This window comes from Acomys minous (assembly GCF_964271855.1).
Source record: "Acomys minous genome assembly, chromosome: 14".
Classification (NCBI taxonomy): domain Eukaryota; kingdom Metazoa; phylum Chordata; class Mammalia; order Rodentia; family Muridae; genus Acomys; species Acomys minous.
Genome location: NC_140496.1, coordinates 64,956,490 through 65,096,067, shown reverse-complemented (window position 1 = coordinate 65,096,067; position 139,578 = coordinate 64,956,490). Strand labels below are relative to the sequence as shown.

The 139,578-nt window shown below is 47.8% G+C and overlaps 6 protein-coding genes and 1 long non-coding RNA gene across 21 annotated transcripts; all 7 read left to right on the top strand.

The window, feature by feature from the left end:
- Positions 1–1,305: 1,305 nt before the first annotated feature.
- LOC311583752 (glutathione S-transferase Mu 4) lies at positions 1,306–6,599 on the top strand. The gene is made up of 8 exons (XM_084757593.1): positions 1,306–1,532; positions 1,750–1,825; positions 2,255–2,319; positions 2,628–2,709; positions 2,813–2,913; positions 3,811–3,906; positions 3,996–4,106; positions 5,548–6,599. Exons 1-8 carry the CDS (start codon positions 1,497–1,499, stop codon positions 5,635–5,637), a joined length of 657 nt encoding a protein of 218 aa, XP_084613719.1. The 5' UTR covers positions 1,306–1,496; the 3' UTR covers positions 5,638–6,599.
- Positions 6,600–29,738: 23,139 nt separating this feature from the next.
- Positions 29,739–35,680, top strand: LOC311583749 (glutathione S-transferase Mu 1). Its single transcript, XM_084757589.1, has 8 exons — positions 29,739–29,877; positions 30,193–30,268; positions 30,867–30,931; positions 31,217–31,298; positions 31,417–31,517; positions 32,712–32,807; positions 32,890–33,000; positions 35,221–35,680. The coding sequence occupies exons 1-8, from the start codon at positions 29,842–29,844 to the stop codon at positions 35,308–35,310; spliced, it is 657 nt and encodes a 218-aa protein (XP_084613715.1). The 5' UTR covers positions 29,739–29,841; the 3' UTR covers positions 35,311–35,680.
- Positions 29,811–120,037, top strand: LOC311583742 (glutathione S-transferase Mu 3). Of its 13 annotated transcripts, XM_084757568.1 has the most exons (14): positions 75,013–75,175; positions 75,438–75,513; positions 75,899–75,963; positions 91,516–91,597; positions 91,699–91,799; positions 92,950–93,045; positions 105,096–105,206; positions 115,590–115,665; positions 116,103–116,167; positions 116,411–116,492; positions 116,588–116,688; positions 117,561–117,656; positions 117,747–117,857; positions 119,598–120,037. In XM_084757568.1, the coding sequence occupies exons 1-14, from the start codon at positions 75,140–75,142 to the stop codon at positions 119,685–119,687; spliced, it is 1,188 nt and encodes a 395-aa protein (XP_084613694.1). In that variant the 5' UTR covers positions 75,013–75,139; the 3' UTR covers positions 119,688–120,037. The 13 variants fall into 13 exon arrangements, with proteins under 13 accessions (XP_084613702.1, XP_084613699.1, XP_084613694.1 ...); XM_084757576.1 differs by lacking the exons at positions 75,013–75,175; positions 75,438–75,513; positions 75,899–75,963; ... (1 more) ...; positions 91,699–91,799; positions 92,950–93,045 and adding exons at positions 29,811–29,877; positions 30,867–30,931; positions 103,699–103,780; positions 104,910–105,005; XM_084757573.1 differs by lacking the exons at positions 75,013–75,175; positions 75,438–75,513; positions 75,899–75,963; ... (1 more) ...; positions 91,699–91,799; positions 92,950–93,045 and adding exons at positions 30,193–30,268; positions 30,867–30,931; positions 103,699–103,780; positions 104,910–105,005.
- LOC311583751 (glutathione S-transferase Mu 2-like) lies at positions 49,520–54,531 on the top strand. 2 transcript variants are annotated; one of them, XM_084757592.1, is made up of 9 exons: positions 49,520–49,648; positions 49,911–49,986; positions 50,381–50,445; positions 50,734–50,815; positions 50,913–51,013; positions 51,891–51,986; positions 52,068–52,178; positions 53,373–53,449; positions 54,075–54,531. In XM_084757592.1, exons 1-9 carry the CDS (start codon positions 49,613–49,615, stop codon positions 54,079–54,081), a joined length of 651 nt encoding a protein of 216 aa, XP_084613718.1. In that variant the 5' UTR covers positions 49,520–49,612; the 3' UTR covers positions 54,082–54,531. The 2 variants fall into 2 exon arrangements, with proteins under 2 accessions (XP_084613718.1, XP_084613717.1); XM_084757591.1 differs by lacking the exon at positions 53,373–53,449.
- Positions 62,278–67,275, top strand: LOC311583753 (glutathione S-transferase Mu 2-like). Of its 2 annotated transcripts, none has more exons than XM_084757594.1 (8): positions 62,278–62,404; positions 62,665–62,740; positions 63,126–63,190; positions 63,475–63,556; positions 63,655–63,755; positions 64,636–64,731; positions 64,813–64,923; positions 66,819–67,275. In XM_084757594.1, exons 1-8 carry the CDS (start codon positions 62,369–62,371, stop codon positions 66,906–66,908), a joined length of 657 nt encoding a protein of 218 aa, XP_084613720.1. In that variant the 5' UTR covers positions 62,278–62,368; the 3' UTR covers positions 66,909–67,275. The 2 variants fall into 2 exon arrangements, with proteins under 2 accessions (XP_084613720.1, XP_084613721.1); XM_084757595.1 differs by lacking the exon at positions 66,819–67,275 and adding an exon at positions 66,117–66,212.
- On the top strand, positions 99,350–103,567 carry LOC311583755. The gene is made up of 3 exons (XR_014774656.1): positions 99,350–99,443; positions 102,774–102,849; positions 103,348–103,567. It is a non-coding gene; the product is annotated as an uncharacterized lncRNA (long non-coding RNA).
- Positions 120,038–131,394: 11,357 nt separating the features above from the next.
- LOC311583754 (glutathione S-transferase Mu 7) lies at positions 131,395–135,503 on the top strand. Its single transcript, XM_084757596.1, has 8 exons — positions 131,395–131,487; positions 131,773–131,848; positions 132,287–132,351; positions 132,639–132,720; positions 132,834–132,934; positions 134,095–134,190; positions 134,275–134,385; positions 134,875–135,503. The coding sequence occupies exons 1-8, from the start codon at positions 131,452–131,454 to the stop codon at positions 134,962–134,964; spliced, it is 657 nt and encodes a 218-aa protein (XP_084613722.1). The 5' UTR covers positions 131,395–131,451; the 3' UTR covers positions 134,965–135,503.
- Positions 135,504–139,578: the final 4,075 nt, after the last annotated feature.

Below are 139,578 nucleotides of genomic sequence, written 5' to 3'. Positions count from 1 at the left end.
AAAAAACAAACCCAAAATGAAAACCAAATCAAAACAGGGACTGGAGAGATGGCTCAGAGGTTAAGCTCACTGACTGCTCTTCCTAAGGTCCTGAGTTCAATTCCCAGCAACCACATGGTGGCTCACAACCATCTATAATGTGATCTAATGCCCTCTTCTGGCCTGAAGGTGTACATGCAGGTACAACACTGCATACATAATAATTAAATAAATACATCTTAAAAAACAAACAAACAAACAAACAAAAAAACAAACCACCACCACCACCAACACCACCACCAACAAAACAAAACCAACCAAACCAAACAAAAACCTCAACCCAATTACAGCTGTGTGTTAGCTCAGGTTATAGAAGTTTAGTACACGAGAAATCCAAGACAAGTAAAGTTGCTCCTACACCATTCTCTTAAAGGCAGATTAAACAAACAGGCCGAGCACACAGTAGGCTCTCAGTCTTAAGTGACTTCAAGGTGTATTTCTAAATCTTGCTGTAAGGTCCAGCAAAAGTCCCAGTCTCTTAGAATGCAAGAGATATGTTGGTCATAATGCATTGCCACAGTGCGCTCTTAACATTAGCATTTTAAGCATAGTCACCTGCCACTCTGGCACATTTTAGTTAAAGATGGACTCCATATACTCAGGAAGTCCCATAGAATTATAATGGAGCTTAATTTTTGTCTCTTGATAATCCTTAATAACAAAATACAGTGAGGTGTGATGCCTGCTGTACAAAAGGAAAGCCAACTTCTCCAACCTTCCAGACATATACAAAACCAATGTGTGAAACAGTGTGCCCTGCTATGAACACCAAGTATAGACGTCTCAGGCATCTCTTGTTTTCATTTGCTATAAGCTGATTCTGAGTACATTATGTGCTGGCCCTGTGTACCCTTAGACATTTCAGGTCTTAGGTCTGTGTAAGTACACTAGGATGGTCACACCTCTGTTAGGAGACACGTGACTCGTTTTCCATTTCCCTACTTTTCTGAACTTTTCTGAGGTTTATCTGTGACAGAAATAATCTCAGAGACTGCTCTCTGCCAGCAAAGAAACATCACGTGGGTACCGCTGTCATCAGCAGAGCCCCGCAGAAGTCCGCCTTGTTTCACAACAAGGATGAAGCGCCTTATCAACCCAAACGGACTAGCCTTGAGGCCTGACCCTCCACACTCCGAAGGCGGCAGGGAAAGTCAGGCAAAGATCGCTCGCTAGTACGGTTTGAATCTGCATCTGCGCACTGGGCGGGCAGGCGGATGGGGGCGGGACTGCAGGCGGAATAGCTTTGTACGCTTTCCGGTGTTTGGGGGCGGAGTTCAGTAATTTGGTTTATGTGGGTGACAGCGGAGAAGTGGTAGTGTAGGGTGTGTTGCGGGACAGAGTCGGTTGGGGCAGGGTCACAGCGGGCACCCGCCCCGCCCAGCTACCCGAGGGCACCAGGATAAAGTCAAAGCTGCTCACCCGGGAGGACAGTGGACTCAGTCCCGGGCACCAACACCATGCCTATGACACTGGGTTACTGGGACATTCGTGGGGTGAGCGACCACCTGATGAGTGGGAAGGATCGCAGGGCTAAGACGAGGGGAACAGTAAGGGGGAGGGACCAAGAGGAATCCTTTGTTTGTCTATCTGGGGGAGGGGGGGGATCTTGCGCACAAGCTTGCTGCCATGTGCGCCCCTGTGTATTCATTTGGAGGAAGTGAAGTCACACAGAAACACCCCCCCCCCCCCATTTCTGACCTATCTCTCCAGCTGGCTCACGCTATTCGCCTGCTCCTGGAATACACAGACTCAAGCTATGAGGAGAAGAGATACACCATGGGCGACGGTAATGACATTTGTCTGGTTAGATTTCTTCCCTAACCCCTGTCCATTGGCGCCCAGCAGCCCATTTCTGACCTACACTACATTACAGGCCTCCTGCATTATGGGGTTCCCCCAGGTGGTCTTAGAATCTGCCCCATTCAGAAACCCCCAGAGGGTTGGGCTTGACCTTTGAGTGCAGAACCCAGGAAGTGGTGCCCCCCCCATTTCTGTTGAAATAGATCATATTCCCCCATGAAGACTTGCCTACACCTTTTGTAAGTTTTAGAGATATGAGGCCCTCAGTCCCAACCACTCTTCTTGTCCGTGGAGCCTCAGACTGTGAGAATGAGGGTGTAAGGTTGCAGGTCCCTTGGCTTAGTGGGTTGGGTCCCTGGCATAGGAGTGTTGGACACTAGGCTGATTTCCTCTTCTGTAATCTTATCAACCACAGCTCCTGACTATGACAGAAGCCAGTGGCTGAGTGAGAAATTCAAACTGGGCCTGGACTTTCCCAATGTAGGTAGAGGGGAGGAGGAAGTTTGGGGAAGGCATGGTGGTCCCTCCTCATCTTCTTGCCTGGCTGAGGGGTTTGGGATCAACGCTTCCTTCTTGCTCGCCCGCTCCCCATTCCTGGTGGTTGCACCGTGTTTCTGTGATGGGCCGTGTCCTGGTCCTTCCATTCAGTGCACGGGATGTTCTTGGTGGAGGCTACCCCTGCTAGCCACTCGGAATGCCAGGCCATCTGCCCACCTGTTTGTCCTAATCCAGAGAAGTAAAGCTGGGACCCCCATATCCCATCTGACTATCCCTGCTTGTGTTTCCAGCTGCCCTACTTAATGGACGGGTCACACAAGATCACCCAGAGCAACGCCATCCTGCGCTACCTTGCCCGCAAACACAACATGTGTGAGTGGGGCTGGCTGCAGGGTGGGGGCTGGGGGTTAATCTCCTTGGCTTTGGCTGAGGCGGGAGGCTGAGGGTGAGCCTGTGCTGTGTGCGTGCGCCGCAGGCGGGGAGACAGAAGAAGAGAAGATTCGCGTGGACATTTTGGAGAATCAGGCCATGGATGTCTCCAATCAGCTGGCTAGAGTCTGTTACAGCTCAGACTTTGTGAGTGTCACCCCGCTCCTGCCCTGGGCTGGGCCAGGCAGTGTTTGGATCACGCACGAGTCCCGTCTGCGCATGTCTTATTTCCCCTTTGATTTCTTAGCCACCTACCCTCCAGGATGTTTTCTGTGTTGTCCCCAGCTGTCCCCATAACACTGAACTTATCAAATAGATAACTCTCACTTAGGCCCCACCTATTTTAGGGCACAGTTCAGGCCCCCCCAGAGCGGCCATTAAGTCCCTGGGTAATGAAGTCATATTTTCCAAGTGTACGCCACCTGCGCCCCCTCCCACTAGTCCCCACCATTGCTGTTCGTGAAATACATGGTACTCAACGGATTAGAAAAAGAAGCCAAGCAGAACCGTTGCCAGCCTTTCCGTGTCTTTTCACACCCACATGAGGTCAGCCCATTTCCCTACAGGTAGCGCAGGGTCAGCCTGGAGGGCTCCTTCTCCTCCCATCCTTTCGGCCTAGAGTACCCCTCAATTTATGGGGGGAAACCTCAAGTATAATTCATTCTTCTGGAACCAACCAATCATGCGGACCTCCCATCTTCTCCTCTCAGGACTTCGGTGCTGCCTGGCAGCAGACCCAGGGCCTGCAAGGTGCGCAGGGCACGCGTAGGTTTAGCCATCAGGAGTGCCGATGTCCCTGGCTTTCCGTTGCACTTTGAAGGGTGGATGGAGTGGGCTAGCGAGGAGGCTAATAAGTAAATGCTGACACGTTCAGTCAAAGGCTGGCCAGTGATTCCGCCCCCATCTTAGTGGAGATGGCTGCCCCCCCACTCCCTACTCCTCCGACCCCCCTCCCACACCCCACCCCACCCCAACCCCGCCATACTGTTCGACCGGGCCGTTCTTCCAGGGAACTTCCATGGTGACAGCTGTTTTCTGCCTCAGGAGAAGCTGAAGGCAGAGTACTTGGAGCAGCTCCCCGGAATGATGAAGCTCTTCTCACAGTTCCTGGGGGAGCAGACATGGTTCGTTGGTGAAAAGGTAAGAGAGAAGATGTCGGGAGTTGTTCTTCTTTCGGGGTGTGTGTGCAGAATTTCGTGCCCGCCCCCTCACTCTCGGGCCTTTTGCAGATTACTTTTGTGGATTTCCTTGCTTATGATATCCTGGACCTGCACCGAATATTCGAACCCAAGTGCCTGGACATGTTCCCAAACCTGAAGGACTTCGTGGCGCGCTTTGAGGTGACGCCCTGTCCTCCGTCCCCCGTGGCAGTCAATGTTCCCTTGGTGTTTTCTTGGGCTTGGAGATGAAGTGTGGGAGCTGAGCACCCCCTTTCTGCTAGCACCTGTGCTCTGCTCTTTCCTTCTGGCGACCAAGTTTGTCACTGCAACATGCCTCGAGGGTGGGAGAATCCTTAGCCCCATTGCTCAGATTAGGAGATGTGAAACTGCAGAGGCTTAGTCACTGCGCTCAAGGTTTCAATGCCAGTAGATCTGTGCTGTGGTCCCTGCAGATCCCTGCTCCTCAGGGCAGCAGGTAGTGGCTGCGGCCTCGGTTAGGAGGGCAAATCAAAGGAAGGTGGTGTGTGAAGTACCAGGGTACTTGATCTGTTGACTGCTTTGCTGAGGCTTGTGTGGGGTTCCTGTTAGAGATGGTTATCCTGAAATGTGTGTGGGCTTTCCTCCCTCCCTCTTTCCCTTCCTCCCTCCTTCCCCCTTTCTTTCCTTTCCTCCCTCCCTTTTTTATTTTGTGGGTCCAGTTGTTCTGTGAGACAGCATTATATATTTATTTTTATACCTTAGGACCAAGTATATCAGATAACATTAGGTATACCACACTGGGAACCCAGATTCCCCAGAGACTCCTTGTTTGATACTTATACTACCTAATTGATTAGAAATTTGTGGGGTTGGAGACCTGAGTACAATGGGCTTTTCAGTCTGGAACTCATTTTCCTATCCCATTCTTTGTGAGGTGATGTGCGTTCTCAGCCAGTTCTCATCATTTGGCCCAGGCTGAGTGGCTTTGGGAGGGGAGAGGCTGTGGGGGAGCTAAAGGCTGCAGCTTTAGGCTGAATGTGAACTTGGTCCCTTGGATACAGGCAGCTCTGCTCACACTCCTGCTAGAAGGCCAATGGCACAGGTAACAGCTGTTGAGCCTGTTCCCTGTCTGTGTCAAGGCTGGAGGCAGGGCTGTTTGAGGCTCAGTACCAGGTGCGGAAGTTAGGTTTTCTCCTTAGGGAGTGCTTAGAGTGATCTTGGCTTTTCTTTTCTGGTCTACCTGTATCTGTAAACTTTAACCCCAGTGTTGCTGAGTCACTGGATGAAATAGGGGTTGTCGTCCAACATGCCCCTTGGTTTTGCCAGATTTCTATTCAGTGTGCAAACCCAGGCCATGTGGAGTTTATGTGTGTAAGAGGAACACGTCTGTGTGGACGGGGGGTGGGGGGGGTGGGGAGGTGGGGCAGGGGTGTGTGTGTGACAGGGCCTCCTGGGGAGGGCCAGAAGGAAGTGCCAAGAGAGAGTACAAATTTGGGCAGACAGAGGCCAGGCTGATCCCAGATGCGTGCCACAAACTAGCAGTGTGAGCAAGAGGAAACTGATTAACCTCTCTGGTCCTGAGCAAACCTGAGTTTTGGGTTTTCTGATTTTTTGATTTTTTTTGTTTTTTTCTAACTCTCAGGGACTGAAGAAGATCTCCGCCTACATGAAGACCAGCCGCTTCCTCCGAACACCTCTGTATACAAGGGTGGCCACGTGGGGCAATAAATAGAGGTGGGAGGCAATAAGTAGGTGGGGCAGGAGGGAGAATGAGGAATCCGGGGCTCCAGGAATAGTTGTACTTCCTGTGTCACCGGTTTCCCTTCTTTCTGTCCCTTTTCTGACCCCAGAGTGTCATGGGTCCTCTTTTCTTCCACCCAGTCCCTGCCTTTTCATGCCTGTTAAAACACAGGCCCCTAGTTTTCCTTCAGCAAAGTGCCTTTCTAGCATGAATGTGTCAAGCACCCTTGACGGCTTTGCCTGTCAGCGGCTGTGATGTTGTGTAGTCCCTCAGAGCTCAGCCCGGGACTCCCATCTTGCTAGGCGAATAGAGACACCTGATATAATTAGGCCCCTGCCCAGCTCTGTCGGGTCCCTTCTGTAAAGCCTGAACCACACTGGCTCTGGCTGCTGTGCTGCCAGATTTCACTGCTACCTCCCACCACGGTCTAGCGTGATCCTGGTAGAGGCTGAGTTCTTGAGGATTCTGGTTGGATAGGCAGGGGTTTGAGACTTTCTAGCCCCACCTGCTAGGAGGCAGCCGCGGGAGGCTCTGTGGAGCTCAAAGGGAACTTGGATCTCTTTATGCTAAGTTAGCATTACTGACGTGTGTCGTGCAGGCCTCGGGGCTGAGGACCCAGGCTGGCAGGAGTCCCCAGCAGTAAGCCAGGATCCTCTCTGCCTCACCGTGTGGTCTGGCTGCGTTATATTTCTGTGTCTCCAGCACCCTGTCTGTTGGGTCCAGCACCCCAGGGGTGGGCAGTGTTTTGGTTAATCCCTTCTCTCTGGGAAATAAATTCCTCCGTGCTTTCATAATTTCAGATGTCTTTTCCTACCATTTATACCACAAGCATCATTTCACAATGTTCTGGAGTGGTTGCTGGCCTCTCTGTAAATTATGGCTCATGCATGTTTCCACCTGAGGAATCGGAGTCTATGAATCTCCCTGAATAAAACTGCTTATTCATGTCCTTACCTGTTGCTTAGTCATTTCCTGGAGAAAGTTGAAAGAGGTACCCTGGGCAGTCCATGCCTCTGTTTCCTTGGGGATGTCGTAACATATAGGCTGAATACATAGGCGTTTATGTATTTAGAATCTCTATATTTAACAATTAATGAAAAAGGAGAAGTATATGGAAGGGTCTAGAGGGAGGAAAAGGAAGGGGGAAAGGATTAAAGTTACAATCTGAAAAAATAAAATAAATATTTAAAAAATTAAAACAAAGCTCATTTTAACACTTAGTGTAAGTCTTACCTGTGATTTGGAAGACACCAGCGTTCTGACCCTCCTTAACAAGAGTGGGTCATAGGCAGGTTTGTGCTCAGTCCTATGATGTTTGCCAGTTGTTTCCAGAAAAGCTTAGCGTTGGATTTTAGTCCAGGAAACAGCACTTACCATTAGGAGGTGGCACCAGTCACTCAGTTAAAGCCTGGACAATTCTTTTTTTTTTTTTTTTTTTTTTTTGGTTTTTCGAGACAGGGTCTCTCTGTGTAGCCTTGCCTGTCCTGGACTTGCTTTGTAGACCAGGCTGGCCTCGAACTCACAGTGACCCACCTGCCTCTGCCTCCTGAGTGCTGGGATTAAAGGCGTGCACTACCATTGGAGCCTGGACAATTCTAACGCAGCGGGGTGAGCTTACTCCCTCATTTTGACCAGGACATCCCATCTTCCGGCTGGGGACATCTAACTACAGGTTCCCTCCAGCATTGCCCTCCACCCACCTGCCCCTTCTCCTCGCCTGAGTTAGGCCACTGACTGCAGAGATCATGACACTTCCCTCCTTTACAATCTTTTCACCCAATTCCAACCCTAAGTTACTTCTGTATAATGCATTGATGTCTATTTGTTCTGTTTCTGTGGAGAACCTTGGTTATTATATACAACAAACAATGCAAAATTTTGATTACAATAATGAGAGAACAAGCCTATAAAGAAAACATAAAACACTACAGCACTTGCATTTCTTGGGGGCCTTTTTTTCTACTTGGAGCAGATGAAGGTTTAGAGGTAAGATACCTTTTTCTGTCCTAGTAAGTCTCTCAGTTCATTATTAGTATTTTTGGGAGGAGTCCAAAGGGAAAATCAACTGTCTTCCTGCACAAATATCATTGGTAAGAAAATATCTGGGAGGCTTGCAAGCGTCGTAGGAAGGCACTAGAAAGTAGTTGCTGCTATGGCAACCCCAGCATTGCCGTCCTCAGCCCGTGGTAGCCATTATGTGCTTGTATATTTAATTCTTGGCTTTCCCTGGGTTTATTTTCTTTCTTTTCCTTTTCAAGGTTTATTTATTTTTATTTTGTATATATGAGTGTTTTGCCTGCACGTAGTCTGTGCACCACATGCGTGCAGACACCTGCAGAGGCCAGAAGTGGGCATTAGATCCCCTGGAACTGCAATTACAGCTGGTTATGAGCTACTCTCTGAGTGCTGGGTCCTTTGCAAAAGCAGCAAGTGCTCTTAACTGCTGAACCATCTCCCCAGCCCAGGATTTCTTAGGAGTTGTAAAAGAAATGTTTATCATGGGGCTGGACAGATGGCTCAGCAGTTATAAGCCCTGGCTGCTCTTCTAGAAGGTCTGGGTTCAATTCCCAGCACCCACAGGGAAGCTCCCAACTGTCTGTAACTCGAGTTCTAGGGGATCTGACACCTTCATATAGACATACTTTTAGGCAAAACAATGCAAATAAAGGGGGGGGAGGGAGGGGGGGAGGGAGGGAGGGGGAAGGGAGATGGAAACACACACACAGACACACACACACACACAGAGAGACAGACAGACAGACAGACAGACAGAGAGAGCAACCTGATGCCATGTGGGCTTCCCCTGGGCAAGACTGCTGCTTGGTGCTTTTTCTTGACGACTAAAAAATCAAAGATCTGAAAAACACATTTACTGCTTATTCGAAGCAAATCTTTCAGAGCACTTGCTCGTTCAGCACTTGTTTGTTATTTTGTTGTGGTGGTGTTTATCTTTTTTTTTTTTCGAGACAGGGTTTCTCTCTGTTAGCCTTGGCTGTCCTGGACTTGCCTGCCTCTGTCTCCCAAGTGCTGGGATTAAAGGCATGCACCACCATGCCCGGCTTGTGTTTATCTTTTTTTTTTTTAAACTAAGATTGCACTATATAGCCCAAGCTGGGGTGAGACTTGGCATCGTCATGCCTTTGCCTTCTGGTACTGGGATTGCAGCCATGCGCTGTCATGCTTGGCTGAGCTTTTGCATTCTTTTCATACTCTGAATATTAAACCTTGGTCAGATGAACAGCTGGTGGGCCGTTTCCTCCCATTCTGCAGGTGTGTTCTCCCTCTGTGGAGAGTTTCCCTAGCTACGTAACAACTTTCTTTTTGATGCATTTTCACTTGCCAATTCTTGCTCTTATTTTCAGAGCTATTGAACTCTTACATGAAGGCCTTTGGTTCATTTGGAATTTATTTTTGTACAAGATGAGAGACGGGGATCTTATTTCCGTCTTTTACATGTGACTTTCCAGTTTTCCTAGGACTCTTGATTAGATTTTTTTCTTTTTTATGGCTAAATAGTATTTCATGGTCCACATGTACCACGTATCTTTATTTATTAGCTGACAAACTCTTAGATTGTGCCCATTTCTTGCCTATGGTGAAGTACATACTCTTTAGCATACTAATTTCATTTCCTGTGGCTATATAGCCAGTATTGGTATTGCTGGATCATTTGATAGCTCTAAATTTTATTTAATAGGAACACCAGGTTGTTTTCCGTAATGATTGTGATAATTTGCACTCTTATCACCAGTGCTGAAGTGCACTCTTCTGCCCACATTCTCACCAGCCCCTGATCGTTGTTGCTGTTGTTTAACAAAATCCCAATCGTTTGATCTTTACCAATAAAGACTCAGCAGCCAGATGCTGGGGTGAAAGCCCGCTAGCTCAGAGTGGCAGAGAAAGCACTCAGCTGACCTTCCTCCTCAGCCAACGTTCCAGAAGGAAGGCCCCCTCTACCATGCCATCTCAAATAACCTCTTTCGAACTGCATGTCCCTTCCTTCTATTTCCTGTTCATCTGTCTAGCTGTCCTCCTGACTTCCTCTTACTCTCTCTGTTTTTTTTTTCCCCTATGTTCAATTCCTGCCATCAACTGACTGCTCTGCCTCTTGAGCTAGGATCAACTTTATTTAATCTTGTTTACAATATTCAAGCAGAAAGCTTTGGGCTAAAGGTATGTGCGCTAAGGCTGAGCCACACCACAACTAAAAAAAAAAAGATTTTTCCAGTAAATAATGTAAGACCCTCTCCCCTGTGCAACCGACATAGCAAGCATAGCAACAGTAACGCTATCTTGCAAGGCAAGACTAGAATAATAGGTTCCCGGGATAAGATGAGGCCTGGGGCCCAGAGGAAAAAGATAAAAGCGTGCTAAGATAACAGAAACAGTTTGTCCTTGTCAAACAAGATATTTATGGCCGGCCATCTGGCCCAGAGAATGGGTAGACTCCCCTGTTCCCATCTAATGACCGGGCCATAACCTCGCTTCATGTCAAACAAGATATTTATGGACGACCACCTGGCCCAGAGAATGGGTGAACTCCCCTGTTCCCAGAGCCCATCTAATGACTGGGCCATAACCTCGCCTCATTTAAATTTACCAATCAGAGCCCTGTAACTATGCTTCTCGCTTCTGTACCTGCGCTTCTCGCTAAAATCCCTATAAAAGGCCCCCGAAAGGCCCGCTCGGCGCGCTAGCCTCTCCGGAGACTGAGACGCCCGGGTACCCGTCCCTCTACAATAAAGCCTCTTACGTGTTGCAACCGAAACCTTGGTCTCGCTGGTTCTTGGTGGGGGTCTCCACGTTAGGACCACCGTGCCGGGGGTCTTACAATAACACAATCTCGGGTTCACGGCGTGATCAAATACCCTGCAACACCTGACATCTCTGTTCCATTTGATAATGGCAATTCTTTCTGGAGGAGGTATATCTTGTCGTGGGTTTGCCCCTAGTGACCCTGAATGTTTTTTATGTATCTACTGGTCACACGTGTATGTGGCTCTGAGTTGCCCAGCTTAGTGGAGTCCTGCAAGTGCCCTCTGGTGTCTAGGAAAGGCTGCAGACTACAGGGAGCACTAATCTCTCAGGTTTTTTTTCTGGCTCAGGCACCAGGAGCCACCCAGAGCCAAGGCAGGGAGTTAATGGTGAAGTAAAAACAAAGCCAGGAAGATAATGAACAGTGCTGCCCTTTGGCCATCAAGAGTGTCTACAACTGCACTGCCATCTCCCTGTGGCCATAGCTGACTAGAGAGCCACTGGCAGTCCGGTGTGGGCAGCTGCCAGTCCAGCCTGCCACCGGCTTCTGAATGCCCTGACTTGTTTCTGGGACAATCCACAATGAGGCTGGATTGAACCTTACTTCTCTCCCCGCTGGTGGGTCCCTGGATCTTGCTCCTGTACTTCCTCTTCCTGGAATGTCTGGAGTTGGAGACTGTAGCCAGGCCCTGCCTCCCTTCTGCCCAGGGCTCCATCAGAAGGCTGGAACCAGCAAAGGCTGTGGCCCACCTGATGGAGACGCATACCCATGACCCTGGGTTACTGAGACAGACGTGGGATGAGGGAGGTGGGCTTCAGGGGAGTGGGGAATACCTAGGGATGAATTGTAAACTACGGATTTAGTTCAAACATGAGAGCGTTTGTGCTTGTGCCTGTGTAACCTGCATGTGATGTGCGCACGTGACCTCCTTGAGGTTAGTCTTCCAGGACAGGGCAGTGGAAATGAAGGGCTGAGTTGGGATACACCCCACGTGAGAGGGTACACAAACCTGTATAAGCTTTAGCAAGGCAGAGCCCACAGTCTTCATGCCTGTGGCCCTGGATAGTGAAAGAGTGTGTGAGGCTGATGGTTTATTGCTTTAGGGATTCTTGTCCTTGATTTCTTGGGAGGGCCTGGACAAGGGAGAGTGGACACGGGAACATATTTATTTATTTATTTATTTATTTTACATCCCAATCATAACCCCCCTCCCTCCTCTCCCCCTGGTCCCACCCTTCTTGACTCTTCCTCCTATCTCCCCTCCCCTACTCCTCAGAAAAGGAGAGGGCCCTGCCCCCATAACAACCCACCCCAGCACATCAAGTCGAAAGAAGACTGAGAGCATCCTCTTCCCCTATGGCTTGGCAAGGAGTCCTGTCAAGTGGTCAAAAAGCAGGCAACAGACTCCATGTCAGAGACAGTCCCTGCTCCCCTTACTAGGGGAGCCACATGAAGCCCGAGCTGACCATCGGCCACATCTGTGTAGGGGGCTCAGGTCCAGTCCATGCATGGTCCTTGGTTGGAGCCTCTCAGAAGACAGCTATGCTAGGTTCCCATCTGAAAGCATAGCAGAGTATCTTTAATGGTATCAGGGTTTGCCTCTCTCCCATGGGGTGGGTCTCATGTTGAGCCAGGCATTGGTTTTGGACATTCCCTCAATCTCTGCTCTATTTTTATCCCTGCATATCTTGTAGTCAGGGTAAATTTTGGGTTGAAGTTTTTGTGGATGTGTTGGTGTTCTCCTTCCTTCACTAGGAGTCCTGTCTAGTTAGAGGATGGCCTTTTCAGTCCCCATGACCTCTGCTACTAGGAGTCTCAGAGTTACTCCCATATCGTCCCAGAAGCCTACCCTGCTGTAGGTCTCCAGCTTGACACAGAGATGCCCCCAGCCACAGTTTCTCTTCTCTCTGCAGGCCTTCTGTCCTCCTGCCCCTGCCCCCTCGTCCCAGGTCTGCTCTCCTCCCTCATTTCTCTCTGGATAGAGTTTCTCTGTGTAGCCTTGGCTATCCTGGACTTGCTTTGTAGATCAGGCTGGCCTTGAACGCACAGCGATCCTCCTGCTTCTGCCTCCCAGAGTGCTGGGATTAAAGGGGTGGACCACCATGCTCTACTCATGAACGACTCTTTACATTGTTTTGTCTACTGCTGCTCCTGACTATGAAAAAACCAGTGGCTGCGTTGAAAATTCAAGCTGGACCTGAACTTCCCTAACATAGGTGCAAAAGGAAGAGAGGTTTGGGGAAGGCATAGTGTCCTCACCTCATCTCCTCACCTGGCTGAGGGGGTTGGGGATCAGTATCTCTGCTCTCCTGCTCCCATCTCTGCTGTTTGCCAGTGTTTGTGTGATGGGCTGTCTCTCACCTCTCCCATTCTGAGTTCACTGTGTTCATGAAGGGGTTCCCATGGGAGGCAAGCCAGGCCCCATGTCTGCCCTTTTTCAGGGAAGAGATGCTGAGACCTCATATCCCATCTCACTGTCCCTGCTTGTCTTTCCAGCTGCCCTACTTAATTGATGGGTCACACAAGGTCACCCAGAGCAACGCCATCCTGCGCTACCTTGCCCGCAAGCACCACCTCTGTGAGTGGGGCTGCCTGCAGGGTGGTGGAGTGGTGGTCATCTCCCTGGGCTTGGCTGGGGAGGGGTGCTGAGGGTGAGTCTGTGTGTGTGTTGCAGGTGGGGAGACAGAGGAGGAGAGGATTCGTGTGGATATTGTGGAGAACCAGGCCATGGACACCCGCATGCAGTTGGGCATGCTCTGCTACAGCCCTGACTTTGTGAGTTCCACCAAATCCGAGTTGCAACTGTCTGAGCACTCTTGCCCTTGCATTCGCTCTGGTCCAGTTTGCCACCAGAGTCTCTCAGTGCTACTCATGGTGCTTTGTTTGAAATTGCCAACAGAGACTTCATTTGGTTCTTATATCTATCACCCCAATCCCTTCTAATGCTCCCCCCAATACTAGGTAGGTGAGAAAGAAGATTAGCAGGGGAAAAGGTTGTAGATCTCTTTAGACTACTTCCTGCGGATTAGGGACATTGAAGTTCTTGGGGCAAGTCCAATCTTCATCTTTAGGATAACTCCAACCAGCAACCAGCAACCAGCAACCAGCAATCCAGCAAACTGCAATGTCAAAAACAGCAGCAGCAGGAACCACCAGCAGCAGGAACCACCAGCAGCAGGGGGAACAACAGCCAACACTTCTCTTGGGGCTCTGGCATTTTTATACCCCCAGAATTCCAAATGTAAACTATCCTCAGCTGGAAGAATCACACCCTTTCTAGAGCACGAGACAAATCATAGTTAGCGGCTGTGGACAATCTGAAGCAGCTCCATATCCCACACCTGGGATTAAAACAAAAACAAAAAACATATTTACTTAACGTTTCTGTGTTTTTAAAGAAATCATAATTCTCACTACAACTCTCCTCCCAGATAGCTTCCCAGAGCTGTGTCCTTGACACCCACAGAGATGTCAGATGGACCTAACAGGCAACTCAGTCAGCCAGGGCCTTTGATCCTTCTACTGTTTCCTTTTGTCCTCTCAAATTCATCTTATCTCTGTGGAGACTGTTCCGAAGTCCTCACTGCACCAGTAGGTAGAACACTGACCGTTCCCTGGGCGTTTCCAGTTGTTTGCTTCCGCCTCATGTGAGTTCAGAGCCAGGTGCCCACAGCTGTCATGGGTCTGATGCACCGTGGTTCTGACAATGGTGGTAGAGACCCGGGGACAGGGCTGTCTGCTGTTGGGCTGTTAGCTAACAGCAGTGTGACGGTGGCGAGGCTCTAGCTTAATGCCTGGACAGCACTCTGAGCTACACCATGTCTGTGGATAGTGACATGGTGTTTCAGGAGACCTGGAAAGCACCCCTGAGGGCATTCCTGAGAAGATGAAACTGTGTTGTGAGTTCTTTGGGATCACTTATGGTTTGCACGGAGAGGGAGGCGAGGCTGAGGAAAAGCTCTTCTTCCAGGTTTACCAGGCTGACCAGTTTTCAGTGCCCTCACCCTCAGCTTCTTGCAGAAGACCCATGTGGATTTCCTCACTTGTAATGTCTTTGACAAGCACCATGTATTTGAGTGCCCAACACATGGCCAAACATGAAGGACTTCGTGGCTTATGTTGATGTGACCTCTCTCTCTTGCTCCTTCCTTTAGGATAACCCTGTTCCCTTCCCCCTTTCCTTGGGATGAGAAATGAGTAACAGCTGGCACTTATTGAAGACTGATCCTGTGTTCAATAAAGTTTTACATCCACTGAATGATGTTTGTCATGACCGAAACCTACGTGGTGGATAGAGTTATCATGTGCTATTGGACAGATGCTGGGGATGAATACATCCTCTAGTGGCGCTGGTCCCTGCTGCAAATGACAGTCACTACCCTCTGTTCCTTCTTTGTCCCTGGTTTATACCAAAGGGAAAAGCTGCGGGTCAGGAATGTGTAAGCGATGGGCACCCAGACCATGATATATTTTCTCATCACGCTGCTTCTAATCCAGGCTGCTCATCCTGGAGACCGTGGGAGCAATCTGTACTGTACTGTACAGTACCGTGGGAGGGTGTGGGAGGCTGCAGTCCAAGCCAGCCAGGCCTGGCCTCTTGCGTACAAGCAGCCCTGGAACTTTGACTTATTCACAGCTTATCTGGGCACTCTACTGGAAAGATAGCACACAGCACAATGTCCTTCTGTAGGGTCTTCTCTAGCAGGGCTGGGAAAACATAGGATGGACGCGCTGAGGATGCATTCAGCTACCAGCTCTCAAAGTTTAGATTTTCCTGTTTCAGGAGAATGAGCAAGGCCACTCCATTATCTCCTTGCTGGCTCACCTGTCGTTATTCTCCCTCATTCAGAGTGTACTGAGGTGAGAGCTTTGCTCTCTTCCAAAGTATGCTGGTCCCTTTGCCCTGCTTGCCCTTCCCTAGTGTGGAAATACAGGCAAGAAGGAGCCTGCTGGTTGGGGGTGGGGTGGGGGAGAACAAGAGCATTTGAGTAAACAGAGAGCAACCAGGGATTTCTTGCTTGGGGAATGAACCAAGAGAGGCGCCATGGAAGATGCAGAGCTCTCTGTAAAGGCAGGGGTGCAGACTGTTGCCTTTGTAGCTGACTGAGTAGGGGAGGGGTGGGGGAAGGACTTCACCCCGTGTGTTGCTCACACTGAGAAAGACCAGCTGCTTCCTTCTCAGACCAATCTTTGCAAAGATGGTCTTTGGGATCCAAAACAAGACCACAAAGCCAAGACCTGGGGCCATTTTTTCACCGCCACCCTGCTGGCTCTAGCCCTTGGGCACAACGGGATCCTTTCCCTCAGCCCAGTTTCCCCCTCCTTTCTGTTTCCCCTTTCTCCATTTCTTCTTCCCAGCCCTTCCCTCAGTCATGCCTCTGGTCCCTTGGCCTCCCCGCTTCTCCATCGTTCTCCTCCATCATTACTTGTCTATGTCCTGCATCCACACAGACCTCTGCTTCCAGGAAATGATCTGACTCCATGATCCCCAGCATAGTCTGAGAAAGCAGACCTGCCCGTGTGCTGCCCTGGTCCTCAGAGTGATCAGCTAAGGCCTATGTGATCCCCAGCAAAGTCTGAATCACTTTTGCTCTGTGTCTTGTCTCACTGGATGGGACTCCCAGGACCAGCTTTGTGGACTTGGTTGGGTGGTTTTGTTTTGTTTTGTTTTGTTTTTTTGTTCTCCACAGGAGAGTCAGGGTATAGAGATGTACGGACTCAGAGTCATTTAAGTTCTTTGGTGTCCCTGGTCCATATCCCTATGTTCCTCAACCTTGGAGTCTTACAGAAGACGTCTCTTTCTTTGGACTGTTCCATCTTTGATCTGCATGACAGGACTTGACATGTACTTGATGACTGGAAAATTTGGAATCCGAACAAATTATCTCCAGAGAAGTTTTGGCCCGTACATGCAACCAGCAGGAGTGCTTAGAGCTCTGGAAAGGATGACCTCATCCAGAGGCATCACAGCAACGTGTCCATGCGATGGTGCTGGAGTCTCAGCCACAGGCTCTCTCAGCTAAGCGGGCTCATTAAGAGGCTGCAGCTGTCTGTGGAAGAGCAAGGCTGGGATGGGCAGGCCTAGTGTCCTGGCCCCAGGGCCACAGTGTGTGGTGAAAGACTCTGGGACATTGTGCATCAAGTTGCCCAGGAAGGACTTGGGCACATAGCACAAGTACCACAGCGCATGCTCCCATGACAGTGGCTGGATCACAGGTTATGGCCTTTGTCAGGCAGTGCCTGCATCTTACCTGTACCAGGTAGCACATCTGGATGAGAGCCCTGATGGCTTTTGTCTTCATACTCATGTCTGCTGCTGCCTGCTGCAGTTAAGAAAGAAGCAAGCATAGGCTTGCTGAAATAAATGAGGAACTAGAAGATAAAGGTTGTGAGATAAAAATTCATAGATGTGAAATGTTCATGAAACTGGTAAGTTCACATTGTGTCAGCCAACGTTTGTTAACTTTTAACTAAAAGGCAAAGAAGATAAACTGGAAAGGAGGTAATGAAGTTGGGAGTGGCAATGTGGTGATTTTAAGTAGAGAAAATAAAAATACTATACCGCATTAAAGTGGACACAGTCCTAGAAGAGAGGCTGGCAAACATATCCCATGGGGACAGTATTTAGGCTTTGCAGGCCTTACACTTTCCACTGTAACTCCTCAACTCTGTGGTTAGAATGGAGAAGGAACAATAAAGCGCAGACGTGGTGGTGCACGTCTTTAATCCTAGCATTCCAGAGGCAGAGGCAGAGGCAGGAGAATCTCTCTGAGTTCAAGGACGACAGCCTGGTGTACTTAGTGAGAGCCAGGACAGCCATTGGTATGTAAAGAGACCCTGTCCTGAACAAAACCAACCAACCAACCAACCACAGAAACAAACAAAACACCACCACCAACAATAGAAACAATTGTGCTTACAGGAAAATGTAACAGATCCCACGAGAATGTTATTCACAGACAAGTATTAGTGTGGGAAAGATTAAGCTTTGTCACAGGTGGAAGCAGTCTTAGCAGGCTTTACCCTTGGGGCAAGCCATGAATACCTTGTGACAGACTGTTTGGAGCCTTCCTGGGCTTGGAATTCAGGAAGCCAACCTGGGAACCCCACCGTGGCTATTGTTTTCCTAATTGACCCTCGAAGGGAGGAGACCGCCCTTTACTTGTGACTGGGAAGGTGGGGAAAAGAAAAAACAACAGGTGAAGGCGAGCAGGGCACGCGGAGAGAGGAAGGGACCGGACCAGCTCGCGGGACAGAGACACCTAAGGACCTGTCCTGAAAAACGGATTCCCGAAGGTTTACTCTTCTGTCCCTTCAACCTTTTTTTTCCTTCTTGTATATGCTAGTTGGGTTGTTTAATAAAGCTTAATTGTTAATAAACAGAGCCAACATATTAGCAAATCACTGTATTCATATGGGGGCAGCAGACTTGAGTAGACATTTACCCAGATAGTACATATGAGTGGCCAATGAACATATAAAAATGTTCAACATCACCATTGCTAGAGATCATGAACCAAAAGTACAGGAGGATTTCAGCTCACCCACGGCCTTAGTTTTTACCATGACCAAAAGCTTTGTGGCTGGGGGCAGGGCTTATTTGGGATACACACCCACATTATACCCAATCATGTAAGGGCTCAGGGCAGGAACCTGGAAACAGGAACTGCCTCACAGGTGTGGAGGAGTGCTGCTTACTGGCTTGCTCACCCTGTGTTTTTATACCATCTAGGACCACTTGCCCAGGAGGTGGCACCACTCCCAGGGATTTGGGCCCACCAATGTCAATCACTAATCAAGAAAATGCAGTCAGACCTGCCTATGGGCAAATCTTACGAAGGAATTCTCTGAGTTGAGAGTCCCTTTCTCAGATGACTCTAGTTTGTGTCAGATGGATAAAATATTAACTAAAACACACTTCATTTTATGTGTGTGCATGCCTGCATGTATATCTGTGTGAGAATGTGTGTTTGTGTGTGTGTGTGTGTATGTGTGTGAGTGTGTATGTGTGTGTACGTGTGTGTGTGTGTGTGTGTACAAAGGCCAGTGACCAACGTTGGGAATCATCAATGCCTGACCGTATTCTTTCTTTGAGACCTTTCTGACTCAGCCCATACCTGAACCGGAATGAACCAGGCTGGATCAGGGTCAGGACTCTTGCGTTCCTAGGAACCCAGGCCCTGTTTCCCTTCTGAACTCCTTATAGCCGCCTATAATCCAGGTCACTCCCCATGTTGGTGCCACTGACCTTCCAAACCCCTGTATCGAGTGAGCACTGTTATCAGGGCCACCTATGTCACATCAGTGCCTCTCCTTCCCAGAGTGGCCCTCCAGGTCCCAGAGAGTAAAGTCTGTCCTGAACTCTCTCTACCTCTAGCCCTGGCCTGTGCCAAGGGCTCCGGTCGAGCTGATTCATGCTCTCTGTGCATTTCTGGGTTAAACAGGTTCAGTCAGTGAGAACAAGAACTCCAGGGTGGATTGTCACGGAACCCTGGCTTATGAACTCTGCAAGCCGCTCTCAGTGCAGTCCCTCTCACATGAGTCAGCAAATTTTTCTAACAGGTAGCTCAGAAAACCACTGCTTGCCTTCCAGTCTGCTGCACCGGCATGCAGTGCTGTTTTCAGGGTCAAAGGGACCTCATTTCCTCTCCTTCCCTCCTGGCAGCTTCAGTTGCTTCTCGACTGTATAGAAATCTCCCCAAACGCTATGTCATTCTTTTGAAATCTTACTGGGAAAAGCTCTTGACTTTTGAGGAGCAATTTCAGTTCCTTGCTTTCTCAGTCTGTCCATGGTGGCATGCAGTCAGGTATGGGCCCTTGTCTGCAGATGGAGGAGACACTCCCTTCCGGTAAGCTTTGTGCTCGGACATAGGTGAACGAACCCCCTGCCGAAAACAACCCACCAGACCTGAATGTGTTAAAAAAGATAGTTCCTTACAGATCTTAACCTGCACAAAAAGTGTCAAAAACTGACTCTTTGAAGAAGCACATATCACTATGCCTAATTTTTTTTTTTCCTCATGTGAAGAAACACATATCAAAGGTACCCTGGAGACAAGCACCGGGAAGTGTCTTGGGAGTGTCTCCTGCTATTTAAATATGCTTAGAGTAAAAACCCAGGGCCTGGAAGGTTTAGCAGTGCACCCCCCCTGCCCCCCCCCCCATATAGCACCCTTCTTGTCCTTTTTTTAAGCTTAGTGAATTAAAATCTAGTCGTTTGACTCCTTTGTCTTTATTTTTAATAAAGTGTAGTCTGGCCTTTCACAAGCCAGAGGTCCCCTTCCCTCTCTGTCCCTTCCCTTCTCTTGTCCCAACCCAGTGAGTGCAGCTGCCCCATGCTCCCTCCCTGCCCAGAAGGCTTTCTTCTACCGGTTCTCAAAATGGAGTCTTCTTCATCTAGCCTCCAGAAGGCTAAAAAAAAAAAACAAAACTCTGGGGCCAGATTCTTAGCCCATTTTCTTGGAAAAAAGAACCCACAGTTGGTGGGGCAACACCGTCATCTACTGCTAAAAAATAAAAATACTGGTCACAACAAAGAGGGAGTTTTCCCATACCTAAAAAGACTTTTAAAAAATCTTTATATATTTATTCTTCCTACTTTTCTCTTCCAGTCAGAGCCCTCTCGCTGGTCCAGATAGGGTTTGTAAAATAACTGAAGCCTTTTGGTCAGGGAAACCCTCTGATACCGGCCAAAGATCCCCTAACCTGACCTCTGGACCCCGACTGCCCAACCAGGTGTGGATGATGACCTTATAACCTCTCTAAACAAAAACTGGTTACACAGCGACCAAGTAAAAGCCATCTAGGGCGGTTGCCAGTTCTGAAACTGCGGCTAGGCTAAATTGTTTAGAGAACACTAACTGTCCTTAGCGACACTTCCTATCTTTTTCTATCACCATAAAAAACAGTTCATCACCTAAAAAGGACCCTCAGATTAAGACCATACACAACCTCTTAAAGGCACGGCGTGTAAAAATTGACAAAAAAAAAAATCTTAATTAAAAAAAAATAAGCCAATTTAACACCCTTCATGTCCACAATATCTATATGTAATTCCTGAGCATAGGCCCAAGTTAGATCTCTTAGTCAGCGAGTGATAACCTCCCCCAATTTTCCATTCATCTTACATATAATCTGTCAGCGTGTACCACAAGTTACATGTCCTATAAGAAATACTTTGCTTCCCTCCCATCCCACTTCCGGCTAAAACATGAGAATCAGGCCTTTCCCCCTCTATTTCAAAGAATCAAGAATCCCAAGCATTCCCAGTTAATATAAACCCCACCCAAACCAAGCCACTTAATTGGTATCCCTATCGAGCTACGGATTGAAAGGAACTCAGACAGACAATAAAAAAAAAGATGACATCCATGCACTATGGACCAAATCACTCTTACAGAGCCTGATTGCTACCTTAAATACACCCAATGATTGGTGAGACATTTGTTGTTTCTCCCTACCTGGCCCACCACTACTTCTGCCATGGGAGGCCTATTTCAGGGATGAATGTATATAACATCTTTCAAAAAAAATGAGGGCCGGAACGATACCCCACGGGGATTTGATGAGCTTTTTGGCCAGGGGCCCTTCTCTTCTGGGGCACAACAGACAACACTGCCAGCAGGTTGTTTTGACTAAATGTGCTTTTGTGTGCTTCAAGCTTGGGATAAAATAATCCCACCCTCGGACTCACAGGATCCCACCTCCTCCTTACTCTCTCTCTCTCTGACAAAAACAAGGAGAGACCTTATCTGATTTTATCCCCAGAACCAAAACAAGTGTAGAGAGAAAGATTCCTGAGTCTGCCGCTAGAGATGACCTTCTCAAAAACATTACATGGGAAGGCATGACTTCCGAGTCCAGACTAGCCTGGCATGGTCCCCAAAATAAACACTATGATAGAAGGATAGTAGCCACCACCACAAAAGACCCACATTACACTCCATGGGGACGCCTTAAGCTTCTTCACCAACAACCCTTCTTCACAGAGTTACAGGAGATATTTTATTGTTCAAATTATCTCTGTAAAATCCAAAATAAAGATAAAACAATCCCTTCCCCTGACAACAACTGTCTAAAACCTTATCAACAAGTCAACCCTAGTGTAAACAAATCCACCTCAGTCCCCAGTCACAAAACTAGGTGGCTACTGACTTATCCTCCCGAGGGGGAAAAAAAAAGGGCCAAAAAAGCTCTAATGCCCCTTAGTTTCAGGGCTCCAAATGTGCCCCCGCTAAAGGCCTCTACAACCAAATTACCCAGGTCAAAAAAAGATCCTGTTTTTCAAAAATAAAATCCACAAGAGTCTCTGCCATTTTCAACACAGACGCCAAACTAAGACACGACCCCGCCCACAACTTTTCCAATCTTGACTTCAGGCTACAAAAGTTAAACTCAAGGGTGTTAGGTCTGTTAAAGTACTACAGGCTTTTTCTGGGGCTGTGCCCACCCAAACTAAGTCTTTCCCCTAGACTGTATGCCCTGGCCATGGTCCAACACTAAAAACAACAACAACAACAACAACAAAAAACCTCTAGAGCCTGAAGGTGTCCGGTTCTCCCTCTCTCTATTCCCGCCACTCAAACACCCAAAACAAAAAAAGACAGAGGTAAAAAAACAAACATAAAAATAAAATTGACAAGGGCCCGCCCTCCGGCTGGCTGCAGCTTCATACGCTCTCTAAAATGACTTTGTAAAAAAAGGGTTGTTTGCGGCTGCCACTCCAGTGGCTCTTTACTCTCAGGTCTGAGAACTACAGCGTCTGGGCAGCTGCTCCCAATCCTGGAGCCCCAGGAGTTGTCTGGCGCCCTCCCCGCTTCCAACTTAACAGTTAATAAACTTCCCTGTCCCCTAGAATTCAGGACAGGTCCTCAACAAAACAGCCAACCACATTTTAAAATTCTCAAAAGTTCCCTTGGGCTCTCCCCTTTTTCAGAGTGACCCAATAGCTCAACTGACCAGGTTTTAAACTGTAAAACAAAAGATCCAGGGTTCGATTCCCTCCTAATCAAATGTCTTTTTTCCCTTAAGATTCGAAACAACCAGACTACCAGACTAAACGTTTTCCTCCGGTGCCCAGTGGCCCTCTTATTATCCCCAAACAGCCTAAACAAACAATGCTCTAACAAAATTGTTTACAGATTAACACCTCCCATCGGGGAAAAGCTACACTGGCTACTATCAAAAACCGGTAAACTTTTTTTCAAAACAAGCCTTACTGCTTATCTCAAATAAACAATTGACAATGTTTATTCCTCAGCCCCGGGGGTAGGGGTGGGGGGTATGGCTCAAGGATTAACAATACTGTCTGTTCTCCCAAAAGTCCTGAGTTCAGTCCCTAACCTTTCCTTTTAAAAGACACTAAACCAAGGTTTTTTTTTTTCCTTTCCTTTAACTAAACAAATGCTTTAATGCTTTGCCAGGCCTCCCTCTTTTTTTCCAGGTCAACATAATACACTGCTAATCAGATGCTTACTAAACCAGCCATATACGTTACCTCCTTCTCTCATAACCTCCTATATTAAGATGCCCAGCTGCCTGGGACCCTCTCCCCTTGTGATTACTCCATAGGTATTTTCTACTCACAAGATAAAGCCTAAAGATTCTTCCTTAAAAAAATTAACCACAGGCCAGGAGACTGGATCTGCTATAAAATAAACACCAAAAACTAAAAACCAAAAAACAAAAACCAAAAAACCAAACCAAACAACAACAACAAAACAAAAAACAAAACAAAACAAACAAGCAGCCTCCTTCCAGATCCTCAGAAAGCGGCTTAACTAGATAAAGACTTCCACAACCAACAGCCTTAGATTGCTGACACACGTTAAAACGTACGTAGCATTAAAACTTGCTCTGTCTATGTAGATGTATCTTAAAATTATTATTAATACCCCAAATATCTCTGTACAAACTTACATTTAAAATGTAAGCCCTCTAAACAGTTGACTCTGTAACCCCTCAAGTTCCTGCCTTACCTGCCCCTTTCATGGCTTCTACACCCCTGTAATGACTGTTTTTTTTACATCAACAAAGCTAGACTAATGCACAAGTGCTTAAAGAGCTCCCATTGGGACCTCCAGATGTGTTATGCTCCCCACTCCCCCACGCCCTGGTACCCAAACTTCTTTGTAGTTTTACTGAGGTTATTGCCAGCCGTGTCCTGGTTCAATACCAGACAATTCCCAACCTAAAAACACAATGGTGATACCTTTCCCCCCCTTTGTTCTTAAAACAAAAACCAAAAAAAACAAAAAACAAAAAACAAAACAAAACAAAAAAAAAAAAAAAAAAAAGAGGGGCAGCTGTGGGCCCTTGTGTGCAGGCAGAGGAGACAATCCTGTAAGGCATTTTCTTAATTACTGATTTTTGGGGGAGGGCCCAGTCCATTGTGGGTGGCCCCATCCCTGGGCTGGTGGTCCTGTGTTCTATAAGAAAGCAGACTGAGCAAGGCTTGGGGAGCAACACTCCTCTATGGCCTCGGCATCAGCTTCTACTTACAGCTTCCTGCCCTGTTTGAATTCTGAGCCTGACTTTCTCCAGAGATGGAGTGTGACCTGAGAGTTGTAAGATAAAATAAACCCCTTTCTTCCGAAGTTGCTTTTGGCCTTGGTATTTTATCACAGCAATAGAAACACTGACTAAGACATCCCTCAAAGCCCTATGTTTTGAATGAAGCCATTGTCCTCACTGTAACAGTATTTAGAGGTGGGCCTTTGGGAGGTGACTAGACCATTGAGTCCATAACCCATTTGTGCTATGTTGTAGTTATGGAATTAATTAAAGGCTATTGAGAGGTGATGGAAATCCTTGGGGGGCCCTAGGAAGAGGAGTAGATAGTAGGGGTGGGTATGGCTGAGGGGCATATGACTATTGTTCTCTTTTGTTTCACCATGTGGGTCAATCAGGGACCCTTTCTACAGGGACAGAGTCTCATTTTCACATTATTGTCTTTCGTATGTGGCATGGTGTCAGGCACAGGCACAGTGGGACAGGTAGAGATGTCCTTGTTCTGAGGGTAGCAGGGTGTGTGTGTGTGTGTGTGTGTGTGTGTGTGTGTGTGTGAGAGAGAGAGAGAGAGAGAGAGAGAGAGAGAGAGAGAGAGACAGACAGACAGACAGACAGACACACATACAAATACAGAGAGAGAGAGACAGACAGAGAGAGACAGACAGACAGAGACATAGGCAGGGACAGAGGAGACAGAGAGAGACAGATAGAGAGAGTCAGACAGACAGACAGACAGACACACAAATACAGAGAGAGAGAGAGAGAGAGAGAGAGAGAGAGAGAGAGAGAGAGAAAGGGAGGGAGGGAGGGAGAGAGAGATCTCAGACTCTGATGTGCATGTGTGCTGGGAAGCCCAGTCTAGGCCTCATCTCACAGATAACCACGGGTCAGTAAGAATCTACCTTTTTTTCCACCCATACAACCTAGTTTGTTATTGAATTTGGAGTTGGAGATGTTAGGGGTGGGGTGGTGAGAAGGAAAGGGGTGGGTGTGTGGGAAGTAGACAGGGATGGGGACATGAAGATAGTGGGGGGGGGCAGGAACAAGGAAAGCAGCAGCTGCTCCGATTTATACCCTCTCAAGAGTTCCCAGAATTAAACTATCTGTAGCTATCAAATATTGTGCCCCTGCCAGAGCACAAGACACCTTATAGTTAGGTGCTGTGGACAATCTGAAGTAGTCCCCATATGCCACACCTAGGATTAAAACAAAAACATATTCACATAAGATAAATGGTTTTTCATCACTAATTTTATTTATTTAATCACTTTACAGCCTGAACCCAGCCCTCTCTTTTCTGTCCTCAAAGTCCTGCCCTCATACCTTCCTCCCCCCCAATTTCCTCCTCCCCTTCTTCTCAGAGAAGGGGAGGACCTAAGGGATACCAACCTACACTGGCACCTCAGGTCACACCAGAGCTAAGCAACCTTCTCCCATTGAGCCCAGACAAAGCAGCCCGGCCAGGGTAAAGGGAACCAAAGGCAGGCAACAGAATCAGAGATAGTCCCTACTCCCACTGTTAGGGAGCCACATGATGACCAAGCTGCACACCGGCTACATATGTTTAGGGGGTTGGTGGTTCAGTCTCTGTGAGCCCCATGGGCCCAGGTTAGTTTACTCTGTAGGTCTTCTTGTGCTGTTCTTGACCTGTCTGTCTCCCTCAATCCTTCCTCCCATTCATCCACAAACTCCCCAAGCTTGGCCTATTGTTTGGCTGTGGGTCTGTGCATCTATTTCCATCAGCTGCTGGATGAAGCCTCTCAGAAGATGGTCATGCCAGGCTCCTGTCTGCAAGCACAGCAGAGTGTCATTAATAGTGTCAGGGGTTGGCTCTCTCCCATGGGATGGATCTCAAGTTGGGCTAGTCATTGGTTTGCCATTCCCTCAATCTCTGTTCCATCTTTATCCTTACACTCCTTGTAGGCAAGACAAACTTTGGGCTGAAGGTTTTATGGGTGAGTTGGTGTCCCCCTCCCTCCACTGGAAGTCCCACCTGGCTACAGGATGTGATGACTTCAGGCTCCATGTCCCTTGCTGCTACAAGTCTCAGCTAGGGTCACCCCTATAGACTTCCAGGGGCTAGGCTCACAACCAAAAAAACACAAATGGGTTTTAAAAGAAACTTAACTCCTCACTACAAGTTCTCATTGAGCAAGATCTGGCATGGCTGTGGGGAGAGAGGAGGAAGAGGGAAGGGGGAGCTGAGGTCTGTGCTTGAGGGTGTTGGGTACAGGAAGCCATGGTGCTCTTTGAACCCTTTAGAAACTATTTGCCAATCACTGTCCAGATACAGAAGTCTTGGAACATACATAGCTGATATTCTGACTGGCCTGGGGTGGATGAGGTCAGTTTGGGCTCAGTGAGATTGACCTCAGGCTCCAAGTGGGGGAAACTTGGACTTTTTGCTCTCAGGGGCTTGATTACAAGCCTGATGAGGCTTTCTTGCAGGACCTGCTGGCGCTATCTGTTTCCTCCAGTTTTTGCTTAGTCATAGGGTAAGATCTCTTCTATGCTGCAATGATCTGCCAGGCTCCTTCTTCCTGTTGGAAGTTTGTGTGCAAACACCTTAGCCTTGAGCCAGGAACATACTTAGGTAAATAAAGAGAAAAGGATGAGGTTCCCATATAGGAAGGCAGGGGGCATGAGCCCAGGGACCTCACAGAATGGCACCCACAGACCTGGTCTGACTTGGGCCTGTTCTACTGACTAGCTGTGTGAAAAGAAGGAAGTTGCTTAAGGCTTCTGGAGCCCAGGTTCCCTCCTGATAAGTGGATATGGTTGGACAGATCTTGCAGGATTCTTGAGCAGGTGTCCATGTCTGCAGTATCTAGCATGTACAAAGCTTCTAGTAGAGAGTTTAGTTCCCCCTTTGGCCCCAGCTGTTCCGTTTGTCCACATGGTCTTCCTTCCCATTCCTCCTCCTGACTCTGCCATGCTCTGTCTGAACAACTTCTTCTTCTTCTTCTTCTTCTTCTTCTTCTTCTTCTTCTTCTTCTTCTTCTTCCTCCTCCTCCTCCTCCTCCTCCTCCTCCTCCTCCTCCTCCTCCTCCTCCTCCTCCTCCTCCTTCTTCTACCAAGATACAGCACACTCTCTCTATGGTAGGGATTTGGGCTCAGAATAGACCGTGATTTATGGTTATCCGTATTGCGCTGCCACACCTGTGTATAGTTCATTCCAACTGGTGCAGCACATTTTAGGCGGGTTTTGTAATTCTGCACAGCCAGTTTCTAAAAGCTGGTGCCTGGAAAAAAAAATCAATAATCAGTAGACATTATTATTCAACGAGGTCTTAATTTTTCCAAATCCACACTGTGTGATTAGATGCAGTTGATCATAGCTTTAACATGCGTCTATGGAAGAATTTTTATCCTCAGTCTTGAAAAAATTTGTTCAGATTTCGAACTGTTTTTTTCAGTCTCCGGATATTTTTTTTTTCTCACATGGAATCTTCCCTGCCCCCATGTTGAGGCGAGGCCATATGTCCTAGGCTGGACTCAAAGTTCCTGTGTAGCTGAAGGTGACCTTGGCTGTCTTTGTGTTCCAGCCTCCATGTCCCGAGTGCTAAGATTACCGTCGAGCTTAGATTATGATGGCCTTGGGATGGACTCCAAGCCTTTACGAGTGCTCGGCAAGCTCTCAACCTGGGCCATTTCTTCAGGACCTCGAATTTCCCTTTGTCCTTTTGTGTGTGTGTGTGTGTGTGTGTGTGTGTGTGTGTGTGTGTTTGTTGTTGTTGTAGTTATGCTCTGTCAATTTTGCTAACGTTTTGTGGTACTTTTACTGGGTTCTCATGCACAATGAAGAAAATTCCAGTATCTCTCTCTGTATAATTTTTTTTTTTTTTACAATTTTATTTTACAATAGACTTGGCTGCTTTTCTGCCACTTTGATATCTTAATACATTTAAACTGAAGTTTTGTCTCTTTCCCTTTTCTCTCCATTTGTCCTCTCTTCCCTCCCTCTTTGCTCTCTATCCCAACAATCCTTCCTTCCTTTCTCCCTCCCTCCCTCCCTCCCTTCTTTCCTTTCTCTCTTCTTTCCTTTCCTGATGAATCTGGGCTTATACACAGGGCCTCACCCATGCCACACAGTGGCTTCCCTGAAGCTACTATCTAAAATGCAAGATGTGAAGACCGTTTTGGTTCCTAGGGTATCAACCCACCATCGTCTCAGGCTGCGGCTTCTCTGATGAAAGCACAGCCTGAAGATTCAACTCCGCCTCTGCTCACTGGTGACAGGAGCACAAGCCCCCTTACTCTGCTTGAGCCTCCCCAGCCCTTAGCCCAGGTCTTGCAGTCACAGGGGTATGGAGCATGCTCTGTCTCAGTTCTCAGCTGGCCACGCCTGGGACGTGTTCATATTCATTTCATTATTTCTTACAGAAACGAGAAACTATGAGCCTTCTTTTTCCTGAGTTTCTCTAGACAGTCAGCATGCAGGAGACTTTCCACAAGGCGGAGAGCACTTAGCTCGCTTGCTGGCACTTACTTCTGAAGCTACTGTATGTAGAATTCTGAGACTTTGTTAGACTGTCACCCATTGGTCTGGAAGGAATTATAGGATCCATCTCAGATGTCACTCTATGGGTTCTAAGCCAAGATTCTTCCAATACATTTAGATTGTTCCTGCACAGTGTCCCTTTAAGCCACTTTGACTTGCAAACCCAGCTTAGTCTCCACTTCTGTCATTTGTTTGTCATTATTTCTGATAAGTTTCTGTAAACAAGGTGATGTCACCCTCAGGTCAATTAACCACAGACCTCTTGGTTTTGAAAGAGTCTCCTGCCTGCATGCAAGGAAGTAGCCAGGTGGGACAGTGTTCTTGGTAGGACATTGCCTGTCCTTATAGAGGCTCTTCTGCAGGACCCCAGGGTAACTTGAAAGGTCATCCAGACACACATATGTCAGGAGCTTGGGCCAGGTCCAGGATCCAGGGATCTGGACAGCTGAGGGTCTAGCTTTGGTCTCCTGTGCCCTGTGCAGAGCGGTACAGGACCTGTGTGGACAGATCCTGTTGTTCCTTGAAAGCAAGCCTCTTGGAATACATGCTCTCCCATTCCATGGCACACCCCAGCTGTGAGCTCTTTGCTCCCTTGCCATGTGCTGCCAGGGTCAGCTGACCGCTCTTTCCTCGGGTTTCCTGTCCCTCTGTGTTTGGTTCTTGAATTTAGATTTATAAACAGGGCCAAAAGACTGATTCGTTTTAATAACTCATGATAGAAGGACTGGGTTCTCAAATCTCCTAAAGGAAATTACGGAGACCTGTTTATCCCGACCGTGGGGTTGTTTCCATGTCACCGTTTGTTCCTGTAACCCGAGGCTGTGTGCATAATAGTCTGGTAGCTGTCACACTTTGCAGAGTCTTTCTCTGATGATAGGTGCTACATTAAACTCTGAGGTCGAGAGCTCGTCTTTTTGTCCGTAAGCTGAGAGTTGAGCCTCCCCAACGACAGATTCCCACAGTCTGGGTGTGAAAACCGAGCTCTGCAAAGGAAAGGAAGAAGGGAGAACTAACTCCCTTGTTCTTTCGCTGTCTGGCCAGTCTCCCGGGAAGAGCGAGCGGAGAGCATCCAGCAGGCGGCGATGGCGGCAGTCGCTAAGAGGTTTTTAGGTACAGGCGGGTAGATTTTTGCCTTCACAATAGAATCCTGGGGCGGAAGCTGCTAAGCATCTGAATTCCATCTCTCCCGGGGAGGGTGTGGCCCCTTGCTTTCCGCTTCAGGGTCAGCAGCTCTAGTTACACAGGAAGAAGGGCAGTGCCTAATTGGGATTGGTGCAGAGTTGGGAGGAACCCGCGGCTTGGTCCGGCCTACGTTTCTCTGGGAGTCTGTATAAAGTCACAGCTCTTCCAAATCCAAACACACAGGTCAACGCTGCTGAAGCCAGTCTGAGAAGACCACAGCACCAGCACCAGCACCAGCACCAGCACCATGCCTATGATACTGGGATACTGGAACGTCCGCGGTGTGAGAGAGGGGTCCTCGTGGAGCGTGGGTTCGGGATGTGAAGCAGAAAAGTTAGAACAGCAGGGTCTTCCTAGCAGACGGGTTTACTACTCCCCAGGCCTCGCTAGAATCTTCTGCCTGTAGCTCTTGGCGATCGCTGGGGATCACACTTGGGAGGCTGCGTGTACATGTGCGCTCGTGTGTGCGTGCGTGCATATGTGTGTGTGCGCGCGTGTGTGTTGTGCACGTGCACATGAACGTGCGGGGTGGCTGTATTTCTGGAGTGTGGGAGGTCCCCACAATTTCTGAGCCCCGACTCTGGTCTTCCCTCCCAAGCTAACACACCCAGTCCGCATGCTCCTGGAGTACACAGACTCAGGCTATGAGGAGAAGAGATACGTGATGGGGGACGGTAAGGACACCTCTCTGGTCAGACACCTGCTTGCCTCTTGTCTAACAAACTGTGCCTCGCCTCCCTCTTAATTAGCCGGGGGCGGGGCTTCTCACAGCCGAAGCTACAGGCTGCTGCTTCCAGAAACCTCTTTGGGGCGGGGCGGGGGGGGGGACGACGACGACGACACTTTGGTTTTCCAGTATAGAACACTGAGAACTGAGTTCTTGGTCCATCTGTATTGCTAATTAGGCGGGGTTCACTATTGGGGTCTTATTGGGCCCAGCTCCTCTTAGTACCTGTAAGTTTAGTTTAGTTTTGTTTTTGAGACAGAGTTTCTCTGTGTAGCCCTGGCTGTTCTGGAATTCGATCTGTAGACCAGGCTGGCCTTGAACTCACAGAGATCCACCTACCTCTGCCTCCTGGGTGCTGGGATCAAAGGCTGTTGCAGTCTTACGCCACCACTCCCTGGCATCAGTTGTTCTTTCCGCTTAAGAAAGCGACTCAGTGTGACAGGTTGCAGACCCCCTGCCTCAGGGGTTCTTGCTCCTGGTCAAAATCTCTGGAGGAGGGTGCGACACCGGGGCGCTTTCTTTACACACTGTCTTGTCCACAACAGGTCCCGACTTTGACAGAAGCCAGTGGCTGAATGAGAAATTCAAGCTGGGACTGGACTTTCCCAATGTAGGTGCAGAAGGAAGGGGAGGTTTGGGGGGGAGGCACGGCGTCCTCACCTCATCTCCTCACCTGGGTCTGGGGGGCTTTGGGATCAATGCTTCTGCTCTCCTGCTCCCATTGCCGATGGGCTGCACATCGTTTTTGTGATGGTCTGTGTCAGTGGGCAGGATGTTTACAGAGGGCTTCCCATGGCAGACACACTGAGTGCCAGGCCCCACGTCTGTCCTCGCCCAGAGAAGGGACTCAGAGGCCCCCATATCCCATCTGACGTTTCTCTGCTTGACCTTCCAGCTGCCCTACTTAATTGATGGGTCCCACAAGATCACCCAGAGCAACGCCATCATGCGCTACCTTGCCCGCAAGCACCACCTGTGTGAGTGGGGCCGGTTGCAGGGTGCGGGGGGGCAGGGGGGGGTTAGTGGTGGTGGTCATCTCCCTGGGCTTGGCTGGGATGGGGTGCTGAGGGTGAGTGTGCTGTGTGTGTGCTGCAGGTGGGGAGACAGAGGAGGAGCAGATTCGCGCAGACATTGTGGAGAACCAGGTCATGGACACCCGCATGCAGCTCATTATGCTCTGCTACAGCCCTGACTTTGTGAGTTGCCGGTGGGTGGAGCAGATGGGGGTTTGCAGCAGGAGTTCAAGTCTCGCATTGGGATGCATTCAGATCTGTAGTGTCCTCCTCCTCCTCCTCCTCCTCCTCCTCCTCCTCCTCCTCAGTCAGCGAATGAACTGAGCTACTGAGTCTCTAAGCTCTCCTGTCTTACCAGCAGAACGCCCCTCGCTACTGCAGCGATCTAGCACATCGGCACTGTGAAACTAGCCCTGCTGTTCTTAGCATGGCCCTGAGATTCTGCTAGTCGACAGTTGATCTAGGCCGGTTCGTGTAGTTGTAAATCTCCGCTGTATCTGTCCTTTGGTGTCTCCCAATGCCGCCATCTTCCCCAGTGTTTATACCAAGTGTCTCCAGGATGAAGTTAGAGGGTGTGGGGGCTCTCCTAGGGGTTAAAAGTGCTTGCCGTGTAGCGTGAAGGCTTTACTCAATTTAGTATGGATCCTTAGCACCCCATAAAGTTAAGTGGAGTGTGGCGGCCTGCTCTTATATTCACAGTGCTCTGCGGGGAGGAACAGGAAGATTTCCAGGGGTTTGCTGGCCACCCTTGAGTTCTAGATTTATTGAGAGACCCTGTCTCAAAAATAAGGTGGACAGTGATTGAGAAAGACACTTGATACCAGCACTGGACCCCCATGCACCAACAGGCACCAGTATACTCTGCAAATGACAAAGTAGGTTCTGTATACACACTGATCTCACGATAGATACCAGGACATCTTTCTAGAAGGCAGCGCAGGGTCAGCCAGAGGACCTTTGACCCCTTTTCCTTTCAATATTGGTCACTGATTAAAATTGGAGCGCGTTGTTCAAATATCCAATCGGTTCTCGTGCCCCCTGCCCCCACCCCATGCCCAGCATAACTTTGTCTTCTACTGGGGTCTTTATTCCCTTTTGTTTCTGTGGTGCCACTGCATCTCTGAGGCCAGAACATGCAAAGTACTCGGGAGGTCCTAGGTGTGGACTTCAGTGGTGACAGATTCCAGGGATAGTGTGACATTTCTGTCAGGCTCTCTAAAGCCTCTGACACAAATTCTACCACCAGGGAAACAGTGGTGTGTCAAATGGAATCCGAGTCACGGACCTGGCTCTTTGTGGGAAGATGGCTGCTCCCTGGCACAGCCCTCTGCCAGGGAGGCCATGTCTCAGGGTGGTGACAGCTCTTTTCTGCCTCAGGAGAAGCAGAAGCCAGAGTTCTTGAAGGCCATCCCTGAGAAGATGAAGCTCTACTCTGAGTTCCTGGGCAAGCGGCCATGGTTTGCAGGGGACAAGGTAAAGGGAGGAGGTGGGGAGGAGGAGTCACCATTCTTCCCAGGCATCAAATTTCAGCATGCTCACCCCGGACTTCCTGCAGATCACCTACGTGGATTTCCTTGCTTATGACATCCTTGACCAGTACCGCATGTTTGAGCCCAAGTGCCTGGACGCCTTCCCAAACCTGAAGGACTTCCTGGCTCGCTTTGAGGTGATGCCCCGATCCTGCTTTTTCTTGGGATATCTTCTTCCTCACTTCCTCTCACAATGCTTTTCTGGTCCTGAGACTAGGAAAATAACCAGGATTTTCTGAGCTTCCCGTAAAGACTCACATTGGGCAACATTTTTTTTTTTTTGAGACAGGTTTTCTCTGTGTAGCCGTGGCTTTCCTGGACTCACTTTGTAGACCAGGCTGGCCTCGAACTCACAGCGATCCACCTGCTCTGCCTCCCAAGTGCTGGGATTAAAGGCGTGCACCACCACCGCCCAGCTCATTGGGCAACCTTTAACACTTTAGAATCCCTATAGGTTGATGGGATTCTGAGTCCCATGGACAGTTAAGGACTCTGATACTATGATGGGCACTCATTCACTTGTTCAAGGTCTTCATTGTCCTGGGCTCCATATTTGTCTCTGGAGTAGTATTCAGTGACTGTCCCTGCTTTGTGTAAAAAACAAACAAACAAAAAACCAAAAAAGCATCAAGCCCTTGGGCAGCCTTATTTTCTCGTTCAGGACCATTGGCCAGCAAAGCATGTTAGTAGTATGTGGGTCCTGACATTAGGAGGGTGAGTCAGGAAGGACTGGTGTGACACACCCAGAGGTGAGGAAGTCCAGACCCCATCTGCAGAGCGCTGAGAGGCCAGGGCTGTAGTCGCTGCCTCACTAAGGAGACATGCGAGCGCCCTCCCTGCTGGGGATGTTTGTTGTGAGTGTGTGTGCTGTCGCATTCTTGTTTACCCCCTTTCAACCTTCTCTTTCACATCGCAGGTCCTGTCTGTGAAATGGGGGCCAAGTGCTTTTTCTTCACTAGGGTTCTCTGGCATTCTCCTCTATACAAGGTTCTGTTGGGCCCCAGGGAGCATACAAAATGTCGCCAGCTTGGAACTGAGTCAGTAGAGAGCTGTAGAAAGCCAGACTGTGAGATGCGTGTGAGATTCCACAGGGCTGCTGAGCCCAGGCTGGACCGCACCCCGCACCCCACACCTGACACCTACATCAGACTTGGGTTGTTCAGACATCAGGGAACTCGAGGCATTGATCCAAGGGCTTTTCAACCTGTGATCTGGTGACCTTGGCACATTCTCCATCAAGGGATGAAATTTCCTCAGCTAGTTCTCTGTCTGTGTCTCTGTGTCTGTCGGTCTGTCTGTGTCCGCGTCCGTGTCTGTCTGTCTGTCTGTCTGTCTGTCTGTCTGTCTGTCTGTCTCTCTCTCTCTCTCTCTCTCTCTTTCAATTCGGAGCTGAGGCAAGCGCTCTATCACTGAACTAAGTCCCCAGCTCTTCTCAGCTGGTTCTAATCAGCTGTGGTTCAGGTTGGGTATCCTAGGGAACTGTGCAAGAGTTGGCACTGCTCTGGGGCACATGGATGGAGAAACAGAGCAACACCTTTGTCTAGCTTGTGTGTGTTGTCCGTGGTGGGTCACGTTGCTCCGTCTGGAGTTGTCTGCATATGCGCCAGCTTGGTGTGTGACTTAAAGCACACCATGCAGTCACCAGGCTGGACCCTGTGTTAGGGGTAGAGACGGGGACAGCTGGGATGCAGTGACACTGTACTGAGCACCAGGTAGAGAACTGTTAACTCTGCTCTCAGGAAGTTGATTTGAATCCTGTTCAGCTTTTCTTAGTGGGCTGGTCCCTCCGCTGTTCCTTTTCTCCCATGATTTGCTGAGTCACTGGGTGCTTGGCTGTCTTTCTAAACACACACACTCAAGGTTTTGGCTCCTTTATCCTGCTAGATCTCGCCTCTGTGTGTAAATACAGGCCTGAAAGAGCTTGGTGGTGAGGTGAGGGGTGGGGAGAGAGGGTGGAGGGGGGTGGTGGTGGTGGTGGTTGTGGGTTGGTGCAGGTAAGGCATGGGGGGGCAGCACAAAGGGACAAGCGCACACAGATGGCTGTGCCTGAGCAGGATGAAGCTGGCCTTGCTTCACTAGCTTTGTGAAATGGAGGAAGTTGCTCAGCTTTTTCTGGACTCGAGGTTCCTCCCTGATAACTGATCTTCCAAGATTGACGGGTCGGTTTTCTGAACATATAATGTAAATTTTAGTGGGTATAAAACAACTTACGCAGGATCTGGTCTTCCCTGGGCCTGGAGCTGAGCTGGCTGCACTGTACTCCAGCTTGAGGCTAGGACAAAGGCGGGTCCTGGCACGAGGCTGCCCTCTCAGCCGGCTGCGGACTGAGCTCCTGCTGTGTCCGTCCCACTCTGCAGGGCCTGAAGAAGATCTCCGCCTACATGAAGAGCAGCCGCTTCCTCCCAGCACCCGTGTTTTCAAAGATGGCACACTGGTCTAACAAGTAGGCCGCTGCCACACCGGCTCTCACCAGGAGGACCTGTCTACTCTGGTGATCCTGCAGATCCTGGGGACAGCTGGCCTTCTGCACTGCTGCCTCCATGTCCTCATATCTCTGCCCTTCCCCTTCCTGTCTCCTCAGCCCTCACCCTAGTCAAGCCCATGTGGTATTCATTCTCCCCGCTTCCTTCCATCACGCCCCCTTCTTCATCTGTGCCCTAACCCAACCTCACAGTCCTTTTCTGTGCTTGGAGGTCTGTCCCGAACTCATGCTCCCTGCAATTAGCCTAAGGGTCAATGCTGTGTCAGTGCCAGCCCATTCCTGGTGGAGGAGCTGCCTCAGCCTGTCTCATCACCAATAAAGCCTGAAACACTCTTGCTGTGGGCTGTGTCTTTTTTTTTTCTTTTTTTCTTTTTGGACTCTCGAGGGGTCACAGCTGCTTCCATGAGTTTGAGCTCTGAGCCTGTGGTGCCAGGCTCTGAAGAGTCTAATGGAGTCCGAAGAGCTTTGAAATATCTTGGTTCCAATCTGAGACCCTCACAGCAAGGACAAAGATCTTTAGAGCAAGTAGTTCTCCACCTGTGGGGTCATGACCCCTTTGGGGTCGGGCAGGTCACATATCAGTCTGCATTGCCATTCATAACAGTAGCAAAACTGTAATTATGAGGCAGTAAAGAAGTAATTTTATGGTGGTGGTGGTGGACATGAACTGTGTTAACACAACATGAACCGTGTTAAATGGTCCCAACATTAGGAAGGTAGAGACCCGCTGCTCTAGGGGATGAAGTGTGCTTGCGCGCAATCTCATTTGCTGCAGCATGCTGGGGCTTTGAATTGTGAACAGCCGTGGGTCTCAACGAGTGATGACGAAGCTGGCGGGAGTGCCCAGGAGGGGCCGTGGGTGGTCTCTCCACCTCACAAATGCCATGGCTGTGTCAACATTAGGTCTCTAGGACATTGTCTTCACTGGGTCTGTGACGCCCTCTTTTGGCTTGTAGCTCTACTGGCATGGAGACCTTTGTTCTTGGCTAATCCGTTTCTACCCGAGGAAAGGAGTTGAATATGCCTTTCCTCTCAGTGACTACTATCTGTGCCTGCTCTAATGTCAGTGGATCTTCCCTCTCAGGGGACCTGCTCAATATTGTGTAAGTCATTCGGCTCCTGGAGAACTGATTCTGGATGAGTCTGCTTCCATCAAACTCTAGTTTGGGGGAAGGAGAGAGGACTCTGAGGTTTGGAGCTCTGGCTGCTCTTCCAGAGGATGGGGGTTTGGCTGCCAGTACCCACATGGTAGCTAACAATGGTCTCTGTTCAATTAGGGGACCTTCTGCTTTCCTCTGGCCTCTGTGTGTACTGTATGCAGGTAATGCACAGATACCCATAAGGGCAAAATATCTGTATGTGTAAAATAAAAATAAATTAAAAAAATTTAGAAACTGACCCATACACACACACACACACACACACACACACACACACACACACACACAAAAGCCAGATGATGAATGAATTCTTTCTGTGCCATCCAGATGTCCACCATCTCCTTTTTTTCTGTCATGATCTGGGACTCTCCCAGTGCCTCCTGTCCAGTCAGGTCTGGACTGAATACATCAATGGCTTTCTGGCTTTTCCCCTTGCAGTGTAAAGGTCATGGGGTGACAAATCACAGGAACATCCCCCCAGGACAAATAGCACAGGCAAGCACATGCATACCCACATAGTCCCCAAATAATTTGTCTCTCTAGAATATAGAGGAAAGGAAAAGCATTGGCTCAGAACCCCCGAGACCATGTTCTCAGCACAGAGGAGACTTGTTTTTCCCAGAGGGACAGAGGACATGCAATAAGAGACAAAGACACGAGCTAGAGGATAAGGGAGAAGGGGCATTTGTCCCAGAGGGGACAAAGCACTTCCTCTAGATAGAGAAGACAGATGTGGTCCATAGGAAAATAGTTTATAAAGGTTCAAGGAGGAAACATCATGTTAGGATGAGGTGTTTAATTTTAATTAGGCATGTTAATTAGGTGAGCCAAAGAGAGCTTTTGATGCTGGACTTCAATCCTTTGATAGCTGGATCTCAGAAGGAGGAAGTGGCCCAAGTGGCCAGCTTTAAGAATGTAGTCTAATTGTTTTTAGCAAGGCAGAGGGAATGGGGAAGAAGGGCAAGGCCAGCCAGAGCCGAGCCAGCGCTGCGCTCGCCACACTTGATCTGGCCAGACTCCCTTTAATAGAGTCTATATGCTATTGACTCTGTCTCTTGGAGAATTTACCACTGCACATGGTATTCATGTGCATCAGTGGGTAAATTTGTTCAGACACATAATGCACAGTTCTAGAGAATGCCCACTAAGCTGGGCAATGGTGGTGCAAGCCTTTCATCCCAGCAGGAGGCAGAGTCAGGTGGGTCTCTGAGTTTGAGGCCAGCCTGGTCTACAGAGTGAGTTCCAGGACAACCAGAGACACACAGAGAAATCCTGTCTCAAAAACACAAAACAAAACAAAACGACAACAAAGAATTTCCACTAAGTCAGGGTCATTTTCCTACTTGGATTAGGTGGAAGAATTGCCTTAAAATATAGCTCCAAGGAGGTATGCAGAAAAGAAGTCTTCTATAGGGAAGATAGCATCCTTTGTACTAAAAAAAAATCTCTCAGTGTGTGGGTCTCAAAGGAGAAAATGACCTGCCTGCTTGCACACTTAATCCAACCTACAGTCATGAGGAGGTTTGAAAGAGTGTATGAGCTGTTGCAAAAAACTGCTGCTATGTCCCAGCACTCAGGAGGCAGAGGCAGGTGGATCTCTGTGAGTTGGAGGCCAGCCTGGTCTACAAAGCAAGTCCAGGACAGCCAGGGCTACAATAGAAACCCTGGCTCAGAAAACAAACAAAAACAAACAAACAAAACAACAACCCCCCCCAAACCCCAAAAACCAAGCAAACAAAACAATGGCTACTATGGTTACCTCTGTCACTGCTGTCTTGGCTCCCTTAAAACCACAGGTAATTATGTAGTCACCTTTGGCCTTCCAGAGGCAGGGTCCAGTGAGACTACCAGCATTGACTTGTAGAAAGTGACAGTACAATCCTCTTCTCATCCTGGTGGCCTTCTTTAGAAAGCTCAGTGGATCCTGCATGGCCCTACTTGCCTCTGGAGGAGTGGGTCTAGCTGCCTGGTTTTGAGTTTTGTATAATCCGGAGAATGGTCTATGAAGCTGAACTTTGGGTTTTGAATGAGTGAGCTTTTTTTTTTTTAAAGTACATAGCAAGGCAAAGTAAAAGAATTAATAGTAAGAGACAGACAGACAGACAGACAGACTGAAAATAGACAGCAAAGCATCATCAAATTAGGTGCTCAATATATCCAGGAGAAAACGATGGCAAAAGTACGATAGGATTGAGTTTTCACCCCATGGCTTTGCTTCCACTAATGATTTTCTGGTTTCTTCTTCTCACTGTAGGCATTTCTATCACATGGGTTTGACAACAGTAGCACCCGTTGGAAATAGTTCACTTTTTAATTGTTTCCAAGGCTGATGACTTTTACTCTCAGGATGCTTTGTTGTTCTTTGTCCTCTGTCACAGAGTTGGTGTGGGAGGGCCATCCCATCCGCAGACAAAGGGCATTGGAGGAAACGTTTAGACAAACATGCTGGGGCTTGAAATGGGTGGAGGTGGGGGGGAGGCAGTATGCAACCCTCATCTAGATTCAGCTGCTCAGTGAGCTCAAACAACATCAAAGACTTTGTCAGCATAATGTACATGAAAGTCAGCCTGTAAAATTGGTCATGTGTTATTGTTATAGGGTATCTTTATGTATTGAATTACTACAGTTTGGGCCAAATGTAATAGAACAAAAGATTAACTGTAAAGATTTTGCTTTCTTTGTGTGTGTATGTGTGGGTGTTTAGAGTATTTGTTTGTTTGTTTGTTTGTTTGTTTGTTTCAAGACAGGGTTTCTCTGTGTAACCTTGGCTGTCCTGGACTTGCTTTATAGACCAGGCTGGCCTCAAACTCACAGCAATCCACCTGCCTCTGCCTCCCAAGTGCTGGGATTAAAGGCATGTGCCACCATGCCTGGCTAGAGTATTTTTAAACCTGGTTTAATGCTAACATTTTAAATCCCTACCCTCCCAGACAGGGTTTCTCTGTGTAGCCTTGGCTGTCCTGGATTTGATTTATAGACCAGGCTGGCCTTGAATTTACAGAAATCCACCTGCCTCTGCCCCTGAGTGCTGGGATTAAAGGCATGCACCACCACGCCTGGCTACATTTTAATATATTTATTTTCTACATTTGTTTTTTTCATAACATTTTTCTCGTTAGGACTTTGGGACTCAGCTTGGGGGAGTATAAGGTGATGGCAGTTCTTGACTGAGTTGCATCCAAATAAGGGCATTGGTAAAAAGGGTTTGGCCTGACACTTTCTGGGCTTCTTATTAAGGAAAGATGCTATGTGGCCTGACCACAGCTGATTCCCGTGGCCCTTGGTGGAATTATGTGGTTATGGTGGTCAAGCAGTTTTTGAAGTTTTAGAGCCTGGAAAAGGGAAGACATCAGTTGTAAATGAACAAGGACTAAAAAGACATGCACAAAGTGAAAGCTGTAGGAAAAGGGCTACAGAGCATTTGGATATGCTTAGCAGTTCACTTTGGTGACTGCAAAGTCTCACAGACTTATTGGCGGTGTAGACTATGGTGTCTCAGGAAGGATTCGTTGAGTTTTGGAAAAGACACATCATTGGGGAGCCAGGCAGTGGTCAAAGAAGGCTTTACCCAGATAGGCACACATGCGTGAACACAACGTTGTCAAACATCTCTCATGAGAGTGCTGTTGGCAGTGGTAAGCGCTGGGGGACATGGTCAACAGATTTACATAGCTGTAGTTGACCTTTGGGGTCCCTTTTGAAGACCTAGTGCAAGTCTTCAATTGGTTACTTTTCAAGACAACTCTCTTGCTTTTCCATTGGCTGCTTTGTGAAACATAAGGTTTAACCTTGGACAAGAGAGCCCAATTAGTAAATTTTTGGGGTCATTTTTTCTTTTATTGAAAACAGATTCTTTTCTCATAAAATATAGCCTGACTACAGTTTCTTCTTCCTCTGCTCCTCCCAGTTCTTTCTCCCCTCCCCTCCCATTCTAGTCCGCTCCTTTTCTGTCTCATTAGAAAAGTACAGGCTTCTAAGAGATACCAACCAAACATCACACAATAAAATAGAATGCTATAAAAACAAACCCCACCACACTGAGGCTAGACAAGGCAACCCAAGAGAAGCAAAAGAGCCCCAAGAGCAGGCACAAGAATCAGAGACCCGCTCATTCACATACTCAAGAGTCACATGAAAACATTAAACTGAAAGCTGTAGTATGTAGGCAGAGGACCTGGTGTCAGCCCCCTGCTTGCTGCTTTAGTCTCTGTGAGTTCATGTGAGTCTTGCTTAACTGATTCAGAGGGCCTCATTCTCCTGGTGTCCTTCATCTTTTCTGGCTCTTAGACTCTTCCTGCCTTTCCTTCTGCATGGTTCCCTGAGCTCTGAGGGGAAAGATTTGGTGGAGACATCTTATATAGAGCTGTGTGTTCCAAAGATTCTCTCTCTCCATAATGCCTTGCTGTAGGCCTCTGCATCTGTTCCCCTCTGCTGCAAGAGGAAGAGTCTCTGATGGTGACTGAATAAGGCATCAGTCTATGGGAACAGAAGAATATCATTAGGAGTCATTTTATTGAATATATGATTGTGTGTGTGTGTGTGTGTGTGTGTGTGTGTGTGTGTGTGTTACCAATAGTGTTTGCTTATACCCTAGGTCTCATGGCCATTTAGTCTCTGGTTTTTGGTCACCCAAGCAGTGTTGGGTATAGGTCCAGTCTCATGGAATGAGTCTCTTAAATCAAATAAGACATTGGTTGGCTACTCTCACAAGTTCTATGCCATCATTGCTCTAGCATATTTTGCAGAAAGGAAAGACTGTAGGTCAAAGATTTTTGTGGCAGGGTTGTTGTTTATGTGTTTCCTTTGGTAGCCTTCAGAGTATCTTCCCATGCCAAAGATACTCGAATGTAAGGTGAAGGCTCTGTGTAGGCGCTAATTCCACTTCTCCATCTTTAATGGCTTGTGTGGGTACTGTGCTCAGCAATGCACCCCCCTCCCCATTGTTGGTTTGCAGAGAGCAACCTGTTGTCTTAGCGACAGCCTAGGATGTTTGGGCAATTCCATGGGACTCCCTTGGTCAACAACTCAACTGAACGCAAGCCAGTCCTGGTACTGGAAGCCTCTTTTAGTGACGAGAGATAGGCAGTTGGGACTCTGTTTCCCCACTATTGGGAGACTTCCTTATGATTGCCTTCATGTTTTAGGAAGTTTCCACTGCATTGGGTTTCCATTGCCCCTCACTTCCAGCTCATTTCCCTCTATTCCCCTGCTTCACCCTAGCTTCCCCTCCCCGTCCCCCCTGATCCTCTTGTTTCTGTCCCCAGCTTCCCCCAGTCCACTCAGCCCAAGGGAGATCCATATGTCTCCTTTAGTCCCTTCCCCTATAGCTAACCCCTCTGGGTCCACAGATTGTAGGTTGGTTATCATTTATTTAATGGTTTATATCTATGCATAAGTGAATACATATCATACTTATCTTTCTGTGTCTGGGTTACCTCACTCAGGATTATTTTTTTCTAGTTCCATCCATTTGCTTACAAATTTCATGTCATAAAAAAAACCACTTTTGAGTAATATTCCATTGTGTAAATGTAACACATTTTTTTAAACCCAGTCTTCTGTTGAAGGACATCTAGGTTGTTTCTAGTTTCTGGCTATTATGAATAAAGCTGCTGTGAACATAGTTCAGCAAGTGTCCTTGTGGTAGGATGAAGTGTCCTTTGGGCATATGCCCATGAGTGGTATCTCTGGGTCTTGAAGTAGATCAATTCCTAATTTTTTTAAAAACAATTTTTATTTTTACATATATATTTATATTACTACACACATATAGATAATAAACTACCTGTAGCAAGAAGAACCATGATACAATCAGGAATTATAGAAATGTTATATTCTTAATGTTTTGGCTATTTGTATTTGATAGTCTTGAAGAAAACATCTTTCCTATCTTGGTGTGTCTAAAATTGTGAATGTAAATCAATCTCCATCACTTCTTGTTATTATCAACTTAAAACATCTTTCTAGACGTAAAAATATCTTACCCCCTAAACAACTAAACTTCATTGTAAAACTAAGCTACTTGTTCTTCAACTCCATCAGAGACTTGAGAAGGAATAAACTTGATTACCTGAGTATGCCAGGAGTGCAGGTTAGTAGCTTTCCAAATGAGAAGATGACACAGTTTTCTACCTGAATAGTCACTGAAAACTCTCTATTACTTTGGAGCATCTTCTTCAGCCTTCTGGTCCAATAGATCTGGCAGATATATTTGTGAGGCAGGAACTATTGAGGACTTGCTTACTCTGTCTTGGCAGAGTTTGGCTGTTGACTCTGCCTGCATCCAAGTTTGCCCCCTTTTAGGCAGAATTCTGTTTGTGGTAGAAAGGAGGACATTTTGCCCAATTCCTAGCTTTCTAAGGAATGACCATATTGATTCCTACAGTGGTTGTGTAAGTTTGCACTCCCACAAGCAATGGTTAAGTGTTCCCCTTATCCCAAATCTTAACCAGCATGAGCTGTCACTCATGTTTTTGCTTTTGCTTTTAAAGATTTTATTATTTTGTGTATGAGTGCTCTATCTGCATGTACACTTGCATGCCAGAAGAGGGCATCAGATCACATTGTAGATGGCTATGAGCTACCTATGGTTGTGAGATGGTTGTGTGGTGGGAGTTGAACTCATGACCTCTGGAAGAGCAGCTAGTGCTCTCAACCACTGAGCCATCTCTCCAATCCCATCATTTGTGTTTTTGACAATGGCCATATTGACAAGGCTGTAAGAGGGGATTTCAAAATAGTTGTGATTTGTATTTCCCTGATGAGTAAGGATGTTTAACATTTCTCTAAGTGTTCCTCAGCCATTTGAGTTTCCTCTATTGAGAATTCTTTGTTTAGATCTATGTTCCACTTAGTTTGTTTGTTTCCTTTTTTAAAAAGATTTATTTATTTATTATGTATACAGTGTTCTGGCTGCATGCATACCTGCAGGCCAGAAGAAAGCATCAGATCACATTATAGATGGCTGTGAGCCACCATGTGGTTGCTGGGAATTGAACTCAGGACCTCTAGAGGATCAGTCAGTGCCCTTAACCTCTGAGCCATCTCTCCAGCCCCTGTTTCCTTTTGTTTTTCAAGAAAGGGTTTCTCTATGTAGCCCTGGATGTCCTGGACTCATTTTGTAGACCAGGTTGTCCTTGAACTCACAGATATCCACCTGCCTTTGCCTCCTGAGTGCTGGAATTAAAGACATGCACCACCATGCCTGGCTTATGCCCAGTTTTTAAAATTAGATCTATAGGCTTATGCTTTGTCTGAGTGACATTTCCTTTGCCTTACAGAAGCTTTTCAATTTCATGAGGTCCCATTTTTTTCAATTAAAAAAATGTTAAAAACATACACTTGAGTGCTGCAGCTGGCAAGGGGTGGGGCCAGCTCTCCAGAGTGTCCTAGCCAGTGAGGGGTGGGGCCAGCTCTCCAGAGTGTCCTAGCCAGTGAGGGAAGGGGCCAACTCTCTAGAGTGTTCTAGCCAGTGAAGGGTGGGGCCAGATTTCCCAGAGTGCCCTAGCCAGTGAGGGGTGGGGCCAGCTCTCTAGAGTGTTCTCGCCAATGATGAGTGGGGCCAGCTCTCCACAGTCCTTGGACAGCAACATGATCCCAGGTGACAGCCCAGCCCAGGACATCTGCATGGTGATTTAATGGTAATATGAGCCACAGACAGTGACACAGACCCCTGTTACTGCACCCCCACTAACCCAGACATGGACCTTAGTGGTGGCACTGGCTAGGAGTTCACCATCTCAGGTGGCAGGGCAGGCTACTCACATCAGGCTATTTTTCTCCACCTTCGCATCTCCAGTTCTGCCTCTTGTCCTAATGTTCAAACTGTTCTGTTTCTCTTTCTCTCTCATCTTTCCCACACATACTTGCACATTGGAGTAGCTCCTGCTGTGGGAGGGCCACATGGCTAGTAAGCCTCTGGGTGTCTTCCCCATCCCATGCCATGCCTCATTTATTAATTGTTGATCCTAGTGCCTTGTTGCTATCAGTGCTCTGTTCAAAAAGCCATCTCCTGTGTCAACAAGTTCAAGGCTAATCCCCACTTTCTCTTCTATCAGGTTTAGTGCATTTGATTTTATGTTGAGGTCTTTGATCCACTTAGACTTGAGTTTTATGCAGAGCGATAAGTATGGATCTAGAGGCATCGAATTTGACCAGCACCATTTGTTAAAAATGCTGTCATTTTTTCCAGTGTGTATTTCTGGTTTCTTTTTTTTTTTTTTTTTTTTTTTTTGGCTTTTCAAGACAGGGTCTCTCTGTAGCCTTGGCTGTCCTGGACTCACTTTGTAGACCAGGCTGGCCTCGAACTCACAGCGATCCGCCCGCCTCTGCCTCCCGAGTGCTGGGATTAAAGGCATGCGCCACCACGCCCGGCTGTATTTCTGGTTTCTTTATAAAAAACCTCATGTCCATTTGTATGTGGGCTTATGTCTGGGTCTTCACTTTGATTCCATTGACCAGTATGTCTGCTTTTATGTTAATACCATGTGATTTTAATTTTTTTATTTTTATTTTTTGAAGAGGTTCTCAATTTTTTTTTTACTTTTATTGAATGTCTATCATTTTATTGAATGTCATGCACCAAAATCTCTTTCCTCACCCGAGTAAAATAAAACAAACAAAAAAATCTTGTCACAGAAGCTGTAGTGTATCACGCAGTATAGCCTTTTGTCCACATACGTTTACTTTCAAATGTTCATTGCTACGAGTCATGGGTCTGGTTGGAGGCCTACACTATTGTTACCGGATCCTCACTGGGACTGGTGTTGGATATCCTGTTGTTGCTGTGTGTCAAGGAGATTCTTAATCTTTGAATCTGCAGATCTGGCCCCTTCATGTGTTCCAGCAGGTCATACATGGGGTAGATGTTGGGGTGCGGTCCACTCAGAGCCCTGTATTTCCTCAGTATCTGTTGTTATGGCTTTTCATTATTGATTTTGCTAATTTGGATATGTTCTTTCTTCCTTTTAATTATTTTTGGATAAAGATTTGTCTATCCTGTCGATCTTCTCCAACCACCAGCTTTTTGTTTCATTGACTCTTTGTATTGTTCTCTTTGTTTCTATTTTATTGATTTCAGCCCTCAGTTTGATTATTTCTTGCCTCTTGGGTGTGATTACTTCTTTTTCTTTTAGAGCTTTCAGATGTGCTGTGAAGTGGCTAGTATGAGAGCGCTTCAGTTTCTTTTTTAAGTAGGTACTTAGTGCTATGAACTTTCCACTTAGCACTGCTTTCATTGTGTCTTGTGAGTTTGTGTATGCTGTGTACTCATTTTAATTGAATTCTAGAAAGTCTTTAATTTCTTTCCTTATTTCGTCTTGACCTATTTTTTTCATTCAGTAGAGAGTTGTTCAGTTTCCATGAGTTTGTAAGCTTCCTGTTATTTCTGTTGTTGAAATTCAGCTCCAGGGTTGACTTCTGACATACACACATACACTCACCCCCACCCCCCAATAGCGGGGGACAGGGAAAGCTACATTCTTCTGTACCTGTGCTGGAATTGAGATTACCAACAGGAAGCAAACAACAGCAGCATCTAGGTCAACAAAATCATGCACAATGTGGATGAGCTGACCCAGATCATCACAGACGTGTCCCACGACCCTACGTTGCTGTGGTGTGAGGACCACCCGTGTTAGAAGCCTGACCTCGTGGAGGGAGTGTTCTTCCAGTCACACAATGGCTGAGCAGAGGATGTCATGTGCTTGTATGGTATATGCCATGCTCTCCATTGTGGCCACCGCTGGACTGAGTGAGCTTTTCTTCTTTCCACTCATACTAAATGCCAGTTTCTATTTAGAAAAAGAAAATGAGAAGTTAACCGCTCTTAAGTTTGGCTGGGGAGAAGGGTTTTATTGTAACTGAAAAGGAGAATATAGCCAGGGGTATCTGGAAGAGTCCAGACTGAATTGGGTGGTGAGAGAAGAAGGAGGAAGAATGAGAGAGGGAGAGAAGAGAAAAGAGGAGAGAGGGCAAGGAGACCAAGAAAGCAGCCACAGACCAAGGCAAGGGGCCAAGAGAAAAACTAGGAGCCAAGAGAGCAGTGGGTAGACTCAAAGGGCACATGTCCAAAATGGCTGAGTTATACAGGAATCAGAAGCTGGTTAAGGGTGTGGTTTAGGTTAGGGTACTGGGTGAAAACTGCAGGGAGGAGCCACAGGTACTGAGTGAGAATGGTCCTGAGCTTCTCTGAGACTTATCCATTAGAGGTCTGTTTCCCAGTCTTAACTGGACTTAGGACCTACTGAGCAACCCCCTCCTCGTTTCTCTCTCTGCTTTCTGTCTTGCATTCCTCAGGTGTGAATACTCACCATTTCCACTGAGCTACAACATTTCCTCCCTCCCTTCCTTTCCCTCCTCTATCCTTGAGACAAGAACTTGTTATGTAGCCCAGGCTGCCCAAAGTCCTAAGGATTCTGCTCACTCAGGCTCCCAGTGCTGGGATTATAGGCGAGTGGCGCTCCATTGTGGCTAAGATTTTGTGTTCTTTACATATTTGTATAGTATCCTCTATCGGAGGACTAGCTGGCAGAGATTTCCTCCCATTCTGCAGGAGAGCTCCCTTTTTCATTTGATGCATTCTTGCTGGTCAAATCTTGCATTTATTTTCTGAACTATTGAACAGTTATTCAGGAAAAAGAAAACATGGCCTATGCCACCACCTTAGAAATCTTTCTGTTGGTGTCTGAAAAACAAGAACAACCCAAGAAGTTACAAGAGTCCAGCAAAGCAAGATCTTGATTTGAGTTAGGCAGCAAAAACTGACCGGTCAGGGACAACAGAACAGACTGGGGAATTGATTGTGTCTTTGAGTTTGTGTGCCTTCCTTTAGATAATTGGCAACTTCCCTCTTTACATTCTTTTGTTGTTTTGCTTTGTTTTGTTTTCTGATACAGAGTTTCTTTGTGTAGGCTTGGCTGTCCTGGACTTGATTTGTAGACCAGCCTGGCCTCAAACTCACAGCGATCCTTCTGCTTCTGCCTCTCAAATGCTGGGATTAAAGGTGTGTGCCACCACACCAGGCTTCTCTTTAGATTCTTTCCTGCTTAAAAGACAAACATGAAATACCTGAAGCATCAGGACAGGAGTTGGTTGTGAGGCTTGGGACTATGAACTCAGTTTTGACCCTGCCAGCAAGATGGAGGTCATTTCCTGAGATGGCTGGACCCAGAAACTGTCTCCTAACTTTTCCATGTCTTTCCTTCTAGTACTTTTAAACTTTCAGTCTTACGTCAAGGCCACTGATTTACCTTTTAGTCTCTACCTCACCCCGACCCCAGGACGAGAGACAGGAATATCATGTGGATACGTAGGTTTATTCTTTGTCTTTTTCTCCTTTTTATATAGTGAATAGTATTCCATGGTACACATGTACTACCTTTTTTTTATACATTTGTTGGAGGTGTTCTTACATGACTATCTTTACTATGGTACAGTGCATACATCTGTGGATGCCCTTTCATTTCCTATGGGGACATATATACAAATATATATATATATATATATATATCCAGTATTAGTTTTGATGAATTACATGGTTATTCTATTTTTAATTTTTAGAGGAACACTAGGTCGTTATCCATAATGGTTGTAACAATCTACATCTTGTCAGGAGTATCCAGTAAAAGTGACTTTTATTCCCCTGAAGTAACTGTCATCTCTGAGGCTTACTGTCTCCAACTGCTAACCTAGGTCTGGTCGTAGGAGCTTTTACCCTTTGTATACTATAATCTAGGCCTAGAATATTTTCAGCCTCAGAGACTTACTGTTGAATATGCTCACCCTTTCTAGCTCTTTCTGAACTCTGGGTCGCTGGTTCAACTCAGCTGTTCTGGCTCAAACTCCTCTCCAAGCTGTTTGATTCAATCTGGCTTCTCTCTCAGCCTCTGAATAGCTCTCCAAGGCCTCAACTAACTCCAGGCCTCTCTTCTGATCTTCTGGCTTCTTCTCATTCTCTGGCTTGTTCTGTCTTCACCTGTGTTTAACTTGTTCTCTCCACAACCTGTCTCTGTAAAACTGTCCAGTAAAACTGCCCCTCTTCCCCAGGTCACCACTTTTTCCTCTCTGTTCTCCTGAGAGTTGGGCATGTACTCTTCTGCCAAATCTTTCTCTGATTTGTCACTTTGCTTCTTAATTAGACATCACTTTCAAACATCGGTCTTCCTTCTACAAACTACCTTTATTTTCATGGTTTGGGATAAACGGTGCATCTCCTTTCCAGCAACATCACAGAAACCCTAGAAGGTGTTTGAGTGTGATCAGAGCAACCTTGTTGTTGGCGTGAAATTCCTCTACAGTGTCCATGTTTTCTCTTCTGCCCACCTTCTCTCTAGCTCATGACACCTTTTTTCTATTTGGTGATGGCAATTTTCAGCAGGGAAGGTGTATCTCATGCTGGTTTTGCTTTGCATCTTCCCCGTGCTTAGTGAACCTAAATATTTTGTCTGTATCTACTGGTCGTATGTATATGTGAGTAAGTGTCCTGGCTTAGCAGAGTTCTAGGAGCCCTCTGTTTTCTATGAACACAGGGAGTACTAACCTCTCAGGTTTAATGCCTGAAACCTGTTTTGTTTTGGCTCAGCCAGCAGGAGCCACCCAGAGCCAGGTAGGGAATTAGTGGGAAGTAAGAACAAAGCCAGGAAGATAATGAACAGTGTTTCACCTTGACTATCGAGAGTGTCACTATGGCACATCTGTTCTCTATGGACTCAGCACACCACACACACACACACACACACACACACACACACACACACACACACACAAACATACACACAGGGAGAGAGAGAGAGAGAGAGAGAGAGAGAGAGAGAGAGAGCGCAGGGAGCTGTTGATTCAGGTACTAGCCCATTCCTGTCTTTACATAGTGCTTAGACTGGTTCCTGAGTCATTCTCAGAGAGGCTAGATTTATTTTCCCTGCCCCTGAATCCCTGGCTCCTTCCTTGAACACTCCCTCCACTGGAGTGCCTGAAACTTGAGACACTGTAGGTCAATCAACCAATAGAAAACCATTAGCAGGTCCTGCCTCCTCCCTGCCTTGGACTTTCACTATTAAGCTCAGACTATCAAGGCCCAGTTTTGCTTGCTGTGGACACCCTACCAGCACTATGCCTGTGACAGTGGGTTACTGGGACTTCCGTGGGGTAAGTGAGAGAGCTTGTGCTGGGTGGGACAGAGACGTAGAGTGGGGAGTAGCTAGGACTCTTTTCCAGGAGATAGGTTGAGTTCAGAAGCTGTTGGAAAACTTTGCACATCAGGGAAAAGACAGGGGAGTTTGTGCTTATGTGTCCTGTGTGTGAGCTTGTGGGGAGCCAGCTAGGTGTAAGATGGAGGCCCACCAAGAGGTGGTGAAGTCAGACTGTCAGGATTTCCCAATGTGTGACCTGTCCTATGTCATCTTTCTAGCTGGCTCATTGCATTCGTCTACTGCTGGAATACACGGACACAAGCTATGAGGAGAAGAGATACGCCACGGGGGGCGGTGATTACACCCTGTTGCTCAGACCTCTGCTCCCATGTTCATTGGTGCCCAGAAACACTTGTCTAACCCCCTCTTACTCAGCTCTGCAGATTTGGAGACTATCCCTTCTAGAAGCTTCTGTGAATTTGGTCTTACAGTGGAGGGATGTGCTGCCTTCGGTAGTAATTGGATGTTTTGACTTTCTACTAGGGCTTTTCCAAACCCTTTGAAAATCTTAGTGATGTAGCGTCCACAGTCCTTACAAGCATTTTCTGCCCTTGGAATGTGTGAAAGAGGGGCAGGTGGTATATCTCTTCCTTGAGGGGTCCTTATGCCTGATTTCTTGAAAGGGTTCCTAGAGAAGGAAGTTGAAATATTGGGGTGCTTTCTTATCACATCATCTTGTCCACAACAGCTTCCGACTTTGACAGAAGCCAGTGGCTGAATGAGAAGTTCAAGCTGGGCCTGGACTTTCCCAATGTAGGTGCAGAAGGAAGGGAGGTTTGGGGAAGGCATGGCGTCCACACCTCATCTCCTCCCCTGGCTGAGAGGGTTTGGGATCAGTATCTCTGCTCTCCTGCTCCTGTATCTGCTGTTTGCCAGTGTTTGTGTGATGGGCTGTGTCCCAGCTCTCCCATTCTGAGTTCACTGTGTTCATGAAGGGGTTCCCATGCAGGCAAGCCAGGCCCCACGTCTGCCCTTTTTCAGGGAAGAGAGGCTGAGATGAGACCTCATATCCCATCTCACTGTCCCTGCTTGTCCTTCCAGCTGCCCTACTTAATTGATGGGTCACACAAGATCACCCAGAGCAACGCCATCCTGCGCTACCTTGCCCGCAAGCACCACCTGTGTGAGTGGGGCTGCCTGCAGGTGGTGGAGTGGTGGTCATCTCCCTGGGCTTGGCTGGGGTGGGGTCCTGAGGGTGAGTCTGTGTGTGTGTGCTGCAGGTGGGGAGACAGAGGAGGAGAGGATTCGTGTGGACATTGTGGAGAACCAGGTTATGGACACCCGCATGCAGTTGGGCATGCTCTGCTACAGCCCTGACTTTGTGAGTTTCACCAATGCCAGGTTGCAATTCTCCGTGTACTCTTGCCCTTGCATTCGCTCTGGTCCAGTTTGCGACCAGAGTCTCTCAGTGCCACTCATGGTGTAGTGTTTGAAATTGCCAACAGAGTAACCCCAACACTCAGCTTGCTAAATGAAATTCCCAGTCATCGCCTCTAAGCCTTAAGATCCAGTGCAGACCTTCCACAGCGGCACTTCAGTCCCTGAGAGGATGGACAGAGTTCAGATTGTTCCAGTTCTAAGTGCAGGTTCTGTCCTGAGCTGTTTTCTACATTTGATTTAAAGCTTTGCCGCCTCTGCAACATGTCACTCACACTATGAGAAGAAACTGGGCCTGCGGGGACACTCTCTTCCCAAGTGGCTTCCCAGAGCTGTGTCCTTGACACCCACAGAGATACCAGAGGTACCTTATAGGCAGTTCAATCAGCCAAGGGCCTTTGACCTTCTACTGTTTCCTTTTGTCTTCTCAAATTCATCTTATCTCTGTGGAGACTGTACCGAAGTCCTCACTGCACAAGTAGGTAGAACACTGACCGTTCCCTGGGTATTGACAGTTGTTTGCTCACTTGCTTCTGCCTCATGTGAGTTCAGAGCCAGGTGCCCACAGCTGTCATGGGTCTGATGCACCGTGGTTCTGACAATGGTGGTAGAGACCTGGGGACAGGGCTGTCTGCTGTTGGGCTGTTAGCTATCAGCAGTGTGACGGTGGTGAGGCTCTAGCTTAATGCCTGGATGTGAACACAGCTGAATCTCATGAAGGTGACTAATGCTCTGCCTGCTGGGGCCTGCGCAGCTCTGTGAGGCCAGCCTCTGCCAGGGAGCCTGTGTCTCAGGGTGGTGACAGTTGTTTTCTGCTTCAGGAGAAACGGAAGCCAGAGTACTTAGAGGGGCTCCCTGAGAAGATGAAGCTCTACTCTGAGTTCCTGGGCAAGCGGCCATGGTTTGCAGGGGACAAGGTAAAGGAGGGAGTGAGGAGGAGGAGTTGCCATTCTTCCCAGGCATCAAATTTTGACGTACTCACCCTGGACTTCCTGCAGATCACCTATGTGGATTTTCTCGCTTATGACATCCTTGACCAGCACCGTGAATTTGAGCCCAAGTGCCTGGATGCGTTCCCAAACCTGAAAGATTTCCTGGCCCGCTTTGAGGTGATGCTCTGATCCTGGTTCCTCTGGGATGTCCTTCTTCCCTTTCTTTTTTCCTCCGTGCCTTTCTAGTCCTTGGAATAGAAATGCAGACTTATTATAATTTTCGAGCACAGAACTGTGGTCAGTTCTTCCATCTACTGCATGAAATTCTTCATCACAGCCTATAGGATACGTGGAGCTCTTCATTCCTTTGGACTGTTTCGGGAGGCCATTGTAGAGACTGTCAGTTTCTCAGGGATCCCGTACCACTGGGGGAGGTTGTGGTCTTTTCCTGGTATGCTTCTAGCTTCCAAGAACAGAAGGCAGTAGATCTCCCTGATGCCAAAGGGAGAAAAGCTATAGGTTGCCATGGGAGCTATGGAAATTCAGGATATGCCAGGAGTATATAGTAAAGAGTATACAGTGCTATTGAGAGGGGAACATATGGCAGGATTGATGTACAGTACCGAGATGCAGTATCCATATGAGGTGTGTACAAGTTTTTGCTCAGTCAGATTCCTGGCTGGGGAAGCACAGAGACCCAGGCTACGGCTAGTGTTGAGTGGAAAGGTCACTGCTGTTGGAAGATGTTGTCCTAAGTTGTTCAATGTTTAGTTATGCCTTTTCTTTCCTTTCATCTTCCTTCTTGGTGCCAGCTTGATGTTTTATTGGAAAACCATGAAAGTGGGATTTTGTGGCCATTTTTACTCATCTTCTCTAGCGTTCTCTGTAAGTGGCAGTTTTGAGCTCAGGAGGACATAGAAACCTGAATCTCCATCCAGGGATGCTGAGTGGCAGCCATGTATGACATGTGATAGCCACAGACCTTACTTAATTAGGGATTTGGGGGATCCAGCCTATAGTCCAATGGGAATCTTAGTACGGAATCTTGTTTTCTGTCCTCACAGCACAACGAGTGATGCTTTTTCTTAGTTTCGATCAGCTTACGTTCTGGTCCAGGCTTCTCAGCTCTGCAGATTGCATGAGAACTGCTGTACAGTGCCGTGGGAGGCTGCAGGAGGCTGCGGTCCAAGCCAGCCAGGCCCGGCCTCTTGGATACCATCACAGCTTATCTGGGCACTCTACTGGAAAGACAGCACACAGCACAGTGTAGTTCTGTAGGGTCTTCTCTAGCAGGGCTGGGAAAACATAGGATGGACGCACTGAGGATGCATTCAGCTACCAGCTCTCAATGTTTAGATTTTCCTGTTTCAGGAGAATGAGCAAGGCCACTCCATTATCTCCTTGCTGGCTCAGCTATCCCAATCCTCCCTCATTCAGAGTGTACTGAGGTGAGAGCTTTGCTCTATTCCAAAGCACGCTGGCATGCCACTGGTCTCTTTGTCCTGCTTGGTCCCTTCCTGCCCCATCTCCTTGCTCCCCCATCCCTCCTGTCCTTGTTGAAATACAGGCAAGAAGGAGACTAGAGGTTAAGAAAGAAAGGAAGGAAGGAATGGAGGGAGGGAGAGAACAAAGATGGGAGAGAAAGAAAGAAAGAAAAAGTAAGAGTATTTGTGTAAACAGAATGTGATCAGGAGTTTCTTGCCTGGGGAGTGAACCAATAGGACCAGAATTGAAGATGCTCTGCCCCTCCCTGTACAGACAGGGGTGCTGGCTGTTGCCTTGCTGGCTGAGGGAGTAGGAGGAGAGCACTTTGCCTATGTGTGTGTCAGGCTCCCTCCTGAAGGATGCAGGGGCACAGCACGGCCCTGCAGGATCTGGTGGAGTGCTCCCTCTATACCTGCCCCACAGCTGCAGATGGACACACAGCTGAAAGCAGCGTTTGGTTTGCCCTTCATCACAGGACATCACAGCATCCCCTTAACAGCCTGTGCTGGGTTGGGGTTCTTAGAGTGAAACCTGTGCACCCCCCGGTGCCCCAGATCCTCAATTCCTGCTTTCTCCTCCTCCCTGCAGGGCCTGAAGAAAATAGCTGACTACATGAAAAGTGACCGTTTTCTCCCCAAACCAATCTTTGCAAAGATAGCCTTTTGGAACCCAAAGTAGGACTACACACCAGCCCTGGGGGACCACTCACAACCACCCTGCTGCATCCAGCCCCTGGACATGGCTGTGTGCTCCCACCAAGTGCAGCTTTCTCCTCCTTTCTGTTCCTGATTCTTCCATTTTTTCTTCTTCCCAGCCCTTCCCTCGGTCTAGTCTCTGGTTTCCTGGGCCCTTCTTTCTTTATCAATTTCTACCTATTCTTTGTCCCTGCCCTCCATCCCGCCTTCCCTCACTGCTCTTTGGAGGAATGTACCAGAGCCCAGAATCCCCAGCAAGGCCTGAGAGATCAGACCTGTCCCATGTGCTGCCATGGTGCCCAGAGTGAGCAGATAAGTCCCGTGTGATCCGCAATAAAGTGTGACCCACATTTGTTCTGTGTCTTGTTTTACTGGCTGTGACTCTCAGCACCCGTTGTGTGACCTGGTTGGGTGGTGTCTGTTTTGTTACCCGCAGGAAGGGGTAGAGCTAGAAATGTAGGGACTCTAGGGTATTTAAAGCCCTTGATGTCCCTGTTCCTTGTCCCTGGGTTCATCTATCGGTGAGTCCCATATAAGGGAACTTCTTCGCAGAATGTGGTACCTCAGTCGTCCCTGTGCCATCCTTCAGAGAGACCCTATTGGGAAGGGGCAGAGCATGCGGGCCCTGGGTGACCATCTTCCGGTTTCCTCTTCAATAGCCTTCCTGAGCAGAAGGCCCCTCCTCTGGGGTCTTAGCATGTCCGTCCCACTGTCCCCAGTTGATGTAGGAGTTTTCCCACTGAACTCAGGCAGAAGTCAATTGAGGGGAATCCTTTTTTTCCCTCTCCCTCATCTGTTTTTCCTTGCTCTTCAAAAAATATTTATTTATTATTATTTGATGTGTGTGAGTGTTTTGCAGCTTTTGCATTTGTATACAAGCACCACACGGGTAACTAGTGCCTGCAGATGCCAGACTCCAGAGCTAGAATTACAGGTGGCCCAGTGGGTGCTGGGAACAGAACTATCCTAAGAGCCCTGAACTCTTACCCTCTGACCCATGTCTCCAGGCTCTGGCTGCTGGTGTTTTTGATCCAGGAAGCTCATGCTGTGTCCTTACCCACTACGAGCCTGAGATGGCCCTTGGTCTAGTAATCTTCCTTTTCTCCTTCCTGACCACTGGGATTCCAGGTGTGTCCCACAACACCAGCTTTGGATTGTTCATCTTTGATCTGCGCAGCAGACCTTGGTACGGGCTTGACTTTGGGAAAGTTTAGAATCTGAATGAGTTATCTCCAGAGAAGATTCAGCCTGTTCATATAAGCAACAGGAAGGCTTAGAGCTCTGGAAAGGATGACCTCATCCAGAGGCTTCACAGCAACGTGTCCATGCGATGGTGCTGGAGTCTCAGCCACAGGCTCTCTCAGCTAAGCGGGCTCATTAAGAGGCTGCAGCTGTCTGTGGAAGAACACGGCTGGGATGTGCAGGGCTAGTGTCCTGGCCCCAGGGCCACAGTGTGTGGTGAAAGACGCTGGGACATTGTGCCTCAAGTAGTCCAGGAAGGACTTGGGCACCTAGCACAAGTACCACAGCGCATGCTCCCATGACAGTGGTTGGATCACAGGTTGTGGCCTTTGTCAGGCAGTGCCTGCATCTTGCCTGGACCAGGTAGCACATCTGGATGAGAGCCCTGATGGGCTTTGTCTTCATACTCATGCCTGCTGCAGTTAAGAAAGAAGCAAGCACAGGCTTGCTGAAATAAACGAGGAACTAAGAGATAAAGGTTGTGAGATAAAAATTCATAGATGTGAAATGTTCATGAAACTGGTAAGTTCACAATATATCAGCCAACATTTGTTAACTTTTAACTAAAAGGTGAAGAAGATAATCTGGAAAGGAAGCAATGAATTTGGGAGTGGCACTGTGGTGATATTAAGTAGAGAAAATAAAATTATTAAACTACACTGAAGTAGACATGGAGCTAGAACAGAGAGAGGTTGGCTGACATTCCCCAAGAGGGGCCCTATTTTGGCTTTGCAGGCCACATTCTCTCCATTTTAGCAAATGGAACTCTGAGTTATGATCACTATGCAAACAGAAATCATTCCTTATGTCAAGAGGATCATGTGGCAGACAAAGAGACTCATTAATGACCACTGAGGGAAACATTAGGAAATTAAGGCCTCAGGTAACAGTACTGTAAGTCAAGGCCTTTAAATTTACCCAAAGAAGCTGGTGGTGCACCAGAAGTCCTGCTGCCTTGTGACTGGACACAGAATTTGTTCAGAAAGTCTGCAGTTCATCCAGAAAGGACTGAAACTAGAACAGTGCCCTGAATTTGGCTCTGACCACCTGCTATTCTTAAACAGTGTGGCTAATGATCCCCACTCACATTGTGTTAACAGAGAAGGATTCAGCTGGAACAGACCCCAATCTGCAAAAGTGTTCACTTTCCCTACGTACGTGCAATGGAGAGCATCCAGGAGGCTGAATGGTCCTCCTTCATGGTGTCATTTGCGAATACAAGCTCTTTCTGACTGTGGCCCTGTTACCTCATAGGATTCTGTGTCATGAGGATTGTGAATTGGAGGGAGGGAGGGAGGGAGGGAGGGAGAGAGAGAGAGAGAGAGAGAGAGAGAGAGAGAGAGAGAGAGAGACAGAGACAGAGACAGAGACAGAGACAGAGAGAGACAGAGAGAGAGTGGGAGAGAGAGACAGAGACAGACACAGATAGACAGAGACAGAGAGATAGTGACAGAGAGAGAGACAGAGATAGACAGAGAGACAGAAATACAAACAGACAGACAGACAGACAGACAGACAGACAGACACACACACACACACACACACACACACACACACACACACATACACCCAAGCCAAGGAAGCAAGTTCCCCTCATGCAGCGGAGGCAGGGGATCATCCATCGTGTCCAGACACCTTTGTAGAAACTCAGCATGTGGCTATAGCTAGGCACAGGATCACCTAGATTAACCCCATTCTGTGTTACGTCACCCACAAACATCATGTCTGTGTGTGAAACTAGCCTAAGATAAAAGTTGGGGCATAAGGGCCACCCTCATGAACTTGGTTCAGTGAAGCACTGAGTGTGTGTGGTGTACATGTCTGAAGAGAAGATTCATTTGGACATTCTGAAGCCACCTATGGTAGCCACCTGCACTCAGGTGGCCAGAATCTGCTATCCAGCCATTATGACTCATCCCTGAACTGGAATGAACCAGGCTGGATCAGGGTCAGGACTCTTGCAATCCTAGGAACCCAGGCCTTGTTTCCCTTCTGAACTCCTTATAGCTGCTTGCAATCCAGGTCACTCCCCATGTTGGTGCCACTGACCTTCCAAACCCCTGTATCGAGTGAGCACTGTTATCAGGGCCACCTATCTCAGGTCAGTGCCTCTCCTTCCCAGAGTGGCCCTCCAGGTGCCAGAGAGTAAAGTCTGTCCTGAACTCTCTCTACCTCTAGCCCTGGCCTGTGCTGATTCATGCTGTGTGCATGTCTGGGTTAGACTGGCTCAGTCAGTGAGCACAAGAACTCCAGGATGGGTTGTCATGGAACCCTGGCTTATGCATTCCACATGTGTCTGAACTCTGTGTGTTTCCAGGCTCAGTGGAGTCAGCAAGTTTTCCTAAGAGGCAGCCCTGAAACATTGTCAGCCTTGCAGTCCACCAAACTGGTGTGTGATGCTGACCTCAGAGTCAAGAGGGCTGTTGTTCCTCTCCTTCCTTCTGTTTGCTTTGTTTTGCTTTTTGTTTATTTTGCAGTGTTTCTCTGTGCAGCCCCAGCTGTCCTGAGACAGCCTCTCTCTCTAGACCACGCTGATCTCAAACTCAGAGATCCATTTGCCTCTGCCTCCAGAGTGCTGCGATTAAAGCGTGTGCCACCACTGTCTGGCCTCCCTCCACCTTTTAAGCTTCAGTTACACCTCAATTTTATAGTCATAGTCCCAAATGCTTACATCATGTGGCTCTCCCTAGTTCCTGGACCTGTTGGCCACTTGTCCCCCAGGGACAGGGAGCAAAAGTGACAATCTGTGATTCAAATAAGCCACAAGTATGACAGAATGACCTCTGGGAGCCACTTCGGGGGAATAGCTCAACTTTATAAGGGGTGAACAAAGGTCATATAGTTCTTGGGGAGTGGGTGGAGGGTTCCCAGTATGGATCCACACCATTGGCTGGGGCAGGAGTGCAAAGAATGCTTCATTTGCATTTGGTTCTATTGACAAAATTACTGTATTTTCTGGCTTATAAGATGACACCCAACCTTTCCTGTTAAAAAAGTCTGGAGTAAACTCGCCATATAAGACTACCACTTGTGGCCGCTATGCCCCAACTTTTATCCTAGGCTAGTTTCCTTCACAGACATGATGTTTGTGGGTGATGTAACACAGAATGGCATTAATGTAGGTGATCCTGTACCTAGCTATAGCCAGTAGTTTTGGCAGTATGGTTCGATCCTATGAAAGGGAACACAGTTCCTAATTATCCTAAGGGCAGCAGATGTGGGGGAGAGTTATCAGGGAGCTGTGTCAAAGGTGATTTCCCAGATGTAGTTAGAGGCATCTGCACCTAAGGACTCTCTCCAGATGAGGCCAGGAAGAGAGTAGGAGGCCTTACTTCAAGGAGGGAGTTCTTCATCTAATGGGGATCTCAAAGAGGCTTTCTGGACATGGAGGACTGCAACCTCAACCATCAAAATCTTCCAACAATATAATTCTTCTGAAATATTACTGGGTAAAGTTCTTAATCTTTAGAAGCAAATTCAGTTCCTTACTTTCTCAGTTTCTCCATTGTGGGGTGCAGTTAGGTGTTTGCAACCTCCTGAGTTCAACCTTCAGAAGAGAGTTTGTGTCAATGTCAACACATTCAGGGACAATGGGCTGTTGATGTTGTTCTTGCTCTTTTTATTTCTTCAGAGTTTAATATTAGCCAGGCATGTTAATTCTCCCCATCCATGAACAAGGGAGAGCCTTCCATTTTCTGATGTCATCTTCAATCTCTTTCTTCAGAGATTTGAAGTGTTTTTTTTCAACAAGTCCTTCACTTGCTTGGTTAGAGTTACTCCTAGATATTTTATATTGCTTGTGGCTATTGTGAAGGGTGTAGTTTTCCTAAGTTCTTCCTCTGCATGATTGTCCTTTGTCTATAGGAAGGCTACTGACTTTTTTGAGTTAATTTTGTACCCAGCCAATTTGCTGAAGGTGTTTATCAGCTGTAGGAGTTCTCTGGTGGAATTTTGGGGGTCACTTATGTACACTCTCAGATCATCTGAAAATAGGGATAATTTGACTTCCTTCTTTCCCATTTGGACCCCTATCATCTCCTTTTGTTGTCTTATTGCTCTGGCTAGAACTTCAAGAACTATATTGAAGAGATATGGAGAAAGTGGGCAGCATTGTATGGTCCCCGATTTTAGAGGAATTTCCTTGAGTATCTCTCCATTTAATTTGATGTTGGCTATTGGCTTGCTGTATATAGCCTTTATTATGTTGAGGTATGTATCTTGTATCCCCTATCTCTCTAAAACTTTAACCATGAATGGGTGTTGGATTTTGTCAAATGCTTTTTCTGCATCTAAGGACACGATCCTGTGGTTTTTTTTCTTTCTGTTTGTTTATTCGGTGGATTACATTGATGGATTTCCATATATTAAACCATCCCTGCATGCCTGGAATGAAGCCTACCTGGTCATGGTGAATGATGTCTTTGATATGTTCTTGTATTCGTTTTGTGAGTATTTTATTGAGTATTTTTGCGTCAATGTTCATAAGAGAAATTGGTCTGAAATTCTCTTTCTTTGTTGGGTCTTTGTGGGGTTTAGGTATCAACGTGACTGTGGCCTCATAGAATGACTTTGGTAATGTTGCATCTGTTTCTATCTTTTGGAGTAGCTTGAAGAGTTTTGGTATTAGCTCTTCTTTGGAAACATTTATTTATTTATTATTATGTATACAGTGCTCTGCCTGCATGTGCACCTGGAGGCTAGACAAGGGCATCAGATCACATTATAGATGGTTGTGAGGCACCACGTGGTTGCTGGGAATTGTGTGCATTTATGTGTATGTAAATGAAGGTGTATTCAAAGGCCAGAAGAGGATTTCAGGTCCCTGGGAGCTGGATTTGTAGACCAGGCAGGCCTCAAACTCACAGTGATCCTCCTGCCTCTGCCTCCTGAATGCTAGGATTAAAGGTGTGTGCCACCACGCCAGGCTTCTCTTTAGATTCTTTCCTGCTTCAGGACAGAAGTTGGTTATGAGGCTTGGGACTGTGAACTCACTTTTGACCCTACCAGTAAGATGGAGGTTATTTTCTGAAATGGCTGGACCCAGAAACTGTCTCCCAACTTTTCCATGTGTTTCTTTCTAGCACTTTTTAAATTTCAAGTCTTACATCAAGGCCACTGATTTATCTTTTAGTCTCTACCTCACCCTGAACCCAGGACAAGTGATAGGAATATCATGTGGATACGTAGGTTTATTCTTTGTCTTTTCCTCCTTTTTATATAGTGAATAGTATTCCATGGTAGACATGTACCACCGTTAGAGGATCAATTCTTACATGACTATCTTGACTACAGTACAGTGCATGCACCAATGGATGGACTTTTATTTCCTATGGATATATATCTATGTCCAGTATTAGTTTTGATGGATTACATGGTTGTTCTAGTTTTGATTTTTAGAGGAACACTAGGTTGTTATCCATAATGGTTGTAAAAATCTACATCTTGTCAGGAGTGTACAGTAAAAGTGACTTTTATTCCCCGGAGGTGACTGTTATCTCTGAGGCTTACTGTCTCCAACTGCTAACCTAGGTCTGGCCCTAGGAGCTTTTACCCTTTGTATACTATAATCTAGGCCTAGAATATTTTCAGCCTCAGAGACTTACTGATGAATACGCTCACACTTTCTAGCTCTTTCTGAACTCTGGGTCGCTGGTTCAACTCAGCTGTTCTGGCTCAAACTCCTCTCCAGGCTGACTGATTCAATCTGGCTTCTCTCTCAGCCTCTGAACTGCTCTCCAAGGCCTCAACTAACTCCAGGCCTCTCTTCTAATCTTCTGGCTTCTTCTCATTCTCTGGCTTGTTCTGTCTTCACCTGTGTCTGACTTGTTCTCTCCACAACCTGTCTCTGTAAAACTGTCCAGTAAAACTGCCCCTCTTCCCCAGGTCACCACTTTTTCCTCTCTGTTCTCCTGAGAGTTGGGCATGTACTATTCTGCCAAATCTTTCTCTGATTTGTCACTTTGCTTCTAAATTAGATGTCATTTTCTAACATCGGTGCTTCCTCCAAAAAACAACTTTACTCTCATGGTTACAGATTAATGGTGCATCTCCTTTCCAGTAACATCACCGAAACCCTTGAAGGTGTTTGGGTGTGATCAGAGCAACCTTGTTGTTGGAGTGAAATTCCTCTACAGTGTCCATGTTTTCTCTTCTGCCCACCTTCTCTCTAGCTCATGACACCTTTGTTCTCTTTGGTGATGGCAGTTCTCAGCAGGGAAGGTGTATCTCATGCTGGTTTTGCTTTGCATCTTCCCCGTGCTTAGTGAACCTAAATATTTTGTCTGTATCTACTGGTCGTATGTATATGTGACTAAGTGTCCCGGCTTAGCAGAGTTCTAGGAGCCCTGTGTTCTATGAACACAGGGAGTACTAACCTCTCAGGTTTAATGCCTGAAACCTGTTTTGTTCTGGCTCAGCCACCAGGAGCCACCCAGAGCCAAGGCAGGGAGTTAATGGGGAAGTAAGAACAAAGCCAGGAAGATAATGAATAGTGTTTCACCTTGACCATGGAGGGTGTCTCTGGTGGCACATCTGTTCTCTGTGGGCTCAGCAAACACACACACACACACACACACACACACACACACACACACACAGAGAGAGAGAGAGAGAGAGAGAGAGAGAGAGAGAGAGAGAGAGAGAGAGAGAGAGAGAGAGCGCAGGGAGCTGTTGATTCAGGTACTAGCCCATTCCTGTCTTTACATAGTGCTTAGAGTGGTTCCTGAGTCTTTCTCAGAGAGGCTAGATTTATTTTCCCTGCCCCTGAATCCCTAGCTCCTTCCTTGAACACTCCCTCCACTGGAGTGCCTGAAACTTGAGACACTGTAGGTCAATCAACCAATAGAAAACCATTAGCAGGTCCTGCCTCCTTCCTGCCTTGGACTTTAATATTAAGCTCAGACTATCAAGGCCAGTTTTGCTTGCTGTGGACACCCTACAAGCACTATGCCTGTGACAGTGGGTTACTGGGACTTCCGTGGGGTAAGTGAGAGAGCTTGTGCTGGGTGGGACAGAGACGTGGAGTGGGGAGTAGCTAAGGCTCTATTCTAGGAGATAGGTTGAGTTCAGAAGCTGTTGGAAAACTTTGCCTATCAGGGAAAACACGGGAGTTTGTGCTTATGTGTCCTGTGTGTGAGCTTGTGGGGAGACAGCTAGGTGTAAGATGGAGGCCCACCAAGAGGTGGCGAAGTCAGACTGTCAGGATTTCCCAATGTGTGACCTGTCCTACGTCATCTTTCTAGCTGGCTCATTGCATTCGTCTACTGCTGGAATACACGGACACAAGCTATGAGGAGAAGAGATACGCCACGGGGGACGGTGATTACACCCTGTTGCTCAGACCTCTGCTCCCATGCTCATTGGTGCCCAGAATCACTTGTCTAACTCCTTCTTACTCAGCTCTGCAGATTTGGAGACTATCCCTTCTAGAAGCTTCTATGAATTTGGTCTTCCCCTGGAGGGCTGGGCTGCCTTCGGTAGTAATTGGATGTTTTGATTTTCCACTAGGGCTTGTCCAAACCCTTTGAAAATCTTAGTGATGTAAGGTCCACAATCCTTAAAAGCCCTTGGAATGTGTGAAAGAGGGGCAGGTTCTATATCTCTTCCTTGAGGGGTCCTTAGGCCTGACTCCTTGAAAGGGTTCCTAGAGAAGGAAGTTGAAATATTGGGGTGCTTTCTTATCACATCATCTTGTCCACAATAGGTCCCGACTTTGACAGAAGCCAGTGGCTGAATGAGAAGTTCAAGCTGGGCCTGGAATTTCCCAATGTAGGTGCAGAAGGAAGGGAGGTTTGGGGAAGGCATGGCGTCCTCACCTCATCTTCTCCCCTGGCTGAGGGGGTTTGGGATCAGTATCTCTGCTCTCCTGCTCCTGTATCTGCTGTTTGCCAGTGTTTGTGTGATGGGCTGTGTCCCAGCTCTCCCATTCTGAGTTCACTGTCTTCATGAAGGGGTTCCCATGGCAGGCAAGCCAGGCCCCATGTCTGCCCTTTTTCAGGGAAGAGATGCTGAGACCTCGTATCCCACCTCACTGTCCCTGCTTGTCCTTCCAGCTGCCCTACTTAATTGACGGGTCACACAAGGTCACCCAGAGCAACGCCATCCTGCGCTACCTTGCCCGCAAGCACCACCTGTGTGAGTGGGGCTGCCTGCAGGGTGGTGGAGTGGTGGTCATCTCCCTGGGCTTGGCTGGGGTGGGGTCCTGAGGGTGAGTCTATGTGTGTGTGCTGCAGGTGGGGAGACAGAGGAGGAGAGGATTCATGTGGATATTGTGGAGAACCAGGCCATGGACACCCGCATGCAGTTGGCTATGGTCTGCTACAGCCCTGACTTTGTGAGTTCCACCAATGCCAAGTTGCAATTCTCTTTGTACTCTTGCCCTTGCATTCGCTCTGGTCCATTTTTCCACCAGAGTCTTTCAGTGCTATCCATGGTGTAGTGTTTGAAATTGCCAACAGAGTAACCCCAACACTCAGCTTGCTAAATGAAAACTCCCAGTCATCGCCTCTAAGCCCTAAGATCCAGTGCAGACCGTCCACAGCGGCACTTCAGTCCCTGAGAGGATGGACAGAGTTCAGATTGTTCCAGTTCTAAGTGCAGGTTCTGTCCTGAGCTGTTTTCTACATTTGGCTTAAAGGTTTGCCGCCTCTGCAACATGTCACTCACAGTATGAGAAGAAACTGGGCCTTGGGGGGGGCACTCTCTTCCCAAATGGCTTCCCAGAGCTGTGTCCTTGACACCCACAGAAATATCAGATATACCTTATAAGCAATTCCATCATCTGAGGGCCTTTGACCTTCTACTGTTTCCTTTTGGCCTCTCAAATTAATCTTATCTCTGTGGAGACTGTACCAAAGTCCTCACTGCACAAGTAGGTAGAACACTGACCGTTCCCTGGGCATTGACAGTTGTTTGCTCACTTGCTTCTGCCTCATGTGAGTTCAGAGCCAGGTGCCCACAGCTGTTGTGGGTCTGATGCCCTGTGGTTCTGACAATGGTGGTAGAGACCTGGGGACAGGGCTGTCTGCTGTTGGGCTGTTAGCTAACAGCAGTGTGACGGTGGTGAGGCTCTAGCTTAATGCCTGGATGTGAACACAGCTGAATCTTATGAAGGTGACTAATGCTCTGCCTGCTGGGGCCTGCGCAGCTCTGTGAGGCCAGCCTCTGCCAGGGAGCCTGTGTCTCAGGGTGGTGACAGTTGTTTTCTGCTTCAGGAGAAACGGAAGCCAGAGTACTTAGAGGGGCTCCCTGAGAAGATGAAGCTCTACTCTGAGTTCCTGGGCAAGCGGCCATGGTTTGCAGGGGACAAGGTAAAGGAGGGAGTGGGGAGGAGGGTTTGCCATTCTTCCCAGGCATCAAATTTTGACGTACTCACCCTGGACTTCCTGCAGATCACCTATGTGGATTTTCTCGCTTATGACATCCTTGACCAGCACCGTGAATTTGAGCCCAAGTGCCTGGATGCGTTCCCAAACCTGAAAGATTTCCTGGCCCGCTTTGAGGTGATGCTCTGATCCTGGTTCCTCTGGGATGTCCTTCTTCCCTTTCTTTTTTCCTGGGTGCCTTTCTAGTCCTTGGAATAGAAATGCAGACTTATTATAATTTTTGAGCACAGAACTGTGTTCAGTTCTTCCATCTACTGCATGAAATTCTTCATCACAGCCTATAGGATACGTGGAGCTCTTCATTCCTTTGGACTGTTTCGGGAGGCCATTGTAGAGACTGTCAGTTTCTCAGGGATCCCGTACCACTGGGGGAGGTTGTGGTCTTTTCCTGGTATGCTTCTAGCTTCCAAGAACAGAAGGCAGTAGATCTCCCTGATGCCAAAGGGAGAAAAGCTATAGGTTGCCATGGGAGCTATGGAAATTCAGGATATGCCAGGAGTATATAGTAAAGAGTATACAGTGCTATTGAGAGGGGAACATATGGCAGGATTGATGTACAGTACCGAGATGCAGTATCCGTATGAGGCGTGTACAAGTTTTTGCTCAGTCAGATTCCTGGCTGGGGAAGCACAGAGACCCAGGCTACGGCTAGTTTGAGTGGAAAGGTCACTGCTGTTGGAAGATGTTGTCCTAAGTTGTTCAATGTTTAGTTATGCCTTTTCTTTCCTTTCATCTTCCTTCTTGGTGCCAGCTTGATGTTTTATTGGAAAACCATGAAAGTGGGATTTTGTGGCCATTTTTACTCATCTTCTCTAGCGTTCTCTGTAAGTGGCAGTTTTGAGCTCAGGAGGACATAGAAACCTGAATCTCCATCCAGGGATGCTGAGTGGCAGGCATGTCTGACATGTGATAGCCACAGACCTTACTTAATTAGGGATTTGGGGGATCCAGCCTATAGTCCAATGGGAATCTTAGTACGGGATCTTGTTTTCTGTCCTCACAGCACAACGAGTGATGCTTTTTCTTAGTTTCGATCAGCTTACGTTCTGGTCCAGGCTTCTCAGCTCTGCAGATTGCATGAGAACTGCTGTACAGTGCCGTGGGAGGCTGCAGGAGGCTGCGGTCCAAGCCAGCCAGGCCCGGCCTCTTGGATACCATCACAGCTTATCTGGGCACTCTACTGGAAAGACAGCACACAGCACAGTGTAGTTCTGTGGGGTCTTCTCTAGCAGGGCTGGGAAAACATAGGATGGACGCACTGAGGATGCATTCAGCTACCAGCTCTCAATGTTTAGATTTTCCTGTTTCAGGAGAATGAGCAAGGCCACTCCATTATCTCCTTGCTGGCTCAGCTATCCCCATCCTCCCTCATTCAGAGTGTACTGAGATGAGAGCTTTGCTCTATTCCAAAGCACGCTGGCATGCCACTGGTCTCTTTGTCCTGCTTGGTCCCTTCCTGCCCCATCTCCTTGCTCCCCCATCCCTCCTGTCCTTGTTGAAATACAGGCAAGAAGGAGACTAGAGGTTAAGAAAGAAAGGAAGGAAGGAATGGAGGGAGGGAGAGAACAAAGATGGGAGAGAAAGAAAGAAAGAAAAAGTAAGAGTATTTGTGTAAACAGAATGTGATCAGGAGTTTCTTGCCTGGGGAGTGAACCAATAGGACCAGAATTGAAGATGCTGGGCCCCTCCCTGTACAGACAGGGGTGCTGGCTGTTGCCTTGCTGGCTGAGGGAGTAGGAGGAGAGCACTTTGCCTATGTGTGTGTCAGGCTCCCTCCTGAAGGATGCAGGGGCACAGCACGGCCCTGCAGGATCTGGTGGAGTGCTCCCTCTATACCTGCCCCACAGCTGCAGATGGACACACAGCTGAAAGCAGCGTTCGGTTTGCCCTTCATCACAGGACATCACAGCATCCCCTTAACAGCCTGTGCTGGGTTGGGGTTCTTAGAGTGAAACCTGTGCACCCCCCGGTGCCCCAGATCCTCAATTCCTGCTTTCTCCTCCTCCCTGCAGGGCCTGAAGAAAATAGCTGACTACATGAAAAGTGACCGTTTTCTCCCCAAACCAATCTTTGCAAAGATAGCCTTTTGGAACCCAAAGTAGGACTACACACCAGCCCTGGGGGACCACTCACAACCACCGTGCTGCCTCCAGCCCCTGGACATGGCTGTGTGCTCCCACCAAGTGCAGCTTTCTCCTCCTTTCTGTTCCTGATTCTTCCATTTTTTCTTCTTCCCAGCCCTTCCCTCGGTCTAGTCTCTGGTTTCCTGGGCCCTTCTTTCTTTATCAATTTCCACCTATTCTTTGTCCCTGCCCTCCATCCCGCCTTCCCTCACTGCTCTTTGGAGGAATGTACCAGAGCCCAGAATCCCCAGCAAGGCCTGAGAGATCAGACCTGTCCCATGTGCTGCCATGGTGCCCAGAGTGAGCAGATAAGTCCCGTGTGATCCGCAATAAAGTGTGACCCACATTTGTTCTGTGTCTTGTTTTACTGGCTGTGACTCTCAGCACCCGTTGTGTGACCTGGTTGTGTGGTGTCTGTTTTGTTACCCGCAGGAAGGGGTAGAGCTAGAAATGTAGGGATTCTAGGCTATTTAAAGCCCTTGATGTCCCTGTTCCTTGTCCCTGGGTTCATCTATCGGTGAGTCCCATATAAGGGAACTTCTTCGAAGAATGTGGTACCTCAGTCGTCCCTGTGCCATCCTTCAGAGAGACCCTATTGGGAAGGGGCAGAGCATGCGGGCCCTGGGTGACCATCTTCCGGTTTCCTCTTCAACAGCCTTCCTGAGCAGAAGGCCCCTCTTCTGTGGTCTTAGCATGTCCGTCCCACTGTCCCCCGTTGATGTAGGAGTTTTCCCACTCAACTCAGGCAGAAGTCAATTGAGGGGAATCCTTTTTTTTCCTCTCCCTCATCTGTTTTTCCTTGCTCTTCAAAAAATATTTATTTATTATTATTTGATGTGTGTGAGTGTTTTGCAGCTTTTGCATTTGTATACAAGCACCACACGGGTAACTAGTGCCTGCAGATGCCAGACTCCAGAGCTAGAATTACAGGTGGCCCAGTGGGTGCTGGGAACAGAACTATCCTAAGAGCCCTGAACTCTTACCCTCTGACCCATGTCTCCAGGCTCTGGCTGCTGGAGTTTTTGATCCAGGAAGCTCATGCTGTGTCCTTACCCACTACGAGCCTGAGATGGCCCTTGGTCTAGTAATCTTCCTTTTCTCCTTCCTGACCACTGGGATTCCAGGTGTGTCCCACAACACCAGCTTTGGATTGTGCATCTTTGATCTGCGCAGCAGACCTTGGTACGGGCTTGACTTTGGGAAAGTTTAGAATCTGAATGAGTTATCTCCAGAGAAGATTCAGCCTGTTCATATAAGCAACAGGAAGGCTTAGAGCTCTGGAAAGGATGACCTCATCCAGAGGCTTCACAGCAACGTGTCCATGCGATGGTGCTGGAGTCTCAGCCACAGGCTCTCTCAGCTAAGCGGGCTCATTAAGAGGCTGCAGCTGTCTGTGGAAGAACACGGCTGGGATGTGCAGGGCTAGTGTCCTGGCCCCAGGGCCACAGTGTGTGGTGAAAGACGTTGGGACATTGTGCCTCAAGTAGTCCAGGAAGGACTTGGGCACCTAGCACAAGTACCACAGCGCATCCTCCCATGACAGTGGTTGGATCACAGGTTGTGGCCTTTGTCAGGCAGTGCCTGCATCTTGCCTGGACCAGGTAGCACATCTGGATGAGAGCCCTGATGGGCTTTGTCTTCATACTCATGCCTGCTGCAGTTAAGAAAGAAGCAAGCACAGGCTTGCTGAAATAAACGAGGAACTAAGAGATAAAGGTTGTGAGATAAAAATTCATAGATGTGAAATGTTCATGAAACTGGTAAGTTCACAATATATCAGCCAACATTTGTTAACTTTTAACTAAAAGGTGAAGAAGATAATCTGGAAAGGAAGCAATGAATTTGGGAGTGGCACTGTGGTGATATTAAGTAGAGAAAATAAAATTATTAAACTACACTGAAGTAGACATGGAGCTAGAACAGAGAGAGGTTGGCTGACATTCCCCAAGAGGGGCCCTATTTTGGCTTTGCAGGCCACATTCTCTCCATTTTAGCAAATGGAACTCTGAATTATGATCACTATGCAAACCGAAATTATGCCTTATGTCAAGAGGATCATGTGGCAGACAAAGAGACTCATTAATGACCACTGAGGGAAACATTAGGAAATTAAGGCCTCAGGTAACAGTACTGTAAGTCAAGGCCTTTAAATTTACCCAAAGAAGCTGGTGGTGCACCAGAAGTCCTGCTGCCTTGTGACTGGACACAGAATTTGTTCAGAAAGTCTGCAGTTCATCCAGAAAGGACTGAAACTAGAACAGTGCCCTGAATTTGGCTCTGACCACCTGCTATTCTTAAACAGTGTGGCTAATGATCCCCACTCACATTGTGTTAACAGAGAAGGATTCAGCTGGAACAGACCCCAATCTGCAAAAGTGTTCACTTTCCCTACGTACGTGCAACGGAGAGCATCCAGGAGGCTGAATGGTCCTCCTTCATGGTGTCATTTGCGAATACAAGCTCTTTCTGACTGTGGCCCTGTTACCTCATAGGATTCTGTGTCATGAGGATTGTGAATTGGAGGGAGGGAGGGAGGGAGGGAGGGAGGAGAGAGAGAGAGAGAGAGAGAGAGAGAGAGAGAGAGAGAGAGAGAGAGAGAGAGAGAGAGAGAGACAGAGACAGAGACAGAGACAGAGACAGAGAGAGACAGAGAGAGAGTGGGAGAGAGAGACAGAGACAGACACAGATAGACAGAGACAGAGAGATAGTGACAGAGAGAGAGACAGAGATAGACAGAGAGACAGAAATACAAACAGACAGACAGACAGACAGACAGACAGACACACACACACACACACACACACACACACACACACACATACACCCAAGCCAAGGAAGCAAGTTCCCCTCATGCAGCGGAGGCAGGGGATCATCCATCGTGTCCAGACACCTTTGTAGAAACTCAGCATGTGGCTATAGCTAGGCACAGGATCACCTAGATTAACCCCATTCTGTGTTACGTCACCCACAAACATCATGTCTGTGTGTGAAACTAGCCTAAGATAAAAGTTGGGGCATAAGGACCACCCTCATGAACTTGGTTCAGTGAAGCACTGAGTGTGTGTGGTGTACATGTCTGAAGAGAAGATTCATTTGGACATTCTGAAGCCACCTATGGTAGCCACCTGCACTCAGGTGGCCAGAATCTGCTATCCAGCCATTATGACTCATCCCTGAACTGGAATGAACCAGGCTGGATCAGGGTCAGGACTCTTGCAGTCCTAGGAACCCAGGCCTTGTTTCCCTTCTGAACTCCTTATAGCTGCTTGCAATCCGGGTCACTCCCCATGTTAGTGCCACTGACCTTCCAAACCCCTATATTGAGTGAGTACTGTTATCAGGGCCACCTATGTCACATCAGTGCCTCTCCTTCCCAGAGTGGCCCTCCAGGTGCCAGAGAGTAAAGTCTGTCCTGAACTCTCTCTACCTCTAGCCCTGGCCTGTGCTGATTCATGCTGTGTGCATGTCTGGGTTAGACTGGCTCAGTCAGTGAGCACAAGAACTCCAGGATGGGTTGTCATGGAACCCTGGCTTATGCATTCCACATGTGTCTGAACTCTGTGTGTTTCCTGGCTCAGTGGAGTTAGCAAGTTTTCCTAAGAGGCAGCCCTGAAACATTGTCAGCCTTGCAGTCCACCAAACTGGTGTGTGATGCTGACCTCAGAGTCAAGAGGGCTGTTGTTCCTCTCCTTCCTTCTGTTTGCTTTGTTTTGCTTTTTGTTTATTGAGCAGTGTTTCTCTGTGCAGCCCCAGCTGTCCTGAGACAGCCTCTCTCTCTAGACCAGGCTGATCTCAAACTCAGAGATCCATTTGCCTCTGCCTCCAGAGTGCTGCGATTAAAGCGTGTGCCACCACTGTCCGGCCTCCCTCCACCTTTTAAGCTTCAGTTACACCTCAATTTTATAGTCATAGTCCCAAATGCTTACATCATGTGGCTCTCCCTAGTTCCTGGAGCTGTTGGCCACTTGTCCCCCAGGGACAGGGAGCAGAAATGACAATCTGGGATTCAATTAAGCCACAAGTATGACAGAATGACCTCTGGGAGCCACTTCGGGGGAATAGCTCAACTTTATAAGGGGTGAACAAAGGTCATATAGTTCTTGGGGAGTGGGTGGAGGGTTCCCAGTATGGATCCACACCATTGGCTGGGGCAGGAGCGCCAAGAATGCTTCATTTGCATTTGGTTCTATTGACAAAATTACTGTATTTTCTGGCTTATAAGATGACACCCAACTTTTCCTGTTAAAAATTAGTTTGGAGTAAACTCGCCATATAAGACTACCACTTGTGGCCGCTATGCCCCAACTTTTATCCTAGGCTAGTTTCCTTCACAGACATGATGTTTGTGGGTGATGTAACACAGAATGGCATTAATGTAGGTGATCCTGTACCTAGCTATAGCCAGTAGTTTTGGCAGTATGGTTTGATCCTATGAAAGGGAACACAGTTCTTAATTATCCTAAGGGCAGCAGATGTGGGGGAGAGTTATCAGGGAGCTGTGTCAAAGGTGATTTCCCAGATGTAGTTAGAGGCATCTGCACCTAAGGACTCTCTCTCCAGATGAGGCCAGGAAGAGAGTAGGAGGCCTTACTCCAAGGAGGGAGTTCTTCATCTAATGGGGATCTCAAAGAGGCTTTCTGGACATGGAGGACTGCAACCTCAACCATCAAAATCTTCCAACAATATAATTCTTCTGAAATATTACTGGGTAAAGTTCTTAATCTTTAGAAGCAAATTCGGTTCCTTACTTTCTCAGTTTCTCCATTGTGGGGTGCAGTTAGGTGTTTGCAACCTCCTGAGTTCAACCTTCAGAAGAGAGTTTGTGTCAATGTCAACACACTCAGGGACAATGGGCTGTTGATGTTGTTCTTGCTCTTTTTATTTCTTCAGAGTTTAATATTAGCCAGGCATGTTAATTCTCCCCATCCATGAACAAGGGAGAGCCTTCCATTTTCTGATGTCATCTTCAATCTCTTTCTTCAGAGATTTGAAGTTTTTTTTTTTCAACAAGTCCTTCACTTGCTTGGTTAGAGTTACTCCTAGATATTTTATATTGCTTGTGGCTATTGTGAAGGGTGTAGTTTTCCTAATTTCTTCCTCTGCATGATTGTCCTTTGTCTATAGGAAGGCTACTGACTTTTTTGAGTTAATTTTGTACCCAGCCGATTTGCTGAAGGTGTTTATCAGCTGTAGGAGTTCTCTGGTGGAATTTTGGGGGTCATTTATGTACACTCTCATATCATCTGAAAATAGGGATAATTTGACTTCCTTCTTTCCCATTTGGACCCCTATCATCTCCTTTTGTTGTCTTATTGCTCTGGCTAGAACTTCAAGAACTATATTGAAGAGATATGGAGAAAGTGGGCAGCATTGTATGGTCCCCGATTTTAGAGGAATTTCCTTGAGTATCTCTCCATTTAATTTGATGTTGGCTATTGGCTTGCTGTATATAGCCTTTATTATGTTGAGGTATGTATCTTGTATCCCCTATCTCTCTAAAACTTTAACCATGAATGGGTGTTGGATTTTGTCAAATGCTTTTTCTGCATCTAAGGACATGATCCTGTGGTTTTTTTTCTTTCTGTTTGTTTATTCGGTGGATTACATTGATGGATTTCCATATATTAAACCATCCCTGCATGCCTGGAATGAAGCCTACCTGGTCATGGTGAATGATGTCTTTGATATGTTCTTGTATTCGTTTTGTGAGTATTTTATTGAGTATTTTTGCGTCAATGTTCATAAGAGAAATTGGTCTGAAATTCTCTTTCTTTGTTGGGTCTTTGTGGGGTTTAGGTATCAACGTGACTGTGGCCTCATAGAATGACTTTGGTAATGTTGCATCTGTTTCTATCTTTTGGAGTAGCTTGAAGAGTTTTGGTATTAGCTCTTCTTTGGAAACACTTATTTATTTATTATTATGTATACAGTGCTCTGCCTGCATGTGCACCTGGAGGCTAGACAAGGGCATCAGATCACATTATAGATGGTTGTGAGGCACCACGTGGTTGCTGGGAATTGTGTGCATTTATGTGTATGTAAATGAAGGTGTATTCAAAGGCCAGAAGAGGATTTCAGGTCCCTGGGAGCTGGATTTGTAGACCAGGCAGGCCTCAAACTCACAGTGATCCTCCTGCCTCTGCCTCCCGAATGCTAGGATTAAAGGTGTGTGCCACCACGCCAGGCTTCTCTTTAGATTCTTTCCTGCTTCAGGACAGGAGTTGGTTATGAGGCTTGGGACTATGAACTCACTTTTGACCCTACCAGTAAGATGGAGGTTATTTCCTGAAATGGCTGGACCCAGAAACTGTCTCCCAACTTTTCCATGTGTTTACTTCTAGCACTTTTTAAATTTCAAGTCTTACATCAAGGCCACTGATTTATCTTTTAGTCTCTACCTCACCCTGAACCCAGGACAAGTGATAGGAATATCATGTGGATACGTAGGTTTATTCTTTGTCTTTTCCTCCTTTTTATATAGTGAATAGTATTCCATGGTAGACATGTACCACCATTAGAGGATTAATTCTTACATGACTATCTTGACTACGGTACAGTGCACACACCTATGGATGGACTTTTATTTCCTATGGATATATATCTATGTCCAGTATTAGTTTTGATGGATTACATGGTTGTTCTAGTTTTGATTTTTAGAGGAACACTAGGTTGTTATCCATAATGGTTGTAAAAATCTACATCTTGTCAGGAGTGTCCAGTAAAAGTAACTTTTATTCCCCGGAGGTGACTGTTATCTCTGAGGCTTACTGTCTCCAACTGCTAACCTAGGTCTGGTCCTAGAAGCTTTTACCCTTTGTATACTATAATCTAGGCCTAGAATATTTTCAGCCTCAGAGACTTACTGATGAATACGCTCACACTTTCTAGCTCTTTCTGAACTCTGGGTCGCTGGTTCAACTCAGCTGTTCTGGCTCAAACTCCTCTCCAGGCTGACTGATTCAATCTGGCTTCTCTCTCAGCCTCTGAATAGCTCTTCAAGGCCTCAACTAACTCCAGGCCTCTCTTCTAATCTTCTGGCTTCTTCTCATTCTCTGGCTTGTTCTGTCTTCACCTGTGTTTAACTTGTTCTCTCCACAACCTGTCTCTGTAAAACTGTCCAGTAAAACTGCCCCTCTTCCCCAGGTCACCACTTTTTCCTCTCTGTTCTCCTGAGAGTTGGGCATGTACTCTTCTGTCAAATCTTTCTCTGATTTGTCACTTTGCTTCTAAATTAGATGTCATTTTCTAACATCGGTGCTTCCTCCGAAAAACCAACTTTACTCTCATGGTTTGAGATTAATGGTGCATCTCCTTTCCAGGAACATCACAGAAACCCTTGAAGGTGTTTGGGTGTGATCAGAGCAACCTTGTTGTTGGCGTGAAATTCCTCTACAGTGTCCATGTTTTCTCTTCTGCCCACCTTCTCTCTAGCTCATGACACCTTTGTTCTCTTTGGTGATGGCAGTTCTCAGTGGGGAAGGTGTATCTCATGCTGGTTTTGCTTTGCATCTTTCCCGTGCTTAGTGAACCTAAATATTTTGTCTGTATCTACTGGTCGTATGTATATGTGACTAAGTGTCCCGGCTTAGCAGAGTTCTAGGAGCCCTCTGTTTTCTATGAACACAGGGAGTACTAACCTCTCAGGTTTAATGCCTGAAACCTGTTTTGTTCTGGCTCAGCCACCAGGAGCTACCCAGAGCCAAGGCAGGGAGTTAATGGGGAAGTAAGAACAAAGCCGGGAAGATAATGAATAGTGTTTCACCTTGACCATGGAGGGTGTCTCTGGTGGCACATCTGTTCTCTGTGGGCTCAGCACACCACAGAGAGAGAGAGAGAGAGAGAGAGAGAGAGAGAGAGAGAGAGAGAGAGAGAGACAGAGAGAGAGAGAGAGAGAGAGAGAGAGAGAGAGAGAGAGAGAGAGAGAGAGAGCTGTTGACTCAGGTACTAGCCCATTCCTGTCTTTACATAGTGCTTAGAGTGGTTCCTGAGTCATTCTCAGAGAGGCTAGATTTATTTTCCCTGCCCCTGAATCCCTGGCTCCTTCCTTGAACACTCCCTCCACTGGAGTGCCTGAAACTTGAGACACTGTAGGTCAATCAACCAATAGAAAACCATTAGCAGGTCCTGCCTCCTCCCTGCCTTGGACTTTCACTATTAAGCTCAGACTATCAAGGCCCAGTTTTGCTTGCTGTGGACACCCTACCAGCACTATGCCTGTGACAGTGGGTTACTGGGACTTCCGTGGGGTAAGTGAGAGAGCTTGTGTTGGGTGGGACAGAGACGTGGAGTGGGGAGTAGCTAAGGCTCTATTCCAGGAGATAGGTTGAGTTCAGAAGCTGTTGTAAAACTTTGCCTATCAGGGAAAACACAGGGGAGTTTGTGCTTATGTGTCCTGTGTGTGAGCTTGTGGGGAGACAGCTAGGTGTAAGATGGAGGCCCACCAAGAGGTGGCGAAGTCAGACTGTCAGGATTTCCCAATGTGTGACCTGTCCTATGTCATCTTTCTAGCTGGCTCATTGCATTCGTCTACTGCTGGAATACACGGACACAAGCTATGAGGAGAAGAGATACGCCACGGGGGACGGTGATTACACCCTGTTGCTCAGACCTCTGCTCCCATGCTCATTGGTGCCCAGAAACACTTGTCTAACCCCCTCTGACTCAGCTCTGCAGATTTGGAGACTATCCCTTCTAGAAGCTTCTGTGAATTTGGTCTTCCCCTGGAGGGCTGGGCTGCCTTCGGTAGTAATTGGATGTTTTGACTTTCTACTAGGGCTTGTCCAAACCCTTTGAAAATCTTAGTGATGTAGCGTCCACAGTCCTTAAAAGCCCTTGGGATGTGTGAAAGAGGGGCAGGTTGTATATTTCTTCCTTGAGGGGTCCTTATGCCTGACTCCTTGAAAGGGTTCCTAGAGATGGAAGTTGAAATATTGGGGTGCTTTCTTATCACATCATCTTGTCCACAACAGGTCCCGACTTTGACAGAAGCCAGTGGCTGAATGAGAAGTTCAAGCTGGGCCTGGACTTTCCCAATGTAGGTGCAGAAGGAAGGGAGGTTTGGGGAAGGCACGGTGTCCTCACCTCATCTCCACCCATGGCTGAGGGGGTTTGGGATCAGTCTCTCTGCTCTCTTGCTCCTGTATCTGCTGTTTGCCAGTGTTTGTGTGATGGGCTGTGTCCCAGCTCTCCCATTCTGAGTTCACTGTGTTCATGAAGGGGTTCCCATGCAGGCAAGCCAGGCCCCATGTCTGCCCTTTTTCAGGGAAGAGAGGCTGAGATGAGACCTCATATCCCACCTCACTGTCCCTGCTTGTCCTTCCAGCTGCCCTACTTAATTGACGGGTCACACAAGGTCACCCAGAGCAACGCCATCCTGCGCTACCTTGCCCGCAAGCACCACCTGTGTGAGTGGGGCTGCCTGCAGGGTGGTGGAGTGGTGGTCATCTCCCTGGGCTTGGCTGGGGTGGGTTGCTAAGGGTGAGTCTGTGTGTGTGCTGCAGGTGGGGAGACAGAGGAGGAGAGGATTCGTGTGGACATTGTGGAGAACCAGGCCATGGACACCCGCATGCAGTTGGCTATGGTCTGCTACAGCCCTGACTTTGTGAGTTCCACCAATGCCAAGTTGCAATTCTCTTTGTACTCTTGCCCTTGCATTCGCTCTGGTCCATTTTTCCACCAGAGTCTTTCAGTGCTATCCATGGTGTAGTGTTTGAAATTGCCAACAGAGTAACCTCAACACTCAGCTTGCTAATTGAAACTCCCAGTCATCGCCTCTAAGCCTTACGATCCAGTGCAGACCGTCCACAGAGGCACTTCAGTCCCTGAGAGGATGGACAGAGTTCAGATTGTTCCAGTTCTAAGTGCAGGTTCTGTCCTGAGCCGTTTTCTACATTTGGTTTAAAGCTTTGCCGCCTCTGCAACATGTCACTCACAGTATGAGAAGAAACTGGGCCTGGGGGGACACTCTCTTCCCAAATGGCTTCCCAGAGCTGTGTCCTTGACACCCACAGAAATATCAGATGTACCTTATAAGCAATTCCATCATCTGAGGGCCTTTGACCTTCTACTGTTTCCTTTTGGCCTCTCAAATTAATCTTATCTCTGTGGAGACTGTACCAAAGTCCTCACTGCACAAGTAGGTAGAACACTGACCGTTCCCTGGGTATTGACAGTTGTTTGCTCACTTGCTTCTGCCTCATGTGAGTTCAGAGCCAGGTGCCCACAGCTGTCATGGGTCTGATGCACCGTGGTTCTGACAATGGTGGTAGAGACCTGGGGACAGGGCTGTCTGCTATTGGGTTGTTAGCTAACAGCAGTGTGACGGTGGTGAGGCTCTAGCTTAATGCCTGGATGTGAACACAGCTGAATCTCATGAAGGTGACTAATGCTCTGCCTGCTGGGGCCTGCGCAGCTCTGTGAGGCCAGCCTCTGCCAGGGAGCCTGTGTCTCAGGGTGGTGACAGTTGTTTTCTGCTTCAGGAGAAACGGAAGCCAGAGTACTTAGAGGGGCTCCCTGAGAAGATGAAGCTCTACTCTGAGTTCCTGGGCAAGCGGCCATGGTTTGCAGGGGACAAGGTAAAGGAGGGAGTGAGGAGGAGGAGTTGCCATTCTTCCCAGGCATCAAATTTTGACGTACTCACCCTGGACTTCCTGCAGATCACCTATGTGGATTTTCTCGCTTATGACATCCTTGACCAGCACCGTGAATTTGAGCCCAAGTGCCTGGATGCATTCCCAAACCTGAAAGACTTCCTGGCCCGCTTTGAGGTGATGCTCTGATCCTGATTCCTCTTGGATGTCCTACTTCCCTTCCTTTTTTCCTGGGTGCCTTTCTAGTCCTTGGAATAGAAATGCAGACTTATTATAATTTTCGAGCACAGAACTGTGGTCAGTTCTTCCATCTACTGCATGAAATTCTTCATCACAGCCTATAGGATATGTGGATCTCTCCATTCCATTGGACTGTTTCGTGAGGCCATTGTAGAGACTGTCAGTTTCTCAGGGATCCCGCACCACTGGGGGAGGTTGTGGTCTTTTCCCTGTGGGCTTCTAGCTTCCAAGAACAGAAGGCAGTAGGTCTCCCTGATACCAAAGGGAGAAAAGCTATAGGTTGCCATGGAAGCTATGGAAATTCAGGATATGCCAGGAGTATATAGTAGAGAGTATACAGTGCTATTGAGAGGGGAACATATTTCAGGATTGATGTACAGTACCGAGATGCAGTATCCATATGAGGTGTGTACAAGTTTTTGCTCAGTCAGATTCCTGGCTGGGGAAGCACAGAGACCCAGGCTACATCTAGTGTTGAGTGGAGAGGTCACTGCTGTTGGAAGATGTTGTCCTAAGTTGTTCAATGTTTAGTTATGCCTTTTCTTTCCTTTCATCTTCCTTCTTGGTACCAGCTTGATGTTTTATTGGAAAACCTTGAAAGTGGGATTTGGCTCCATTTTTACTCATCTTCTCTAGCATTCTCTCTAAGTGGCAGTATTGAGCTCAGGAGGACATAGAAACCTGCATTTCCATCCAGGGATGCTGAGTGGCAGGCATGTCTGACTATGAGGTGCATGTGATAGCCACAGACCTTACTTAATTAGGGATTTGGGGGATCCAGCCTATAGTCCAATGGGAATCTTAGTATGGAATCTTGTTTTCTGTCCTCAAAGCACAACAAGTGATGCATTTTCTTAGTTCCCATCAGCTTACGTTCTGGTCCAGGCTTCTCAGCTCTGCAGATTGCATGAGAACTGCTGTACAGTGCCGTGGGAGGCTGCGGGAGGCTGCTGTCCAAGTCAGCCAAGCCTGGCCTCTTAGATTCCATCACAGCTTATCTGGGCACTCTACTGGAAAGACAGCACACAGCACAGTGTCCTTCTGTAGGGTCTTCTCTAGCAGGGCTGGGAAAACATAGGATGGACGCACTGAGGATGCATTCAGCTACCAGCTCTCAACGTTTAGATTTTCCTGTTTCAGGAGAATGAGCAAGGCCACTCCGTTATGTCCTTGCTGGCTCAGCTATCCCCATCCTCCCTCATTCAGAGTGTACGGAGGTGAGAGCCTTGCTCTCTTCCAAAGCATGCTGGCACATGTCACTGGTCTCTTTGTCCTGCTTGGTCCCTCTGTGCCCCATCTCCCCGCCCCCTACCCCTGTTCCTGCTGTCCTTGTTGAAATACAGGCAAGAAGTCTACTGGTTAAGAAAGAAAGTCTGTCCTTGTTGAAATACAGGCAAGGAGTCTACTGGTTAAGAAAGAAAGGAAGGTAGGAAGGAATGGAGGGAGGGAGCAAGGATGGGAGAGAAAGAAAAAAAGAAAGAAAGAAAGAAGATAGAAAGGAAGGAAGGAAGGAAGGAAGGAAGGAAGAAAGAAAGAAAGAAAGAAAGAAAGAAAGAAAGAAAGAAAAGGTAAGAGTATTTGTGTAACCAGAATGTGAACAGGAATTTCTTGCCTGGGGAGTGAACAGAAAGGGCCAGAATGGAGGATGCTGGGCCCCTCCCTGTACAGACAGGGGTGCTGGTTGTTGCCTTGCTGGCTGAGGGAGTAGGAGGAGAGCCCTTCGTCTATGTGTGTGTCAGGCTCCCTCCTGAAGGATGCAGGGGCACAGCACTGCCCTGCAGGATCTTGTGGAGTGCTCCCTCTATACCTGCCCCACAGCTACAGATGGACACACAGCTGAAAGCAGCGTTTGGTTTGCCCTTCATCACAGGATATCACAGCATCCCCTTAACAGCCTGTGCTGGGTTGGGGTTCTTAGAGTGAAACCTGTGCACCCCCCGGTGCCCCAGATCCTCAATTCCTGCTTTCTCCTCTTCCCTGCAGGGCCTGAAGAAAATAGCTGACTACATGAAAAGTGACCGTTTTCTCCCCAAACCAATCTTTGCAAAGATAGCCTTTTGGAACCCAAAGTAGGACTACACACCAGCCCTGGGGGACAACTCACAACCACCCTGCTGCATCCAGCCCCTGGACATGGCTGTGTGCTCCCACCAAGTGTAGCTTTCTCCTCCTTTCTGTTCCTGATTCTTCCATTTTTTCTTCTTCCCAGCCCTTCCCTCGGTCTAGTCTCTGGTTTCCTGGGCCCTTCTTTCTTTATCAATTTCTACCTATTCTTTGTCCCTGCCCTCCATCCCGCCTTCCCTCACTGCTCTTTGGAGGAATGTACCAGAGCCCAGAATCCCCAGCAAGGCCTGAGAGATCAGACCTGTCCCATGTGCTGCCATGGTGCCCAGAGTGAGCAGATAAGTCCCGTGTGATCCGCAATAAAGTGTGACCCACATTTGTTCTGTGTCTTGTTTTACTGGCTGTGACTCTCAGCACCCGTTGTGTGACCTGGTTGGGTGGTGTCTGTTTTGTTGCCCGCAGGAAGGGGTAGAGCTAGAAATGTAGGGACTCTAGGCTATTTAAAGCCCTTGATGTCCCTGTTCCTTGTCCCTGGGTTCCTCCATCTGTGAGTCCCATATAAGGGAACTTCTTCGCAGAATGTGGTACCTCAGTCGTCCCTGTGCCATCCTTCAGAGAGACTCTATTGGGAAGGGGCAGAGCATGCGGGCCCTGGGTGACCATCTTCCGGTTTCCTCTTCAATAGCCTTCCTGAGCAGAAGGCCCCTCCTCTGTGGTCTTAGCATGTCCGTCCCACTGTCCCCAGTTGATGTAAGGGCTTTCCCACTCAACTCAGGCAGAAGTCAATTGAGAGGAATCCTTCTCTTTTTCCCTCTCCCTCATCTGTTTTTCCTTGTTCTTCAAAAACTAATTATTATTATTTGATGTGTGTGAGTGTTTTGCAGCTTTTGCATTTGTATACAAGCACCACACGGGTAACTAGTGCCTGCAGGTGCCAGAAGAGGGCGCCAGACTCCAGAGCTAGAATTACAGGTGGCCCCGTGGGTGCTGGGAACAGAACTATCCTAAGAGCCCTGAACTCTTACCCTCTGACCCATGTCTCCAGGCTCTGGCTGCTGGTGTTTTTGATCCAGGAGCTCATGCTGTGTCCTTACCCACTACGTGCCTGAGAAAGCCCTCGGTCTAGTAATCTTCCTTTTCTCCTTCCTGACCACTGGGATTCCAGGTGTGTTCCACAATACCAGCTTTGGATTGTTCATCTTTGATCTGCGTACCAGACCTTAGCACGCGCTTGACGATGGGAAAGTTTAGAATCTGAATGAGTTATCTCCAAAGAAGATTCAGCCTGTTCATATAAGCAGCAGGAAGGCTTAGAGCTCTGGAAAGGATGATCTCATCCAGAGGCATCACAGCACCATGTCCATGCGATGGTGCTGGAGTCTCAGCCACAGTCTCTCTCAGCTAAGCGGGCTCATTAAGAGGCTGCAGCTGTCTGTTGAAGAGCATGGCTCGGATGGGCAGGCTTAATGTTCTGGACCCAGGGCCACAGTGTGTGGTGAAAGACTCTGGGACATTGTACATCAAATTGCCCAGGAAGGACTTGGGCACATAGCACAAGAACCACAGAGCATGCTCCCATGACAGTGGTTGGATCACAGGTTGTGGCCTTTGTCAGGCAGTGCCTGCATCTTGCCTGTACCAGGTAGCACATCTGGATGAGAGCCCTGATGGGCTTTGTCTTCATACTCATGCCTGCTGCAGTTAAGAAAGAAGCAAGCACAGGCTTGTTGAAATAAATGAGGAACTAAAAGATAAAGGTTGTGAGATAAAAATTCATAGATGTGAAATGTTCATGAAACTGGTAAGTTCACATTATATCAGCCAACATTTGTTAACTTTTAACTAAAAGGTGAAGAAGATAATCTGGAAAGGAAGCAATGAAGTTGGGAGGGGCACTGTGGTGATATTAAGTAGAGAAAATAAAATTATTAAACTACACTGAAGTAGACATGGAGCTAGAACAGAGAGAGGTTGGCTGACATTCCCCAAGAGGGGCCCCCATTTTGGCTTTGCAGGCCACATTCTCTCCATTTTAGCAAATGGAATGCTGAGTTATGATCGCTATGCAAACCGAAATTATGCCTTATGTCAAGAGGAACATGTGGCAGACAAAGAGACTCATTAATGACCACTGAGGAACACATTAGGAAATTAAGGCCTCAGGTAACAGTACAGTAAGTCAAGGCCTTTAACCTTACCCAAAGAAGCTGGTGGTGCACCAGAAGTCCTGCTGCCTTGTACCTGGACACAGAATTTGTTCAGAAAGTCTGCAGTTCATCTAGAAAGGACTGAAACTAGAGCAGTGTCCTGAATTTGGCTCTGACCACCTGCTATTCTTAAACAGTGTGGCTAATGATCCCCACTCACATTGTGTTAACGGAGAAGGATTCAGCTGAAACAGAACCCAATCTGCAAAAGTGTTCACTTTCCCTACGTTCGTGCAATGGAGAGTGTCCAGGAGGCTGAATGGTCCTGCTTCATGGTGTCATTTGCGAATACAAGCTCTTTCTGACTGTGGCCCTGTCACCTCATAGGATGCTGTGTCATGAGGATTGTGAATTGGAGGGAGAGAGAGAGAGAGAGAGAGAGAGAGAGAGAGAGAGAGAGAGAGACAGACAGACAGACAGACAGACAGAAAGAGACAGACAGAGAGAGAGGGAGAGGAGACAGAGACAGACACAGATAGACAGAGCAGAAAGATAGTGACAGAGAGAGACAGAGACAGACAAAGAGACAGACAGAGAGACAGACAGACAGATACACACACACACACACACACACACACACACACACACACACACACACACAGAGTCCCAAGCCAAGGAAGCAAGTACCCCTTATGCAGCTGAGGCATGGGATCATCCATTGTATCCAGACACCTTTGTAGAAACTCAGCATGTGGCTATAGCTAGGCACAGGATCACCTAGATTAACCCCATTCTGTGTTACATCACCCACAAACATCATGTCTGTGTGTGAAACTAGCCTAGGATAAAAGTTGGGGCATAATGGCCACCCTCATGAACTTGGTTCAGTGAAGCACTGAGTGTGTGTGGTGTACATGTCTGAAGAGAAGATTCATTTGGACATTCTGAAGCCACCTATGGTAGCCGCCTGCACTCAGGTGACCAGAATCTGCTATCCAGCCATTATGACTCATCCCTGAACTGGAATGAACCAGGCTGGATCAGGGTCAGGACTCCTGCGGTCCTAGGAACCCAGGCCCTGTTTCCCTTCTGAACTCCTTATAGCCGCTTGCAATCCAGGTCACTCCCCATGTTGGTGCCAGTGACCTTCCAAACCCCTGTATCGAGTGAGCACTGTTATCAGGGCCACCTATCTCAGGTCAGTGCCTCTCCTTCCCAGAGTGGCCCTCCAGGTGCCAGAGAGTAAAGTCTGTCCTGAACTCTCTCTACCTCTAGCCCTGGCCTGTGCCAAGGGCTCCAGTTGAGCTGATTCATGCTGTGTGCATTTCTGGGTTAGACAGGCTCAATCAGTGAGCACAAGAACTCCAGGATGGATTGTCACGGAACCCTGGCTTATGCATTCCACATGTGTCTGAACTCTGTGTGTTTCCTGGCTCAGGCGAGTCAGCAAGTTTTCCTAAGAGGCAGCCCTGAAACATTGTCAGCCTTGAGGTCCACCAAACTGGTGTGTGATGCTGACCTCAGAGTCAAGAAGGCTGTTGTTCCTCTCCTTCCTTCTGTTTGCTTTGTTTTGCTTTTTGTTTATTTTGCAGTGTTTCTCTGTGCAGTCCCAGTTGTCTGAGACAGTCTCTCTCTCTAGACCAGGCTGATCTCAAACTCAGAGATGCATTTGCCTCTGCCTCCCAAATGCTGGGATTAAAAGCATGTGCTACCACTGTCTGGCCTCCCTCCACCTTTTAAGCTTCAGTTACACCTCAATTTTATAGTCATAGTCCCAAATGCTTACATCATGTGGCTCTCCCTAGTTCCTGGACCTGTTGGCCACTTGTCCCCCAGGGACAGGGAGCAAAAGTGACAATCTGGGATTCAAATAAGCCACAAGTATGACAGAATGACCTCTGGGAGCCAGTTCCGTGGAATAGCTCAACTTTATAAGGGGTGAACAAAGGTCATATAGTTCTTGGGGAGTGGGTGGAGGGTTCCCAGTATGGATCCACACCATTGGCTGGGACAAGAGTGCCAAGAATGCTTCATTTGCATTTGGTTCTATTGACAAAATTATTGTATTTTCTGGCTTATAAGATGACACCCAACTTTTCCTGTTAAAAATTAGTTTGGAGTATACTCGCCATATAAGACTATCACTGGAGGTCACTATCCCCCACCTTTTATCCTAGGCTAGTTTCCTTCACAGACATGATGTTTTTGGGTGATGTAACAGAGAATGGCATTAATGTAGGTGATCCTGTACCTAGCTATAGCCAGTAATATTGTCAGTATGGTTCGATCCTATGAAAGGGAACAGTTCCTAATTATCCTAAGGGCAGCAGATGTGGGGGAGAGTTATCAGGGAGCTGTGTCAAAGGTCATTTCCCAGATGTGGTTAGAGGCATTTGCACCTAAGGACTCTCTCCAGATGAGGCCAGGAAGAGAGTAGGAGACCCTACTTCAGGGAGGGAGTTCCTTATCTAACGAAGAGCTCAAAGAGGCTTTGTAGACATGGAGGACTGCAACCTCAATCAGCAGGGTCTTCCAACAATATAATTCTTCTGAAATATTACTGGGTAAAGTTCTTAATCTTGAGAAGCAACTTCAGTTCCTTACTTTCTCAGTATGTCCATTGTGGGGTGCAGTCAGGTGTTTGCAGCCTCCTGAGTTCAACCTTCAGAAGAGAGTTTGTGTCAATGTCAACACACTCAGGGACAATGGGTTGTTGATGTTGTTCTCGCTCTTTTTATTTCTTCAGAGTTTAATATTAGCCAGGCATGGTGGCTCATGCCTTTAATCCCAGCACTCTGGAGACAGAGGCAGGCAGATCTTTGTGATTTTGAGGTCAACATGGTCTATAAAGCGAGTCCAGGATAGCCAAGGCTAACACAATGAGACCTTGTCTTGAAAAAAGACAGACAGACAGACAGAAAGAAAGAAAGAAAACAGAGTTTAACATTAAATTATATTATAACATTTTTCGTGTATAAGATGAGTTTTTCTAAAAAGTAGTTTATTTACTTATTTAGTATACAATGTTCTTCCCGCATGTCTGCCTGTGTGACAGAGGAAGGCACCGATCTCATTCTAGATGGCTCTGGACCACCATGTGGGTGCTGTGAATTGAACTCAGGACCTCCAGAAGAGCAGACAGTGCTCTTAACGGCTGAACCATCTCTCCGGCCCTATAAGATGACTTTTTAACCCCCCCAACCTGAAATACCTGTACCAAAGTCAGGGGTGGTCTTAAACACTGGCTACTTCCATGCCTGCAGGTTCCTTTCCCTGGCTTCATATGTCTGGTGCATATAGTCGGAGGTGACTCCCATCTCTGTACAGGAAGTATGAAGCAGGGAGGGGCAAGCTGCACACATCTTTCTGTACCTCCAGGAGGAGAACGTGAGTGTGGATTGGCTCTCCCCCAGAACTTGCCCCTTTGGAGTGCTAATTGTCTTCAGGTTGAGTGTGGAGTGCACCTAAAAGGGGCAGTGTAGGCTGGCACTGTAGGTCTGGTGGCATTTAATAAAGCATCTGGCTGGGTGTTCTCTGCCTACAAATAGACACGTGCCCAAGTCTGCTGTACAGGGTGTGAGTTGGAAAGAGGTAGTCTTGTACGGTGAGCATATTCCAAACAACTGAAAAGTTAGCGGGGGGGGGGGGGGAGAAGGGAGGGTTGTTTCAAGACAGTTTCTTTGCTGTCTTGGACTCCCTTTGTAGACCAAGCTGGCCTTGAAATCACAGCGACCTGCCTGCCTCTGCCTCCCAAGTGCTGGTATTAAAGGCGTGCACCACCATGCCTGGGAGGAAAGGGGGAGAGGAAGAGGGAGAGGGAGAGTGGGAGGGGCAGGGGGAGGGGGAGGAGGAGGGAGAAGGAGAGGGAGAGGGAGAGGGAGAGGGAGAAGAAGAGAGAGAGAGAGAGAGAGGTCCTAGACTCTAATGTGCATGTGCTACCTACTGGGTCCTTAGGTGTCCAGGCTGTCCCTCTTTTACAGATAACATAGGTCACTAAGAATCTACATTTTTTTTTTTTTTGGACAAACACACAATGTGCTTTAGTAGAGATCTTGGAGTTGGAGGTGTTAGGGAAATGAGTATTTCAGCCTATAACCCCTTTTCTCCTGTGTGTCCATTAAGTTCTACATTTGCTCGGCTAGTTCTCATCAGCACTGGCTCTGGTGTAGCCTAACAGCCTTGGTGATTGTGCAAGAGCTAGCATGGTTGTGGGGAGAGAAAGAGGACAGAGGCAGGAGAGACCAGTTGAGGGTTGCACTTGAGGCTGGGTGCACCTGGATTTTGGGGGACAGGAAGTCATGAGTATCTTTGAACTGTCTGATCCTTACTGTGCTGGTAGAAGGTCAATAGGACGCGTGGGTGTTATCCAGCCCGATCCCTTATCAGGCCTAGAGATGAGGTCACTCTTGGCTCAGTGAGATTGACCTCAGACACCAAGTGGAGGAACGTGGCCTTTCTGCTCTCAGGGGCTTGATTACAAGTCCGATGAAGCTTTCTCCTTGGACTGTTCTCCCAGTGTCCTATTTCATCCTGTCTTTGGTGGGTCTTTGAGTAAGATCTCATGTATGCTTCCTTGACCTCCAGGACTCCTTTGTCCTCCTGGAAGTACAGGTTGGGTACAAAGTTAGGCTAGAGGGAGCTTAGTTTTGAACCAGGGACATGTCTATGCAGACAGAGAGGAATGGGGCTCCCTGCAGGATGGCAGGAGGCATAAGCCCAGCATCCTCACAGAATGCCAGGCACAGAGCCAGTCTGACTCAGGCCCTGTCCTACTGACTAGCTTTGTGAGAAGGAAGTTCCTTAAGTCTTCTAGACCTCAGTTTCCTTCTTGACAAGTGTGGTTGTTTGACACATTGTGCAGGATTGCTGGGTCAGTGTCTGAGTCTGTATTGTAAACCCTAGAGTATCCCAGTCCCTCCTTTGCTCCCCAGCTCTTTTAGCCACGGGCTCAATAAAATAATTTAAAAAATTAATTTATTCACTTTACGTGCCAATTGTAGGCCCTTCCCTCATCTCCTTCAGGTTCCAGACTTCCTCCCTCATCTCCCCCAACTCCCCTAGTCCTCAGAATGGGGGAGCCCTTCACCCTTATCATCTGACCCCAGCCTATCAAATCTCTTCAGGCCTGCCTGCCTCTTTTTCCTCTGTGGTCTGGCAATGCCACCTTGCCAGGGGGAAGTGATCAACGAGGGGGCACCAGAGTATATGACAGAGGTATCCCCTACTCACCATATTATGGGAGCCACAAGGAGACTGTGCTGCCTATCTGCTACATCTGAGCAGAGGCTCTAGGTCCTCAGCACACATGGTCCTTGGCTGATACCTCAGTCTCTGCAGTCTCACCCACCCCCTTACCCTGGGCCCACATTTGTTGGCTTCATTGGTTTCTTTGTGGTGCTCCTGTCCCCTCCAGGTCCTTCTATCCCTCTAGCTCTTCCATATGACACCTTGCACTCCACCCTAAAGTTTGTCTGTGTGTCTCAGCATCTGCTTACATCCCCCTTCTCCCTCTCCTCCTCCCTCTCCCCCCCACTGGGCAGAATTCTTCAGAGGACCTCTATGTCAGGCTCTGCTCTTGTTCCTTCTCTTCAACTGTTTCCCGTGTCTATTCTATTTGCCCTTCTGAATGAGAATCCAGCATCCTCCCAGGGTCCTCCTTGTTACTTAGCTTCTTTAGGTCTGTGGATTGTGTGGTCCATATGCTCGTCTCCCTCCTCACTCCATCTTTCTCCCTGTCTATTGTGACATGTCTGAGCACAGAAGCCATTTTAACCAAGGCACCATATTTTTCTCTGTGATGCCCAGGAAGGGACCCAGACTCAGAAGGAACAGTGATTTACAGTCATTGTCAGTGTGCTGCCTCCCCTGTTGACATTTTTTCCAGTCCTGAGAGTAGTTCATGACAATTGGTGGAATTTACTAGTTTTGGGGAGGTTTTGAAATTCCACCGAGCTAGTTCCTGAAAACCAAATATCTTTTGTTCCAACTTTATCATGCATTACTATTTCATTTGGGTCTTACTATTTCAGTCTATATTTTGTTGTATTTGTGTTAGACCCAGTTGATTGTAGCATTAGCGTATGCACATGGAAGGAATGCATGGCCAGTTTTGAAATCATTTGCACAGATTTATAAGTCTCTTTTCTCTCTCCTGATATTTATGAGCTGATCATTTCCATTTCCTCCCATTTTCAGCAGGGCCTCATGTTTCAGGTAGCTAGCCTTAAACTCACTGTATAGCTGAGGATGGCTTGGCCTATTGATCTCCCAGTCTCTACCTTCTAATGCTGAGGTCAGGGGAGCTCCTCTCTGCTTGCTGTATGGGGTGCTTGGGGTGGAGCTCAGGGTTTTATGCATCTGAGCCCAGTGCTCTCCCTACTGAGGCCCATCCCTTGCACCTGTGGAATTTCCTTTGTTATTTTTCTTGTTGGAGTAATGCTCTACTGATTTTGTTGATACTCTGCGAATGGATTATTGGGTTCTCATGAGTCTTCCTGAAAGTGATTATTTTTCTTCTTAGTAGGTTTTCTTGCCATGGAAGCTGTGGCTGTTGCAGGAGCATATGTGACTAGTGTGGCCATTCTGCGGGCATGTGTCACACTGGGCATTGTCCTTAGGGCCTCGGGTGACTTTCTGAGCTTGGACCTGAAGTGAGCAGGCAGACATGTCCAAATGCTAAGGCAACATTTGACACAGGCATTGTGAGCCTCAGTGACAGGGTCTGTCTGCTTGTATCCTCACAGCGACCTCCAGATCATGTGATTTCACTAAAGTCACAAGAAGAGATGCCTCTGCCTGTCCTCTGCACCCTCACTCAACACCTCACCCTCCTGAGGGCAAACCTTCATTGATATGTTGGCTTCATATCCTGTAGTCCTTGTAAAGGGTGACTTAATCCCAAAATGTGCTTTCTGCAGAGCAATAGCCTTGCCCTTTGACTTGCAAACCCAGCTTAGTCTCCACTTCTGTCAATTTGTTTGTCATTATTTCTGATAAGTTTCTATAAACAAGGTGATGTCACCCTCAGGTCAATTAACCACAGACCTCTTGGTTTTGAAAGAGTCTCCTGCCTGCAAGCAAGGAAGTAGCCAGGTGGGTCGGTGTTCTTGGTAGGACATTGCCTATCCTTATAGAGGTTCTTCCACAGGACCTATACCCCAGGGTAACTTGAAAGGTCATTTGAGCCACCCTGTCATCTAGACACACATATGTCAGGAGCTTGGGCCAGGTCCAGGATCCAGGGATCTGGAAAGCCGAGGGTCTAGCTTTGGTCTCCTGTGTCCTGTGCAGAGCGTTACATGACCTGTGTGGATAGATCCTGTTGTCCCTTGAAAGCAAGCCTCTTGGAATACATGCTATCCCACTCCATGGCACACCCCAGCTGTGAGCTCATTGCTCCCTTGCCCTGTGCTAGTCATGGAAAGTTCTGTCAGCCACTGCCCTGTGCTGCGATGGTGGAGTGGGGGGAGGGGAGGGAATCTCAGATTTCTTGTGCCATAGGTGTCTGGTTCTTGGATTTAGCTCACAAAGATGGCCAAAAATACTGACTGAAATACTAATTTATATGGTCACTATCTTGATGAACATCTTACTGAGTCTCCGGAATTTCCTAAAGGGAAACACTGAGGCTGCTTGTTTTCTGATTGTCCCTGTTCAGGGTTGTTCCTGTGTCATGGAGCGTCCTGTGACTCTAGATGGATAATTAAGCTGTGGTGGGTAATAACGCCTGGCCCCTGTCAAATGGGCTGTTCTGGAAGTAGTGATAAGTGCTGAACTAAATTTTCAATTTAGGGGCACCCTGTTTTATCTTCTGTTGAGAGCTGAGCCTCTCTGATGGACAGGTTTCCACAGTCTAGGGGGTGAAAACCCAAGTTCTGGAAGGAAAGAAAAGCTGCACTTTTCAGTTTTGGGGGTACCCAGTAGGGGGCGGTGGCAGGTAGGTAACTAAAGATCGCAAGAGGCTGATGTTTCTAGGGGTTCCTTCCTGGAACCCTAATTAGAATCCAAGGGCTGGTGCTGCATGGAATCTTACTCCTGCCTCTCCCAGGGTGCGGGGTGTGGCCCTTTGGGTTCCGGTTCAGAGTCCCTGAGGACACTTAGAGGGAAAGGCAGTGCCTGAACGGGGTTTGGGCATTGAGGGCGGGACCGTTTTTCAAGGCCCCTCCCACCTTCCCCTTAGTGCCTCCTTAAAGTCCCCTGCTCAACCTTCCTGAAGCCAGTCTGAGAAGGAACAGAGCACCAGCACCATGCCTATGACCCTGGGATACTGGAACACCCGTGGAGTGAGAAAGGGATCCCCCTGAAGGGTGGGACTAGGATTTAGGAGGGAAGTTCAGAGAGGCCAGGGCTTTTTCTAGCAGAGGTATACTCCTCTGAGCACTCTGGAGCTCGCAAACTTGGGAGGCTGCACATGTGAGGGTTCGCACCTGGGAGCATGTGCGTACACACCGCGGCGAGGCTGTGTTTGTAGAGTGTGGGAGGGCTCAGGTGAGAAGATGAAGCCATCCAGAAAGGATCTAACCATCTCTAACCTCCGTGTCCGCCCCTCCCAGCTGACTCACCCCATCCGCCTGCTCCTGGAATACACAGACTCAAACTATGAGGAGAAGAGATACGTGATGGGGGATGGTAATGACGCCTTCCTTGTCGGACACCTGCTTTCCTCTTGCCCAGTGATGCCCATCGCTCGATGCCTATGCTCTTATTCCTACGCCCTGCAGACCTCCTACAGTGGAGCTGCCTCTTCTTCCTTCCAGGAGCCTGTTGAGGGTGCCCTTTGGTTTTCTACACACTGGGAAGGACCTGGTGTGGCAGAGCTTGCCTTTAAGCCCTGCACTAGGAAGGGGAGAGGCAGGCTGATCTCTGTGAGTTTGAGGTCATATCTTGTTTCGGGGCAGCCAGAGTCTGCATAATTGCGAGATTTTTATCTCAAACAATAACAACAACAAAACAGAAAGAACATCAACAATAGAGTTTCTGGTCCAACAGTATTTACAACTGGGCTGGGTTCGCTATTGTGGTCCAATTGGATTCGGGCTCCTCTTATTGCTGGCTGTTCACCTCTCTCCTCCATCTTTGGAGTGACGTAGTGTGAGATGCTGCAGATCTCCTGCTTCAGGGTGTCTTGCCCCTGAGGATGGACTGTTAGACACTGGACTGATTTCTTTTCACACCTTCTTGTTCACAACAGCTCCCGACTTTGACAGAAGCCAGTGGCTGAGTGAGAAATTCGATCTTGGCCTGGACATTCCCAATGTAGGTGCAGGGAAGGGGAGGTTTTGGAGGAAGGCATGATGCTTTCACCTCATTTTGCCTGGCTGGAGGGTTTGGGATTGGTGTTTCTGCTCTCCCGCTCCTACCCCTGATGCTTGCACAGTGTTTCTGAGATGGGCTGTGTCCCAGCTCTCCCATTCAGTGTGCACTGTGCTCGTGTAGGACTTCCATGGCAGGCACACTGAGTGTGCCACACCCCACATTTGTCCTCACCCAGAGAAGGGACTCAGAGGCCCCACATCCCATCTGACATTTCTCTGCTTGACCTTCCAGCTGCCCTACTTAATTGATGGGTCACACAAGATCACCCAGAGCAACGCCATCATGCGCTACCTTGGCCGCAAGCACCACCTGTGTGAGTGGGGCTGCCTGCAGGATGGGCGGGTGGGGTGGACAGGCTCGTTCGCTTGGCTGGGGTGGGGTGCTGAGGGTGAGTGTGCTTTGTGTGTGCTGCAGGTGGGGAGACAGAGGAGGAGAGGATTCGTGTGGATACTTTGGAGAACCAGGTCATGGACACCCGCATCCACCTCATGATAGTCTGCTGCAGCCCTGACTTTGTGAGTTGCTGGTGGGTGAAGCAGCCGGGGTTCGCAGTAGGACTTAAGGGCCTGCATTCGGATCTGTAGCTTCCTCCTTCAGTGAAGGAACTGTGTCACTTACTGATTCTCCATGCTTTCTTGTCATTACCTCAGCGATCTAGCACATCATCGCTGTGAAAGTATCGCTACTCATATAACCATACTAGATGTGGCTGAGACTTGATAGAGCGAGCAGTCTGACCCTAGACACTCGATGTATGGTTAAAAGCCCGTCATGTCTGCCCTTTGACCGTCCCCATGTGTCATCAAACATGGTGATCACACTACCGATCCTTCCTAAAACACAGACTCCAAGGATGAAATAGAGGCTGGGGAGATGGCTCAGAGGCTAAAAATCCTGGACGTGCAAACACAAGGACTTGATTATGGGCCTCCAGATTGAAAACAAACAAACCCGAGAGTGTCTTGTTGCACCATGGGAAAGGAAAGGGGAGGATTTCTGTGCTTGCTGGCCAATGAGTCCAACTAGGCTCAGTGACAGACACTGTCACAAAAAAAACATAAGGCGTGCGCAATACACACACACACACACACACACACACACACACACACACACACACACACACGAAGATAGCATGCACAGGCTTGGTAATAGTGAGCACAACAGTCTCAAACATATACCAAGTGCTTTCTGAGAGTTTTGTCTTTGGCATCAGCAGAAGTTGGGGCATCTTTCTAGTAGGCCACTCAGGGTCAGTCAGAGGAGCTCTGACCCTTCTTCTTTTCAATACTAATCATTGCTCAAGCCTCATGCATGCTCTTCAGATCTCCGATCTGTTCTTATGTACCCACCTCCATACCAGCATCACTTTGTCTTCTCCTGGGGTCTCTATGTCCTTTGTTTCTGGGTTTCCACTGGAATCCTGGGACCACAGCATGCATGATGATCCTTAGGCAGACCTGGGTGTGACACCCAGAACCTTGGTACCAGTGGTGACAGATCTAGAGACAGTGTAGCATTCCTTTCTGTCTTCCAGTCACCTCAGACAGATGAAGTCTGATACTGAAAAAGTGATGGTGACACTCATGAGCCTAGCCTTTCCAGGCCAGCAGCCCCTCTGCCTGGAAGCCTGTGACTCAGGCTGGTGACAACTCTTTTCTGCCTCAGGAGAAGCAGAAGCCAGGGTTCTTGAAGACCATCCCTGAGAAGATGAAAATCTACTCTGAGTTCCTGGGCAAGCGGCCATGGTTTGCAGGGGACAAGGTAAAGAGAGGGGATGGGGGGCGGGGGGAAGAGAAATTGCCATTCTTCCCAGGTGTCAAATTCCAGTGCGCTCACCCCGGACTCCCTGCAGATCACCTATGTGGATTTCCTCGCTTATGACATCCTTGACCAGTACCGCATGTTTGAGCCCACTTGCCTGGACGCCTTTCCAAACCTGAAGGACTTCCTGGCTCGCTTCGAGGTGATGCCCCAATCCTGCTTCCTCTTGGGATTTTAAAAAGAGATTTCTGTAAATAGTATCTGGCAACATTTATTACCTCAAAATCCCAAAATGTAGGCTGGGCAGGCATAACACCGCCATCTTGGGACTGAGTCAACTGAGAGCTGTAAAAACCCAGACTGTGAGGCGTGTGTGATATTTCCCAGGGCTACTGAGCCCAGCCCGGACCACACTGCACAACAGTCTTGGGTCACCTACGTTAATCTGGGAATCAGACACATTGATCCAAAGACCTTTCTATCTGTAATCTGTTGACCTTGATAGCTCCCCATCGTGGATGCTCTTTCCTCACTAGTTCTCATCAGCTCTGGCTCGGACCCACACTGGGTACCCTTGGGGACTGTGCAGTAGCTGGCATGGCTCTAGGGCGGGTGGCTGGAGAAACAGTACCTTAGCCCAGCTTGTGTTTAGTTGATGGCAGATGTCTTCACCCCCGCTGGAATTGTCTGTGTGTTCTCTAGCTTGTGAGTGGCTTATGGTACAACATACAGCTGTATGGATTGGTCCCTGTATTAGGCAGGGAGATGAGGGCAGCCGGGGCTCAGTGAGATTGTACTTGGGAAGCAAGTGATGTCAGTTCTGCTTTCGGGAACTTGGTTAGAATTCTGTTCAGCGTTTCCTTGTGGCCTGTTATTTTGTTCTCTTTCGTTGAGGATTTGCTGAGTGAGCCACCGGGTTCCACCTGCCTTCCTGGTTCTTTTCCCTTGTTAGATCCCTCCTCAGTGTAAACACAAGCTAGAAAGTGCTTCCCAGTGAACCACCTGTTCATAGGGGAGACGGAAAGAGATAGGGAGGGAGAGGGAGACAGAGATGGAGAGGACAAGGATGAGGAAGATGGAGAGGGAGAGGATGAGGTGAGATGGGGGTTGGCAGCCCTAGAGCCAAGCTGACTCCTGCTCTGTCAGACCTCTACTTGTGTGAGAGGGGGAAGTTGATTAACCTATCTGGACCTCAGGTATTTTCTGGTATTTTCTGAGCCTGTATTGTAAACTTTAGTTGGTAGAAAGCACCTTCACAGTGTCTAGTCTCCCATTGTAGGAACCTGAAGCCGTCTTTGGCCAGGGCTGGGAGCTAAGCTGGCTGTGCTGTGGTCCAGAGCCTTTGAGAAATGCTATTCCTGGGGTGGGGCTGCTCAATCTAGTGGGGCCTCCCCACAGACCTGAGCTCCTGCTGCGTCCTTCCCACTTTGCAGGGCCTGAAGAAGATCTCGGCCTACATGAAGAGCAGCCGCTTCCTCCCAAGACCTGTGTTTACTAAGGTAGCCCAGTGGGGCACTGATTAGGCCGCTGCCGTGCTGTGGCATTCACAGGGAGGAGCTGTTCATACAGGGATCCTGCGGGCCCTGGGGACAGCTGGCCTTCTGCACTGCTGCCTCCATGTCCTCAAGTCTCTGTCCTTCCCCTTCCTGTCTCCAGCTTTGTCAGCCCCGTCTCCTCAGCCCTCACCCTAGTCAAGCCCATGTGGTATTCATTCTCCCCGCTTCCTTCCATCACGCCCCCTTCTTCATCTGTGCCCTAACCCAACCTCACAGTCCTTTTCTGTGCTTGGAGTTCTGTCCTGAACTCATGCTCCCTGCAATTAGCCTAAGGGTCAATGCTGTGTCAGTGCCAGCCCATTCCTGGTGGATGAGCTGCCCCAGCCTGTCTCATCACCAATAAAGCCTGAAACATACTTGCTGTGTGCTGTGTCTCATTTATTCCTTTTGCTTTGGACTCACCAAGTGTCACAGCTGCTTCCAAGAGTCTGAGCTCTGCGCCTGTGGTGCCAGGCTCTGAAGAGTCAAATGGACTCAGGAGAGGTTTGCAATATCTTGGTTCTAATCTGTGACCCTCACAGCAGAGATCACTAGGGGATGAAGTGTGCTTGCCTGCAATCTCAGTCACTGAGACATGCTGGGACTTTGAACTGTGAAAGGCTGTGGGTCTCAACTGAGATACCAGAAGAACTAAAATTGGATTTCAGGGTTACCAGGGCAAAGGTTAAGAAACAGGCCTACAGGGGATAATCTGGCCAGCTGCAAAGAAGAGCCCCACTTGAGATAGCATTGCCCTGTGACTGACCCAAAGGGTCCCACAGAGATAGAGTTGATAAGAGACCCAGTTTTATGGCCGCTTTCCTTCCTGCCCACTGGAGATAGGGTTAGTAAGAAACCAGACACTTCCCTGGACAAAGTAGTGAACAAAGAGAACAAAGAAAGCTAAGCCATGGGTCATATTGGTGCCTTTTTCTGTAGCCTGGCACTCTAGACATTAGACCTCTTTATGTTACTCAACCAATAGTTGATTGTCAGGCTAGGACCCCTTGCTTTGGGGTGCTGGGAGGGATGGGAACCTATAAATTTACTCTCACCTCAGAGATCGAGGCTCTTTCTGGATACCACTGTGTTGGTGACTGGTCAGAGCCCGGCTCAAGTCGATTAAAGGTCCTCATGTGTATTGCATCAGTATCGAGTCCTGGTGATCTTTTTTTGGGGGTCTCACGCTCTAGGTACAGCACAACGAGTGATGATGAGGCTGGTGGGAATGCACAGGAGGGGCATATACCATATACCATATGCCCCTTCCATATACCATATACCATATGCCCCTTCCATATACCATATACCATATGCCCCTTCCATATATCATATACCATATGCCCCTTCCATATATCATATACCATATGCCCCTTCCATATATCATATGCCATATGCCCCTTCCATATACCATATACCATATGCCCCTTCCATATATCATATGCCATATGCCCCTTCCATATATCATATGCCATATGCCCCTTCCATATACCATATACCATATGCCCCTTCCATATACCATATACCATATGCCCCTTCCATATACCATATGCCATATGCCCCTTCCATATACCATATACCATATGCCCCTTCCATATACCATATGCCATATGCCCCTTCCATATACCATATACCATATGCCCCTTCCATATACCATATACCATATGCCCCTTCCATATACCATATGCCATATGCCCCTTCCATATACCATATACCATATGCCCCTTCCATATATCATATACCATATGCCCCTTCCATATATCATATACCATATGCCCCTTCCATATACCATATGCCATATGCCCCTTCCATATACCATATACCATATGCCCCTTCCATATACCATATGCCCCTTCCATATACCATATACCATATGCCCCTTCCATATACTATATACCATATGCCCCTTCCATATACCATATACCATATGCCCCTTCCATATACCATATACCATATGCCCCTTCCATATACCATATACCATATGCCCCTTCCATATACCATGGCTGTGTCAACATTAGGTCTCTAGGACGTTGTCTTTACTGGGTCTGTCATGTACTCTTTTGGCTTGAAGCTCTATTGGTATGGGAACCGTCACTCTTGATGAATCCTTTCTATTTGGGAAAAACTGAACTGAATTTACCCTTACTCTCTCTTCATTTTTATGATCTGTGCCTCCTGCACCTCAAAACTCACTGTCAATAAATCTTCCTGTCGGTGAGGTTCCCTGTGTCACAGTTCAATATTGTGTGATTCAGACAGTTCTCCGAGAGCAGTTCAATGAAGTGTCTGTGACAATCAAACCTTAGTTTTCTGCAGACATAATGTAATTAGCTGCTATTGCATTCAGGGTTTGAATTCAATGGAACAGTTGATTGCCAAGACCTGCATGGACTTGGGATTAACTTGAGTTGGGCAACTGGACATGAACACACTCTGAAACAAGTACAGAAGAGCAGGGATTGGTAGATCATGTACTCTGATGGAGATGCAGGAGTCATCCAAAAATTCAGTGTGTACAGCTGAGCGGGAAGGTGGGCTTATTAGATACACGTGGACAAGGAGGTATGCAGGCTGACTTTGGTAAAGCTCCATAGGGGAGAAATCTCAGGATGCAGTCATCCTGGAGGAAGATGCCGTCCACATCTGCTCTTGGCCAAGGAAAGATCTTGTTATTCCCATGGATCTGAGACATTGGGTTTCTTGACATAAACATATTCATATCAACGTTATACATTCACTCAGGCCCCATCTGCTCCCCAAAGTTGATATTTTATGTGTCAGACAGACTGTGCCGAGAGCTACCCAGATACTGTACAGAATGTTGTACGTGGTGTGGCTATGGTGATGCTTCCAGAAAACTTGCATTGTTTTTTTTTTAAAGACCAATATCTTAGGAAACTCTATTGATTTAAAGATAATTTTGATATTGATATTAGTATATTGGACTTTGTTAATAACTGTTAGTCATCAAACACACATCTTAAGCCTCACCACTCACAGGCCCTGTATACCTCATTCTGGCTAAGCTATAACTTGACTTAAAGTTTGAAAAACTATCTTCAATTTTTATCATTTATTTTTAGGACAAAAATCTTATTTTGTTATACAAAATCCATCCTAGTGACAGATATTTTTATTTTTACCTTCCTTACCAAAAATGTATTTATTTTAATATTTATGTCCTTTTCAACTTCTCTCTCCATTTTTGTAACAAGAATTTGATGCAAAGTATGTAAATTAAGATTATCTATACATGTTTAGTTAAGTTTCCGAGCTTCGTTCCCACTACAACTCTTGGGAAAACTTCTAACCAATTGGATTTTTAAATCTTTTCCCTCTATGGTCTCACAGGTTCTGGAAGCAAGAGAAAGTTTTATGTTCTCTGGAGGGCCTGCCAAGATATTGATGACCTTAAGCACTGCACATTCTCTGTAAAGAAGAAAAAGCAGATGAGGGAATACACAGAAATCTAACTACTTTAGGTTTTAACCCTGTGACTACAGCTTTAGGTACAGAAGATGTTTATTTCCCCCTTGTTATAGCAGTGGGAGCATGGACACTCACAGAGATCCAACGGCCTCTGCTCCCAACTGTTGAGATTCACGGTGTGTGCCACCACACATCGCCCTGTTTTTATTTTTAGCTATGCATGTCGGGGCTTGTGCATGTGGATATTTGTACATGGTTGCATGTACCCATGGAGGCCAAGGGTGTCAGAAGACCTCCTGGATCTGCAGGTAAAGGCAGTTGTGAGCTTGCTGATGTGAATTTTGGGAACTGAATTCATGTCTCTGAAAGCACAGTGTGTGCTTTTAAGCACTGAGGTATGTCTGCAGCTCATGCTTTCTGTTTTGAATGAATGAATTCAGCACTTATATAATAAGCCAAACTGAAAGAATAAACAGCAAGATATAGAGAAATAACAGAACATCATCAAATTGGTCGTGCAAAGTATCTAGCAGAAACCCCCTGACCAGAAGCTATTGGGGTGGTCAGTTGGGGTTCCCAATAGAGTCACAAGCAGAGCGAGTGTCCCTCGGGTGAGGCTTCCTGACACAAGAACAAATAGCAGCAAGTAGAGATGCTGTCAGAAAATCAGGTACTCACGGCTCCAAGCAAAATCTGCCTGGGGAAGTTGAGGCAGGCAGCTGGAGTTCTGGATTGAGCTTTCTTTCTCAGGATGAGCTTCCTTCCCATGGCTGATCTTCTGGCTTCTCTTTTCCACTGTTGCGTATGGCTCACCTTCTAGCTATTCCCAAGGCCAGGATGCCTCTACTCTTGGGCTGACTTGTTATTTTCTTCCCTCCTGTAGCAGAAATAGGGGTCCCATGCCTAGAAAAGAGACTTTGGGGGAAACAGAGACAAACATGCATGGGTCTGAATAGAGTGGAGCCACTGAGCACTTTCAGACTTTCAGAGTCACCTTCTTAGCGAGCTCAAACAACATATGACAATTTACCAATATATCACACCCTGTGACAGCCTGCTGAGGACTGCACTGTGTATGTGTCTGTGGGGGGGGGGAGGGGGCGGGTAGGCCTGGTTTCCTGACCACCAGAGTCGTACCTGTCCTACCTTCAATCCTGGAGGACCAGCCTGCCCAGCCTCTCCACTGGTAGATCCAGGTCCTCTCTCCAAGCCTCCTACTCTCTTTGCTGATGTGCAACTGATGCCATAGGGGCTCCCCCCCATCCCCCGGCAAGACTGCTGCTTGGTGCGCCCCCCCACCCCCACATACACATTTCCTCTCTCCCAGCTGGTTTCCAGGGCACCAGCTACTCTGTCCCTCGGTGGCCAGCATTTCTAAGGCTGTTGGAGTTTCTCTAACTGTGGCTTTTGAGTCATTTGAGGATCACAGACAAGGTAAGATCTTCTCACTTGGCCGTGACTGCATTTGGACTGGGTGGTTCTTTGCTATGGGGCTGTGTTGTGCCCTGTGGAACAATCATCTGCTTCCCTACCCTCCACCCAGTGATGCTGCAGCCCTTCCCAGTGGTGACCATTCAGAAAGTGCCTGAGCATTGACAAGTGTGCCATGAGCTGCAAGTTGCTTCTTGTTATAGGTGAGCCATTATCCCAATGCAGACTCCACTTCTGAATAAAAGTGAAGAACCTTTTAAAATCCAAATTTTAACATCATAAAAGACGAATCGGTCATGCTTTTTTTTTTCTTCCTTTTTTGTTTGTTTCTGTTTTTATTTTTTGATATAGGCTTTCACTATATAGCCTTTGGTATAACTCACTATATATGCCTGTCTGAACTTGAACTCATTTCAATCCTCCTGCCTCTGTTGTCTTGGGAATGCTAGGATGTCAGGCATAAGATACCATGCCAGGCAAGACGAGTCTTTCTTGATAAGATTTTACTTCAGTAGTTGGGTGTGTGTGTCCTAGACCATGTGATAAATATATTCCGTTTTTCACAACTTTTTTTTTTTTTGGCTGTTGTCACAGTGTCAGACTTTGAGAAAAATTTCAAAACGGTACACAGAACTTCTGTGCAGCCAGCCTTCTCTTTTCCCCCATGTTCTTCTCCCCTCCTCTTCTCCCTTCTTACACCCCATCCTTCGTTCTTCGACTCTCTCTCTAACATACTGTACTCGAGCAACAAGCACCACAGTTTTCTTGTGACAGTACATGTGTAGGGGGTCAGGGAAAGCAGGACAATGATTATAATCATTCTCACTGCGGCTCCCAGGGAGCTGTGTCAGCCAATCCTGTGCATCATTGGTGAGAATGTGTGGAAAGCTCCAGGTTTGGGGAGGCTTTAAAAGCTCACCCAGCCAGTTCTTGAGAATGGACGACTTCCAGTCTCACTGCTGCTCTGTTTCTTGCTTCATTACTGCAGTCAGATCGTAGCTTCTTTCTTTCCTTCTTTCTTTCCTTCCTTCCTTCTTTCTTTCTTTCTTTCTTTCTTTCTTTCTTTCTTTCTTTCTTTCTTTCTTTCTTTCTTTCTTTCTTTCTCACAACCATAGGAACCCTGGGTAAAACACCTGGCAATTCTTTAGCATCAGAGCCATTCTCTCAGCCATTCTCCTGAGTTTGCTTTTAAAATCTTTTATCAGTGCTACTGTGGTGGCTTGAATAAGAATGGCTCCCACAGGCTCACAGAACTGAGTGCTTGCTCCCCAGGAAGAATTAGAGGGTGTGGCCTTACAGGGGTGGGGGTGGGTGAGAACTTAAAGTTTCAAGAGCTCAAGCCAGGCCCACTGGCTCTCTCTTCCTGCTGCCTTTGGATCCAGATGTAGAACTCTCAGCTACAATGTCTGCCTGCATGTCACCGTGCTTCCCCCCATGAGGATAACGGACTAAACCTCTGAAACCCTAAGCAAGCTTCAAATGAGTGCTTTTTTTTTTTTAAGAGTTGCCATGGTCACTATGTCTCTTCACAATAGAACACCAAGTGAGACAAATACTAAAAAACCTGAACAAGGGAACCTGGGCTCTCGAATAACATAGGTAGGATATTGTATTTGAGATCCTACCTCAAGTCCTAGGACCCATAGTGACTTGAAGGGCACTTGAACCAGCACTGTCTCACTCCTAGACACTCATGAATCAAGAGCCGGGGCCAGAGCTGATGCCAGGGAGCTGGACAGCTGAGAGTCTGGCCATAAGCTCCCTAGATCCTATGCAGGCACTGCAGGGTCCCCTCTGCACAGGAATCTGTAGCCTCTTGGAAGCAGGGGGGTGTCTGTTTCCTTGCATGCTGCTACCACCTCAGCGACTCTGGCTGCCAGCTCTGTGCACCCTTCCACTGTGCTGGTGAGCATGAAGTTCTGCCAGCAGGTACCATCGGTGGCTGTGGTAAACTCTGAGGTTCATACCTTCTGTTCTTGGTTCTTGGACTGAGTTCTCAAATATAGCCAAAGTACTGTTTACTTTATATGCTCACTGTTAAGTTTTCAATGGGGGTCAAGCAGCTGAAGTGCCTATTTAACCTATCAAAGCAGACCTGGCCTCCAGGTTCTCCCAGCATCTCTCAGTCCCTACCTGCCCCAGGGTAAGGCTGTCCTCCCCCTCCCTGTACCCTGACCTCTCCATCCCAGGGGCTGGGCTGCCCTTCCTCCTCAGGCTCTTCCCTAGTAATGCAGACATTTTGGTCACATACCTTCCTTTCGTACCTCTGGCCTCCTGGCTGCTGTGCTTGGTCCCCCTCTGTCCCCCCCCTCCTCACATGGTTCAGCATCATGACCATTCTGGACTCTGGACTCTCCCAGATGCATCTGCCTCCTTCACCATACCTAGGAGCGGCCATGTCCTTTCCTTTTTATTTCTTTTTTTCACTCACTTCTTAGCTTGGTGATCAAAGGGTTGTGTCTCCAACCAGGATGTCATTTCCTATTCCTGTAACTCTAGGCTGTGTGGACAGTGAAGTTTTGATAGCTTTCAGAGTAGAGGAGTCCTGCAAACAGTGGTGTGCTGGGTTCAACTCTCAGGTTGGGGCCGTGCCTTTTCGGCCCTTACATGGAAGAGTGAGCCTCCTTGGATGACAGATTCTCACAATCCAGGTGTGAAAATTGAGCCCAACGATGAAAGGCAAAAGAGCCGCTTTGTTCTCTGCCTATCTGGCCAGTCACCAGGGGCCACTGCCAACTTCCTGGAGGACCCAGCAGGGGGAGGGGCTGTAGGCAGGGAGCCACTAGAGCAGGCCTGCCAGTCTCTGCCTTGGGTATCTGAATACACCGACCTGCTCGCCCTAGGAGACTGTAGAGTTTGAACTGGCTCTCACCACTGTCACAAGAAGCTGGGCTTCGGGCCTTGAGGGTTGGGCCATTTGGGAGTGGGGCAGAGAGGGCTCAGGAACTGCATGCAAGCAGACACTGCCCCCTGTGTGTTGGTACCTGAAAGTGAAGTCCACCCTGACTGAACTGCATCTGCGCAATCTCCATGGCTAGAGCAGAAAACATGCCCGTGCCTCTGGGCTATTGGGATATCTGTGGGGTGAGTGGAAGGTTGGGCTGCAACGGTGGAAAGGGCTCTTGGTTAGGACACAGTGAAGGGTTAGGCCTGGTTCCAGGAGGTAGATTCTCTTCAGTGCATTCTAGCATTTTCTGCCAGTCCCTGTTAGGAGCGCTGTGTCTTCCCCTATTCAACTGTTAGGTATAGAGACAGAGGCTTTCCCGGAGGAGGTGAAGTCACACATAGGGGCTCTCACTGACTATGACTTTTGTTACCTGCCATCTCTCACAGTTGGGTCACGCCATCCGCCTGCTCCTGGAGTACACAGAAACAAGCTATGAAGAGAAGAGATACTCCATGGGGGATGGTAATGACCTTCTTCTGTTTAGACCCTTCCCCAGCTTCTGTGCACTGGTGCCCAGCAGCTTCTGCCCAGCAGCTTCTCAGTTCCGTGGTTCTCCTCCAGATGAACCCAGGGCTGATCCCTCCTAGAAACCTCCTTGAGGTTTATTATTTTATTTATTTATTATTTATTGTAATTTACAATAAAATTTATTATTATTATTATTATTATTATTTTTTTTTTTTCAGTAAATAACCAGTGAAGCGCTGGCTCCCTGTCCACCTGCAGTTGTGTGGGGGCTTGCTCAGCACCCACCCATACCTTTTGCGTGTACCCTAGTCATGTAGAGCCTACAGCTCTGGAAGGGATATTCACTTGTACAACCTTGGGCTGTGAGATTGGATGACTCAGATCACAGATCCCCTACTTCAGGAGGACTTGCTCTGACGTTTTAGTAGGATCCCAGGGGCGAGGGAAGACTGTACAGGGGGAGATCTTTTCACATTATTTTGTTCACTGCAGCTCCTGATTATGACCGAAGCCAGTGGCTGAGTGATGAATTCAAGCTGGCCCCAGACTTTCCCAATGTAGGTGCATGGAAGGGGAGGTTTTGGGGAAGGCATGGTGCTCTCACCTCATTTGCTTACCTGGCTGAGAGAGTATGGAATCGGGGTTTCTGTTCTCCTTCTCCTGCTCCTGCCTGACACAGTGTTTCTGTGATGGGCTGTGTCCCAGCTTCTCCATTCAGTGTGCACTGTGCTCATGGAGGGCTTTCCACTGCAGGCACATGGGGTGCCAGGCCCATATCTGTCCTCACCCAAGGAAGGTATGGAGGGGCCACATATCCCATCTCACTGTCTCTTCTCCTTCCAGTTGCCTTATTTAATTGATGGGTCCCACAATATCACCCAGAGCAACGCCATCCTGCGCTACCTTGGCTGCAAGCACAACCTGTGTGAGTGGGGCTGCCTGCAGGGTTGGGGGGGGGTGGTCATCTTCCTGGGCTTGGCTGTGGTGGGACAGGGTGCTGAGGGTGAGTGTGTGTGTGTGTGTGTGTGTGTGTGTGTGTGTGTGTGTGTGTGTGTGTGTGTGTTCCTGTGCTGCTGGTGGGGAGACAGAGGAGGAGAGGATTCGTGTGGACATTGTGGAGAACCAGGTTATGGACACCCGCATGCAGTTGGCCATGCTCTGCTACAGCCCTGACTTTGTGAGTCCTCACTGTGTGGGTCAGGGGTTTACAGGAAGAGCTAAAGGCTTGTGTTCATAAACACACTTGTTCTATTTAGTATTTGAACCCACTCATTCTGATTCTCCAAGCTTTCTTATTCAAGCAACACGTTTATCTTTCCTAACCCCCAAATCTTGTTAATAGACACTGTGCATCAATGCCTGGAAATCTGTGCCCGTGGTTGTGCCTTTGGTTCCTGTATGATAAATTCATGTGTTCAGAATTCTCCCCAACTTGACCACTGCCGTGCGCCATCTTGCCTAGTTGGTCACACACCCTCTGTTCGCTCCTTGAACGCACAAATTCAAACCGGAAGAAAACAAGTCTAATATATTCAGAATCCTACCCAACAGTCTTCCCAGGGCTGTGTCCCCGGTAGAAGAAGCCATGACCAGGGCCTCTTCAAATAGGCAGCTCACGCTCCGCCTGGAGGACCTTTGTCCCTTTCAACATCAGACACGGGGCAGCTTTGCTCACTCTGCTCAAATATTGACCCTGCTCTTATGTCACCCTTAGGAACAACTTCGTCTCCTCTCTAGAGACCAGCAATTACTTTGCTTCTCTGGCTCCACTGGACTTCCGGGTGCAGAATGTGTGAGCTACCTAAAAGTAGTCCTGGGTGCAATGCACCGTGCCTGGTTTGGATTGTCGGTGGTGATAGATTTGGGGACAGAGTGGCATTCCCATCTTACTTCCAATCTGAGTGAACTCTGCTACCAAGCAGGAGTCCAATTACTACCACAGTGATGCACTCTATAGAAACTTGCACACAGGTGCAGGCATAATATCAGGAAAAGGTCATCCTTTCTTCTGAGCTCCAGAGTCTAAGGGCTGTGACAACTGTTTTCTGTTTTAGGAGAAACGGAAGCCGGAGGTCTTGAAGGGCCTTCCAGCTCAGCTGATGCTCTATTCCGAGTTCCTGGGGAGGCAGCCATGGTTTGCAGGCAACAAGGTAAAGAGGGCAACAGTCACAGTGAGGCGGAGGACTGGCCATTCTTCCCAGGTTGCCAGATGGCATCCCACTGACCCTCACTCCCTGCAGCTCACCTTCGCAGATTTCCTTGTCTATGACATCCTTGACCAGCACCGTATATTTGAGCCCAAGTGCCTGGATGCGTTCGCAAACCTGAAGGACTTCGTGGCCCGCTTTGAGGTGATGCCCTCCCCATCCCCACCCCCCATCCTGCTTTCTCTGGGATGTCCTTCCCTTTCCCTTCCCAGGGTGCTTCCCTCATCCTTAGGGTTAAAAGAAAAAAACCAAGGATCTACTGAGCACTGGCTTCCTGCCAGGACCTCATGCTCAGCCTCTTAGACCCATGGAGTCAATTTGTCATTGCAACAGGCAGGCAACCTGGATAGAATTAGCTGAGTCACTGGACAGATAAGGAAACTGAGACTGTGGGGTAGGGGGTGGCAAGCTGCTTGCTCAAGGTCACCAGTAGAGGTTGTTCTAGGCCCCTGACTGCCTCTGGCTTCTAAAGGCAGCTGACCAGCCAGGAGGTTGTTCTTTAGTCACAGGGTTCTAAGTGGCCAAGGTAGTAAAGGTAAGGCTAGGGTTGGCAGGTCTTGCACAAGCTATGTCTTATGCCAAGGAAACTTGCTACGATGTATAGCATCATATATACTGTTTCCGGGGGGCGGGGGGGAGAAATGGCATAAAATCACCGGAGAGCTAAGCAAGCGATGTTGCAAAAGGGGAACACAGAATATCTCAAGACCATTGCAATCTGAGCCCACAGTGGCCTTGGGACTGATAACTGTAGCTTTGTACAGTGGGAAGAGCTGGGTTCTCAGGATCGGAAGCCACAGAGCCAGCCCCACCCCCCCACCCCCCGGCCCTGGCCCCAGACCATTAGTGGCTCTGCCAAGCACATCCCTGGTCTCAGAAAAGGAGCTGTGTTCCTTCTCCGTACACCAGGTCCCCGGGGAATGCCTTGGATGATCACAGCTCAACAGATAGCATCTGGTGTCTCCTTCTGATTTGGAAAGTCAGGCCTATGTAGAGGCCAGGTTTCTTGTCTAGGATCTGTGCTATGCGGAACATGCCAAGAACTTGTCTGTTCCTGCAAGTTTTAGGCAGGGACAAAGACACATTGATGCGCAGGATCAAGACATACTCAGTGGTTACCCCTGATCTGCAGAACGGTGACTCATTCCTGACTAGGGAAGCAGTGTGGCTCGGAACTGTAGCTGGTTTTCAATTAAGTTCCTATGTGGAGTCCCTGGGGGAAGATTTTTGGCTTGGTTTGTTTTATTGTTTTGTTTATGGAAACGAGGTTTTTAAAGGAAGCCCTAGCTGTCCTGAAACTTGCTCTGTAGACCAGGCTGGCCTCGAACTCAGAGAATCACCTACCTCTGCCTCCCGTGTGCTGGGATTAAAGGCAGGTACCAACCATCACTGCCCAGGTCCATCCCGTGGAAGACTTTTATCTTGAATTCTGTTGGTGGGTGTTCCTGTCTTCCTTCAAATCTCCTGTGCTCCTCTATGAAATGAGGGTCATACTTTAACTTTTATTCAGATTCTCTGGAAATTTCCTCTGTGTGCCCAGCAGGCCCAGCAGGACATCCTAGGAGTGAGTGAAGCTACAGTAGTCCCAACAGACTATAAGAAGCATGTGATATTATTGGATGCCTGGCCCTCACCTCATGGTTAATCACAGGCTATTCAGAGCTATGTGTATTTGGTTTGAAATCAATACGACTTTTTTTTTTTTTTTTTTTTTTTTAACATTCAGGTGTAGGCAGTATTAGTGTAACAACAATCTCCTCCTGGAAACTCTTCTCCTTCGCGACTCCCCATAAAGGGATATACCCTCTATTAGTTCTGATCACTCTGGATCTGGCCCACGTAGAGTGGCCTTGGGAGGGTGCAAGAGCTGGCCTGGCTGGGGAGGAGAGTGTGTGTGGAGTGCAGAGGCCAGTGTTCCAGCACAGACGGGTGTGGCTGTGGCTTGTCGGGGGCTGGTAGCTCTGGCTCTCTACTGATCTTTAGATGTGACCCATGTATTCTCAGCTGAGGTATCAGAGCTAGAGAGGAGCTCGGTGGAGCTCAGGGAGCTTGTGCTCAGGGCTCAGGTGGAGATGTTTTAGCTTCAGGTGACCAGGTGAGACTGGCTGCCACTCCTTGATTTGCTTTCCCCTCAGCCTTCTCCACTTACACTCAGGAGTCATTGAATCACTGGGGGATGGGGGGGGGGGGGACCTGGGCTCTCTTCCAGGCCACACATGCAAGCCCTCAGCAAGCCCTTTTGCTTTTTCTGGATCCTTGCTTCTTTTCATTATAGGCATGTCAATGCAGCCAGGAGTGACAGTGCCCCCTATGGGAGGCAGGAGGGGAGTGCACAGAGAGCAGAGAGGCAGCCACAGAGCTGGGCTGACCCTCCTAGGCATGGGAGAATGAGGTAGTGTCTTAACCTTTGGGTACCTCAGCATCCCTGCTGAAGGTGGTGATGGGGGAAAGTGATTTTGCAGGGTGGTTAGGTGGCTTTTCTAAGCCTGGATTTTGAAGCCTCTTGGATGCTTCTAGAGTAGGTTTGCAGACCCAAGGGCCTGCTTTCTCCTTCCTTCTCCCTTGCAGGGCCTGGGGAAGATCTCTGCTTATATGAAGAGCAACCGCTTCCTCCCAAGCCCTGTGTACTTAAAGCAGGCCAAGTGGGGCAACAAGCAGGGCCCTGCACGGCTGGAACTAGTGGGAAGATCACCTGTGGTCCAGGACTCTAACCATACTTGGCTCCTGCTACCCTGAGTCTGTCAGTCTTCCCCTTCCGTGTCCTTCTCTACCCGGATCATTGTCGCCCCCCCTACCCACTATTTATAGCGAAGCGTCTACAAGTTCGGCTCTTAGCTTCTTTGGTTCTTTCCTTCTCTTACACGTTTCTGTCCAGTTCCAACCAGCTGGTCCCGTGCTTTACTTTGAGTGGCTTAACTTACACTATATACCTCCCTGCCACACACAGAGACATACAGACACACACAGACACACAGACACACAGACACACAGACACACACACACACACACACACGCACAGGCATACAGACACACACAGACACACACATAGACAGACAGACACACACACACACACACACACACACACACACACACACACAGACAGACACCCAGACACACACACACACATACACAGACATACAGACACACACAGACACAGACATAGACAGACAGACACCCAGACATACACATACACACACACACACAGACAGACACACACACAGACATACAGACACACACAGACACACATAGACAGACAGACAGAGACAGACACTCAGACACACACACACACACACACACACACACCCAGACACACATACACAGAGTTGCCTGAGAGACCAGCCTTGTCCGTTCCCCAGTGAAGTCTGAACTACACTTACTTTGTGTCCTGTCTTGTTGCCAGTGCCTCTAAAGACTTCTTCATTGACTTGGCTGAGTGGTGTTTGCTCTTTGGTTCACAGGAAGAGCTGGGTCCTGAGACTATGATGCCAGCTCTCAATCAAGCAGGGTATAAAGACACATATGGTCCTTGATGTCCTCTGATAATTCTGACATTGGGATTGCTACAGGAGGGTGCTTCCTCTGTGCCAGGGTTCCTCATTCGTCCTGCAGTATGCAACACCTCCACTGGCCATGTGTAGTTGTGAGTCAGGCTTGGAAGAAATGCTGGCCTGACAGGAAGATGTGAGCAGGCCCCTAAGCTCCACACATGTCCTTACCCAGACGTCTTTCCTGAATAGAATGTCCAGTTTTCTAAACACTCTTCTTTCTTCTCAAGATGTTTGCCTATAAATATCCCCACTGTTAGTGACTGGTCTTGTGGGTTTGCACCCAACTCAACTGTAGGCTCCTTTTAAAGATCCAGACATTGTTGAACTTTTGGTCTCTGACATGAATGACAGTGCCAGGCATACTGTCGATGTTCAGGAAATTAAGATTTGCTTTTGTTTGTTTGTTTATTCTTTTTTTTTTCAGGGATGCTTTTGCTAGTGTTAGGAATTAGCACTCTGGAAATAACCAGGGTTCCCCTAGAATGCACAGAATAAGCTACAAAGCTTTGTGCATGTGGAGGTGTTATCTCCAGAATCCCCTATCACCTAAGCAATTAAGAGGCTGCAGCTGCCCCTGAGCCACTGGAGATAGGCAGGGGCTACCCTCTGGGCCCAAGTGCAGCAGCGTGTGAGCAGATGTTCAGTGGGTGTTTTGTGTCAGCTCACCCATGAAAGAGCTGGATGTCCTGGATAAGCGTCCTTTGATGGGGGACAGATCACAGATTCTGGCTTTTGCTAAGCAGTGCCTGAGGCCTACCTGTAACCTGGGATGGTTGGAGGACAGCCCTGTTGGGTATTGTCCTCATGCCAAGCTTCAGCTCCTGCCTGTCACAGCAGTTAAGAAATAAGCACTCACAGGGAGATGTGAGGCTCGCTGAGAAATAAGTGACCAATTAAAAGGTAAAGCTTGTAAGATAAGAGTTCACCGAAGAGAACTATTTATTAATCTGGTAAGATCAAAATCATTTTAAAGCCAAACCTTTATTAAACATTAACTTAAACTCAGATGAAATAACAGGAAGAGGGGAATATGATAAAGTTAAGTAAGTAGACACAAATATTAAATGAGAGTAACAATGTGTGTGTGTGTGTGTGTGTGTGTGTGTGTACACATGAGTGGTTTTGCATATGGAAATCAGAGGTTGACAACATCTTGTGTCTTCTACAGTGAGTGGGTCTGACCATGTCCCATTGAACGTATTCCACATATTGTGATTGCAACCAAGAGAAGACCAAACAACTTAACCTTGGGCCGAGGGCTAAACGGACTTTTATTTCTTGAGAAGGTATGCAAGTGTTCACAAGCAGACAAAAAGTTGTTTAAGAATCATTTGTCACTAGAGAAATGTAAAAACAAAATCAGCCTCACACAAATATGGCTAGTCACCGTCAGTAGATAATGAGAAAGTGATTCTGTGGAGAAATTGGAAAGCTTTTGCTTTGTCTCTGGGAATGTGAAATGCTACGTCTACTGTGGAAATTAGCCTGTTCCTTATGAAATCATTAATAGAATTACTTATGATGTACCAATTTTTTTCTATGCATATACTCAAAAGAACTCAAAATTCACATATATATGGTACATATATAACAAATATGCACATATAATATATGTGTACCATTTATAGTGGGTTTAAATAACTATATTGTCTTTTAAAGACAAAATTTCTCTATTTATCTGTCAAGTTGGCCTGGAATTGCCTAGGTAGCCCAGGCTGGCCAAGACTTGTAATCTTTATTGCCTAAGCCTCCCTTAGGATTACAGGTGTGTGCCACCATGGCCAGTTCAAACACGTATTTGCATGTCCATGTTCAAAGAAGTATTATTCAGATAAATAAAACATGGATGCAACCATAAATCCATTTACAAATGAATGTAAAAAGAAAATGCTATGTAGAAACACAGAGGGATGTTTTTCAGGGTTAAAGAGGAGGGCTATATTGACCCATGATAAAACTTAGTTGAAACTTGAGCCATTAAAACTGGTCCAAAACAAAAAACAAAAACTAACAACAACAACAACAAAAACAAAACAAAACAAAACAAAACCCCACAAACATTTTACAATTCTGATTATATTAACTACTTTTTCCATCATTCTGACAAAATACTGGGCAGGACAAACTTAAGGGAGAAAAGATTTATTTAGGCCGTTGTTTCACGAAGCTCAGCCAACAGTCCCTTGGCCGCACGTGCTTAGGCAGGACAGCTTAGTGGTCAGAACATATGCTAGACGCTGTTTTTCACTTCTTGGCGGAGAAGAGACAGAGAGTGTGACATGGAGGGTCCCACGGACTGCACATCTGCAAGGAACTCTCCCCAGGCACTCACCTCTTGCGGCTTTGTCTCCTTCTCCTAAATGTGCTACCACCTCCCCAGGTAGTGTCACCTACTACTCAAGGGTTCAGAATATGACCCTGTCGGGGACACTCCATATTCGAGCTATAACATAGGAGGAGGGCAGAAAGTCACAGAGATGGTGGTTTCTGGAGGCTGGATGCTGGGTGGGGGTGGGGGTGGGTGGGCGTGGGAGGGGAGGGTACCTGATAAAACCTCCAGTTTTACAAAAAGAGTCACAGACTTGAGTGGTGACAGCTGCCAACAGTAATGCATGTGGCAATACTGAACTGATACAAGGTCAAATGTGATGTTACCGAATTTGCTACCGTAAATATAGCAAATAAGGAAGAAAACAATGCACAATGGGTGGTTGTACAGTCTCCACCCTCAATTCAGATGTTCCCATTACACGGGCAAACTACTGTAAAGCCAAATGCTACATTAGATTTGAAATTTTAAGTGTGACTATTTTTGAAAAAAGTGGGGGGAAATCAAGAGCAACTTCACCCTTATATCCCGGAGAGGGTAAAATAAAGAGGGCAACTGCAAATAAAAAAAGATCTCTGGACATTGTGCTCAGAAGGGATAAAAGCATCCACTTGAGGGGCTCAGCTGGACTCATAATAAAATGTGTACTGCAGATGTGGGCAACAAAACATGGTTTCCCGTAGCTAGACTCCAGCAGGCACCCTCCATTCAATGTCCTCTTGCTCTTTAGAATGGGAGAATGGACAGGCTTTCTTAACAACAGCAGCACCACCACCACCACCACCACCAACAACAACCTCTGTGCCTTGGCATTGGCTCTGTTAGTCTGTCACCACTTACATCATTACACTTTCTTGCCTAGCCTCCAACCGCCCCATTTCTAGTGTGAGTGGGCAAGGATTCAATTCAAAGAGGCATCAGCCTAGAAAAACAGTTCATCTTATGGGGAGCATCTTTCTTTAGGCCACTTTCTCTTTGTTAGGTTTTGCTAACGACAAACACACACAGTAGTGTCTGAAGAAAGGTGCTTCAGGCCCTCTAGGGAGGGCAGAGCCTGTTCCTTTAGGATCCCTTTGAGGGGAGAAGAGAGGAAGGCTGTATCTCAAGGAAGCGGGTCCAAGGTTGGCTGATATCACCTAGACTAAGAAACACTGTTTTCTTGTATCTCTGGCGTAAGCAAGTGTTCAGAAAGGCCTAAGGACAGTTCTGGATAAGGGCTTCTGAAAGAACAAAGGGCCTCCTTAGTACACGATAGGGCTGTGGTCACTTGTCTCCTATGCAGTCCTCAATTTAGGGCTTTGCTACACAGAAGGAGGGGACAATAAGCTTCCTGCCTACTCCCCTGCACTTGGAATTATGGGAAGGAGAGAAGGAAAACAGGCCAACGCAGGAAGTTCCCACCAAGCAGATGGGCAGATGGGCGTCTGTCAAGGCCAATCACAACTCATTGGCGAGGTGAAGTGTGTTCTACCCAGGCAGAAGATCACCTAGAACAGTGTCATCCTGTGCAACATTGTCCCTTAGCTCAGCCTGTGGGACAAGGCCTGGCTGGCAAAGTTGGGGGTAGGGGCGGACAGCTGGTCAGAGACCATTACTTGAACTTATCAGAGGGAAAATACTGAGCACCAGTCACTGTGTAGGCTACATGTGGCCTGAAAGACATTTTGAAGAAGCAAGCTATGACTGTCTCTTGTCAGGTGGTAAGAACCTGGTGGCGCATGCCTTTAATCCCAGCACTTGGGAGGCAGAGGCAGGCGGATCGCTGTGAGTTTGAGGCCAGCCTGGTTTACAAAGTGAGTCTAGGACAGCCAAGGCTACACAGAGAGACCATGTCTCGAAAAAACAAAAAAAAAAGAACCTGCTCAGCCCAGACTTTCTGTGTTGTCACGCCCCCTGCTGGCAGGACCAGGCAGGGTTTGGATGGTCTACACAGGCTCTTAAGTCTGTTGAAGCTACTTAGCTTACCATCCAGCTCATTGCACGTGAGGTGGCACCTGTGTCGCCCTACTGCATTAAGCGAGTCCTATTATCCAGGATCCATCAATGTCGGGGTGGAGTGGATTCTTCCCAGCGCGGGTCTTCAGCTCTGAGAGAGCAGAGTCTGTGTCTGGAACTCTCTACTGCCTGTGACCTGTGCCATGGGCTTTGCTCCAGCTGCTTCGGGTCACCTCTGTGCCTCCGGAATAAACAGGCTCCGTGGATGAGGAAGAGTTCAGGATGAAGGGGGGACGTGGGACCCTTGACTTCACCTCTGCTCACCTGTTGCTGGTCCTGCCTGCTCAGCTCCATCAGCGAGTTTTCAAATAGAAGACCCGTGGGCAGCCCCCAACTCTCCGTACCTCCCTCCCTTCCCCCTCTTAGCCTCAATTACTCCCCACCTTCACGGATGTAGTCAAACATTGATTCCCCATCCCTAAGCCCCCTGATATCCCGATATATATATATATATATATATATATATATATATATATATATATATATATATATATATATATTCATCAATCACTTTGTACGAAGTTTTGGAGACTGCTCTCTCATTGAAGTCCGCTGAGTCAGCAAGACTGGCTTGGGGGGTGGGGTGGGGAGGGACCATGCTGGAGTCTTAGGTCGCTACCTCCCCAGCTCTGGGTTTTTTTAAGTGCTCACCATGATGACAAACTTTTCCACATGGGTTAGCATTGAGAGCCCAATGCTGACCTGGAAGATGCTTATTATGTGAGCCATCCCCCTGCCCCCTTGAGTCTGTTTTTAAATTCATTCATCACTGATGCCAAGAACCTGAAGAAGAGGACCTTGGCTCTTGAGCAGCTCTGGTGGGATTTTGCCTGTGAGTTTGTTTTATTATAACAGCCTTGGCTGTCCTGGACTCACTTTGTAGACCAGGCTGTCCTTGAACTCACAGCAATCCACCAGCCTCTGCCTCCCGAGTGCTGGGATTAAAGGCGTGCACCACCACACCCAGTCTCCTGCCTGTGAGTTTTAACCACAGGTGCCGCAGTGACTTGAAGGACTTGTGAGTCACCCTCTCATACCCAGACCCATGTAAGTCAGGAGCTTGGCTGAAACCAGTGAGCTGGACAGCTGAGAGTTTGACTCTTGGGCACTTGGGTTTCTGCAGAGTCCTTCCAGGTCCTTTCTGGACAGCATTCTGTTGTCCCTTAGAATCAGGAGAGGTGTCTGGTCCCTCCTGGCCACTGTGCCATTGGGTCCGGAGTTCTGCCTGTGGTGGTGGGAGCCTTTCAATTTCCCAAATCCTCTGTGTTTGATTCTTGGATTTGCCTCACAAATATGGCCAAAGTACTGATTAGGTTATGTAGTCACTAGCTTGATGACCAAAGGGCTGGGTCCTTTTAGTAATCTGAATGAGAATGCTCACAATAGACTCATGTTTGAGTGCTTGGTCCCCAGTTGCTGAAACTGTTTGGGAAGGATTAGGAGGTGTGGCCTTGCTGGAAGAGGTGTGTCAATGGGTGTGTGGGTGTGTGTATGTGTGTGTGATTTAAGATTTCAAAAACATCTCTCTCTCTCTCTCTCTCTCTCTCTCTCTCTCTCTCTCTCTCTCTCTTTCTTTCTCTCTCTCCCTCTGACTCATGCTTGTGGGTCAGATTTAAGCTCTCAGCTACATCCCCAGCACCCCGCCTGCCTGCCTGCCTGCCACCACGTTCCTTGCCGCGAGGTAGTGGACTCACCTTCTGAAACTGTAAACCCTCATTTAAATACTCTCTTCTGTCCACTGCCTTGGTCATGGCATTTGTCACAGCAGTAGGACCTGTGAACAGCCCCCAGGTCCCCCCCAAAAGAAACACAGAGACTGCATCCTCTTCTATCTTGGCCCTGTCCTGGGCCATTCCCACTGCACTGCTCCTGTACCTCCAGGTTGTGTGAACAATAAAAGTCTGGTGTTTGTCAGACTGGCTGAGTCCTTTCTTCCAGTGATGGGTACAAGAATACTCTCAGGCTGAGGGAATGCCTTTTTATCTATGTGTTGAGATCTGAGCCTCCCTGAATGAGGGATGCCCACAGTCTTAAGTATGAAAACCCATCCACAAGGAAAGGAGGTGGACAGAACAGGTCCTATCTGGATGCTGCCTGAGGATCCAGCAGGGGGCAGATGGGACCTGGCCTGCCAATCACTGCCTTGGGTATCTGAGAGCTCAGACCAGCCTCCGGTTTTAGTCCCTGGCCTTGGATTGGCTTTTACTCCACTATAGTGGGTTGGCTCCTTTAGGGGCGGGGCCAGAGCTGCTCCCTAACTGCCCTCAGAGTCATCCTCATCCTGAGAGCTGCTCTCTCAGAGTGGAGTCTCCTTGGGGCCTGACTGCAGTCTCCAAGGCTGGAATGGAAATCATGCCTGTGATTCTGGGTTACTGGGATATCCGTGGAGTGAGTGGAAGGCTGAGCTGCTAGGTGGGACGGGCACAAAGCTGCAACCTTGGTTCCAGGAAAAAGATTCTCATGGGTTTTCCTTGGGCTCTCTACCTGTCTCTGTCAGACTCTGCCCAGTCTGCCCTCTCTCCTTGCATCCCTCCCTCTCTCCTCCACCACTCTTTTTTAGTAAAAAGTGGGAAGGCTTTCCCGGAGGAGGTGAAGTCACACATTGGGGCTCTCACTGACTATGACTTTTTTTTTTTTACCTGCCATCTCTCACAGCTGGGTCACGCCATCCGCCTGCTCCTGGAGTACACAGAAACAAGCTATGAAGAGAAGAGATACTCCATGGGGGATGGTAATAACCTTCTTCTGTTCAGACCCTTCCCCAGCTTCTGTGTACTGGTGCCCAGCAGCTTCTGCCCTGGTTCACGGCTTGTCAGCTCGGTGGCTCTCCTCCAGATGAACCCAGGGCTATTTATTCCCTCCTAGAAACGTCCTTGAGGGTGCAGCTTTGCTTTTCAATACAGGATCTTGGGAGTGGGATGCTGGCCCTTTTCTGAGTATAATCGGGCGAGGTTTTCCCTGTAATGGCCTAGTGCTTCTGTGAGTCTTAGTCATGAAACACTTACGGCCATTAAAGCGCTGTTCAAGCATAAAGCTTTGGGATGAAAGACTTACTGGGTCAGATTGCATATTCCCTGTACAAGGGGTCCTGCCCTGGTCTTAGGAAGGTTCTGGGGAAGGCGGCTTTAGATACGGAGCTTTCTTTTCACACCATCTTGTTCACCCCAGCTCCTGACTATGACCGAAGCCAGTGGCTGGATGACAAACACAAGCTGGATTTGAACTTTCCTAACGTAGGTGCAGGGAAGGGGAGGTTTGGGGGAAGGCGTGGTGCTCTCACCTCATCTTGCCTGCCTGAAGGGATCAGTGTTTCTGTTCTTCTCCTCCCACTCTTGCTGGTTGCACAGTGTTTCTGTGATGGGCCGTATCCCAGCTCTCCCAGGCACACTGAACGGCAGGCCCCATGTCTGTCCTGACCCATAAAAGGGATGGAGGGACCCCATAGCCCATCTCACTGTCCCTGCTTGACCTTTCAGCTGCCCTACTTAATTGATGGGCCGTACAAGATCACCCAGAGCAACGCCATCCTGCGCTACCTCGGCCGCAAGCACAACATGTGTGAGTGGGGCTGGCTGCAGGGTCGGGGACAGAAGCCATCCCTCTGGGCTGGGCAGGGACAGGATGCTGAGGGTGGGTCTGTGTGTGTGCTGCAGGTGGGGAGACAGAGGAGGAGAGGATTCGTGTGGACATTTTGGAGAAGCAGGTCATGGACACCCGCATTCAGATGGGCACGCTCTGCTACAGCCCCGAGTTTGTGAGTCCCCGCTGTATGCCATAGAAAGGGGTTTGCAGGAGGAGTTAAGGGCCTGTCTTCATACCCACACTTGTCCTCTTTGGAAATTGAACCCAGCCATACTGATCTGCCAAGCTTCCTCATTCAGCCAACACTTTGGCCTTCTCATTTTGTCAATGAACGCCACATACCAAATTCAAGAAATCTCGAGGTATTGTCATGACACCAATGGTTGGGGATTCATGTCCTACATAGTAAATTCATATGTTCAATTCTCTTCAACTTTGGCCTTGACACTGCCATGTACCAACTACCACTCCTGGAGTTCTACGGATGAAAACCAGAGGGGGAAAAAGTAATGGGTATGTAGAAACCCCACCCACCAGTTTCCCCAGAGTTGAGTCCTTAGCAACAAAAAATAAAAATAAAAAAATAAAAAATCCGGGCCTCTAGCTACAAGGCAGCCCATGGTCAGCCAGAAGACTGGCATTCCTTTCAACATCGGACACCGCTCAACTGCGTCCACCGTACTCCAATTCTCTTCTTGTGCCATCTTGTAGAAATCCCTTTGTCTTTTTTCTTGAAATTGCTAAATACTTTGCTTTTCCAGTGAACCTCTGGGTCAAGAACTTGCCAGCTACCTCAGAAGTCCTAGGTTAGATGAGGTCACTTATGACAGCTTCAGGGCCCGAGCGGATTTCCCATCTAACTTCCGGTCACCCCTGAGAGATGAAGCCTGCCGCCAAACAGGAGTTTACTTATGAAAACAGTGAGACATTAAATGGTGCAGGCCTAGTCAGAGGAAGGTGCCTGCTCCTTTGCACTGCCTGGAGAAGGCATCTTTTCTCCCTGAGGGCCTGTGTAAGGGCTGCAACCGCTGTTTTCTACTTTAGGAGAAACGGAAGCCGGAGTTCTTGAAGGGCCTCCCAGCTCAACTGATGCTCTACTCCGAGTTCCTGGGGAAGCAGCCATGGTTTGCAGGCAACAAGGTAAAGAGGGCAACAGTCATAGTGAGGCGGAGGACTGGCCATTCTTCCCAGGTTGCCAGATGGCATCCCACTGACCCTCGCTCCCTGCAGCTCACCTTCGCAGATTTCCTCGTCTATGACGTCCTTGACCAGCACCGTATATTTGAGCCCAAGTGCCTGGATGCGTTTGCAAACCTGAAGGACTTCGTGGCCCGCTTTGAGGTGATGCCCTCCCCATCCCCCCAACCCCCACCTTGCTTCCTCTGGGATGTCCTTCCCTTTCCCTTCCCAGGGTGCTTCCCTCATCCTTAGGTTTAAAGGAAGAAAACCAAGGCACTACTGAGCGCTGGCTTCCTGCCAGGACCTCGTGCTCAGCCTCTTAGACCTGTGGAGTCAATTTGTCATTGCAACGGGCAGGCAACCTGGATAGAATTAGCTGACCCACTGGACAGATAAGGAAGCTGAGACTCTGTGTGTGTGTGTGTGTGTGGAGGCGGTGTGTGGTAAGCTGCTTGCTCAAGGCTACTAGTAGAGGCTGTTCTAGGCCCCTGGCTGCCTCTGGCTTCTAAAGGCGGCATTCAGTGTCTCTTCCTGATTTATTCCAAAAAGTAAGTCAGGCCTTTGTATGGCCTGGGTTTCCTGCCCAGAATTTCTGGTATGTATAACATGTGAGGAATGTGAGTGTTTCTGCGAACATTAGGCTGAGACAAAGGCTGACTGATGTGCAGGACCAAGACATACTCAGCGGTCATGTTGGATGGGTGTAGTCAGTCGTGTTGCTGACCTGGGCTGTTCCCGTGGAAGACTTTATCTTGAGTTCTGTTGGTGGGTGTGCGCTTCCCTCCCTCTCTTCTTTATAAAATGAGGTCATAATTTGATTTTTATTCAGATTCTTTAGAATTTTCCTCAGTATGAGGCACAGAATCGGGCCCAGTAGCAGGACATGCAAAAAATGTCCCTTTATCCTAGGAGTGAGCGAAGCTGGTAGCCACAGGGCACAACGGGCTGTGAAATGCTTGTGATATTAATGTGTTCCTGGCCCTCACGTCACAGTTAATCATGGGCTACGCTGAACTCTCCGGTTTGGCACCAACAAATGTACTTTTTTCCAGATTTGCATACTGGAGGCATTAGGGTAGCAACAGATCTCGGCCTAGAAAGCATTTCTCCTTCCCCATTCCCCATAAAGGGATGTATTTCTTTTTAGTTTGTCCTTATCACTCTAGTTCTGGCCTTGGGAGGGTGCAAGAGCTGGCCTGGCTGGGGAGGAGAGTGTGTGTGGAGTGCAGAGGCCAGTGTTCCAGCACAGACGGGTGTGGCTGTGGCTTGTCGGGGGCTGGTAGCTCTGGCTCTGTACTGATCTTTTAGATGTGACCTGTGTACTCTCAGCTGAGGTGTCCTGTGACACACTCTACTGCATCAGAGCTAGAGAGGAGCTTGGTGGAGCTCAGGGAGCTTGTGCTCAGGGCTCGGGTGGAGACATTTTAGCTTCAGGTGACCAGGTGGGGCTGGCTGCCACTCCTTGCTTTGTGGTCCCCTCAGCCTTCTCCACTTACACTCAGGAGTCACTGAGTCCCTGGGTGGGACCTGGGCTCTCTTCCAGGCCACACATGCAAGCCCTCAGCAAGCCCTTTTGCTTTTTCTGGATCCTTGCTTCTTTTCATTGTAGGCATGTCAGTGCAGCCAGGAGTGACAGTGCCCCCTATGGGAGGCAGGAGGGGAGTGCACAGAGAGCAGAGAGGCAGCCAGAGAGCTGGGCTGACCCTCCTAGGCATGGGAGAATGAGGTAGTGTCTTAACCTTTGGGTACCTCAGCATCCCTGCTGAAGGTGGTGATGGGGGAAAGTGATTTTGCAGGGTGGTTGGGTGGCTTTTCTAAGCCTGGATTTTGAAGCCTCTTGGATGCTTCTAGAGTGGGTTTGCAGACCTGAGGGCCTGCTTTCTCCTTCCTTTTCCCTTGCAGGGCCTGGGGAAGATCTCTGCCTATATGAAGAGCAACCGCTTCCTCCCAAGCCCTGTGTACTTAAAGCAGGCCAAATGGGGCAACAAGTAGGGCCCTGCACTGCCAGTCATCGCCCTGGACACTGACTGAGCCACAGCTAGCTTCTAGAAACTTCTCTACATCAGCCTTCCCATTTCTTTCTCTGCCTTTTCATTACCTCTCCCTCTGCAAGAACTCTTTGTCTCTCCTTTTACACAGCCTCCCATCACTCAAGCCTCCAAATTTCAGCTCCCTGTCCTCAGCAAAATCCTTTTCTTCTTTTATCTCTTTCCATCATGTTTCTAACTAGACAATCTTTCCCTGTGCTTTGAGTGTCTCAGCTGATGCCTTGTTCCCTGGTATGCAGGCTCAGTCTCCAGAGCGAAATGGTCCGGCCTTGTTTGACATCTAATAAAGTATGAGGCACACTTGTTCTGTGTCCTGTCTTATTGTCTGTAATTCTCAGGAGCAGCTGCCTCAATATAGCTGGGTGGTCTTTGTTCTGTTGTTTACAAAGATGACTGGGTGATGGGAACATGGTGGTGGGAGGCTCTTAGGCAAGCAGGAGGTATGGTCATATACATGCGGCTGCAAATATGGCTAATCTGTTGAGAGTACTTCCTGTTCTTGCATAGGACCTGTTCCCACCCACATGATGGCTTACAATGGCCCATAACCCCAGTTCCAAGGAATCAGATGCTCTCTGCTGCCTGCTTGGGTTCACAATTAGTTGGTGTACATGAACATAGACAAGCAGACTCATATACATACATACATACATACATACATACATATATACGTACATAAATCTTTTTAAAAAGAGTGAGAGATCATGCTGTCTCCTGATGGTATTCACTTGGGATCTTACAGGAGGATGCACCTTCTATACTAGCATTCCTCGTTCGTCACCTGCATGTTTAGTGCTTCTACTGGCCATGTGTACCTGAGAATCTTGCTCCAGAGAGGTTCCAGGCTGATGTGCAGAGGCTGGGGCAGGCTCTAGGTTCAACATCTACCCTCACCCAAAAGTCATCTCTCTTTCCAAGATGCTATAAATATTCTTTACTGTTGGTAATTGTGTTGCGGGAATCTTCAACAAATTCAACCACCGGCTCGTTGAGGGAGGGTCCTGGCCTTGCTGGTGGGTCTGGCAGTGTTGGCATACTGTCAATGTTCAGGAAATTGCCAAGACTCTCTTTCAGATATGCTTATGCTGAGCTTTGGAGTCAGAACTCCTGAGAAAGCATAGCATGAGGTACAAAGGTCCATGTGGAGAAGTTTTCATCTAACCCAGAAGCTGTCTCTAACCTAAGCACTTACAAGGCAACGACTGACCTGGGACATGGTCAGATACTTTCGTAGGCTCTAGAGCATCAGGGTGTGATTAGAAGTGCCATCAGGTCACCCACAAAGGAGCCAGAGTCACCGAAGAAGCATCTAATGAGCACGACCCTCCATGGCAGCCAGACGGTGGATTCTAGCTTTCACCAAGCACTTCCTACGGCCTGCCTGTAACTTGGGACAGTTGGAGGATAGCCCTGCTGGGCTCTTGTCTTATAGGTTTATTTTTTTTTAAAGGTAGATTATTGAAGCTACTAGCTTCAAAAATCTTACATTGGTATTATAGATTGATAAAAATTTAGGACTTTTGATTGATGAAAATTTAAGACTGTTTTATTCAACTTTTGCTTCACATTGATAAAAACTTAAATTTATATTGCTATTCATTTTTTGCCTTATGTATTGTATCTTATATGTTGACAAAATAGTATATATTATATATTAAAAACTTAAGATCATTTTGTCCAATGTTTATTTAATGTATCATTCATGTGGCACTCATTCAAAAAAGTAATGTCTTATAAAAACTATTAATAATCTGTTCAAAAAGATCAAAGATAAAAGTTGGTATTTAGTTACCTATAATCTTACTAGATACTAACTTACTTTGTCATAGAGCAGGTCTTCAAACTCTTCAAAGATCCACAAAATATGATATTTAATGATGAGGGCTTTCCTGATAGAGAGAGACTTCCACTCCTGGCCACATCTCCATATACATCATTAAAAATAAAGACATCAAGAGACGAGGGTGACAAAATGGTCACCGGACTGAGAAACTACTCTTATCTCTACTGCTAATGACAGGCTGACTGTCTGCTATAATCAACAGTGATGCTAAAAAGTTGACTGTCCAGCTTTAAAGAGACTAGGTGGACCAAACTGTTGGAATTCCTGCTTCAAAATATAGTTTGTTGGATGTTTTGGGCTGACAAGGCTAAAGACTGATTGCCCCAATGATAGAAAAAAAATCTGGTGACTGTCCAAGCAGTCTGCTCTCTCTGTTCTATCCACACTTAAAAATTGCCCACCAGCACTTCCCTTATTAGATAAAATTTCTTTCTTGGGTCTCTGATGAGATTAAAACCTAGATAGCCACAGTGTTACTAAAAACTTTAGTTTAAGAATTAAAAACACATTTATAGATTGATAATTTCAATTTCTCATAAATGGAAAGGACTCTCTTTGGTAAGGCAGTGAAATACTTTCTCCCAGGTTAACAAAAATAAAAAGACTTGGTTATGTATTTGATACTTAATGATTATATGTGTGTGTGTGTATAGTTCTTAATAATTTTTTTAAAGGGGGATGTGTGGGAAAGATTGTAAGCTTTGTCACAGGTAAAAACAGCCTTGGTGGGCTTTGCCCTTGGACACACCATGGATACTCCCTGAGATTAACCTTGAGATAGACTGGGTGGAGCCATCCTGGGCCTGAAATTCGGGAAGCAGACTGGGGACTCCATCCGGATTATTGTGTTTCTAATCGACCCTTGATGAGAGGAGAAGACTGGCCCTTACATGTGACAGACAGACAGACAGACAGAGAGGACTAGAAGAGACAACAGGTTCGGACTAAGCTCGAACACACATGGATTGGGAAAAAGAATTAACGAACAGGCCAGACCAACACACAGGTGAGAGACACCTAGGGACCCGTGCCATGAAATGGATACCAGAAGGTTCACTCTTGTTTCCTTTTAACCCTTTTTCCCTCTTGTGTAAGATAGTTAGGCTGTACAATAAAGTTTAATTGTTAAAAAACATCACCAACACAGTAGTTAAGAAATAAGCACTCACAGGCAGATGTGAGGGCCATTGTGAAATAAGTGACCAATTAAAAGGTAAAGTTTGTAAGAAAAGAGTTCATTGAAGAGAAGTATTTATAGTCTGATAAGGTCAAAATCATTTTTTAAGCCAAACCTTTATTAAACACAGATGAAATAACAGGAAAAAGGTAAGTTAATAGGACTATATAAGAGTTAAATAGACAGAAATATTAAAGCCAGGCTAATATTATTATCATTTTATATCAGAGGTTAGAAAATACTTTCCATGAATGGTTGATAGTTCCTAGCCTTGTGAGTGAATATGTTTGTGTGTATATCCATGTGTATATGTGTGTGTGTGCATTGTGGGTGCATGTGCGTGTGCATGTGTGTATGTCTGCAAGTAGAGGTCAGCAGTTGGTATCAGGTTTTTCCCTCAAGTTCTCTTTTCCTTACTTTTTGAGACAAGATCCCTCACTGAACATGGCTCTCACTGGTTTGGCTAAGTGGTCTACAGAGTAAGTCCAGACAGTCTCCCTCTCCCCAGCTGTGAAATCATAAATTCATATCACAGCACTTGGCTTGACCTGTGCGAACGACTGACCTCACGTCCTTGTGCTTTCATGGCGTATAAGTACTGTATAGACGTGGCCATCTCCCATCCTTTCCCAGTTCTTTTCAATACCTCTGCTCAGTGTCAAACTCGACATAATGAATCTGTCTGGCTGTGTTCTATTGAAGACACCAGTATGCACAGGTTATTGCAACAAAGAGAAAATCAAATATCCCAAACCTGGGCAAAAAAAAAAAAAAAACTTGAATAGATGTTTTTCTAGAGGAGATATATGATTGTCAATAAGCTTATAAAAGTTGCTCAAAATTAATAATCATTGGATAAACATAAACTGAAGCTACATTGAAGACATGCTTCCCATCCATCACGTTACCCACTCTCAAGCAGAAGACGATGCAGGCTTGGCGATTATGTGGAGTGATCTACTTTTGCCTAGGCCCTAGGACTGTGAACTGCTACAGCTTCTGTGGAAATTAGACTGTTAGAAATTAGTTCCTTAAAGGAAAAAGAGGAAGGTAATTACTATAGGACATACCAATTTCTTTTCTGTATACATACTCAGAGCAACTTGAAATTCATGAACACTCACATAAACGTGTGTGTGTGTGTGTCTGTGTCTGTGTGTCTGTGTGTTTGTGTGTGTTTATGTGCCCGAAGTACTTAGGCAGAATATTATGATTGTCAGGGGTAAGGTAGGCACTGGATTCACTTCCTGGTGGGTAAGAGGCAGAGAGTGTGACACGAAGGGGGCCTGAGACTATACATCTGCAAGGACCTATGCCCAATTTGTCTTCTCTTATGGGGAATGGTCCAGGGGACTGGGCAGCTCGCTCCATGGAGTCTCTATCTGTGCATTCCCTTGGGTGCTTCCTCTTTGTTGGGTTTTAGGGTTCGAAAGGAGAAGGGGGCTCAAGAGAGAAGTGTTGAGTCAAACTGCCTTTCAGGCAAGAGCCTTATTAACACACAAAAGAAAAGGGAAAACACAGCAGAGTGGGGTCTTTTAAGGTGTGTTTCTGTGAGGACAACTGGAAAGGGAGAGTGGTGTGACAAGAGAAAATGGGCTCGAGGTCAGCTGATACCACCTAAGCTAAGAGAGACTGTGTGTTTCTGTGTTTCTTGTTGAAAAGTCCCAAGGACATTTCCAGAGCAGGGCTCCTGAGAGAACAAAGGGCCTAGTTAAATTGTGATAGGACAGTGGTTACTTGTAGTCCTCTGTTTAGGGCTGTGCTATCTGCAAGGGCCCTTGAGGGAGGGAGAGACAAGCTCCTTGCCTGTGTGCCCTGACCCTGCTGTCCTTAGATAAAGTTATATCTCAAGTATGGGAAGGAGAGAGAGAAAAACAAGCCCAAATGGAGGCAAGAAATCCCCCTATGCAGGTGAGGCAGAGGCCAGACACATCCCATTGTTGAGGTACAGTGTGCTATGTATGGCAGTCATGAGATCACCTAAAACGGTATCATCTTGTGCTACCATTGTACCAAGCGCAGTATGTGTGAATGGGGCTGACAACAGGTTGTGGAGGACTATGGCCAAGCCCTGGGTTTATCTGAGGTAAAGAACTAAATATTCATTATTATTATTATGTGGGCTGCACATGTGTGAGATTAAGTTGAACTAGTGAAACCAGTGTCTCACACCTGAGAGCCTGAGAATCCAGCAGTTGTTCAGTGCAGGGTCCTGCATGCCTCAGCAGTTCCAGTCTGGTGCCAGCAAAGATCTGGAAGGTTCCTACAGAGCTGAGGGTCCTCAGTCACTGTTGGAAGCCCGGAAATGCTGGTTCTGACATCAACAAAGAAATCAGCATCAGCAGCAAGAGGGTAAATTAACTCAGTGGCAATAGGAGAGGTATTTTGCTACTTTTCTTTGGCTGCTGTTAACTCCATGACCAAGTCAACTTATAGAAGACGCAATTCCCTTAGAGTTTCAGAGAGTGAATCCATGACCATCAAGGCTGGGACCATGGCAGCACGCAGGCATGGCACTGGAGCAGTAGCTGAGCGCTTACTTCCTTATTTGCAAGCAAGAGGCAGAGAGAAAGCTACCTGGGAATGGTGTGGGCTTTGGAAACCTCAAAGCCAGTCCCTAGTGACACACTCCTCCAACAAGGCCACACACCTCCTAATCCTTCCCAAACCAGGACCCTTCTTATTCAAAACACCACAGAAGACCAACCCAGCAAAAGGGGGAGGGGGAATCACCCTCCATCCTCCAGTCCCTTTCTTGAAACTGGGGTAAGTCTTCCTACATGATTTAAAGCAATTAAGACAATTCCTAAATTGGGGCTCCTTGCTCAGGTGGTTCTGGATGGCAGCTTGGTGACATTCTTAAAGCAACCAACTCAGGTGGCCACATCTCCGGGCTGCTACATCCCAGATGTTTTGCGTCATCTCCTTCCTCATCCTTGACTGACCAGGTAGGATTTGGGTCGCTGAGTTGGGGACTCTGGCATCCACACAGGCTCCGCTTCTCTGAACTCGTTAGCACCACTCACAATCCAGGGCACTCCACACAGGGTGCCTCAGAGCCCCTCAGAACACTCAGCTGTATCAAGAGCGCACTATTATTCAGAGCCACCAGTGTCAGGCTAGAGTGGGTTCTCCCAGAGTGGACCTTCAGTTCCCAGACAGGAGGAGAGCTGGTGTCTAGAGCTCTCTCCCTCCTCACTTTGAGCCTTCATTTCTTCCCAACTCTATAGTGTTTATTCATTCTTCTGCATCCTCATCAAACTGGATTTTGACCTTTGAACCCACACAAGCCCTTTTAGGTTTTACTTCGTCCAGTGTTGGCATCCAGACTTGCCAACTACCGATATGCACCCATAGGTTGCTTGTTGTTGATATGTGTGAGGTGGTGACACATCTGGGGATTTGCCTTCACATGGACTCTTGACACAGGGATCTGGTCCCAAGGGGAGCCCAGTACATGCCATTATTTACAGTGAGATTTGCAAACTTGCCAATTTCTGGTCTTGGGAAAGACAGCTGCTCACCCTGGTCAGACTGGGACAAGTAGAGAGCTGTCGAGTGTGTCCTCCTCTGCTGGGCAGCTTGTGTCTGAGGGTGGTGGCAATAATTTTCTGCTTTAGGTAAAAGGAAGCCAGTGTGCCTGAGTGCCTCACTGAGATGATGAGACTTTTCTTTCAGGTCCCGAGGAGCCACGATGGTCGACAGAAGCTGAGGAAAGGGTGAAATGAAATATGGAGTTATTGTTTTTGAGGATCCAGTGGCTGGCTAGCCCTCCTTTTGGTCTGCAGAATATCCATACTGCTGTTCTTCCTTATGATAGACGTTGTCACATATATTTCTTGGTGCTATATCTCTGTATACATTCCTGCTGGAAGAACCCCGCTGTTTGAGGCTGCAGTCCTCTCAGTCCAGACAGCTATTCTGAGCTCAGCATTAGGTGCAGGACTCCCTCTCCCCAGCAGGGCCTCCGGCTCTCTGCCTGACTCCATCTGGAGAGTCTTTAGACATAGATGCCCCTAACCACATTTGATGTATGACCCTTGACACAGCTGCCTGCTAGCTCTCTCCTCCCTGTTGTTATAGGATAACTTGGTACTGTGTCCCCTTTCATATGATAGAAGTGTGCCACCAAATGTAAAACAAGTATCCTTAAAGTGTCTGGTTTCAACCAATTATGAATACCTATCCTGGAAGCCACCCACCCACTCCCCAAAAGGTATATAACCTTTGTTCTCTCTGATTAAAGTTGAGTGCTCTCCTGAAATGGTTCCCGGAGTGTTCGATCTCCGTTATGCTTATGGCCTTTCAGGCCCTGCACCTCCTCTCCTGCTCCCCCTGCCTTGGTGGGCTGGTGGCCAACCACATATTCCGGTCAGCAGAGGACCACTTATCTTCTTACGTGGATGTTTTCTCTCTGAGTCTCTTCCCACAGTTTGTTCCTAAACCTGGAGCTGAAATGAAAAATAATTACTACTATTGAGCACTTTATTCCATGACATGTGCTGACTTCCTAGGTTTTTGCATCAATTGAATCATAGGAACACTTCCACAGGCAGATGGAATTACCAGTCCCATTGGACATACATAGACGCCAAGTGTAGAGATTCAGTTACCTGCTTAAGGACTTAGAACTAGTGATGGCTGTGTGGGCCTTCCCTGTTGGTCTCTAAATTCTGAGGCCAGCAGGCAGTGTCTAGCCCTGTTTTGAATTAAAGGAAAGGCCTCAGGTCATGCACAGGCTGTGTTTCCCAGTCCAGGATCCTTGGGAGGGGGTGCTCATGCCAGACTTGGCATTAGGAAGTGGAGACAAAGGATGGAGGTGAAGTGTCACAAGACAGACAATGTTCCTACTCCCTCTGCAGAGCACCTTACGGACATATCCCCCACTGGAGAAACTCTGAGACCCAAGAGGTATAGTTGGTGTTAGATTTGAGGAGACATGTAGGAGGTCCATTTGGAAGTGTGTGTGTGTGTGTGTGTGTGTGTGTGTGTGTGTGTGTGTGTGTGTGTGTGTGTATGTGTGTGTGTGTGTGCGTGTGCACGCCAGCATAAAAACATGTGAAGGCATTAGGGTTCCTCTAGCACTTTCCACATTATTCCTTTGAGGCAGGGTCTCTACCTGAACCCGGTAGCTCAACTCAGATGGGCTTTTAGCCAGCAAACTCCAGCCATGCTCCTGTCTCCAGTCCTCAATGCTGGGGTTACAGATAGGTGTGAACCTATGCTTAGCTTGTTACCTGGACACTGGGACCAGAGCTCAAGTCTTCAGTGGCTGCATAGCAATCACTCTTAACCATTGAACTGTCTCTCTGGCCCCCTAGTTGGAAGATTGAAATCCTGTAATTAAATGGGGGCAGTTTCCTTCCCTCTCAAGCCTTTCTTCCTTCACATTCTGAGCGTCTTGCTTTATATCTGTGATATGAGGTTATATACTTATTTTCACTGATGCTCAGTGACTGTCATGCAAAGATGACCCTCCATCCAGTGCCTAAGTGCAGCAGAGAGCAAGAGGCACACAAGCCGTGGTACCACCTGGCTCCTGGAGGGCGCAGTAGCCTTCATGTCCCAGCTAGCCATGGGTCCTTCAGAGCCCTCTTGATATATACAGAAATCGACTCCATTAGCGATTCGGAGACTGGAGGCATCAGCACATCAGGCTTGTAGCCCTGAGTCTTCTCTCCCATTTGGTGATGTTCTGCTTCTTTAAGATTCTCTTTGGCTCTGGTTCTGACCCAGGAATAGTAGTCATGGTGATTGTGTGAACCGTGGCGGCGCTATGACCATGGGAAGGATGGACTGGGAGCTGAGGGCTGTAGCCCGAGGCCGCCTGCACCTCACTCCTTGATAATATGTCACTCCAGGTCTCTGAACACTGTAGAAATGATCTGAGCATTCTCTCCTGGTAAGAGGGAACAAAATGCACCCAGTGTCTCTTTGTCTGTTAAGCAGAGCTGGATGTGAGGCAGCAGGCGGGCTCAGGGCGATTGGCCTGAGGCTCCATATAAGAACAGGTTGGACCTCTACTTTCAGGAGAGCTATTAGAGCTGGCTCAGCATTCCAAGGTGCCCCCCCCCCCCGTGCTTTTCCTTCGGGGTTTGCTGGATCACTGGCTCAGGTCTGGACTCTCTGTCCTGCGGCAGGGGCCTGTTCTGGAAGTCCTTGTCTTGTTACAGGTAGTTTCTGTGTGAATCATCAACGAGGAAGTTTCCTCTGAGAAAGGATCGAGTCTCTGAAGGCAAGGAGTGACAGGGTCTCCTGTGGGAAGACAGGAGGGGACTGGGCAGAGAGGGCACAGACCGGGAGCTGTGTGAGTAGGAGGAAGCCACCTAACCGCTCTGGACTGCCTCCTTGCTGATAGCTAAGCACGGTCAGATAGATCCTGCAGGATGATTGAGTGAGTTTTCTGATTATCTAGAGTTTTAGACGCCCCCCCCACCTCCCCCCAACCCCCCCCAACCCCTGCCTCTCCTCCCCCCCCCCCCAGCTCCATTCAGTCTTCCGTTCTTTACAGGAAATTGAAGAATTGGCTTTCCAGAGAGCTCTCTCTAGAGCCCACAGGGAAAGGCCGTCCTTGGAGTAGAGATAAGAGGCCCAGTGGGGATGAGGGCTGGAGCACCTTCCTGCCTTCCCCTCACTCACAGGGCCTGGAGCAGACCCCTGCCCTACTTCCCCCAGACCTGTGCTCACAATGATGGCCACTAAATATGGACACCTGGGGCAACAATTAGGACCTCAACAGGACAAGAGGTGGGGGTGAGAAGCCCGTTTTTCTCCGCGATGTTGGGGGTCCTCGGTAGCAGCCGCGGCAACATCTCTTTCTCTCTCCTTCTTCATTCCTCTTCCTGACCCCAAGGTCTCACCTGGCCATTTTTGTTGTTGTTGTTGTTGCTGTTCCCTAATCCCTGTTCCATTTTTTTGTCTTTCAGATCCTCAGCTTCTTCTTTTCACTCAACAAAGTGGCCTCCTGTAGTGACTGCCCCTGAGGCTGGCCTGACTGTCCTGTGTAGCAGTGGCTGACTTGTGTCGAGGCGCCTGGAGGGCCCTCTCCCATCCTCTCCTCACTAGGGGTCGGCTCTACACTCGGAACACGTGGGCTCCAGAGACATATGTTACCTGCAGAATTCCCCAGAGAGGTCCCTGTATGGCCCTGTCTGGTCCCCACAAAGCCTGAGTCACCCTTGCTTTGGCTGTCATACCCAGGGGCTTTCACTATTGCCTCTAAGCCCCACTGGTTCACTGGAGTTCTAGAGGACCAAGAAGGAGACCCCTAGAGCAGGTGCCTGCACAAGGTCTCCGGAACAGGAAGGGCACCTTTTGTGGCTGGAATCTTGTCTACTCCTCAGTATTACTAAGATTCCCAAGTTACTAACAATCAGGTCTAAAAACCATCAGTACAATGAGGGAAGGCTTCTCACTCTCGGCTACATTTTAACACAACCAAATAAAACCAACACAAAGTATGTTTTAAACAATCAAGATCTGAGTGAGTTGATGGTGCATCCCAAGCGAGACAGGCATGGAGCCTCATGCCCTCGGGAGCTGAGGCTGAAGAACTGAAACTAATTCCTGGCCAGCCTGGTTACACAGAGTTCCAAGGCCAGACTCTGAAGCCATCTTAAAAAAAAAAAAAGGAAAAAGAAGAAACATAAGACAAAGAACACTTGTTGCTCAGGAATTTGGAGCAAGGTTTTCAAGGTTTTGTAAAGAGAACTGTGTTCTTGGGATTGTCATAAATTACATAAATCCACCTGTGTGGCCTGGCTGGGAGTCAGCACAGCAAAGATGATTATAAATTGGCTTTCCTTCAGTCTTACTCACCCTCAGGATGGTATTGGAGAGAAGGAAAACGGAATCTTGGTTATAAGCTTTTGTACTCGTGATGGGGAAGAGTCCATGGTGGGGGAGGGGAGAAAGGGAGAGAGGGAAAGGCGGGCTAGGGAGGACTGAGGCTGAGGGAGGGCACCTGAATAGGGAGCAGATACATACAGTACATAGGTGATAAGCGTGTACTTTTTCTTTTGAGAATTTTCTCAAAGTCTAATGTTATATCAAAATAAAAAACTGAGGGGAAAAAATCGATACATTTACCACGTGATCCAGGATACACGGACACACACACACTTGTGGGCGGGTGCACACACAAGTGTGTGCTTTCTCTCTCTCTCTCTCTCTCTCTCTCTCTCTCTCTCTCTCTCTCTTCTCTCTCCCTCTTCCCCCTCCCCGCTCCCAAATGAAGTTATCCTCCATGCATGAATATATTTACATTATTACGTTTACCAGTCCTTCATTTTTTATGTATTCACAATATAAAAAAAAAATTGCCCTCAGGACACTTTTCTCAGGTGTCCAGGCCTTCTGAATCGTAGTCACTGGGCAGTGTGGCTGACATTTAGACTACAGGGTAGAGAATAGTAGCGCTACAGCAGAAGGGAGCGGAGCCCCTAACACAGAGCAGGCAAGTCCAGCCAAGCCATCACCATAGGATCTGAGCTCAGGTTGCCTTTTACAGTTTCTGAGGGGCGGGGCTGGGTGGGGTGGGCCCTGCTCCTGGGCTCTGGTATTGGTCAGAACTGAGGGTGGGGAAGGGCGGTGTGAAGACCTGATAAAGCCAAGTCCCTCTGTTCCTGGCAGCTCTCGGAAAGTCGAGGCCAGATTGACGCTGAGCCGGACTGTTCAGACCACAGCACCATGCCCATGATACTGGGTTACTGGGACATCCGTGGGGTGAGTGAGGGGTACGAAGGCAGGGCAGGGCTTGGAGGAGGGGCAAGAACGCACGCAGTAGATGGGTTTACCGAGGAGGATTGTTTTCCAGGACTGTTGGAGCCTTCTGTCTCTCTTGAAGCATGCTCTTGCTCTTGCTGGTGTGTGTGTGTGTGTGTGTGTGTGTGTGTGTGTGTGTGTGTGTGTGTGTGTCCGTCCGTGCATGGAGATGGTGGAACTAGGTCAGGAAAGGGGACTCCTCTGGAGTGGGGACAGAATCTCATCATCTCTGGTGGTCTCTCACAGCTGGGCCATGCCATCCGCCTGCTCCTGGAATACACAGACTCAAGCTATGAGGAGAAGAGATACACCATGGGGGACGGTGACTGAATCCTTCCTAGTCAGATACCTGGCCAGCTCCTGTCCACTGGCGGCCAGCAGCAGCCCACGCCTAGGCACCCCATTTCTCAGCTCAGCCTCTTTTTTGCTGGACCTAGACTATACCCCTTCCAGAACCCTTGGGTGTGGTTTGATTGACCAACAGAAGATGCTAAGGAAAGATTTGAGAGTCCACTGCATTTATAACCAGGTTCCATTTCCTTAGCAACTGGCTAGATCGTTTGTAAGCTCCAGGGATGAAGGAGCCCACAGCCCTTACAAACATAACTTGGTCTTTGAGAGTTTGCAGTGTGACTGCGTGAGACAGCTTCCAGGTCTACTGCCTCAAAGTCTTGTCTCTGCGTCCTGGGGGGGAGGGGTCTTGGGAAAGGGGTTCGAACACATGGGTCCTTTGCTTTCACCATTATCTTGTCCACCGCAGCTCCTGACTATGACCAGAGCCAATGGTTGATCGAGAAGTTCAAGCTGGGCCTGGACTTTCCTAACGTAGGTGCAGGGAAAGGGAGGTTTTGGACATGGTGATGGTGTCCTTGTTTAAGACAGATGAGAAGAAGGTCTGGGGGTCGGTTCTTGTGCGTTCACCTGCCCATTCCTGGTTGTGCACTCCATCGCTCAGTGATGGGCTGGATCCCAGCTCTTCAGAGTGCAGCGTCTTCATAGGAGGCTGCCCATGCCAGACACACACTGAGTGCCGGGCTCCATGTCCATCCTCACCCAAAGAAGGACTTCCGAGGCCTCACATCTCATATAACCATCCCTGCTTGTCCTTCCAGCTGCCCTACTTAATTGACGGGTCACACAAGATCACCCAGAGCAACGCCATCCTGCGCTACCTCGGCCGCAAGCACAACATGTGTGAGTGGGGCTGCCTGCAGGGTGGGGAACGGCGGCCACGCGCCCCCCCCCCCCCGCCCCCGGCCCAGTTGGGGTGGCATGTTGAGAGTGAGTCTGTGCTGTGTCTGTCGCAGGTGGGGAGACAGAAGAGGAGAGGATTCGTGTGGACATTCTGGAGAACCAGATTATGGATAACCGCTTGGTGCTGGCGAGGCTTTGCTACAATGCTGACTTTGTGAGTCCTACTCTGGGCTGGCTGAGGTGGGGGAACCGGAGCTCGCCCCTTTGTCTCCTCTTCTGCTGTGTGTATAACATGTAAACTTCTTAGTGCTGCTCACCTATAAACGGTGTTCTGAGCTGCCAGCGGAGCCCTGGTGGCACAGTTTGGAGGCTGGGACAGAAGGGACTAAGGTTAAGGCTTTCCTGGTTACACCGCAAGACACCGTCTCAAAATCAAAAACACCTAAACAAAGTCAGCCCCTACACACACACACACACACACACACACACACACATGCACGCACGCACGCACGCACGCACGCACGCACGCACGCACGTGAGCCAACAGAGTGACTCCCAAACCTCAGAGTCTTGTCAGATGAAACTCTAATGAGTTTCTCTGCCTTTAGCCACCGGAGCAAAGTGCTCCACAGTCAAGCGTCAGTAGCTCCGTAGTAAAGACTGTGCCTAGATTCTCTCAGCTCTGCCCACCCGTTTCTGGCTTGGCTTATGTCTTCCACTTGACTTAAGTCATCATTGCTTTATGGTACACATTCAAGCAATGAGAAAAAGTGGTGCGACCTGCAAATGAAAGGGAGCCATCACCTGGGGGCTCCTCTCAGTTAGAGCCCCAGAGCCGTGTCCAGGATGCTCATAGTGATAAGTACGTGTTCCCAATAGGCAGTTCATGGCCTATCAGCCCTATCCTCTCTTTCTTCCCTTCCACCCTCTCAGATTCCCTTCTTCTTTTTGAAACTGCACCAAAGTCCTACCTTTCTCCTGTCACTTTACTGTATAGAACAATTGACCTCTTTCCCAGAATGCTCTAGTTACTTGATTCACATTAACATCTGAGTGCAGAGCTGGCTCACCCAGGCCTGTGTGACCCACAAGAGTCGTTCTGAGCATCTGTGGTGAGTCTCGGGGTCAGTATGCTCCTGTGTGGCTTCTCCTCACCTCTGATACAGGGTCTCCTGCCTGCAGGACTCTAATCAACAGTCACACAATCAACTAAAGCCTGGGTTAGCTCAGGCCCAGTCTTGGGAAGATGGTTGTGCCCCTGCCCAGATGGGGGCTTTGTGGCCCTGTGAGGCCAGCCTATGCCCAGAATCTTGTGGCTGAAGGCGGTCACGGTGTTTTGTTTTTTGTTTTTTGTTTTTTGTTTTTTTGCTGTAGGAGAAGCTGAAGCCAGGATACCTGGAGCAACTGCCTGGAATGCTGAAGCTTTATTCCGAGTTCCTGGGCAAGCAGCCCTGGTTTGCAGGCAACAAGGTAAAGGGGAGGGGGAGGGAAGGAGGAGTTGCCATCCTTCCCAGGTTACCAGATCCCATTGCACTCACCCTCTGCCTCCTGCAGATCACCTTTGTGGACTTCATTGCTTACGATATGCTTGAGAGGAACCAAATCTTTGAACCCAAGTGCCTGGAAGCATTCCCAAACCTGAAGGACTTCATATCTCGCTTTGAGGTGATGCCCTAAATCCACCCCCCTCCCCTTTTTTGGATATCCTCCCCATACCTCCTGCCCCCTGCCCCCACCCTGGCCCTTGCTTGAAAAGGTCTTAGTCCTGGAACTGACCATAAAAACAGTAGCCTTGATTGAACACTTGCTTTCTGGCAGGACCTGTGCTCAGCACCCTTGCCTCTTGGGTGGGTAAAATTTATCATTGCAACCAATTATATAGGGCAGATTGAAGTGTGAGCCCCATTGGACAGTCTCATTTGACATTTTGTGTCAAAAGGAAAAGCTAGTTATGGGACCCCCCCCCCCAGAATAGGTTTTCTAAGCATATAATCTATAGTGCGTACAAATCCCGATGCACAGAGTCTTTCTAGGAAACTGAAGAGACCCTTTCTAGACTCTAGAGCCTACAGGGAAAGGTGTTCCTGGAGTGGGACTGCTTAGCCCAGTGGGGCCACTGACTGACCCGAGTTCCTCCTCTGTCCTCACTCACAGGGCCTGAAGAAGATCTCTGACTACATGAAGACCAGTCGCTTCCTTCCAAGACCCGTGTTCACAAAGATGGCCATTTGGGGCAGCAAGTAAGGCCTTGACATGGTGGGATGCAGGATAAAGATGCCTGATCCCCTTGGTTTGTCAGGAGCCCCAGAGAGCAACCAGGAGCTCTTCAGCCCTCAAGCCACCTATTCCTTCTTCTTTCCATCCATCCCAATCTAGATCCCAAGCCTCAGCCGCTCTCCTTTGCTCATCCAATCCCTGGTACACACAGGCTCTTCCCTGGTGCACACAGGCTCTTATGAGCCCCAGCGACGCCTCTAAAGCTAAAGTGTCCCTTAGAGGCTCATGTGTTTAGATGCTTGGTTCCCAGTTGATGGCTATCTTGGGCAATTGTGGGCTCTCTGGCAGGTAGGGTCTAGTGACAGTAATCGCCAGAAGCATAGACTTTGGCCTCTGGAGCCAAGCGCCTCTTCAACATGTTCTGTTTCCTGAGGCATGATATGAGCAAGGTGTACCGACACCAGCACTTACCACAGCATCTGTAACTCACTCCTACCATTTGCCTTCCCTGCCACTTTGAGCTGTATCTCCTGAGCTACAAACCAGAATAAATCATTCTTCCCTTAGATCGTTTCTGTTTGGTATTTTGTCACACCAACAAACAACTTATGAGAAGCCTGGTTCCAATGAATGCACCCCCCCACCTAGATGATCCTGAACACTGAAGGCCATCGCTTTGGTCCTTCTGAAGTCTCTAAGTCAAAAGCCAGTGGGGAGACACGCCATGTGGCACCTCACATGCTTTCATAGACATTGTTAGCATAAAACGTTGTTTACTCACGTTTCTCCTTCATCAGTCCTACATTCACATCACAGACTCCTGAAGTGATTTAAAACCACACGAGAGAGCAAGCTTTAGGGGAGTCAGTGTCTCAGCGGTTCCCATGCAGGGTTCCAGAGGGAGCCGGTTTATGGATAGGGAGTCAGGCCAGGCTGGAGAATATGGCTGCTCAACAAAGATCTCTTACCCTAAAACAATATATCCAGAAAGATACCTTGCAAAGACCATCAAGGCTTGAACAGACCTTTCTTAAAAGTGAATAGCCAAGTGGCCTATTAGCCTGTAAAATCACAACAAATACCATTAACCATCAGAGTCATCGAAAACACTGGAATATCCTACACAGTTCCACTAGAGTGGCGAAGAGCCAACGGCTGACAATGCCTGGTAACTGATGGAGTAATGGAACTTGTGTGTTTCTGGGAGTATAAGCACTTTGGGATGCTGACAATATCAGCTAGTGTTGAGCAAGCAGTGACCTCCCACCCTGGACTGCCTCCCAACAAGAAAGAGTGCCAGGTGTGGTGGCGCACGCCTTTAATTCCAGCACCCAGGAGGCAGAGGTAGTCGGATCTCTGTGAGTTCAAGGCCAGCCTGGTCTATAAAGTGAGTCCAAGACAGGCAAGGCTGCACAGGGAAACCTTGTCTTGGGAAAAGGAAAAAAAAAAAAAAAAAGAACGAGTGCTTTTTGTCTTCCAAAAGCCATGAAAGAGCTGTGCAAAAAAACTTTGGGACACAGCTTAGTTTTCAATTCCGCCAGCAGAAAGCGAAAATACTCAAATGTAGCTAATTAATATAAAGCCATTATCACATAATGAGACGGTATATTGCAATTTAAGATAAATGTGGTGATGCTCTACACCACGGCGAGGATGCGTCTCGGTGACATATGTCGATTAATGTTGATAGAGATATAATGTTGAGCCAGACATTCTTTATCATTCCCTATAGATGGGAAATGTGATTGGGTCCAATGCTTGCTGACTTTGGCAGGGCCGTTTACTGACAGGCACTTGCAGAGTGCTGAGAAGGGCCTGATCTAGAGCTAGACGGTAATTACACGAGGAACACTAGTATCACACTCATACAGACATACGCTTCAGAGCTGCTCATCTATTGCGTGAGTTACATGTCAATGGGACGTATGCATTCTTACATAACCTCGCTGTTCACCTTTATTGTGTGCCTCTGTCCACTGATGCTAATGACAAAAATGCCATGTATTCTGGGTTCTTCTTGTTCACTAGTGTTTTCAGTGTTTGCCACCTCGAAAATGCCCTGGACGTAGTAGAGACTTGATGAATGTCAATTTAGTGACATCACTTCAGGTTCCCTTGACTTCTAATGATGCCTGCTTTAATCAGATAAGTCTCACGTGCACGTAAGTTCTTGTCAGGATCCCTGTGGCTTGGGTCCCAGAACCCTGACTAGGGGCATCGAGGGAATCAATAAAGGATAGACACACATACAGTGAGGCTGGGATTGGGTTGTGTTCTGACCACACCACAACCTGGGTCATCAGGGTGTTTATTGAGTAGAGTACAGGGGTTGGGGTGAGCTAATCTAGGTAGGGGGTCTCTGTAATGGAGCAGTCTCAGGCTGTGGCTCTCCAGGAGGGGGAAAGCTGCAGTTTCTGGTCTTTGCACACACTGATCAATTGCTCATAAAGACTCATACTCCCAAGAAAAGCCTTGCCATTCCTCTTGAGACTGTGCCGTGTGAGTAATGGTTGTTCCAATAGTTCCATTGGTCCAAGGTCTTACAGTTCTCAACATGGCTGTACTCATGTCAAAATACACATTCACTCAGGACTTTGCTCACTCAGAGTTTCCACTGTTCCCTAAAGGTCCTGCTCATTCATTCTTTAATGTTTTACTTAAAACATATTTGCTGGTGCTATGTATTCTAATGCTAATTACTGACCCCAAGATCTGGTTGCACCCCAGATGCGTATATTCTCATGTACATCAAGTGATGCTGTGTAACTTCACCCCCAAATATCCCTGATTGACTAATAAAGTTGCTGATAGCCTGGTTTGGCAGAAAAGAGATAGGTGGGGCTTAGGTTCCTGGGCTTGGCATCTGAGAGAGACTATGAGGCGAGAAAAGAGAGAGAGGAAGAAGATGTTGAGTAAGGAAGGAAGAAAACGGAGAAAAGGAACGTGTCCTGATGGAGCAGATCCAGCCCAGATAGGACATACTGGCAAGGAGCTTGGGGTGTAGCTGGAAGGTAGCAAAACAGCTTAGAGGTCTGATATCTGCCCAGCTCTAGTGCTTTAAGCTTATAAAATAAATTGTAATCTCTCTGTATCAATTATTTGGGGAATTAGCAAGTTTAAAGAAAAACTCAGGAGGCAGAGGCAGGAGGATCACTGTGAGTTTGAGGCCAGCCTGGTCTACAAAGCGAGGCCAGGACAGCCAAGGCTACACAGAGAGACCCTGTCTCAAAAAACAAACAAACAAACAAACAAAAAACAAAACAAAACAACCAAGAAAAACTGTTGTTTTATTAATGTAATGTTACACATATTAGCGCTGTCTATGTGGCTCATTGGTAATTTGTTTAGCACACACATCCAAGCTCTGGCTTGGATCACTTGTACAAGAAAGAAAAGAGACAAGACAAGAAAACACAAGGCCATAAGCTCTCTCTCTGTCTCTGTCTGTCTGTCTGTCTGTCTGTCTGTCTGTCTGTCTCTCTCTCTCTCTCTCTGTGCATATATATGATATGTGTGTGTGTGTGCACACATGTGTGTTTAGGTACAAGTGCCTGTGTGTGAACATGTGGAGGCTCGAGGTTGACCCTTAAGATTTGAGATAGGGGGCCGGGCATGGTGGCGCACACCTTTAATCCCAGCACTCGGGAGGCAGAGGCAGGCGGATTGCTGTGAGTTCGAGGCCAGCCTGGTCTACAAATCGAGTCTAGGACAGCCAAGGCTAACACAGAGAGACCTTGTCTCGAAAAACAAAAAACAAAAAACAAACAAACAAACAAACAAACAAAAGATTTGAGATAGGATCATTAACTGGATCTGAAGCTCTGGTTGGCTACAATGACTGGTGAATGGACTTCTAGAATCTTCTCTCTGACTCCCAGGCCTGGGATTACAGGTGCCCAGACCAAGCCTGACTTACTAAAGTGGACAGTAGGGATCTGAACTCAGGTTGGCTTGCTTGCATACCAAGCACTTTATCCAATAAAACATTCTTTGTCCCCTATGGTGTGTATTTTTTAAAAAGTGGGCCATATCAACATTCTGCTTATATGTGCATTTATGAGACTTAGATGTTATCTAGTATTTCCTCCTGTAGATGAAGTACAATTTTCCTAATCCTTTTCATGCTACCTCTTAGCTTTCGTTACACCAGTTTGGTTGCTTTTAACCCCCCCCCCCTTTTTTTTTTTGGTTCCAGTATTTTTTGATGATCCCTAAAGGGTACCGTCTGGGGCGTAGGGAAAGCCCAGCTGTGTGGTGTTATAAGAGATGAAGAGCCTGTTCTGTGAATACAGTGTCACCAGGAAGACATGTGGCCCTTTCATTTGTCACCAAGGCACTTGGCGTCCATCGTTCCACTTCACGGTGCCTTTGAAGTTTATAATGATTCTTTGATGTTTTCTCCTTCCATTCTTGGCTAGTTGTTACTGCTCATACTTGTTTCCACTTGATGGATCAAGGCCTATGACTTTCTCTGTGCAAAACTCTGTTTATCCAACATTTCCCCAGGGCTTAGCCAATTTAAACATTAAACAGACACACACATACACAAACATACACACACATACACACACACACAGACACACACACATACACAGGCACACACACAGACACACAGACACACACAAAAACATACACACACAG

Excerpts from the sequence above, each read along its gene's own strand:
- LOC311583752 (XM_084757593.1), top strand. The coding sequence starts at position 1,497 with ATGCCTATGACACTGGGTTACTGGGACATTCGTGGG. Across the intron at positions 1,533-1,749 it reads GTTACTGGGACATTCGTGGG|CTGGCTCACGCTATTCGCCT; the intron begins GTGAGCGACCAC and ends CTATCTCTCCAG. Across the intron at positions 3,907-3,995 it reads CATGGTTCGTTGGTGAAAAG|ATTACTTTTGTGGATTTCCT; the intron begins GTAAGAGAGAAG and ends GGCCTTTTGCAG.
- LOC311583742 (XM_084757568.1), top strand. The coding sequence starts at position 75,140 with ATGCCTGTGACAGTGGGTTACTGGGACTTCCGTGGG. Across the intron at positions 75,964-91,515 it reads TGGGCCTGGACTTTCCCAAT|CTGCCCTACTTAATTGATGG; the intron begins GTAGGTGCAGAA and ends TTGACCTTCCAG. Across the intron at positions 91,800-92,949 it reads TCTGCTGCAGCCCTGACTTT|GAGAAGCAGAAGCCAGGGTT; the intron begins GTGAGTTGCTGG and ends TTTCTGCCTCAG.
- LOC311583749 (XM_084757589.1), top strand. The coding sequence starts at position 29,842 with ATGCCTATGATACTGGGATACTGGAACGTCCGCGGT. Across the intron at positions 29,878-30,192 it reads GATACTGGAACGTCCGCGGT|CTAACACACCCAGTCCGCAT; the intron begins GTGAGAGAGGGG and ends TTCCCTCCCAAG. Across the intron at positions 31,518-32,711 it reads TCTGCTACAGCCCTGACTTT|GAGAAGCAGAAGCCAGAGTT; the intron begins GTGAGTTGCCGG and ends TTTCTGCCTCAG.
- LOC311583751 (XM_084757591.1), top strand. The coding sequence starts at position 49,613 with ATGCCTGTGACAGTGGGTTACTGGGACTTCCGTGGG. Across the intron at positions 51,014-51,890 it reads TCTGCTACAGCCCTGACTTT|GAGAAACGGAAGCCAGAGTA; the intron begins GTGAGTTTCACC and ends TTTCTGCTTCAG. Across the intron at positions 51,987-52,067 it reads CATGGTTTGCAGGGGACAAG|ATCACCTATGTGGATTTTCT; the intron begins GTAAAGGAGGGA and ends GACTTCCTGCAG.
- LOC311583754 (XM_084757596.1), top strand. The coding sequence starts at position 131,452 with ATGCCCATGATACTGGGTTACTGGGACATCCGTGGG. Across the intron at positions 132,935-134,094 it reads TTTGCTACAATGCTGACTTT|GAGAAGCTGAAGCCAGGATA; the intron begins GTGAGTCCTACT and ends TTTTTGCTGTAG. Across the intron at positions 134,191-134,274 it reads CCTGGTTTGCAGGCAACAAG|ATCACCTTTGTGGACTTCAT; the intron begins GTAAAGGGGAGG and ends TGCCTCCTGCAG.
- LOC311583753 (XM_084757594.1), top strand. The coding sequence starts at position 62,369 with ATGCCTGTGACAGTGGGTTACTGGGACTTCCGTGGG. Across the intron at positions 62,405-62,664 it reads GTTACTGGGACTTCCGTGGG|CTGGCTCATTGCATTCGTCT; the intron begins GTAAGTGAGAGA and ends TCATCTTTCTAG. Across the intron at positions 63,557-63,654 it reads TGCCCGCAAGCACCACCTGT|GTGGGGAGACAGAGGAGGAG; the intron begins GTGAGTGGGGCT and ends TGTGTGCTGCAG.